This window comes from Agelaius tricolor, unplaced genomic scaffold (assembly GCF_023055355.1).
Source record: "Agelaius tricolor isolate 1412-34295 unplaced genomic scaffold, bAgeTri1.0.p SCAF_73, whole genome shotgun sequence".
Taxonomy (NCBI): domain Eukaryota; kingdom Metazoa; phylum Chordata; class Aves; order Passeriformes; family Icteridae; genus Agelaius; species Agelaius tricolor.
In genome coordinates this window covers 756,821-898,986 of record NW_027269333.1, presented here as the reverse complement: position 1 = coordinate 898,986, position 142,166 = coordinate 756,821, and the positions used below count along the sequence as shown (strand labels likewise).

At 52.7% G+C, this 142,166-nt stretch overlaps 2 protein-coding genes and 1 long non-coding RNA gene across 3 annotated transcripts; all 3 read left to right on the top strand.

The window, feature by feature from the left end:
- The first annotated feature begins 14,914 nt into the window (after positions 1-14,914).
- LOC139585328 (uncharacterized) lies at positions 14,915-15,477 on the top strand. Its single transcript, XR_011677040.1, has 2 exons — positions 14,915-15,069; positions 15,343-15,477. It is a non-coding gene; the product is annotated as an uncharacterized lncRNA (long non-coding RNA).
- Positions 15,478-27,443: 11,966 nt separating this feature from the next.
- LOC139585337 (zinc finger and SCAN domain-containing protein 2-like) lies at positions 27,444-127,624 on the top strand (the record flags this gene model as incomplete). The annotated part of the gene is made up of 3 exons (XM_071418022.1): positions 27,444-27,756; positions 74,299-74,634; positions 127,146-127,624. Coding segments are annotated over 3 exons (1,128 nt in total), but the record flags the coding sequence as incomplete, so codon positions are not given.
- On the top strand, positions 34,863-35,890 carry LOC139585327 (olfactory receptor 14J1-like; the record flags this gene model as incomplete). The annotated part of the gene is made up of 3 exons (XM_071418013.1): positions 34,863-34,929; positions 35,007-35,167; positions 35,405-35,890. Coding segments are annotated over exons 1-3 (714 nt in total), but the record flags the coding sequence as incomplete, so codon positions are not given.
- Positions 127,625-142,166: the final 14,542 nt, after the last annotated feature.

The window sequence follows — 142,166 nt, the reverse complement described above, 5'->3', positions numbered from 1 at the left end:
TAAAAGGTTTAAAATTATACTCAATCAACAAAAAACACTTTTCAAAGCATTAATTTGCCCCATTCAATGTCACAACTCTAAGCCTGTTCAATTTAAAGTTAATCAAAATTTGCATGACGACAGAAATAGAAGAAGACACAGAGAGAGCGAAAGACAGAAAAGATACAGAGAAGCACACACACACAGCTACCAACTCCTGGATTCCAGTGGTGTTCAGATGGAAATTCCAAGAGGAGGGAGGGTCAAGATGTGTGCTTGCCTTGTGGTCAGCCTTCAATACCCCTTGGTCTACCTGGGCCCTTCCCCCGGGTGGGACTTGGGCGCATTTGGTCCCTCAGGAGGTGGGCTGGGGGCTGCAGAGGTGGCTATGTAGCATTGCCTGTGCTGTGCCAGGGACTGACAGCCACTGCTGGGCTGGGATAGAGGCTCTGGGGGGATTGGGGTTCCAGGGCAGGGCAGGGCTGGGGTTCCAGGGCAGGGCAGGGCTGGACCTTCCTCCCCCAAACACAAAATCCTTTGAGCCACAATCTCCTTCAGTCTATCACAACAAGCAGTGTTGGCGGTGAAATCCCAATTCTGGCCATGGGCACCGGGCCAAGAAGGGCAGTTCTTTTCCATAGGAAGGAAAGCACAGAGCTCCAGTGTTTGGAAGGCAGGTGAGAGCCTCACTAGGCCAAGGCCATCCAGACTTGTCAGAAATGACATATTTTGTCTGGGAGCTATCTTTAGATGTAGGGAATTTTGGAGGTGGAAGTCCAATCTCGGCCATGGGCACCTGGAGAAGCAGGACAGTTCTTTCCCATGGGAAGGAAAGCTCAGAACCATCCCCAGTGTTTTGGGGACAGATGGGAGGTGACCCTTGTAAAACCAATGCAAGACAGACTTGTCCTGGCAATATTCCTGTGGGAACAATCCCTGGATATAAGGAAATTTGGAGGTGAAATCCCAGTTCTGGCCATGGGTGCCTGGAGGAGAAGGAGAGTTCTTTTCCATTGGGAAGGAAAGCACAGAGCCCCAGTGTTTCAATAGCAGATGAGAAGAGACCCTCAACATTCCAGGGTCATTTGGACCAGTCAGGCAGTCAACAGGAGGCCAGACCAGCCAGACTTGTTCCATGTTCCCTTGCTTCTATGAGGTCCTGCAGTATCCCCATGGTCCCCTTGGTTCCATGGGGCCCCGTAGTGTCCCAGTGGTGCTTTGATTCCATGGGGTCCAGCAGTGTCACAATGGACCCTTGGTTCAATGGGGTCCCACAGTGTCACAATGGCTCCTAGGTTCCAGAAGGCCCTGCAATGTCACAGTGGTCCCAAGGATTCCATGAAGCCTTGCAGTGTCGCAATGGTCTCTGTGCTTCCACCGGCCCCAAAATGTCACGGGACTCCTCTGTTCCATGAGCCCTGCAATGTCACAATGGACCTTTGGACCCTGGGGTTTTGCAGTGTCACAATGGTCTCCTTTGGCTCCACAAGGTCACAATGGTCCACTGATGACACAAGGCCCTGCAATGTCACCCTGGAGCTTTGGTACCATGCAGCCCTGCAGTGTCACAAAGGCCTCTTGGTTTCACCAGGCCCCACAGTATCACAATGGTCCTCTTGGTTGTGTGGGGACCCCCAGGGTCACCATGGTCTCACTGGTTCCGTGAGGCCTGACAGTGTCACAATGCTTTGCCTATTCCATTAACCGACATAGCACCACAATGGTCTCTGTGATTCCATGGTGCCCCTCAGTGTCACAACGGTTTCCTTGGTGCCATGAGGCTGTGTAGTGTCCTAATGGTCTCCCCATGCTTCCATGAGGCCTTGCAATGTCACAGTGGACCCTTGGCACCATTGTGAGACCATGTGGTCTTGCAGTGTCACAATGGCCCCTTGGTTCCATGATACCCCAAAGCGTCACAATGGTCTCCACGGTTCCATGAGGCCCCGTGGTGTCACAATGGACCCTTGGTTTGATGGGGCCTCTCAGTGACACAATGATCCCTTGATGTCACAGGGCCCCACAGTGTCACAATGGTCCCTTGGTCTCACAGGGCCTCACAGTGTCACAATGGCCCCTACATTCCATGGGCCCTGTGCTGCTGCATTCCCCCCTCCCCTTCTCAGGCTGCCCTGCCAGATGAGAAATGCTCCTTGGGCCTCGGCCTTGGCCAACAGTCCCTGGGCTCAGCTCCTCTGCAGCTCATCACAAACACTGTCTGCTCCAGGCACTGCTGCTGCCCAACCAGCTCCTGCTTTCTGTAGGAGCAGCCCTGGGAACTGGTTTTGTTCCCTCAGTGGCACAACATCCCTGTTCTCACCCTGCCAAAGAAAGCTGTTGGTGCCAAGTGTGGCCAGGATGACTTAACCTTACCTACATTGCCTGTAGGTAAGGTTAAGTCACAAGGTCTAAGTGAATCTAAACACTGCTAAGAGTTGTTGTTTTCCTAAGTTGTTATGTGTAATATAAGTTATAAGCTAAGTTAAATACTGTTAAATGTTATAACCTATGACTTTGCAATTTAACAGAGGATTAAGTCAGATTAAATCCTGCTAAATGCTGTTTTTTGCTAAATTGTGAGATTGAAGGTATCAGTTAAGGTTAAGGTATAAGTTAAGTCCTGTTAAGTTTGAGCTCTGTTAAGCTTTTGGGCCGTATTCCTTTCATCCTTGCCCTCACTGTCTTTGTGTCTCACACACACACACAGGGACAGTTCTCAGTTCATTTCTGGGTTGATTGCCTGGACTCTGTTTGGTTTTGTTGTTGCTTTGTTTCCTTGGTGTGCCTGAAGTGTCCAGTCAGGAGCACAGTGACTCTTGCCAAGGAACTTTGTGCTGCTGTTGCTTAATATTAAATCTGGTTTTTGCTGATCCCTTGCTGGGGATTTTTTCAGCGCTCTCAAGGCCTCGTTGGTACCAGGGTGAAGGAGCCCTGGCCCAGGCTCTGGCCCTGGGGTGTTGTTGTTCTATTTCTCTAGAGTCTCATAATGATATTATCAGACTTCTAAAGTCCATACTTCTTTGGTGTATTCTCATGGCTCCAGATCTTCACTGCACAGACTCTTTCTTCTGCATGCTGTTCTCTCTTAGGTCAGGGCTCCTCCAGGGCTCTCCCTGACTGGCTAACCCACCCCCTTTTATCTCAGTTATCTTCATTGGTCACAGCTGCAGCCTAATTAAGGACATCACAGCTGCAGCTTATCAAGGGCAACCGGGACCTCCAGGGCAAAGCCTCTATACAGATATTCAAATACAATACATTTCCTCTACTATATTTCTCCCTTCTCTTTTACTTGTGTTAACTGTTGTACAGATGTTCAACTAAAATACATACATTTCCCTATGACTCACAGGCCATATACAACACACATATTTCTCCATGACTCACAGGCCATGTACAACACACATAGCTCCTTGCTCAAAGGCCATACTCTTTCACAGCTCCTTGACCCAAATGCTATCTTCTCACAGCTCTTGGCTGCCACAGCTCTCAGCTGTCTTATCTTCTGCTAACTATCACGTCAGGATTACCAATTGTTGTTCTATTATTTCTAGAGTCTTATACTGCTGTTGTTATCAGACTTCTAAAGTCCATACTTTGGTGTATTCTCATGGCTGCAGATCTTCACTGCACATACACTTTCTTCTGCATGCTGTTCTCTCTCAAGTCAGGGCTCCACCAAGGCTCTCCCTGACTGGCTAACCCGCCCCCTTTTATCTCAGTTATCTTCATTAGTCACAGCTGCAGCCTAATTAAGGACATTGCAGCTGCAGCTTATCAAAGGCAACCGAGACCTCCGGGGCAAAGCCTCTATACAGATATTTAAATACATTTCCTCTACTATACTGGGGGACACAGGGATGCTGCCAGGGGGTCCCTGTCCCCCTGTGCTACCCCCAGGGCCCTGGCCCCCCGTCCCCGTGTCAGGCTCTGGGGTCAATCTCGTGGAACATCCTCTGGGGGAGGCTGCGGCACCGGGGCCAGGGGGACCCGGGGGGACAGGGGACCCTGCTGTGCTTGAGCAGGGTTGGTCTGCTCTGGAGGGAACTGTGAGGGGGGCCGGGGCACAGTGACCTCCCCAGTGACCTCACACAGCCCGTGTGATGTCACACAGCCCCTGTGATGTCACACAGCATCCTGTGATGTCACAGAGCCCCTGTGATGTCACACACACCTCTCTGTGATGTCACACATCACCTGTGATGTCACAGCTCACTCTGGGACATCACACAGCACCCTTGTGATGTCACAGAGCAAACTCTGGGATTTCACCCTGGAATGTCATGCAGCTGCACTGTGATGTCACAAAAGACCCTGGGATGTCAGAAAGCCACCATTTGGTGTCAGAATCTGTTCTGTGATGTCACAGTTTGCTCTGTGATGTTACACAGGCACCCAGTGATGTCACAACCCACTCTCTGAGGTCACAAAACCCTCTCTGTGATGTCATACTGCCACTCTGTAATGTCACAGCACACATTTTGACCTCACATCCCGCACTATTATGTCATACACCCATGTCATGATGTCACAGCCTGCGATGTGATGTCACAGAATCCCCTCTATGATGCTGTAGCTGCTCAATGACCTCACACAACAAACTCTGTGATGTCATAGCCCAATCTGTGACCTCACACAGCCCACTCTGTGCTGTCACACAGCCCCTTGCTGACATCACAGCTGCTCTGTGCCTCCATGACACAGCCACAGAGGTGCCCCCTCAGGCTTTGGTGCTGTTTTCATCAGAGTCAGTCCCCCAGAGAGGGCTCAAAAATTTCTCAGGAACTCAAACTTAAATTGAAACACTGAAGTTTCTTGTACTTTAAATAGATTCCTGTGAGGCACAAGAGTGACAAAGTGTCCCCAGGTTCCAGGTAGAGCAGAACACTGGAGGCAGTGATGACAGCTGGGGACAAGCAAGGGAAATGTGTCTCTGGTGCTGGGCAAACCCGGATGTGTTTCAGGAATGCAAAGGGCCAAGGCCTGAGCCCCTGCCCCTGGCCAGGCAGATCCTGTCCCTCCCTCATTGCTCAGGGCTCTTGCTGGGGCACTGGGATGTGGGGATGTGCAATGCCAAGGGCAGGAGCATGGGGCGGCCCCTGCCAGGCTGCTGAGCAGGGACAAGGAGGCAATGAGGCCCCAGGCCTGCAAGGGTCACTTGTCCCCGGCTGGCCTCAGGCCCAGGGCCAGCAGCCATGGCCAAAGTGCCGCAGGAGTTGGCTCTGGCAGGGCTTTCTTGCAGCTGCTGCCCATGCCTGTGCCCTGTGCAGCCCAGGCTGTCCTACGGTGTCCCTGCCCTGCACCTCTGTCCCTGCAGGCTGTTGGCATCCCTCGGCTGCCCCACCTGGCTGGGCCCTTCCTTTGCTGGCAGCTCTGCCTCCTGCCTGCCTCTGCCTGCCCACAGAAAGCCTGGGTTACCAAAAGGGTTCATTCCATTTTTACTGTTCCTGTGAACTTTCAGCAGAGAAAAAAGGCATGCAGGGCTGCTTTCCCAGCAGGAATGGTTGGAAGAGAAGATGAAGACATCTGGCTCAAGAATGCAGTGATAGAAAAAGCAAGAATTGAACCTGGGAACTTGGGGTGGGTTTTATGGAAATGGTAAATTTTAATATACACATAGTGACTGTATATAAGTGATACACTTCTAGAATCACGTGTCCACGTAAGGAATTACCACCTGCTGGATCTCAGGCCTGATTAAATTATGCTCTCTTAAAAACCAAATTAGTACTAGGGAGTCTTATTCTGATATTTCAGGCATTTGGTGACAGCAGAGGCTCACAGAACCAAGGATCCAGCTGTGACACTTGGAACCTCGTGGAACAAAGGGTCCATTGTGATGCAGTGGAACCCCATGGAACCAAAAGTCCATTCTATCAGAGCAAGGCCTCATGGAACCCAGGAGACCATTGCTGACAGTAAAGAAGCTCATGGAGCCATGGGGTCATTGTGAGAGTTTGGGGCTGCATGGAACCAATGGTCCATTGTGACACTGCAGAACCTTCTGGAATCAAGGTGGTCATGTTATGCTATGGAATCTCATGGAGCTAAGGATCCATGGTGACACTGTGGAACTCAGATCATTATTGACAGTGTGGAAGCTCATGGAACCAAAGTCCATTGTGACACAGCAAGATCCTTTGGAACCAAGGGTCCATTGTGGCTCTGTAGGGTTTCACAGAACCAAGGAGACCATTTTGACACTGGGGTCTCATGGAACCACCTGCCACTGTGAAACAGCGGGGCCACATGGAGCCAAGGAGCCATTGAGACACTGAGGAACCTCATGGAACCAAAGTCTATTGTGATGCAGTGGAACCTCATGGAACCTCATTATTACCCTGTGGAGCCCTGTGGAACCAATGGGACCATGGTGACACCGTGGTGCTCCATGGAAACAAAGATTCATGGAACAATGTGGGATTATGGAACTAAAGGTTCATTGTGACATTGCAGTGTGGAGAGCTTTGTGGACAGTTGGCTAGCTGAGAAAGGTCACGTCGACATCATGCCGTTGGTTACGTTAGAAGGAGGAAAGTCTAGGATTCAGCAGTCAGTGTCCTATCACTGACAAGGGCATTGTGCCCTTGGTGCAACAACAGGATAGAGGAGAGGATCTTTTGCCAAAAATATGAGGATAGTTTCAGCAGAATAACCACAAGAATGTAGAAGTAGTAACAAAATAACCATAAGAATATAGAAGTAGGCGTGGTTGACCGATAAGTAATTAACCAATAATGAGCTCAACTTTGCAATATGTATAAGCTTCATTAACACCAATATAAATATGTGTGAACTATCAATAAAGTTTGAGACTTGCTGATCACTCATATTGTGTGCCGCATTTCTTCCGCTGATTTCCCACAAATGGTGAGCCTGCGACGTGATTCCTGTAATGGCAACCACGATGGATCGGTGTAGGAGTTCGGGTCCTGTCACAGCAAGGATGGTGAATAAGTACCGCTGAAAAAGGGAAGGTGCCGCACCCTGGGCGACCTCAACGGAGAGCCCGGCCGATACGTGCTGCCGAGACCTTGTAGAGCTGCAACAGCACTGATGTTCTTAAAATGGATAGAGAAAGGCAAGCAGCATATGATTTATTTACTTGCTTTTTACAAAAGTGTCAGGTTAAGGGCATAGATTTGCAGAAAGAGCTTCCTGGGTTGCTAGCTTATGGGTATGAACAGGGAGTTTTTCAAAATCCTCATACAGTACATGACTTAACAGAGTGGCGTAAATTTGGGGACAAGCTGTGGGAGGCAGTTATAGATGAAGATAAAACTGCAAAAAAGTTGGGAAAGCTATGGCGAGCTGTGCATGATGAGTTATTACAATATCAGGCAGAAAAAAAGGCTGCTCAGCAAGCTAGTGTGGTGCACGAGAAGAATAAGGGTTATGGGGACTGGTTTAATTGTCCGTTACCCCCTGCCACATCTACAGTCATTTTGCCACCAACATCAGCTCCTTCTTTAAGCAGCAGCTCACCCCCTGCATGTGCTACAACAGCACCATGCGCACCGCCTGTGTCAAACCCTCCATCTCCTCCTCCTGGTAATGAGCCGATTCCTGGGTCAGAGAGTGACCTAGCGGGGGCCATTGCACGGGGGCGAAGGGAGGCATAGGCAGTGGTAGCAAAAGATATCATGGATTCGGGGGATAGAGAGGCTATAAAAGCAGCTATGGATGTTGCTTGTCCGGTGATATATTCTCCTGTGGCAGGGGGCGGGTTTCAAGCAACAATAACTGCTCTAGACTGGAAGTTGTTGTCGCAATTACAGTCCACAGTTAGTCAATTTGGGGTAACCGGTGAGCCCACAAAACAAATGCTTGATTATATCTGGGGGACTCAGGTGTTACTGCCGGCTGATTGCAGAGGAATAGCGAAGCTTATCCTCACTCAGCATCAACAGCTCTTATTTAATGCACACTGGCAGTCAATTTGTCAGGAATGTGTAGCAGTAATACGGCAGCCAGGTGACCTGTTACATGGGATAACCCTAGATGTCCCAGTCTCTCTGCAAGTCCCTCAATGTCCCTGGGCCTTACCCGGGTCGGCAGAGAGTGGGGGGGTTACCCCACCACGGCCGACTGCGGGGAGACACTCTCTGTGCCCCGAGGGTGCTGAGGGCACTCAGGCTGGTTGCCTTCGCTGCAGCAGAGACGACCGAGACGTAGGTGGAAGAGGAAAGGGGCCGACTCCCAGCAGGGGGTATTCCAAGGTTTTATTAAGGAGTCCCGAGGGAGCTCCTCTGCCTCAGGGGGTTCCTCCTGCCGAGAGCACTGGGGGATGTTCGGAGCTTACATTTAAAGGGGGGAGGAAACTAACATAGATAAAATCCTACTGACCAATAGGTATCTCTGGGGGATGGGTGCTGGGGGGATAGACATACAAAACAGCGTATGGGGCAGGACTTGGGGGGTTGACCCTTGGCCCCTGGCTAATCACTCGACAACTTGGACCGAAACTTCTAGGTAGGGGGCTGGGATGTCGAGGTGACTGGCAGAGAGCCAGGGTGGGGGTTTTGGAGATCTTATCCCAGGAAAGGGATAACACAAGTAGAGGGAAAAGGAGGGGGGGGGGGGGGGTACAGTCTGGGATAAACCATTTGGGAAAAACATGGGGATACAAAACCAACTACTTCAAAGTATTACAAAATATAAGAACGCACTACAACATCTCCCTCTTTTCGTTTAAATAAAAAAAGGAAGAGGCACCTAAACATTAAATTTCAGCTCGGAGTGCTATCAAGCATCAGCAAACCAAGGCTGTGTGGTAAATTCTGCAGAGGTTTCTGTCCCTTCCTCAGAAGAGGTGGGAACAGTCACCTGATTGACCTCTAAAGGGGAAATAGCTTTCGAGATCAGTTTGGTCACAATGCTCTTGATGATCCCAAAACTGATCAAAATAACAAGAAGAACAAGCAAAACTAAAAATACAGATTTCAAAATGGATTTGACCCAGCCCGAGAGTCCCCATCCCTGAAAGAGTCCATCCATCCAGTCCGCTGTTTCTTGCTTGATGTCTTGGACCATTTGTTGCATCTTTCCGATGATTTTGTGGACATTTTCAGCTTTGGATGACAGATTCAGGCAACAGAGACCTTCAAACTCCTCACAACGATGATTATGTAGCAAGAGGAGAAAATCAATTGCAGCCCGATTTTGTAGGGTGGCTTTCCTTGTTGTTTCATCGTCTGCCAGGAGGTCTGAAAGTGCAGCTGATGTAATATTGGCCTGTTTAGCAACCCAACACTCTAGATGTGATAATTCGCCTAGAGCTTTAGCTGCAGACACCCATGGCAAAAACACAGTGATCGCAACTCCTTTTGGTTTGGACCAATGTACAATTTCAGAATCGCAATTTGGGTCCAGATTCCTTAAATCTCTCTTTTTGCGGGCCAAATTGCGGGTGTTGGTTTTGGTTCGCCAATCCATGATTTGGGTTTTGTTGGGTGTAAACAGGCTCAGCTTTCCAATGGTGCATGGACCTCCGATTAGACGAGAGGGGATGCCTGCCCATGCCCTGTCCCCGCAAATGAGGAAAAACCCCTTAGGAAGGGCACGGGGCTTATTATCAGGGGTAGAAGGTATTCCTACTTGGGAAATTTTCTTACACCAAATTTTTGCTGTATAATTCACTTTAAACTGTTTGACTTCATGGTACAAATCTACTTGATCTTTTGGTGTAAACGTAAACTGAACACAATAGAATGCCTTGGCAGAACCAAGGAGTTCAAATTCTTGGGGTTCTTTTTCTGCTACTGCTTGTCTATCAATTAATTTTGACCAAGGGGATAACGGATTATATACTGGGGGAAGGGGAGCAGCTAATGTTGGCGGAAATTCATCATATTTAGATGGGATCCCCACAAGGCAAGTGGACATCGGGTCAGACACAGAAGAGGCTGACAGGCAAATGTGGTCTTGGTTGAGGACTCTGGCGAGGGTGGTCCACACATTTGCTTGGGGTTGTGGAACAATCCACATCTGACCTGGATGGACGGCTGTCAACAGAAGCAACGGAAGGATGGGGCTCATTCTGATGACACCAGGGCTGAGTTCAGATCAAAGGAAAACACTAAAACTGAAAATAAAAAGTGTTAGGGATGAGGTCCAGGTAACAACAATTTAGCCTTAAAGAGTCTGACGGCGCTTCCTCCTCCAGCAGGCGCTGGCTACCTGTGTTGCAGCTTTGTCCTTTGACACCTTAGGAATGTACGGTCTCACCCACCTGGAGGGGATCCATCTCAAGCCTGAGGGAGTGGATACGCACGCATATCCCCTACCCCAGACTACGAGCTCATGGGGCCCCTCTATTTTCCAAGTTTCAGGGTCCTTTATGAGGACTGGCGGACGGACTTTTAATTTGTGCTGACTGTTCTCGTTAAAATGTCTTACAATAGGTGGGTTAAGGTTTTCAAAGGTACAGTTCAAAAAGTTCAGTGTGAACAGCGCTTTGGACAGCTGGATTTGAGGGGTCTCTGTTTTCATCACTTCACGTTGTCGGTGAAGAACCTTTTTTAGGTTCTGATGGGCTCTCTCCACCACAGCTTGGCCTGTCGGGGAATAGGGGATGCCTGTTTTGTGTTCTATTCCCCATTGCTGCAGGAAGCTCTGAAGGTCTTTGGACTTGTACGCTGGGCCATTGTCTGTTTTGATGACCTTAGGGATTCCTAATGTGGAAAAGGCTTGCATGAAATGCTTCTTTACCTCACTGGCTTTCTCCCCTGTGTGGGCAGAAGCATAGATGGCACCAGAAAAGGTATCCACGGAGACGTGGACATATTTAAATCTGCCAAATGATGGGATGTGGGTTACATCTGTCTGCCACGCTTCGCAGCTCTGCAAGCCCCTAGGGTTTGCACCTGCACTTAAGGTAGGTAGTGACTGATTTTGACAAGAAGGGCAGGTGGCTACGATGGCCTGGGCTTGTTTGTGCTTTAGGTGGAATTGCCGAACCAAGGCAGGTGCATTCTGATGAAAAAATTGATGACTGATCTTTGCTTGTTGGAATACCTCTGGGAGCGGGGCCATCTTGGCTGTAGCCGCAAGGGCATCAGCTTTCCGGTTTCCTTCTGCAATGAACCCCGGCAGGTCTGTGTGTGACCTAACATGCATCACATAAAATGGGTGTTCTCGGCCAGAAATAATTCTTACTAACTTAGAAAGTAATTCATGTAAAGGAATGTTGGAAACTTCTTGCAACACAGCATTCTCCGCCCTAGACACTACACCTGCAACATAAGCTGAATCAGTAACTACATTTAAAGGCTCGGGAAACTTCTCAAAAGCTCTGACTACAGCGGCCAACTCAGCAATTTGGGGTGATCCTTCCACCTTGGCAATATCTGCTTCCCACTGTTGAGTTTGGGGATCTTTCCAAGTTACCACTGACTTGTGAGACGCACCAGACGCATCAGTAAAAACTGTCAGTGCTTTTAGAGGTGTCCTGCTCTGAATACTTGTCAGTGATAATGAAAACTGAACATCTGAGTTGAAAATTTTGTGGGCCGGTCTGTGAATTGAAATTTGGCCTGTGTAGCTATCTAGGGCTAATTGCAAGGCTTCATTGTCTTGATAAAATTGCTCTAGCATTGCTTGAGACAAATGGCCTGATTTCAGGTTTAAGGAAATGTAAATGCAGTCAAAGTCACACCCTGCCAATTCTCTGATCCGTATCCTTGCTTTCCGGATCAATTCTGCCATCAGCTCTTGTGGCATTGTCATCCTTTTTGACCTGTTGTGACTGAGAAAAACCCACTCTATAATTAAGAGGGGATCTTTCTTGACCTGGTCCTTTTTCTTTGCCTGGACAGTTTCCCACTGAAAAATCATACCATGGAGATGTGGCAATTTGCCTAAGATGATAAATTTGAAGGGGAGACCCTGCTGGCACCTGTGGGCCTGTCTAGTAGACATGATTTCCTGAACTTTCTCCAGTGCGGTTTTCGCTTCCTGGGTGAGGGTCCTAGGAGCACTAAGGTCATCTCCCCCTTTTAACAAATTGAAAAGGGGGGCTAGGTCTTCGGTGGAAATGCCTAGCCAAGGTCTCACCCAATTTAAGGATCCACAAAGTTGATGGAGATCCGCTAAGGTTTTGATATCATGTTTGATAGTCAATTTTTGCGGCACAATGGTCCGCTTTCCAATTTCAAGGCCCAGGTACTTCCAAGGTGGCATCTTTTGAATCTTTTCTTCTTGGAGCTCGAACCCTGCAGCAACCAATGCATTGATTGTCAGGTCAAGTGTGTGAGTAAGCATGTCATCACTTGGGGCACACACCAGGATGTCATCCATGTAGTGCAGGATGATGGAATCTCCTGCAGCTTCACGGACTGGAGACAACAAGGAAGAAACATACCTCTGGCAAATCACAGGACTGACTTTTAGTCCCTGAGGGAGGACGGTCCAATGGTATCTCTTCATTGGGGCCTCCAGGTTAATGGTGGGAACCGAGAAGGCAAAACGCGGAGCATCGTCAGGATGTAGGGGAATGTGAAAAAAAACAATCTTTGATGTCAATTACAGCTAAAGACCAATTTTGTGGAAGCATGCTTGGGGAGGGCATCCCTGGTTGTAGGGAGCCCATGTCCTCAATAACGTTGTTGATTTGACGGAGGTCATGGAGTAGTCTCCACTTGTCTTTGTTTGGTTTTTTAATGACAAAGACAGGCGAATTCCACGGCGATGTGGTCTCCACAATGTGACCTTTTTCTAACTGCTCTTGTACAAGTTCTTCAAGCGCCTTTAATTTGGTTTTATTGAGCGGCCACTGAACTGCCCTTATTGGAGTATCAGTTTTCCAAATCAATTTTTGGGCATGGCGCACCTCAGCGACCGCTCCCCGAAAAACCTGCGGGTTTTCTGGGATGTCAATTGTGGTTCCCCATTGAACCATTAAATCTCTGCCCCAGAGGGGCTCTGTGTAGTCTAAAACAAACGGGCGAATGGAAGCTATTTTGCCATTGGGTCCCTCAATTTGAACAACGTTTTTTGACTGTCTTGCCAATTGAATTCCCCCTACACCTTGCACGTGTCCTGCTACGTTTTGCAATTCCCAGTGTGATGGCCACTCTTTAGATGGAATAATCGTGACATCTGCTCCAGTATCTAAAAGTCCTTGTATGGACTTGTACTCGCCACCACGGTGCAACCCACATGATAGCTTGGGTTTTTCTCTTCCCAATACCTGAGTCCAGCAGACATTGGGATGGAGTTTACCTCTGAGGGTGTCTGCTTGCTCCTGGTCCCATGGAGGCTCAGGTACTGGGATGGCTTGGGCTATGATTTGGCCTTTGGGCAAGTACATGGGTGGATGAGTACAGTGAAGCCATATGACAAATTGTTTCGGGTCTGATGATATGAGACCCGGAGGAATAATAATTTCTTGGGGTGTGTGTTTTGTGTCCCCAAGGACGACATACTTACTGTGACGTTTCTGGCAAAGCTGTGTCCAAGTACCTGGTTGTTCAGGGTTAACAGATATGAAATGCCAGTTAGTGTCTCTGAGATGGAGAGGTTCTGTCAACGCCAGCCTGTAAGGATTATGTGAAGAGTCAGTGGTTAAAATTGGTCTGGGATTATTCCAATGAAATGAATGTTCTGTTTTGTTCAAAGCCAGTGCCTCGCTTGGCACCGATACATCTTTTACACTAGATTTCTTTTCCCTCCCCCGTACTTGAATTGAGCCCACCCTATTTTTGTCATAGCGCTGGGGAAAGGAGCGCTCTTTACTCAGTTTTTTGAGAGGTGGTCCTTTGGGGAATTCTGGTTTTTAAGCGTATTGTATTTAAAATCTAAAAACTGCTTTTTCAGAGGGCAGTCAGGCATCCAATGCCCCAACTTCCCACAAAGATGGCAAGGTCTATTAGAGCTGGAGATTCTCTCTTGTGGCATCGTGACATGCTGGAGCTGGCTGGTAAATGGTGGCTCAGGGGTTTCCACTGCAGCAATCCTTCTCTGTGGTTTTGGTTTCTCATCGTGGTCAGCGAGGGTGATGGTAACTTTCTTCTCACACACTTCAAGCATGGCCTGCAGCGTAGGCGTTGGGTCAAGAGGCAGGCTGAGGATAGCAGCTTTGCACTTCTCATTGGCATTTTCTTTAGCAATCTCGGTGAGGATTTCCATCCTGGCTCCTTCATTCTGAACTTGCAATTCAACAGCTTTTCTCAACCTTTCCACAAAACTCAAAAAGGACTCAGATGGAGATTGTGTTATTTTCAAATAATTTTCAATTGGAATACTAGGACGGAGCCCAAAGAAAGCTTTCTCAGCTGCTCTAGCACCTTCTCTGAAAGCCCTTGTGGGAATGCTTTCTGCCTGGGTCACGGCGTCTTCCCAACCCCCCTGTCCACAGAGGTGATCGAGGGATAACATATTACCATAAACATCACGAGCAGTAGCTTCATCAGCCCACAGAGCTGGTAAAATTGGTCTCAATCCTTTTTGCCATGCAACATCCCACAAGAGATATTCAGAAGAGGATAACAGGCAGGAAAAAAGGTGTTTTATATCAGCAGGGGTTAAAATGTGAGCGAATAATGTAGCTTTAAGGAGCCCTCTAAAATATTCACTTGATCTCCCAAAATCTTTTTGGGCTTTGGCTAGTTCTTTAACAGAATCAACAGAAAGGGGGCTATAATTTGGCTGGAATGCCCCGGTGACATCTGGAATATATGACACGGGGGCAGCAGAAAAGGACTGTGCTGTTTCCGGGTTCTGACTCCCAGCAACAGCGTCTCTTGTTACACTGCTCTGGGCGCCGGAGGGCGGGCCGTGGGGGGGGCGGAGGGAGCCCGCGGCGGGCGGGCAGAGCTCTGAGGGGGCGGGGGCGGCCGGGGCCAGGGCAGGAGGGGCGGCTGGGGCCAGAGCGGGAGGAGCCGGAGGAGGGGCCGGAGGGGCCGGAGGAGGAGACGGGGGAAGGGCGGGAGGGCGGGTTTCGGGGGCGGGGTGCTCCGAGCAGAATGGGTTGTTGGGAGAGCGAAAGGGGTTCTGGGAAAGAGAGGAAACCACCATTGCCACGTGGTGTCCGCCATTATTGTCGGAGGGGATTACCGGACGCGGATCGGGGGTACCAAGGCGGGCACTAAGGTTGTGAGACACGGTATTATAACTTGTGGAAGCAGGGGGGAGGGTGAGATTTCGGGAATTCAGGGCAGAAGTGTCCGGGTTGGAGACAGGAAGCCTCTGGGGGGGGGCAGGGGTTTGTGCAGGGGCTGGGGGTGGGGGGAGGTGAGTGGGGGAGGGAGAACCGAACTCGGAGGGGGGTAGATCGGGTTTTTGGGAAACAGAGATATTGAAACTGTTGCCGGATGGCTGTTCTTGCATCTTTAAATTAAATTTTACAACATTTCTTATCTGCAGGGCTAAGAAAGCAAATTTTGACGGAGATATGTCTCCTGCTTTCCCTGCCTTCAATAATTCACTACCAATTTTGTCCCAAAAAGCCAAATCACTGAGATTTTCAGTGGACACGTCAGGGAAGTGAAGGAAAAGCCATCTGACGAACTGTTTAACATCTGTTTTTGAAAATCGGATTTTTTCACTCTTAAGAATGTTTAAAAGATGATAATAGACACCCTTGTGAGATACAGAAAGCCTAGCACCCATTTTGGCTCTGATTTTAAATTTGTATCTCAAATTTCAGCAACCCAGGTGGGGGGGGGAGGAGAAAAAAGCCTACAGCTGGCAGTCTGCCCACAATAGAGAGAAAGGAAAAAAAAACTTCAGCCCTCCGCGGCGGGCCTGAGAACAAAGGGCAGGGAAACACCCCCTCCCAAAGAGGGGAGAAACAAGAGAAGGGTAAAACTTACCAATCCAGCTGCAGGAGAGGGGAACGAAAAAGCCTGGGATGTTGATTTCCACCTGAAACTGACTTCTTGGGGTACTTCGAAGCTCCCAGTTTCGTCCACAGGAGAGCAACTCACTAAAACGGAGTTTTTTCTTTCCTGAGGTAGCTTGCCGGCCGAAGGCTTATCGAACAGACTGAAAGTATGTCCGAGCCCCTTTCCGTGGGCTCCTGGAATGGTCCCAGAGCCCCACGGCTGGGCGCCAAGCTGTCCCAGTCTCTCTGCAAGTCCCTCAATGTCCCTGGGCCTTACCCGGGTCGGCAGAGAGTGGGGGGGTTACCCCACCACGGCCGACTGCGGGGAGACACTCTCTGTGCCCCGAGGGTGCTGAGGGCACTCAGGCTGGTTGCCTTCGCTGCAGCAGAGACGACCGAGACGTAGGTGGAAGAGGAAAGGGGCCGACTCCCAGCAGGGGGTATTCCAAGGTTTTATTAAGGAGTCCCGAGGGAGCTCCTCTGCCTCAGGGGGTTCCTCCTGCCGAGAGCACTGGGGGATGTTCGGAGCTTACATTTAAAGGGGGGAGGAAACTAACATAGATAAAATCCTACTGACCAATAGGTATCTCTGGGGGATGGGTGCTGGGGGGATAGACATACAAAACAGCGTATGGGGCAGGACTTGGGGGGTTGACCCTTGGCCCCTGGCTAATCACTCGACAACTTGGACCGAAACTTCTAGGTAGGGGGCTGGGATGTCGAGGTGACTGGCAGAGAGCCAGGGTGGGGGTTTTGGAGATCTTATCCCAGGAAAGGGATAACACAAGTAGAGGGAAAAGGAGGGGGGGGGGGGGGGGTACAGTCTGGGATAAACCATTTGGGAAAAACATGGGGATACAAAACCAACTACTTCAAAGTATTACAAAATATAAGAACGCACTACAACACCTAGAGGAGTTAATGGGTCTAGGGCCTTTTCTTCGGACAGAAGCCCAAGCGTTAATCGGTCCTGATAAGTGTCGGGAGGCGATGCGTCTGGTGCGGTTGGCTATAGATAGGATAAAAGAGCCGGGGGGAATTCCTTCTTATATGGGAATAAAGCAAGGTAGAGATGAGTTGTTTGGAGGTTTTATAGATAAGGTAGCCAATGCTATCGAGCGAGCAGGGGTCCCTGATTTTATGAAAGGTACTTTGTTGAAACAATGCGCCCTTCAGAACAGTAATCAGGCTACAAAGAACATATTAAATACCCTAGGAGCTAATTGGTCTATAGAAGAAGCTTTAGAACGATTGGCAAATGTGCCCGTAGGGACTCAAGCAATGTTAGTAGATGCTATTAAGGAGTTAGGAGCAGGGTTACAAAAACAGGCAGAAGCATCACAAAAACAGGCAGAAGCATCACAGAGTCAGGTGTTGGCTGCTCTTGCCCCCCTACAAGCAGCGGCAACAATTACTCCACGAGCTCCATCTGCTGGCCGATTCAAATGTTACTGGTGTGGAGGTACAGGACGCACACCACGAGCTTGTCAAGCAGTTGGTGTCTGGTGCCAAAATTGTCGCTCAGATACCCACAATACCGGAGCCTGCCGACGCCGTTCGGGAAACGGGAAAGCCAGCGCGTCCATCAGCCGCTGCACCCAGACACAAGTAGCTGCTGTCAACACCTCAGCCCAGTTTCCCTTCAACCAGCCACCGCTGGGAGCCTCGGATTGGACGTGGCAGCCGCAGCAGCAGTAACCTTGATGACCACCCAACCGGAAAAGGTTCCGACTGGAATAAAGGGACCAATCATTATTGATGGATTACCTATAGGAGCTTTACTTCTGGGTTGTTCCTCGGCTACCATGATGGGATTATTTGTTTTACCTGGGGTAATAGACGCTGATTACACAGGGGAGATTTGTGTTATGGTACATACTCTTTTTCCACCTATACAAATCAAGAAAGGACAAAGGATAGCTCAATTGATTCCTTTGGAACAAATGGCTAAAAATTTACTCCCTCGTCAAACACAGTCGTGAGGGGAGCGAGGATTTGGTTCCACTGGAGGACTTACTTTATTAACAATGAACCTGAATGATCAACCAAAGCACACTGTAATAATGGAGTATTGGGGTGAAAGACAAACCTTGGAAGGATTATTAGATACTGGAGCAGACTCCAGCATTGTGAGTCCAGATTTTTGGCCTCACAACTGGCCATTGCAGCCAACCACAGTGACAGTTACCTGTCGCAGACATCTTTCATGAAAAATCCTTTCTTAGGATTTTTCCTTGTGAGAAGCTGCAGTTTCAGCAACCAAAAGTAAACAATGGTTATCTGCTGCTGTGGAATGCAACAGGTAGACCCGTGATTGGTCTCCTGTGGATGTTTGGATTTACTGACCACTCATGGCAGAGCTGGCTCTTGCTCTGTCTGAGACACAGATCTTTGTTATTCATTCTTTTCTATTCTTAGCTTAGCTAGCTTCTGAAGAAACCTTTTCCTTTCTATTGCTTTTTAGTATAGCCTTAATGTAACATATATCATAAAATAATAAATCAAGCCTTCTGATCATGGAGTCAACATTCTCGTCTCTTCTTCATCCTGAAAACCCTTGTGACCACGGTCACAATTGGTGACCCCTCGACTGAGGAGGACAATCATCACTTGGTGAGACCACCAGAGGAGCATTGCTGCACTGGGTAAACCCCGAATGTGTGGCATTGATGGTTGCTTCACAAGTGACCACAGAAGTGGATTCTAGCCAGGAGCTGAAGAACTGAAGATCCGAATTTGGACAGAGTTCACAGCAAGGCTGACCACAAAGAGAACCTTCTGAAAAGCCTCCGGGAAGATGTTCAGAAAGCTCAGCAGCACCATGCAGATAGCCAGGGAGTCCTGGACACTGTCACAAGGTACTGTTGGTTTTTCCCCTCCTAAAGATGAGGCCATTCACAGTTTGTGGCTACTAATCTGGAGGACTTCTCCCCTAGAGGATGAGGTTCCATTCTCCCCTTCAGAGGAGAAACTTATTGCCCTCTGGCAAAAATGGGGTGAAGAGGACGGAATTCTCCTGTTGGAGACAGATCTCTATGAGTTTTTTCGATGGGCAAAGCTCTTTGGGTTTTTTACGAATGTGCTATGTGCCCTCGATATGTTTGTCTGGGAGTGTATGGACTCAATTTTCCAATTCTTTTTGGGCCGTGGGTTCGGATGCCCCTCAATTTATCCAACCTTTTTGTTGCTCTTTCTAGTCTTGAAACGGAGAGCAGCTGTTTTTCCCTGGATTGCTAACTGCAAGGGGAAAGCCCCGTTCCCCCCGATTCCAGGGGAAGACCCTTTGGAGGGGGACGCTCTGCTGCTTTCCAGCCCCCCTGAACCACAGCGGGGGGGGCGAAGTTTCGCCCGCAGCCGAAGTTTTTTTTACTGCATCTTCGGAGCATGCTCAGATGGAGCCGTTTGTTCCCCCCTCCCGTTGCTCTCAGGGGGGATGGGAGTGGGCGGTGCCGCCCTGGCCAGCGCCACGAGCACTGCCCCGGCCAGCGCCGTGAGCGCCGCCTCAACCCGCCCCACGCGTGCGGGCGGTTCCCCGCGCGGCCCCTCCCGCGGCCGCCCCTGCGGGGGAGCCTGTGGGCGCTCCGGCCGTGGTTCCGCCGGCTTCCCTGCCTGCATCTGAGACCTCAGAGACACCGCTTCCCGCGGCTGCGCCGATGTTGCTGGGCAACAGCAATCCACCGCTCCCCCCAGCCGTCCCGCTGCCTTCTGCGACTGCGCCTCTGCGGCCGATGTCCGGCACAGAAGAAGCTGCCAACCCTGTGCCGCCCCCGCCGCCCCCCCAGGCGGCCCCGCTGCCCGCCCCGGCAGTTCTGCCGCCTGGGGGGACTCCGTCCTCCGTGTCTGTGTCAGAGGCTGCCCTGGAGCCGGCGGCAGCTGCAGCGGCGCCTCCTGCATCCAGCGTGACTTCCTCCCCGAGTTTTTCGGGTTGTCCCGGGGCTGCCCCTGCGGGGGGAGCTGGGACAGGGGAAGAGGGCATCAGCCTGTCCTTCTGTGGAGGAGGCATGGCCCGACAGCTGGCTGTGGGCGCAGCCTGGCTGCCTGTTTTCAAGATCAGCATTTTTGGCGGGTTGGGGGGTGTTTGGTCCGGGGTTTCCCCCTGGGGGGTGCGAATCTCTCTGCCGCCCCTCACGCGCCCCAGTGGCGAGGGGGAGGTGGGTCCCGAAAGTTCTGCCCCTGGTCCCCAGCCCAGAGGGGGTGGAGGTGGTGCCGTGAGGCAGATGGGAGGAACACCTGGTGCATTTGCATCGCAGAGGCAGAGGGCACAGCAGGAAGCGAGCATCGCTTGTCTGCTGTGGGGAAAGGACATCCCCAGACCCGAGACGAAGTTTCTCGGGACAGCTTCTGTCTTCCCATTGCTGGCATGCCTCGGTGATTTTGGGGAAAGGAAGCGTTTGGTCACCCCTTCTGCCATTGTACTGGCAGCAGGGTGAGGGTCTGTGCCAATGCAGAGCCTGCCTCGGGGGCTGGGCCTGGGCTGTCTGGCTTGGTTGCTTGGGCCAGGGCCACCTCCCAGCCTCCTGTTGGGTTTGGGGGCTTTGCTTCCCGCTTCTGGTCCTGGGCCACCTTTCTGGGGGCCAGGTCTGGGGTTCCTGATCCTTACACATGGGCCAGGGCCCCCAAGGGCCTCTCTCTGGCTCCTTTGCTGCTGCTGCTCTTTCCAACAAGACAAAAAAAAAAAAAAAAAAAAAAAAAAAAAAAAAAAAAAAAAAAAAAAAAAAAAAATTAAATTGAATTGAATAAAACAGGGTGAAAGAGCTGGCAGCAGCTGAAAGGCATTGAGGAGCCAGGGATTGGCTTCAGCCCAAGTTATTCAATAAAGGGCTGTGGCAAGACATTTCAGAAATTTTCTCGAAATTCTTTGAAGACTGTCAATGGACATTTGATAACTATTGATGGACTTTTTCTGTAGCAAGCCTGTTTCAGGACCAAAGAAACTTTCAGATATGGAAAAGAGGAACATCTTCAGACCATGGACTTTTCCTGAAACTCAGCTGCTTGGACTTGAATTTTCTTTGCATTGTTTTTGCATTTTCTTTTATTGTAAAATTGTTTTAGTGATATGATAGACTTTTATGTTCTACAGGTGCAGAAATTCCCAGTGCATTCCACAGGAGCACTTGAGTGAAGTTTGATTGGCAACAGATAACCTGTCAAGTGTTTGTCTTTTTCTTCGGCATGAGTACAGCAGAGAAAATTACAAACACTTTTTCCTTTTAATTTAACTAAATAAAAAAAGGTGACATGTCGCAGACATCTTTCATGAAAAATCCTTTCTTAGGATTTTTCCTTGTGAGAAGCTGCAGTTTCAGCAACCAAAGTAAACAATGGTTATCTGCTGCTGTGGAATGCAACAGGTAGACCCTGTGATTGGTCTCCTGTGGGTGTTTGGATTTCTTGACCACTCATGGCAGAGCTGGCTCTTGCTCTGTCTGAGACACAGATCCTTGTTTTTCATTCTTTTCTATTCTTAGCTTAGCTAGCTTCTGAAGAAACCTTTTCCTTTCTATTGCTTTTTAGTATAGCCTTAATGTAACATATATCATAAAATAATAAATCAAGCCTTCTGATCATGGAGTCAACATTCTCGTCTCTTCTTCATCCTGAAAACCCTTGTGACCAGAGTCACAGGTGTCTTCCCTGCATGGATCACAGGGAACATGGATCACCCGGGCTCTTTCCAACATGGGTTTTCCCATCGGGGTTGAAGCTGGAGCTGGCCACAAAGCTCCTCCTGCACTTGGGGCATTTGCAGGGCGTCTCTTACCGGTGACTCCGTTGGTGTCTTGTCAAGTTAGAGCTGCTGGTGAAGCTCTTCCCACACTGGGAACACTCGTAGGGCCTCTCCCCAGTGTGGATGCGTTGGTGCCTGATGAGGGCAGAGCTGCAGCTGAAGCCCTTCCCACACTCCCCACACTCGTAGGCCCATTCCCCAGTGTGGATCATCTGGTGGCGGATCAGGTGGGAGCTCTTCCTGAAGCTCTTCCCACACGCCAAGCACTTGTAGGGCTTCTCCCCATCGTGAAGCTGCTCATGCACCACCAGCTCTGAGCCCTGGCTGAAGCTCTGTCCACCTTCCTGGCTAAGGGTGGGTCTTTCCCTCTCAGAGCACCCTGGGCTGTGTTTGGAGCCCCTCTTCCTGTACAATCTCTGGGGATTTTCCTCCCTGTTGGATTCCTCCGCTCTGGAATCACTCAAAATGACCTCTTCCATGAGGTTCTGCTGTGGGGATTTGTCCTCCCTGGTCTCCATCCTCAGCTTCTTCCCTGGGGGAGGAAGGACAAGGAGAGGATGGGATTTGCCTCCATGCCACAGGGAAGGGGAAGGAGATCCCCCCAGTGCATTCCCAGCAGGACGGGGTTGGCAGCAGGGTTCGTCCTGCAGCCGGGGGCCGTGCTAGGCGGGGAGATGGAGCAGGAGAGAGGGGGAAAGGGGCACTGACTTCCTCCTCACCTGCCTGGGTGTCCCGGGGGTCCTTCCTCTTCCTCACACCCTTTTCGTCCATCTGGCCAAGAACTGAAGATGGGAAATTCTCTTTTAGGAGGAAAACAAAGGATGAGCACACTGGATTTTGTACTGGTTTGAAGGCAAACTTGGGGAGGGTCTAAACCAGGATTACAATTTAATAAGAAAATTTCGATCAAGGCAATGATACAGAAACGCTGCCTTAAACTGACAGAGTCAGGATATAACCTGACACCCTGCTGGTCAGGGTGGTGGCAGCAGTCCCATTAAATGGTGGCTGCAGTCCTGTTGGAGTGATGAACGTGATTCTGTCCAAGCAGTGATCCTGTAGAAGGGTCTGGTCTTCCTCTGGAAGTCCAGTGGTGGTTCTGGAGCTCTTGTCCTCTGGGAATCCAGTAGGCAAGCTGCTCCTGGTGTTGCAAGGCTCAGCTTATATGCAGGTAGGAATGCTTGGATCCTCCCCCTGGGCGGAGCATCCCACAATGGGATGATGGAATTTTATCAGTCCTGCAGCGACACTCAATGGCCCATTCACAGAAGATATCTCCCCTGGAGGGCGTTATCAGGGCTGAGTCATGGAAGAGATAAAGAACCCTGCCCCGCCTGTTTATAGCAGTTGATGAAGATGGGGATTGAAAACATGCATTTGGTTCCATCTTACACTGCAACCTGAAACAGTGGGGTAATCCCTGCTCAGGGGGTGAACACCACCCCCCTTACCCAAACTGGCTCAGGTGTAAAACCCCCACCCTGGGAAGGCCACACACACAGGGGACAATGTCACACTTGCCCTGTCCCAGGGCAGGTCTCTGTCCCTGTCACTCCCTTGCTCTCCCCCCTTTTCTCTTTCTTTCCATCTCTCTCTCTACCTCACATTTACTGTTTAATAAAATCCACCTTGGATTTTGTCTTGCTAGCACCTTAATTAAGGCAGAGGCATCTCTCTGAAAATTTTCTTATCCAGATTGCGAGATTATTTTGGCACAGTGAGTTTAGGCACTCTTCTCTGACCCCAAGTGCCTTTCACAACAGCATGGTTTCCTCCACTTAGGAGGTTGTGGCTCTTTCTGAAAGAACTCTTGGAAACTTGGACACAGTCCCTCCTTCCTCCTGTGGAACTTATGGGAGAAATGATGAGGAAAATGGCTGCTGTTGGTGGCCAGTGAAAAAGAAAATATTTTGTTGTCCTTCCTTGAAAAGTTTATTAAAATCACAGGAGGAAAGGGAGCAAATGTTACCAGCAAGACTGACAAGGTTCATCCACCCCATGGTGAGGAACACAAGGCTGCTAAAAGTCCCACAGGAAGCCCAGCTCAAGTAGCTAAATTCCCAAATAACTCCAGCCAGGGGTGTCCGGGAGGATTTTTTTGGAGAGTGTTTGGAGCCGGCAGATCCCAGACTCGAGCCCTGGATATCTCCGGGCTCCCTAAGAGGAGCTTTTTCGGAGGCAGAGGAGCCGTGATCGCCCCTCGGGAGGGTCCCGGGGGGTCCACGTGGGGATGGCCCGGTACCGACGGGGCGGGACATTGGTTTTGGGGATCCCCGTGAGAGCTGGGGCTGTGGAACGGGGGACCCCTGGGGCGGGGAGAGGGGAAGGGGCGATACCGGAGCTGGGGCACCCCTGGCAGCCCGGAGATGAGGCGGGGACGGGACCCCCTGACCCTGACAGGGGCGCGTCCTGGGGTGACTTCATGATGCTCGTACCCCATCGGTCCCTTTAGCCCAGAAATGAGTTCTGCACCTTTAAGGCTGGTTCTGAGAGCCAAGGGGAGGAGGAAGAAGCTGCAGTTTGTTTTCATACACTGCACTCACTCCTCCACATTCCAGCTCCTGGATGGACAGAGGGCGGGACAGAGTTCTCCTTTGCTTTTAGTTAGTTTTTAGCTCTCTGAGGCAGAGAAGTTCCCCCAACTGTGGTTTTTCTTTTTTCTTTGGAGTTGTTTGAACCTGCTCTAAACTGAACACCCAGAACACCACTGGCACCTCCCACCTGTGGCCCACTGGACCAGGCCTGGGCCGTGGCATTTCCAGTGCTTGAGAGGCTGATAAGAGACTGATAAGAGACTGATAAGAGAATGAGTGAGGCGAGCTACAGCCCAGAGAGGGACTTTCTGAGTTTGTCACCTCTTTTGGAGAGGCAAGAGGTTTATTGTTTAATACTGTTCATTTGTTGTGCTGGTGAATACTTTGCCTGTTAAATAAACAGTTTTTTCCCCTTTCCTCCATGGAAATCTTTTCCCAATCCAGTTGGGGGAGGGGCTTCTTAAATCTGCTTTCTAGAGGAAACTCTTTTGGAGATTTTCTCCCAAATTTGCCCCATACAAGGCCAGGGTGGTGGGAAGAGGGGGGACCTCCAAGTGGCTGAACTGGGGTGAGGCTGGAGAAGGGGACCCCAAAACCCCCCAGCATCCCTAAGCAGGACCCTGGAGAGGGGGGATCACCAGGACCCTTGAGGATCCCCAGCAGCCCTGAGACAGGGGACCACCAGAACCGCAGAGGGATGAGACTGGACATGGGACACTCCTGGTGCCTTTTTTTGATTCACTCTTCATTTTTGAAGGTTTTTATGGACATCAGGTGACTTCCAGAGATGGACTTGGGTAGGAGGAATCCCCAGCACAAGGCATTAACACCTTGTTTTTCCCCAAACCAGGATTTTCCCCAAAACATCCCGCAGTAACATGCCCACTGTCCTGCTCTGGGTGAGCTCACTCCCAAACCTGACCCTGATCCTGATCTCAATCTCACTCCATGTTCAGACACACTCACAGTTCTGAATTTAATCTCATCCCAGCCCCACACTCATCTAGACCCAGACCCAATCCCAACCCCAGCCCTAAAGCCAATCCCATGTCTAGCCTTAACCCCAATCCCAGCTCTAATCCAAATCTCAGCCCCAACTCCAAGCTCAGCCCCAATTCCAGCCCCTTCCTAAATCCTCAGCCCCAAACCAAATCCCAGGTTCAGCTTTTCTGGGGTTTTGGGGGTGTCTCTGTCCCTGTGACCCCGATGATGTTTGGGTGGGGTCACAGCAGGGCTGAGAGGGACAGAGACCCCCCGGCCTTGCCAGGGGTGAGAAGGTGGCAGAGCCCCCCCAGCCCCGAGCAGCCTCAGCGGTGAGAGGGACACAGAGCCCCTGGTGCCCAGCCCTGCACAGGCATTGCCTGAGGCCAGAGGGATGGAGACCCCCGGAGCATGCCCCAGGGCCAGGGGACAGAGAGCCCCAAGCATGCCCTGGGCTGAGAGGGACAGAGACTGCCCCAAGCACCCCCTGGCACAGGGGTGAGAGGGAGGGAGACCCCCAGGCATTCCCTGGGGTGAGAATGATGGAGACCCCTGGGGAATGGCCTGGGGTGACAGGGACAGGGACACCCCTGGGGAATGGCCTGGGGTGACAGGGATGGGGACAAACCCTCCCAAGATGCTCCCAAGCATCCCCAAGGGCGAGTGGCACAGAGACCCCTTGAGCATACCCTGGGAACCGGACAAAGTGAAGTTGTTTCTTGACAAAAATCAAACTTCAGCCTACAGAAAATGCCTTGAATTTGCTCTTCCCACAAGTAACTCGTGGTGAAAACGCAAACAAATGCAAAATTTAATAAACTGACAGTAGAAGCAATTCTGTGGCAATTCCAAAATCCATTGGTCCTGCAGAGCTCCAGCTCAGCTGCTGGCACATTCTGATAAAAGAAAAGTGGAAATTTGGCCCAATACATTGCGATACCTCTTTTATGAAAAGATTATGAAAAGGAAGGGAAAGCTCTGTGCAGGTGTCACAAAGGTGACAGGGACAAAGAAAAAAATTATCCTTAGATTTGGCAAAGTCCCCAGCCTGTGAAAGAGAAACGGGGGCACAGCCACAGAGTGACAGGGACAGAGACCTCCCCTGGGACAGGGCAAGTGTGACATTGTCCCCTGTGTGTGTGGCCTTCCCAGGGTGGGGGTTTTACACCTGAGCCAGTTTGGGTAAGGGGGGTGGTGTTCACCCCCTGAGCAGGGATTACCCCACTGTTTCAGGTTGCAGTGTAAGATGGAACCAAATGCATGTTTTCAATCCCCATCTTCATCAACTGCTATAAACAGGCGGGGCAGGGTTCTTTATCTCTTCCATGACTCAGCCCTGATAACGCCCTCCAGGGGAGATATCTTCTGTGAATGGGCCATTGAGTGTCGCTGCAGGACTGATAAAATTCCATCATCCCATTGTGGGATGCTCCGCCCAGGGGGAGGATCCAAGCATTCCTACCTGCATATAAGCTGAGCCTTGCAACACCAGGAGCAGCTTGCCTACTGGATTCCCAGAGGACAAGAGCTCCAGAACCACCACTGGACTTCCAGAGGAAGACCAGACCCTTCTACAGGATCACTGCTTGGACAGAATCACGTTCATCACTCCAACAGGACTGCAGCCACCATTTAATGGGACTGCTGCCACCACCCTGACCAGCAGGGTGTCAGGTTATATCCTGACTCTGTCAGTTTAAGGCAGTGTTTCTGTATCATTGCCTTGATCGAAATTTTCTTATTAAATTGTAATTCTGACTTAGACTCTCCCCCATGTTTCCCTTAAATCCTGTACAAAAGACAATGTGTGCTCCCTTTGTTTGGTTCCCAGAACAGGATTTCCCATTCCCAAACCTTGACTCCATGAAGGAGGAGGCTGTGAGGAACAGGAAGGAGCCCTGGGATACACAGGCAGGTGAGGAGGAAGTCAGTGCCCCTTTCCCCCTCTCTCCTGCTCCATCTCCCAGCCTAGCACGGCCCCCGGCTGCAAGACAACCCTGCTGCCAACCCCGTCCTGCCGGGGATGCACTGGGGGGATCTCCTTCCCCTTCCCTGTGGCATGGAGGCAAATCTTATCCTCTCCTTGTCCTTCCTCCCCCAGGGTAGAAGCTGAGGATGGAGACCAGGGAGGACAAATCCCCACAGCAGAACCTCATGGAAGAGGTCATTTTGAGTGGCTCCGTGCTGCAGAATTCCATCAGGGAGGACAAGTACCAGAGATCCCAGAAGGGGCTCCAAACACAGCCCAGGGTGTTCTGAGGAGGAAAGACCCACCCTGAGCCAGGAAGGTGGACAGAGCTTCAGCCAGAGCTCAGAGCTGGTGGTCCCTGAGCAGCTTCATGATGGGGAGAAGCCCTACAAGTGCTTGGAGTGTGGGAAGAGCTTCAGGCAGAGCAGCACCCTGATCCGCCACCAGATGATCCACACTGGGGAATGGGCCTACGAGTGTGGGGAGTGTGGGAAGGGCTTCAGCTGCAGCTCTGCCCTCATCAGGCACCAACGCATCCACACTGGGGAGAGGCCCTACGAGTGTCCCAAGTATCAGAAGAGGTTTCGGACCAGCTCTGATCTCCTCTGCCACCAGCGGATTCACACCGAGGAGAGGCCCTTCCGCTGCCCTGACTGTGGGAAGGGCTTCAAGCACAACTGCAATCTCGTCACCCACCGGCGCATCCACACTGGGGAGAGGCCCTACAAGTGTTCCCAGTGTGGGAAGAGCTTCACCACCAGCTCTCACTTGACAAGACACCAACGGAGGCACCAGTAAGAGAAGCCCTGCCAATGCCCCAATTTCAGGAGGAGCTTCGTTCACTGCTCCAAATTCATCCTCCATTGGAGGCCCCACGTTGGGAAGAGCCCGGGTGATCCATGTTCCCTGTGATCCATGTGGGGAAGACACCTGTCCCTTTTCCTGCCCCTCCCAGTGACATGACGGGGGATGGAACAACATGAGGGTCTGGCCATGGCCCTGTCATTACATTCACTCCCACCTCAGGTCATTGCCAGGGGTAGAAAAGGGACTCTCTCTCTCTCTCTCTCTCTCACCCCTGAGGAGAAGGGTGTCCTTTCCAGACAGGGGAAATTGTGGCCGGGCAGATGCAGTGAGTTGTGTTTTAAATTTCCCTGTAAACAGTTTTATTTGTCCCTTCTGTTATCAATATTGGTTCTGTTCCATTTGTTCCTTATCCCGTTGCTGTTCCCAATAAATTGTTCTTATCCCGGCCCGGCATCTTTGCCTTTTGTGCTTTCCATGGCAGGCGGGAGGGCAGCGATGGCAGCGTGGTTTTAGCGGGAGCAGGAAATTGGGGAATCCCATTCCTGAAGCCCAGCCCATGGAAACCGAGCATCCCAGCTGGTGCCAGCCCTGGTGGCCGTGGCAGCAGCCTTGGGAGCGGGTCCCTGGCTGGGGCTGTGGGAACCTCTTCCCTCTGGTGCCCAGGGACAGGAGTGGAGGGAACGGCTGCAGCTGAGCCGGGGCAGGCTCAGGTTGGATGTCAGGAAAAGGTTTTTGCCCAGAGGCTGCTGGGGCCCTGGCCAGGCTCCCCAGGGCAGGGTCCCAGCTCCAGGGCTCTCTGAGCTGCAGCAGCGTTTGGCCAGCACTGCCAGGCCCAGGCTGGCATTGTTGGGGTGTCCTGTGCAGGGCCAGCAGTTGGACTGGAGGATCCTGATGGGTCCCTCCCAGCTCCGCCAATTCTATGCTTCTGGGATCCCATGAACCTGGGGATGGGACTGGAAATGGTTGCCATGGCAATGGGCTTTGGCTCCAGGCCTGAGCTGGTGTCCATGGCAACCACCCCTTGGATGGGGTCTCCATGGAGCTGCCAAGGGACTGAGCATAGCAACAGGGGGCTGGTGATGGTTGCCATGGAAACTGAGCATAGCAACAGGGGGCTGGTGATGGTTGCCTGCTAAGGATCAGATTTGCCACAGGCCCTCACAGGGGCTCCATGGGATCTTTCCAAGAGTCTCCAGGCTGTTCCAGAGCTGGAATGTCACAGGCACAGACAGGGGCTCCATGGAGACCTCCCAGGGCTTTCTGGGGATGGAAAAGAGCCCTGTGGTCAGAGGCAATCACAGCCATTCCATGGTGACATCCCAGGGAACCTTGGTCTGCAAAGGCACCCATCTGTCACAGGCACTCACGGGGGCTCCACGGTGACATCCCAGGAGTCCCCAGGCTGCCAAAGAGCCGGGATGGCCCAGACACTCACAGGGGTTCCTGTCATGGCCACAGTGGGAGCTTCAGGCCAAGTTATTAGAGAAGCTCCTGTTGGGTCACAAGGTGCAGAAAAGGATCCCCAATAGCCCCCCACAGATCCCCAAATGTCACCATTGAATCAGTGTTCTGTGCTTTCTGTCCAATGGAAAACAACCATCCTTATCCTCCAGGTGTCCATGTCTGAAATGGGGGTTCCACTTCTAAAATTCTGTATATCCAAGGGTTGCTCCCAGGCACAATCTGCCAATACCATCAAGTCTGGCTGGCCTTGGCCTCTGGTGGGTGCCCCTGCAACACTGGGGCTGGGTTCTTCCCTTCCCATGGAGATCACTGGGACACTGTGGGGACCTCATGGAACCAAGGGGATCATTGTGGCACCACTGGAGCCCATGGAACCAAGGGGCCATGGTGACACAGCGGGGCTTCATGGAACCCAGAGACCATTATGGCTCTGTGGGGCCTTATGGAACCATGGAGACCATTGGGACCCTTCAGGGCCTGGTGTCACCAAGGGGGCATTATGGCACCTCAGGTCCTCAGGGAAGCGAGGGACCATTGGGACACTGTGGGGCCCCACGGAACCGTGGGAAGATGGAACAGGCCTGGCTGGTTTGGCCTCCCAGGTGTCCCCTGAGAGGTCTGGCTGATATTGGAATGTCAAGGGCTGCCTCTCATCAGCTCCTGGAAAACTGGGGCTCCGTCCTTTTCTTGCTATGGAAAACAACCGTCCCCCTTTTCAGATGCCCATTGCCAAAATTGGAACTCTCCCTAAAATAATTCCTATATGCAAGGATATCACTCAGAACAAAATCCTGCTTGCCCTGGCTGGCCTTGGCCTCTGGTGGCCATTTCTCATCTACCCCTGAAACACTGGGGCTCTGTTCCCTCCTTCCTATGGAAAAGAACTGGCTTTCATGTCCAGGGACCATGGCCAAAATTAGAATTTGGCCTCTCAATTCTGTATATCCAAGGACTGATCCCAGACAAAAGTAGCCAGGACAGACAGGTCAGGCTGGCCCTGTCCTCTGGTGATTTTCTTAGACACTGAGCTGAATGTTTTCATTTGAAAACACCTTGTGTAGGGCCCAGAGATCTCCCAAGGAGGGGTTTTGAGGTCTTGGGCACATGAGCACTACATATGGACAGAGGAGCTCTGTGCTCTGTGCAGTTGTGGTGGTTTTGCATCACTGAAGTGATGTTCTAAGAGAAGCTGCTAGGAGTTTCCTCCATGTCTGACAAAAGACCAATCATTAATTAACTTTGAGAAATGACAATCTGTTAAACCATGAAGGAAACTGTACACGCCTCTGTGAAGACACATGTTAAAGACGGGAAAGCCTGGGAGGGTCCCTTTCCCTTCTGTCTGGCACAGAGGTAACAAGGTTGACCCGGCCCCATCTCAGCCAGGCCGGGCCGGGCGGCTCCTGCCGTGGGGCCAGGCCCCTTCCCAGGGACCCCGCCAGGCCCCATCGGCTGCCGGGCAGGGCAGGGGAGGCCGCGGGGCCGAGGCCGGGCCGGGCCATGGCTGCAGTTGGGAACATCTGGGCACTGCTGAGCCCTGCCCCGCCGCCAGCCCGGGCCCGGCCAGGATCCGCCGGGCCCCAGGAGCAGCCCCGGGCCGGGCCGGCTCGGCCAAGATTCTGCCACCCTTGGGGCTCAGCCGCAAGCCCCGGGCAGGGGCAGGAGAGGCCATCAGCCCCCAGCCGTGCTGCTGCTGTGCTCTGGCCTGGCTGCTGAGATCCTGGCCCTGCCCCAGCGCGGCCCTGCCTGACACAGCCCCAGCGCAGCCGCTACAGAAACCTCCATTGTAAAACAGCACTGAGCCCGACCGGGGTCACGGAACCATCTGCAGGCCCCGGGTGAGATATGAACTCTTTCAGTGCTTCCATCCTCCCTCCAGTGAGAGAAAAGGACAAAGTGCAGGCACACAGAGGAGCAACATGAAGACACCGAGGTCAGTGAAGGGGAAGTTGAGTCCCCGATGGGAGGGATGAGGAGGTGCGTTGATCTTGGGGCTAAAATCTTCTTGTTAAACTATGGAGAAGGATGGAATTGATACATCAGACTCTCTGTTTACCTATATTGCATTGAAATCTATGGGGAGATGAGTTGTTCAGCAAAGACCTACATGCTAAAGTTAGCAAATGTTGAAGTAGCTCTGATCCCATGAGAAGTTTGAACAGAAAAATAGAGAAGAGTGATGAGACTCTGTGCCCTCATGGAGAGAAGAAGAAGATCTCTGTTCGTAGAGATGAAGATGATTTCAGAAATAGATGAAGAGAATCTTTGCTCTTCAACAGCTCATCTTTAAACTCATACCCCATAGGTTGACATGGTCCATAAACACAGCTGTGGGAAAAGCTGTGAAATGGGAGGGACTTCACAATTGCAGATTTTCCGGGCAGCTGCTAATCGTGGAAATTGAGAGGCACGAGAGGACTGTTCTCTTATGGAGAAGTCTCCATAGCATGAAAGAGAGACTCCTCTCCCTAAGTGAACTGAAGAAAGACTTTTCTAGATGGTGTAAACTGACTGAAAATTTGAGGTTTTGTCTCCTTGCATTGTCAGTAAGAAAGAAAAGGTTGTAGGGAGAGGAGAAGTGTTCAGGCTTTTATTACTCTTTCTTCTATTTACTGGTAATAAACTTTTCTATATACCCTTTTAAAATTTTGAGCCTACTTTGCCCTTCTCCTAATCCTGTCTCACAGCAGGAAATGAGTAAATATATTCCAGGGAGTGCAATGATAATTAGCCAACACTGATCCCACTGAACTAATAGATGAATTGGCTGAGAAATCTCAAATTAGCAAACCAAAATCACTCCAGATACATTCCTGATAAACTTCATTAGAGCAGAGGGAAATCAAGGCAGAGCCATGGTTTGTCAGGACTTGCTGCATCCTGATGAGCCCTGTGGTGCATTTGGAGCTGAGCCCTTGAACCTCAGGGCCTGAGGGGAGATTGCACAAACCTTTCCAGGAGTCAAAGTCAGAAGAAAACCCCAAAGTGTCTCAAAGCATGAATGGGTCCAACTGAGGTCCGTCCCCAACACAGGCTGCTCATGGACTCCTTAGAGGAGACAATTGGAGGCCAGGATTGACCAAAAACCTCTGAGAGTCTCAATGTGGAAAGGAAATTCCAAACTACCTTAAAAAATTTGAGAAGCTCAAAGCATTACTGAGCAGCACTGAGTGTCAGCACAAAGCTCTCAAGGGACTCATTAAAGCAGATAATTGGGGCCATGATTGCACAAACCTCTCACAGAGTCTGTATCAAAAGGGAAACACCAAGTACCTTCAAATAACTGAAGTACCCTGAAGCATTAATGAGCCCCACTGAGTGTTGTTACTGACAAAGCCTCTCCAGGGACTAATTACAGCAGATAATTGGAGGCCATGATTGCACAAACCTCTCAGAGACTCCAAGGCAAAAGCCAAACCCAAAGTCCTTTGAAAAACCTGCAGTCCCTGCAGGGAGCATGAAGGAGCCCCCAGGGCCATTGCTGAGCAAGGCTCCCCAGGGACTCCTTGCAGCAGATCCTTGAGGCCACTGGGATGTGGGCTAGGGGGAGATGCTGAGGGCAGCACAAGGGGCTGACAGTGCCCAGCCTGGCTGGGGCTGGGCCAGGAGGCCCCAGGGCCTCAGGACAAGGTGTCTCCTCCCAGCCCGTGGTGGCACAGACCCTGCTGTGCCCCAGGGCACCAAGACTTGGCTTCTCCTTGTCCCCACCTGTCATCACTGCCTGCAGTTCTCTGCTCTGCCTGAGGCCTGGGGACACTTGCTCAGTCGTGTCCCTCAGTGGGACCCATTAAAAGTCCAAGAAAGTTTTGAGTTGGATTCTGCCTTGGAGTTCTGGAGAGGTTTCTTCAGCTGCCTCTCAGGGACTGATGTTCAGGGCCTGAGCACAAAGCCCCAGAGGCTGATTAAAGTCCTTGTGCTGTGTCTGTGCTGCTGAGCTGGGCTGGGCTCCTGGCCCAGAGGCAGCTCCTGGTCACCAAGAAGAGCTTCAAAAGCATATTTCTCTGGATGAGCAGCTCTTCTGCCAGCCCAGCAGGGCTGGGGCACTGCCTGCAGCCAGCCCAGGCACAGCACAGAGGCACAGAGAGCTTCAATCAGGCAGGGCTGGGAAGGGGCTGAGAAGTGCCTGGGGCACAATCACTGCCAGCCCTTGGCACAGGAACCTCTGGCTGCAGGACAATGCAGCTGCAGCTCCTGCAGCCATCTCCTCCAGCTGGAACATCCCAATGCCTACAGACCCTGTGAGTACAAGTCTGAGTATTTCTGGGGCAGGGGAGGTGAAATGAAGCTCTGACATACTGAGGGCTTCTGATCAGACATAGAATATTTCCAAGGCTGGGATTTTATTGAAAAATGGGAAATTTCCAAAAACTTTTGTGTTCCGTTTTGTATTTTTGGAGAATGGAAGGGAGAGGGGATAAATATAAAAGAATTATATGAATATCTATTTATGAATTTTGACAAGTGCTTGAGACATCCAAACTGTTCCTTTTAGTGACCAATAGGTTCACAGGAGATCCCTAATGTGCTTTCAGCCACTCTGCCCATGGACAGCAGCAGCATCACCTTTGCTGGAGCCATCAGGCTCAGTCTGAGCTGTCCTTTCTCCAAGCTGCAAACAGAACCTGTCCCCAGGCAGTGCCCTGCAAACAGGCAGGGTTCTGTAGGGCCAAGGAGAGTGCACAGAGATTTGGGCTCTGTGAGTGCTGGCAGGGAGAGATCAGGCACAGGGAAACACCTGCAGGAGGAAAATCTGCAGGAGGCAGAGAGAAGATCAGGCAATGAGAGAAAACAAACCCCAGCAATGCTGTGGCAGGGAGAGTTTAGAGATGCCCACAGGATCCCCTGCAGTGCAGCCCCTCCCTCTGAACAAGCCCCCTCCCTCCTGTGCCCCAGCCAAGCCTCTGCCCTCAGGCCCGGGGCTCCAAGGCATGCAGCCCCTCCTGTGCAGGCAGAGCTGCAGCAGAGCCGTGGGGCAGCTCTGCAGCCCCGGGCCCAGTTCCCTCTGCAGAGCACAGGGCTGGGAGCAGCTGCCCGGCCCTGGGGGCTCTGGCAGGGGGCACAGCTGGCTCAGGGTGACGCTGTCCCCAGTGCCCGGCTCTGGGCAATGCTGTCAGTGCAGCCAGGGAAGGAGCTGCATCTCCCTTCATCCAATGCCATCAGAAGGACACTTGGAAGTGTCCCTGAGATTTCAGTCCAAGCTGGGAGCTCCAATCCAGGGTGCAAACCTGTCCTAGAGCATCTCTGAGTTATAAGATTGGTGGGCAAAGGCAGAGGTGTTGTGACACTGAAAATGCTGCTGGGTTGGGGAAATGAGCAACGTGAGTCCTTGGCTACAAATGTGGAGTTGGGCTGTGGTGGAAACATCTGCTCTAAGCAGTACCGGGGGAATTTTAAAGGGAAACATGGGGAGGTGATCACCCTCCAAACTGACACAGAAATTCTGAACAGGTCAGAATGACAGAAAATGTCCACTAGCTCTCCACTTATCACTTTGCCTCTCAGTATGTGCTCTGTATTCCCTAAGGGCAGCAGAAATGCTGAGGGTTTCTGATATTCAAGTACACCAGCAGAGGTATGGGGAAGCTTTTAAAGAAAACACCAGAACTCTTAAAAACAGAAGTGTATCTGTGTGTGTTCCAGGGTAGGTGTATGGGAAAAGGCTTTGATTTTGTTTACAGGTATCTCCTCTAACTCTTCCTGTCCTTTCTCCGTGAACAGGTGCCCTTGTGCAGCCCCAGCAAAAGTCCAACAGCAGCTGCATCAGGCACTTCCTCCTGCTGGCATTGGCAGACACGCGGCAGCTGAAGCTCCTGCACTTCTGCCTCTTGCTGGGCATCTCCCTGGTTGCCCTCTGGGGCAACGGCCTCATCATCAGCGCCGTAGCCTGCGGCCACCACCTGCACATGCCCATGTTCTTCTTCCTGCTCAACCTGGCCCTCAGCAACCTGGGCTCCATCTGCACCACTGTCCCCAAAGCCATGCACAATTCCCTCTGGGACACCAGCAACATCTCTTATGCAGGATGTGCAGCACAAGTATTTTTCTTTGTTTTCTGTGCTACAGCAGAGTATTTCCTCCTGACCATCATGTGCTACGACCGCTACGTGTCCATCTGCAAACCCCTGCACTACGGGACCCTCCTGGGCAGCAGAGCATGTGCCCACATGGCAGCAGCTGCCTGGGCCAGTGCCTTTCTCTATTCACTGCTGCACACAGCCAATACATTTTCCCTGCCCCTGTGCCATGGCAATGCCCTGGGCCAGTTCTTCTGTGAAATCCCACAGATCCTCAAGCTCTCCTGCTCACACTCAAACCTCAGGAAATTTGGACTTGTTGTGTTTTCCATCTGCTTAGCACTTGGTTGTTTTGTGTTCATTGTTTTCTCCTATGTGCAGATCTTCAGGGCTGTGCTGAGGATCCCCTCTGAGCAGGGACAGCACAAAACCTTTTCCACCTGCCTCCCTCACCTGGCTGTGGTCTCCCTGTTCCTCAGCACTGTAATGTTTGCCTACCTGAAGCCCCCCTCCATGTCCTCCCCATCCCTGGATGTGGCCCTGTCAGTTCTGTACTCAGTGCTACCTCCAGCCCTGAACCCCCTCATCTACAGCCTGAGGAACCAGGAGCTCAAGGCTGCAGTGTGGAGACTGACGACTGGATGCTTTCAGAAACATTAAACTGCTGACCAATTTTTGCAAATCATTTCTCATAAAATCATCTGTGATACTTCTTGTTGCTTTCATTGTGGAGGTTCTTTCCCTCTGTTTTATTTTTAATATTGTCCACAAAGAATTGTCATTATTTGTGCCATTGGTCATTTTGTTTCTCTCCACCTTCCCTGTGCCCACAGACTGTGAATATGAGGGGCTGCGCTCTTGGTGGCTTTAAATGAACTAAAGGATCTCCCAGCAGAGTTTTCTGCAGAGATGTCCTTTTGTTGCCTTCTCTGGAGCTGCAGCAGCCATGTCTGTGTGCAGAGCTGGGGCAGATCAGTGCTGGCCCAGCAGCTGTGCCCAGCAGCAGCAGCAGCACTTGGTGTTGCCAGTGCTTGCTGCCGTGGCCCTGCCCCGCTGCCCTGGTGGCCCTGGTGTTGCTGCAGGGCCTGAGTGCTCTCAGGGCCGGGCACAGACCTGGGGGTGGCAGTGCCAGGGCTGCAGCAGGGACAGGCCATGGGCACTGCTGGGGCAGCGCTGACACCTCAGGCCAGGCCCTGGGGCCTCCAGTCTCCTTGCCCAGGCTCTCTCAAGAACACGGCCAGGCCAATGCTCAGCACAGAAACCCCCGTGAGCAGCCCCAGGCTGGCCGTGGGCAGGCTGGGGGCAAACAGCATGGCTGGGGCTCTGCAAGGGCCCTGGGGCAGATGGGAAGGAGCAGCAGAGCAGGGGCTGATCCATGCCCAGTGCGCTGCACAGCCCAGGGCAGCGTCCCAGAGTGTCCTCATGCAGCTGCCAACAACATCCCCCCTCTGCAGCCCTGGCCTCTCCCCCAGCTCACACAGGTGCAGGCACAGACACGGCAGCACTGCCTCAGCAGCCCCTGTTTGCATCGCACACAGCAGGGGGAGCACCCCCATGCTGTTGCTGTGGGGACATGAACCTGAGGGAGCACAAATGCCATCAGCCCCTGGGGCCAGCAAGGGCTGGGGGACACCAGGGAAACCACTCAGCTTTGTCCTGGCCTCGGCAGTCAGCCAGAAAGTTTGTTCCCATCAGCTGGGAGTTTCCTGTCCCACTGCAGACGCTGTTGCTCAGAGCCAGGGCTGCCTGGCAGCCACCCCCAAACTGCCCTGACCATTTCCTTTGCTTCACCTTTGCTTTCTTTACTCATCTGGTACAAATTTCTTCCTCTTGCCCAGCCCTGTTCCCTGCCCTGCAAACAGCCCATCCCTGTTTGCCCTTTCCTCTCTGGCCCCACTCCCCATTGCATTTCCTGAGTTGGCACCATGGGAACGTCCCCCAGCTTTCTTGCCCACCTGGGCACACTGCTGGCTCACGTTCAACCTGCTGTCCATCAGTCCCTGCAGGTCCCTTTCTGCCTGGCTGCTCTCCAGCCACTCTGTCCCCAGCCTGTAGCACTGCAGGGGTTGTTGTGGCCAAAGTGCAGGATCCGGCATTTGGACTTGTTAAACCTCACCTTGTTGGATTTGGGCCCTGGATGCAGCCTGTCCAGGGCCCTGTGCAGACCCCTCCTACCCTCCAGCAGATCCACACTCCCAGCCAACTTGGTGTTACCATGGTTGCATGATACCCTAAAGTGTCACGATGGTCTCCATGATTCCATGAGGCCTCCCAGTGTCACAATGTCCCTTTGGTTCCATGGGATCCCTTGGTGTCACAAAGTCCCTTGGATCCTTGTGCCCTGCAGTGTCATAATGGATCCTTGGTTCCATGAGGTCTGGCAGTGCAGCAATGCTCTCCTTGGTTCCACAGTGTCACAATGGTTCCACAGTGTCTTGGTCCTGAGGGCCACCACAGTGTCAAACATGTTTCCTTCATTCCAGGAGTCCCTGAGGAGCAGCCCTGGCCCCTTGGTTCCATGGGGCCCTGCAGTGTCACAACGGCCCCATCATGACACCAGGTCCTGCAGTGTCACAATGCTCTGCATGGTTCCACAAGGCCCTGCAGGGTCACAGTGGCCTCTTGGCTCCATGAGGCCTCAGAGTGCCACAATGAATTCCTTGGTGCTGCAGTGTCACAATGGAGCCCTGGTGACACAAAATCCTGCAGTGTCACCAGGGATCCTTGATTCCATGGGGCACCACAGTGTCACAATTGTTCCCTCAGTTCCCAGAGTCCTTACAATGAAGCAATGGCCCCTTGATTCCATTGTCCCCAGGATCTCCCAAGGGTCTCATTGGTTCCGCAGTGTCACAATGGCCCCTTGGTTCCACAAGGCCCCGCATTGTCACAGAGGCCTCTGTGGTTCCAGCAGGACCCAGACTGTCACCATGGACTCCTTGCTTCCATTCAGCCCCACAGTGTCACCATGGCCCCTTGGCTCTGTGCTGCCATGTCACACACAGTGTCACCATGGTCCTCTTAGTGCCACCAGGCCCCGCAGTGTCACAATGGCCCCTTGCTTCCCCAGGGCCCTGCAGTGTCACAATCATCAGAGAATCAGCCAGGCTGGAAATTACCTTGGAGAGCATCAAGTCCAACCTGGGACCCAACACCACCTTGTCACCCAGACCATGGCACTGAGTGCCACATCCAGTCTTTCCTTAAACACTTCCAGGGACAGTGACTCAGCCACCTCCCTGGGCAGCCCATTCCAAATGCCCAGTCACCATTTATGTGAAGAATATTTCCTAATGTCCAGCCTAAACATCCCCTGGTGCAGCTGAAGGCTGTGTCCTCTTGTCCTGCCCCTATTCCTGGGAAAAGAGCCCTATCCCCACGTGGCTGCACCCTCCTGTCAGGGAGTTGTAGAGAGTGATGAGGTTTCCCCTGAGCCTCCTCTTCTCCAGGATAAACAACCCCAGCTCCCTCAGCTAATCCTCACAGGACTTGTGTTCCAGACCCCTCCCAGCATTGTTACCCTTCTCTGGACACGCTCCAGCCCCTCCATGTCCTTCCTAAATTGGGTTCCCAGAACTGGACAGAGCACTCGAGGTACTGCCCAAGCAGTATTGAGCACAGGGGAAGAATCACTGCCCTGGTCCTGCTGGCCACACCATTCCTGATGCATAGGAGTGCCAGCGGTTGGACGACGGTCATGGTGGGGAGGTGTTGGGAAAAAAGTGTTTTTGATTGTCAGCCATGAAGGCTCTTGATTTTCATATCTATTCAGACTACATTAGAAGGTGCTGAGGGTCAGTAGCAGTTGGACATTGCTGATATCAATCTATTAACAGGAAAAGAAAACCAAAGAGGAAATAACAATTCTCCTGGCATTTTTTTAATATAGCAGATTCACTAAAAATACTCCTCTGAAATCTAATTAATCACAGCAGAATTGAAAACATAGATTATTCCCTGAGGTTTTTCTGGCTCAGGTATTTTGAACAAATGTTTAGGAGCCTTTGTAACTGAATTCCTGAAGTGAAGAGCTCAAGAAAGAAGAGACCTCTGGAGTAATAAAATTCATCATCAACCTCCAAGTGGCTGAGGATCCATCCCCATGGGAGCAGCAATGAACAGAAATGGGCACAGCTTTGTGGCTGCCCCAGCTTTGGCATGGGCCCTGGGCCTGGAGCAGGAACAGCTCTTGAGGGCCCCAAGGCCAGGGCTCTTGTGCTGCCCTCGGCAGATGGGATGGCAGCAGGGGCTGCAGAGCTCTCAGCACCTCAGGCCAAGGGGAGCAGGGCAGCCAGGGAGCCTCCTCTGGCCTTGGCCCAGCACATTCCCCCATGGCTGGGGCTATGTCCTCTATCAGCTGGAGCTGCTGCTGTGCCCTTGGCAGGGGCTGAGGCCGTGGGGCCAGTGCCCAAAGCAGCCTGGCCTGAGCAGCGCTGTGGGGCCAGAGCCGGCTGGGCTGGGCTGGGCTCAGAGAGACCCTTGGTGCTGCCCAGAGCTCAGGGCAGCTGGCAGAGCTTGCAGGGAGCTGGGCTGGGCTCCGAGAGCCTGGCCCAGAAACCATCAGTGTCCATCTCAGCCTGGCTGAGCGTGCAGGGGCAGGGCTCAGGCCAGGCCTTGTGGGGCAGGGCCAGCGCCTGTGCAAGGCATTGCAAACAGGCAAGTGGCCCAGAGAGGAGGCTGCTCTGTGCCCTTGGTGGCATGGACAGAGCAGGGAGGGGGCCCAGGACATTTGTCAGCGCCAGCCTCTGTGCCCATGTGTTGGCAGCCCTGGCTGCTGAGCCCGGGTGTGTCCTGGGCTGAGTTTGGCTGTGGCCCAGCTCCATCCTCCTGCGGGGCTCAGGGCCTTTTCCCGGCCATGGCCAGCCCTGGCTGCCTCTCTGCTGGCCCAGAGGCCGGCAGAGCCCGGGGCAGGGCTGTCTGTGCAGCCCCACAGGTGCCACGGGCTCTGCAGGAGCTGGCAGAGGCTGCTCAGCAGGGAGGCCATGGGGCACAGAGCCCCAAGGCTGCTGTGGGCACCACGGCACAGGGGCCGTTCCCAGCCGCAATGCTCCTGGCCTGGGCTGGGCCTGCACAGGGGCTGGGCCACCATGGCTGGGCCAGCACAGGGCCACAGAGGGGCCACGCAGCCACTGCCGGGGCTGACAGCAAGGCCAGGCACACACAAGCAATTGCTGAGCATGGCCTGCGCTGGCCAGGCCTGACTGTGCCAAAGGCAGAGCTCAGCTGCCCTTGGCGGCTGCAGCAACACTCTCCAGAGCCCAAAGAGTCTCCATGGCTGTGCTGGAGACCAAGGCTGCAGCAGGGAAATGCAGGGCTGCTGTGGGATGGGGAGGCCATTGAATTCCAGCACACACCTCAGCTCTCTGATGATCCCAGCACTGTGCTGGGCCCTGTTTCACACTGGAGCAGAGCAGATGTTGATGGCACAGGAGCCCTGCGGGGCTGTCAGGGACCTGCAGCTTTCAAGGTGCTTGGCTCTGCCTCAGGTGCTCTCAGAGAGATCCAATCCCAGCTGGGCACCTCAGGGCACAAGTGGCACTGCCTGTTCATGGGCACACAGCTGATGTCTGCCTGGAAAGGGGCACAGGTGTTAATACCTGTTAATTTCATAATACACAAGTGAATCTTTATTTTCTGGGTCATTGAGTTCTTTTAAGAAATGGCAAAATTTTCCGACCAGGAACACGAAGTTCCTGGAAGTGTCTTCTGATGGCAGAAGGAGAAGAAATGCTTGTCTTCCTGTGGACTTGTGTCACCAATATCCACTGTATTACTTTCTCTCCCTCTTCCTTCAGGTGTTTCCAGGTCACCTGTTTAAATGGCCATGTCTAAGGGCACCCCTTCACTAGACCATCTGGAACTATGTCCACCTTGCTGCTTTCTGATTTCCTCATCCAGATGCTCTCTGGTCATTCAAGTGCCTGTCAAATGACTGGTTTCATGCTTTGGGCTGCAGGGACTTGCCCAATATTTCTGAAGTTCAAATAAATATCACATTAGTCAAGATCTTAATTGTGTTTCTATCTATCACTGAATTTTTCTTATGTCTTTGCCTAAAACTGTTCTGTACAGAAATCCCTTGGAGATGGGGGACATGTCAGATGAGGCTGGGACATCCCAGAGAGCTGAGGGAAGAGCTGTGATGGTTCTTAAACTGTTCAAATGTTCAGCTTGTGTTTGTTGGCAAGAAACCTTTCTGTGCCTCTGAGTGTCACCAGGCCCTGAGCCCAAAGGACACAAACCTGATGAGTTGTGGTTCCCACTGCAGGGGCTGTACTTGGACCTTGGCTCTGCACAGGAGAGCTCTTTACCCCTTTCTCTCTTTTCCTCCCTCTGGGCACGGAGGGAGCTCCTGGCTTCAGCCTGTGACTCGTGTGTGCAAAGAGCAAATCTGGGCACAATCAGGGCAGGGAGGGATTGGGGGACTTTGGGATCTGTGCTGGGCACAGAAGGTGTTTTCCATTGCTCTGAGACTATCTGCAGTGGAAAGAGGATTTAATATCCAGCAGAGGAATGACTTTTGCATTTGATGGAGCTGTGCCTTCCCTTGGCTTTGTTGGCTGACAATTAATAAAGATCCCTCTGTGTCTCGGGCAGCTCCTTCTCCAAGGGAAGCAGGTGGGAGTTCGAGCCAAGGAGCTGAAAGCTGCAGGTGCAGCCTGGGCTGGAGGCAGCTCAGATTTGCACAAGGCTGCTCTGAGTGCCAGGGCTTGGATGGGGGAAATGGTGGGGTGGGGTAGGGACAGAGTCTGATTGATTGTCAGCCATGGACGGTCTTGATTTTCATATCCATTCAAACGGCATGAGGAGGTACTTGGATTCAGCAACAATTGGAGATTGCACATATCAATGAATTAACAGGAAAACAAAACTAAACAGGACCTAAAAATTCTTTTCTCAATGTCTTTTTAAGTATCACTTTGAATACACTACTGAGATCTACTTAACTACAAATTATATGGAAACTGAAATCAAATGATTCCCAGAGGCTTGGCTTGTTCAGGTGTTCTGAACGTTAATGAGCCCTGGGACACTGAATTCCTGCACTCAAGAGCTGAAGGCTGAACAAGCCTCTGGAGCAGGGAAATTCAGCAGCAGCCTCCAAGTTGCTGAGGATGTCAGCAGCCCCCAGTGAGGCCATCCCTGCCCAGAGAGCGTGGGGGAATGGGCAGACAAGGAGAGCGTCCCTGGGGCTGGGGCAGCACAACTCAGAGGCACCAGTGGCTCCAGCTGGGCAATGGAGTGTGGAATGTGGCTGGGAAATCCCTGCCTGGGCTGGGCCAAGCAGGACACACAAGCCCTGACCCCCATCCCCCAAACAATTCTCTTAAGGAGACATTTAAAGGAATTACAATTGTTTGTGTCCTTTGAGTTGGACTCCCCGGAGAAATACCAACAAGAGAGTCTCAGGAGTTGAAAACAACCAAACAGCCTTTACTGGCAACTTTAGAAAATCAGAAAACTTTGGCAAAGGATTTTTTATGACATAGTATTGTTTTTGGTTTGTTAATTTAAGATTTTTCTAATCTTGAGATTTCTCAATTAATGGATTGATGAGTCTGGTGGGTTTAAGTATAGGTTAATTATTTATGTATTTATTTTGTTGTGAGATAGGTTTACGAGAAAGGTAAAGAAGGTGTAAAATTTTAAAAGAGTATAAAGAAAATTTTATTAACAGTAAATAAAAGAAAAAAAAAGTAAGAATTAAAATAAACTCTTTAGAACACTTTTTTTTACAACCTTTTTTTTACTGACAATGTAAACGAAGTAAACTTAAAATTTCTATTTAGTTTACTATTTCTAGTATAGTATTTTTTTAGTTTACTTATGGAGAGTAGCTTTTGTTGTTAAGGTTATGGAGATTTTTTAGAAGAGGAAATAATATTTTTTTGTGGTTTTTAATTTTGTCACGGATAACAATTGCCTGAGGAACTTTTTTATTGTGAATTTGTTTTTATTGCTACAAGCTTTTTTACAGTTTGTTGACGGGCCACGTCCACTTAAGGGGTATTGTTTTAAAGATGAGTTGTTTAAAGGTAAAAGTTTTTATTGTTTACTTTTAGAATTATTTTTATCTCTGGGAATAGAGATCTTCTCTTGGGGATACTGGATTACTTTTTTTACTTCTGTTTAAAATTTGTATGAAATTGAAGTTATTTTAACATTTGTTTATTTTAGTATAGAGCTTTTGGTTTGATATTATTTTTAATGTTTAAAATTTTTAATAGTTTTAGATGTTATAAAAAAAAATTTTTCTTAATAGTTTATAAAAGGATTTTAGTTTTAAGATTAAGGGTTGTTTTTTTTTTCTTTTTATTTGGGATTTAACTTCTTCTTTACTGTGTTTGATGGTTTTATGGTTTCTTTTATATGTTTGTATTTTGTTTTTTTCTTTTACTGGAAGGAGGATTGAAGTATTGAAAGGGTTAACACCTGACCTGCCAGTAACTTGTGGTGAAAGTTGTGGTTGGGTTGTGTTAGGATTGGTTTTATGGTTGGTTTGGGGGTTTTTTTGTGTGTTTCAGTATTTAGTTGTAAGGTTTTTTGTATGGGTTGTAGGTTGTAGGGGTTTTTGGTTTAGTTGTGTTGGGGAGAGGGGACATGATGGTAATATTTTAATGGCTGTGGCTGGCTTTGTTCTGGTTGGGGTTTTGTAGCCTCTTTTGTTTTCCTGTTCGGGAGTTGTTGGGGTTTGGTTTGGTCAGAATGGGGCCGATGGGGAGGGGGTGGCCTGGGGAAGGAGGAAGGGGCTCAGCCCACGGCAGGGTTGCTTGGTTTGGTTTGGTTTGGTTTGGTTGGTTTGGTTTGGTTTGGTTTGGTTGAGATGGGGGCTGGGGCCGGGGCCCGCTGCTTCTTTGTTGACTGGAAAAGTAAGAGGAGGTTCCTGGGTTTTTCCATCTTTAACATTTGTGTTTCACAGAGACGTGTTCAGTATCTCAGTGGTTTAACAGATTGTCAGTTACACAAGAAGTTTTGTATTACTTTTTAAAATTCTTCCCATGTCAAACGATGACAGACATTTAATCAACATAAAACACTTCTCAAAGCATTGACTTGGCCTATTCAGCTTCGCAAACTCTAAGCCTGTTCAATTTAAAGTTAATCAAAATTTGCAGAAGCACAGAAACAAAAGAAGAAGACACAGAAGGAAAGAAAGACAAAAAAATATACAGAGAAGCACACACAGAGCTACCAACTCCTGGATTCCAGTGGTGTTCAGATGGAAATTCCAAGAGGAGGTAGGGTCAAGATGTGTGCTTGCCTTGTGGTCAGCCTTCAATACCCCTTGGTCTCCCTGGGCCCTTCCCCCAGGTGGGGCTTGGGCTCATTTGGTCCCTCAGGAGCTGGGCTGGGGGCTGCAGAGGTGGCTGTGGAGCATTGCCTGTGCTGTGCCAGGGACTGGCAGCCACTGCTGGGCTGGGATAGAGGCTCTGGGGGGATTGGGGTTCCAGGGCAGGGCAGGGCTGGGGTTCCAGGGCAGGGCAAGGCTGGACCTGCCCCTTCCTCCCCCACACATGAAATGTTTTGAGCCAACATCTCCTCCAGTCTGTCACAACAGGCAATGTTGGAGGTGGAAATTCCAATTCTGGCCATGGGCACCTGGAGGAGAAGGACAGTTTGTTTCCATACGAAGGAATGTATGGACCCCCAGTGTTTGGAAAGCCTCACAAGGCCAAGGCCAGCCAGACTTGTCAGGAATGGCAGATTTTGTCTGGGACTAGACTTTGAATTTACGGAATTTTGGAGGTGGAACCACAATCTCAGCCCTGTGCGCCTGGAGAAGCAGGACAATTCTTTCGCATAGGAAGGAAAGCACAGAGCCTTTTCCAGTGTTTTGGGGATAGCTGAGAGGTGACCCTTGTAAAACCATTGCCAGCCAGACTTGTCCTGGCAATATTCCTGTGGGAACAATCCCTGGATATAAGGAAATTTGGAGGAGAAATCCTAATTCTGGTCATGGGTGCCTGTAGGAGAAGGAGAGTTCTTTTCCATAGCAAGGAAAGTACAGAGCCCCAGTGTTTCATTAGCAGAAGACACCCTCAACATGCCAAGGTCAGCTGGACCAGTCAGGTGGCCTCTGGGAGGCCAAGACAGAGCATTTCCATGTTCCCTTGGTTTTATGGGGTCCTGCAGTATCATAATGGTGCCTTGATTCCATGCGGTCCAGCAGTGTCACAATGGTTCCTCAGGCCCCGCAATGTCACGCGACTCCTCTGTTCCATGAGCCCTGCCATGTCAAAATGGACATTTCACCCTGGAGGTTTGCAGTGTCACAATGGTCTCCTTTGGCTCCACAGTGTCACAATGTGACACTTATGGAACTTATGGAACCAATGGCCTTATGGAACCAAGGGTCCGTTGTTAAACTGTGTGGCCTCATGGAAGCATGAGCCATTGTGACACATTGTGGTCACATGGAGCCAAGGGGCCACTGTGACACTGCGGATCCAAAGAGACCATTGTGACTTAGGAACCTCATGGAACCAGGAGTCCATTGTTCCACTATGGGGCCCTGTGGAACCACAGTGACTTTGTGGGGCCTCATGGAACAATGGAGACTGTTCTGACACTTTGGGACCCACTGGAACCAAAGGACCATTATAGAATGGCACAGCCTCAAGCAATCAAGGGGACTACAGTGAACCCTGGGGGTCTCCATGGGATGAAGGGTCCAAGGAACCAAGGATACCATTGTGACACTCTGGGGCTCATGGAACCAAAGGTCCATTGTGACACAGCAGGGCCTTGTGGAGCCAAGGGGACCACAGTGACACTGTGGGGCTCCATGAAACCAATGGTCTGTTGTGACACTGCAAGGCCTTATGGAATCATGGAGACCATGGTGACACCAAAGGCCTCATTGAAACAAGGGGGCATTGTGACACTAGAAGGCCTCTTGGAAGCAAGGAATCATTGTGGTACCATGGAGCATTGGCAGGCCAAGGGGCAGTTGTCACACTCTGTGGACCCAAGGACTACAGGGCTCCATGGAACTAAGGATTTGTGGAACAGTTTGGAACACATGGAACCAAAGGTCCATTGTGACACTGTGGGGCCTCATGGAATCCTGGAGGCCATGATGACACTTTGAGGCCTTGTTGAATCAAGGGGCTCTGCAGGGCCTCATGGAACCAAGGAGCCCCTTCTGACATTGTGAGTCCCATGGAACCAAGGTCCAGTGTGACACCATGGAACCAAGGAGACTGTTGTTGTCTGGTTTTGGCAGTACAAAAGCTCATGGAACAAAAAGTCCATTGTGACATTGTGGGGCCTCATAGAACCAATGAGATTGATATGACACTTAGGGACCCACTGGAACCAAGGGGCCATTGTGACACCACAGGGCTTCATAGAACCAAGAAGCCATTGTAGCACAGCAGGGCCTCATGGAATCAAGAGGATCACAGTGACCCTGTGGGGCTCCACAAGGGGCCATGGGGCTCTATAAGGGGCTGTCGGGCTCCATGAGACCATGGGGCCATTCTAACTGTGGAACCAAGGATACCATTGTTACACTATGGGGCATCATGGAACCAAGGAGGCCATTGTGAATAAGTGGGCGAACCTGCTGAGACTATTGTGACACTTCAAAGGCCATTGTGGAGCTGCAGGGCCTCGTGGAACCAATGAGACCATTGTGACGTGGCACAACCTCATGGGAGCAAGGGGCTGCTGTGACACTATGGGGCCTTGTAGAGCTGAGGGGCCCTTGTGACCCTGAGTGGCACCATGGAACCAAGGAGAGCACTGTGACACTGCAGGGCTCCATGGAACTGAGAACTCATGTGGCAGGGAGGAGCCCAATGGAACCAAGGCGCCATTCCATACTTCAGGGCTTCATGGAACCAGGGTGCCATTGTGATACTGTGGAACCAAAAGAGACCATTGTGACACTGAGGGGCTTCATGGAGCCAATGAGACCATTCTGGCACTCTGAGTCCCCATGGAACCAAGGGGCCATTGTAACACCACAGGGCCTCATAGAACCAAGGCAGCCACTGTGACACTGCAAGGTCTCATGGAAACAAGGGGCCACTGTGACACTGCAGGTCCCCATGGAAGCAAGGGGCCAGTGTAACACATCCAGGCCTGGTGGAAGCAAGGGGGCATTGTGATCCTCAGGAACCCATGGAAACAAGGAGCCATTTTAAGACTACGACCTCATGGGTCCAATGCGCCCATTGTGGCATTGCACAATCCCATGGAAACAAGGAAACCATTTTGACCCTGCAAGGCCTCATGGAAGGAAGGGGCCATTGTGCCACTGCGGAGCCAAGGAGACCATTTTTATATCACTGGGCCTCATGGAAACAAAGATGTGTTGTGATCCTACAGGGCCTCATGCAACCAAGGGGCCATTGTGATGCTGCAGGGCCCCAAGGATCCAAGAACATGGAACAGGTCTGGCTGGCTGGGCCTCCTGGGGGCTGCCTGACTGGTCCAGCTGACCTTGACATGTTGAAGGTCCACTTCTCATCAGCCCCTGAAACCCTGGAGTTCCGTGCTTTCCTCCCTGTGGGAAAGAACTGTCCTTCTCTTCCAGGAGTTCATGGCTGAAATTGAGATTCTTCCTCCAAATTTGATTATATCCAAGGATTATTCCCATATGAAAGCTGCCAGGACAGACAGCTCTGGCTGGCCTTGGCTTCTTGAGGACCACCTCTCATCTGCCTTCAAAACACTGTGGGCCTGTGCTTTTCTTCCCATGGTAAAAAACCCATCTTTCAAGTCCAGGCATCCATGGCCAAAATTGGGAATCCACCTCCAAAATTCCTTATATCCAAGGATAGCTACCAGACAAAAGCTGCCAGGACTGTTTAGGTTCCCTTGGTTTCCTGAGGGCCAGCTCTCATCTGCGTTTGAAAATCTGGGATTACACACTTTCCGTTCTATGGAAAGGAACTGTCCTCATCCAGATCCCTGTAGACAAAAGTGGGGTTTGGCCTCCTAAATTCTGTCTGTCCAAGGATTACTCCCTGACAACAGGTCTGCTGGCCTTGGCCTCCTTAGGGCAGCCTCTAATCAGCCTTTGGAACACTGGGACTCCATCCTTTCCTTCCTATGGAGAACTGTCATTCCAGTCCAGGATCCCATGGCTGAAATGGAATTCCACCTCCCAAATTCCCCATATATCCAAGGGGTGCTTTCATACAAAAGCTGCAAGAACAGACAGGTCTGACTTGCTTGGCGTCTGGTGACTGCTTCTCATCTGCCATCAAACCCTGGGATTCTGTGGTTTCCTTCTTATAGAAAAGAGCTGTGCCTCTTGTCCAGGTGCTCTTGCACTCAAGCACTTGACCACTCCATAAAGACACAGGAGCTCTGTGCTCAGTGGGGTGGAGACTGAGGACAGCAGAGGAGAGCCCTGGGAGGGATTGAAGGGTGGTTTCAGAGATGGTGGATCCTTTTGACATAGTAGAGAACTGCCAGAGAAAATAAGAATTAATGCCAAAGGCACCTGGGGAGACCCAGACTGGACACCAGGAGAAAGGAATTTCCCTGGCCGGGCAGGGCTGTGGTGCAGCACGTCCCCCAGCAGGAGCCTGGAGCAGCCCAAGGCTTTGTGTGGGCAGGCAGAGGCAGGCAGGAGGCAGAGCTGTCAGCAAAGGAAGGGCCCAGCCAGGTGGGGCAGCCGGGGGATGCCGACAGCCTGCAGGGACAGAGGCGCAGATTTGCTCAGCACCAGAGACACCTTTGCCTTGCTTGTCCCCACCTGTCATCACTGCCACCAGTGTTCTGCTCTACCTGGAACCTGGGACATTTTCTCAGTCCTGTCCCTCAGAAGGATCTACATAAAGTACGAGAAACTTCATTGTTTCAGCCTCTTTTTCAGTCCCTGAGAAGTTCTTTGAGCACACTCTGAGGGACTGAGTCTGATGCAAAGGGCACCAAAGCCCCAGAGGGTCATTAAAGTCCTGGTGCTGTGTCTGTGCTGCTGAGCTGGGCCGGTCTCCTGGCCCAGAGGCAGCTCCTGGCAAGGGCAGCAGAGCTGCAGAGAGACAGCTCTGGCCAGGAGCAGCTCCTGTGCACAGCCCAGCAGGGCTGGGGCACTGCCAGGGCCCCTCAGGGACACCAGCAGGGCACAGACTGAGCTCACAAGGGCTCAGCACTGGCAGGGGCTGTGGCATGTCCCAGAGGGGGCTGTGTCACAGCAGCTCCTCTGTGACTGTGTCATGGAGGCACAGAGCAGCTGTGATGTCAGCAAGGGGCTGTGTGACAGCACAGAGTGGGCTGTGTGAGGTCACAGATTGGGCTATGACATCACAGAGTTTTTGGTGTGAGGTCACTGAGCAGCTACAGCATCATAGAGGGAACTGTGTGGCATCACAGAGCAGGCTGTGACATCATGGCATGGCTGTATGACATCATAGCGCAGGATGTAAGGTCAAAGTGTCTGCTGTGACCTTACAGAGTGGCAGTATGACATCACAGAGAGGGGTTTGTGACATCACTGAGGGAGTTGTGACATCACCCAGCTGTCTTTGACATCATAGATTAGGCTGTGTGTGATGGTGTTCACAGGGGTTTTCAGGTAAAGGAAGAGACAAGAATGTTGACTCCATGTTCAGAAGGCTTGATTTATTATTTTATGATATATATATTACATTAAAACTAGACTAAAACGAATAGAAGGAAAAGTTTCATCGCAGAAGGCCAGGTTAGCTAAGAATAAAATGGAAAAGAATGAAAACAAAGGTCTGTGTCCCGGATAAAGGGAGAGAGCCAGCTCTGCCAAGACTGGTCACTAATTCCAAACATCCACACGAGACCAATCACGGATCCATCTGTTGCATTCCACAGCAGCAGAGAACCATTGTTTACATTTTGTTTCTGAGGCCTCTCTGCTTCTCAGAAGGAAAAGTCCTAAACAGGGATTTTTAATGAATAGATGTCTGCGACAGATGCGAGGCCATAGAGCAGATCCTGCCATCATAGAGGGTGTCTCTGCAATATCAGTGAGTGGGTTGTGACATCACTGGGAGGTCACTCTGCCCCGGCCCCCCTCACAGTTCCCCCAGAGCAGTCCAACCCTGCTCGTGCACAGCGGGGTCCCCTGTCCCCCCGGGTCCCCCCGCCCCCAGCGCCGCAGCCTCCCCCAGAGGATGTTCCACGAGATCGACCCCAGAGCCTGACACAGGGACGGGGGGCCGGGGCCCTGGGGGTGGCACAGGGGGACAGGGACCCCCCGGCAGCGTCCCCATGTCCCCCAGGGCCACAGCCTGGGCCAGGGCTCCTTCACCCTGTTACCAACGAGGCCTTGAGAGCGCTGAAAAAATCCCCAGCAAGGGATCAGCAAAAACCAGATTTAATATTAAGGGACATCAGCACAAAGTTCCTTGGCAAGAGTCACTCTGCTCCTGACTGGACACTTGAGGCACACCAAGGAAACAAAGCAACAACAAAACCAAACAGAATCCAGACAATGAAACCAGAAATTAATCGAGAACTGTCCCTGTGTGTATAACAAGAGGACAGTGAGGGCAAGGATAAAAGAAATATGGCCCAAAATCTTACAGAGATCAAACTTAACAGGAGGTAACTTTTACCTTAACCTTAACTGACACCTTCATCTTCACAATTTAGCAAAGAACAACACTAAACAGTATTTAACCTAACTTAAAACCTATGATGTAGCAATTTAACAGAGGAATAATATTTGACATTATAACTTAGATTAAACATAACAACTTAGCAAAAGAAGAACTCTTAGCAGCATTTAACCTCACTTAGACCTTTTGATTTAACGTGACAGACAGGCCTGACTGACTCAGTTATCCAAGGCACTCAAACCCCTCAGAGAGCAGAATTTCTGCCACATTTCCCCAGCACAGGCACTCCTGTGTGCACACAGACACCAAGAGTCAGTGCAAGGCACCTGGGAGAAATTCCCCTGAGGGCAGGAAATGCTCCCTGTGGATCCTTTGGCATCTCCCCAGCAGGCAAAGGGCTGAGCCTGGAGGAGTGGGGGGATCGGCCCAGGCTCCGTCGTTGTTGGGGATCCCCGAGTGCAGCAAAGGGGAGAGTTCCCGGCTGGGAGAGGCCCCACTCAGAGGGAGTCGCTGGCCCAGGAGAGCTCCAAGGGCTCCTTTTGGAGCACTGTTTGCAGGGCCCCAAGAGAGGGGCTTCAGTGCCAGCAATGGTTCATCCTGGCCGCACTGGGCACCAACAGCTTTCTTTGGCAGGGTGAGAACACGGATGTTGTGCTACGGAGGGAACAGAAAGAGCTCCCAGGGCTGCTGCTACAGAAAGCAGGAGCTGGTTGGGCAGCAACAGTGCCTGGAGCAGACAGTGTTTGTGATGAGCTGCAGAGGAGCTGAGCCCAGGGGCTGTTGGCCAAGGCCGAGCCCCAAGGAGCATTTCTCAGCTGGCAGGGCGGCCTGAGAAGGGCAGGGGGGAATGCAGCAGCACAGGGCCCATGGAACCAAGGGACCATTGTGACACTTTGGGGGCCTCACGGAATCAAGGGGACGATACTGACACTGTGTGGCTCCATGGAATGCAGGGATTATTGTGACACTGAGAGGCCCCATCAAACCAAGGGTCCATTGTGACACCACGGGGCCTCATGGAACTGTGGAGACCATTGTGACACTTTGGGGTGTCATGGAAACAAGGGGCCATTGTGACACTGCGAGACCCCATGGAGCCAAAGGTTCATTGTGACATTGCAAGGCCTCATGAAGCAATGGAGAGACCACTAACACACTTCACAGCCTCATGAAATCAAGGGGCCATTGTGACACTGAGGGGACTCATGGGATCATGGAGACCATTGTGACACTATGAGGCCCCATGGAATAAGCAAAGCATTGTGACACTGTGAGGCCTCATGGAACCAGTGAGACCATTGTGACCCTAGGGGTCCCCATCACCATTGTGATACTGTGGAGCCTGGTGAAACCAAGAGACCTTTGTAACACTGCAGGGTTGAATGGAACCAAAGGTCCAGGGTGACATTGCAGGGCCTTGTGTCATCAATGGTCCATTGTGACACTGTGGAGCCAAAGGAGACCATTGTGACACTGCAAACCCCCAGGGTCCAAAGGTCCATTGTGACATTGCAGGGCTCATGGAACAGAGGAGTCACGTGACATTGCAGGGCCTGGGGAGCTACGGAGACGATTGTGACACTGCAGGGCCTCATGGAATCATTGGGACCATTGTGACACTGCAGGGCCTTCTGGAACCTAGGGGCCATTGTAACATTTTGGGACCCCATTGAACCAAGGGTCCATTGTGACACTGCTGGTCTTCCTGTAATCATGGGGCCATTGTGACACTGTGAGCCCCCACAAAACCAAGGTTACACAGAACAGGTCTGGCTGGTGGTCTCCATGGACCACCTGACTGGTCCAACTGACCTTGGCATGTTGAGGGTCTCTTCTCTTCTGCTGCTGAAACACTGGGGCTCCGTGCTTTCCTTTCCAATGGAGAAGACCTTCATCTTCCCCAAGCACCCATGCCCAGAACTTCAAGGATTTCAGCTCCAAATTTCCTTATACACAGGGATTGTTCCATAGGAATATTGCCAGGACAAGTCTGTCTTGCAGTGGTTTCCCAAGGGACATTTTCCATCTGTCCCCAAAACATTGGGGAAGGCTCGGTACATTCCTTCCTATGGGAAAGAAATGTCCTGCTTCTCCAGGCGCACAGGGCTGAGATTGTGGTTCCACCTCCAAAATTCCGTAAATTCAAAGTCTAGTCCCAGACAAAATCTGCCATTCCTGACAAGTCTGGCTGGCCTTGGCCTTGTGAGGCTTTCCAAACACTGGGGGTCCATACATTCCTTCGTATGGAAACAAACTGTCCTTCTCCTCCAGGTGCCCATGGCCAGAATTGGAATTTCACCTCCAGCATTCCCTATTGTGACAGTCCCAAGGAGACTGTTGGCTCAAAACCTTTCATGTGTGGGGGAGGAAGGGGCAGGTCCAGCCCTGCCCTGCCCTGGAACCCCAGCCCTGCCCTGCCCTGGAACCCCAATCCCCCCAGAGCCTCTATCCCAGCCCAGCAGTGGCTGCCAGTCCCTGGCACAGCACAGGCAATGCTCCACAGCCACCTCTGCAGCCCCCAGCCCAGCTCCTGAGGGACCAAATGAGCCCAAGCCCCACCTGGGGGAAGGGCCCAGGGAGACCAAGGGGTATTGAAGGCTGACCACAAGGCAAGCACACATCTTGACCCTACCTCCTCTTGGAATTTCCATCTGAACACCACTGGAATCCAGGAGTTGGTAGCTCTGTGTATGCTTCTCTGTATCTTTTTTGTCTTTCTCTCTTTCTGTGTCTTCATCATCTAATTCCCTCTTCTTGCAAATTTTGATTAATTTCAAATTGAATGGGCTTAGAATTGGCGAAGCTGAATGGGCCAAGTCAATGCTTTCAAAAGTGTTTTTTGTTGAATGAATGTCATATTAAACATTTTGCCAAAGTTTCTCTAATTTTTTAAAGCTCCCAGTAAAGTCTGTTTGGTTCTTTTGGGCACCTAAGAATCTCTTGTTGGTATTTCTCCAGCATATAAAAGAGGATACAATTGTAATTCCTTTTAAATGTCTCCTTGAGAGAGTTGTTTGGGGGATGAGAGTCAGGGCTTGTGTGTGCTGCTTGGCCCAGCCCAGGCAGGGCTTTCCCAGCCACATTCCACACTCCATTGCCCAGCTGGAGCCGCTGGTGCCTCTGAGTTGTGCTGCCCCAGCCCCAGGGACGCTCTCCTTGTCTGCCCATTCCCCCACGCTCTCTGGGCAGGGATGGCCTCACTGGGGGCTGCTGACATCCTCAGCAACTTGGAGGCTGCTGCTGAATTTCCCTGCTCCAGAGGCTTGTTCAGCCTTCAGCTCTTGAGTGCAGGAATTCAGTGTCCCAGGGTTCATTAACATTCAGAACACCTTAACATGCCAAGCCTCTGGGAATAATTTGATTTTAATTTACAAATCCTTTGTTGTTAAGTAGATTTCAGAAGTGTATTCAAACTGAATACATGATATTTAAAAAGACAGCGAGAAAAGATTTTTTAGGTCCTGTTAGTTTTGTTTTCCTGTTAATTCATTGATATGTGCAATCTCCAATGGACATTGAATCCAAGTACCTCCTCATGCAGTTTGAATGGATATGAAAATCAAGACCCTTCATGGCTGACAATCAATCAGACTCTGTCCCTACCCCACCCCACCATTTCCCCCATCCAAGCCCTGGCACTCAGAGCAGCCTTGTGCAAATCTGAGCTCCCTCCAGCCCAGGCTGCACCTGCAGGTTTCAGCTCCTTGGCTCCAACTCCCACCTGCTTTCCTTGGAGAAGGCGCTGCTCAAGACACAGAGGGATGTTAATTTCTTGTCAGCCAACAGAGCCAAGGGAAGGCACAGCTCCATCAACTGCAAAAGTCATTCTCCCTGGCTCTGCCCCTGATCCCCACAGCCTATCCTGGTTCCTTCATCCTTCCTTTGCCAGGGACTCTCTGGGAAAAGGGAGCTCTGCTCTGGCTATGGAGGGAGGTCCAAGTGCCACCACTGGAGTGGGAACCACACTCATCAGGTTTGTGTCCTTTGGAGGTCAGGAACTGGTGAGACTCAGAGGCACAGAAAGTTTCTCCTTATGGCCAACAGACCACAGTTGAACAGGACACAATTTAATAACAATCTCACTCTTCCCTGAGCCATGTGCAATGTCCCAGCAGTGCCTGATGAGTGCACCATTCACAAGGGATTTCCATATTAAAATTAATTTTAGACAAGAATGGTTCTGTGATAGATATAAAAACAATTAAGTTCTTGTATCAGGATGCTCATCTTGGTGTGGGGGCGAAACAGCTCCAACAATTCCTGATTTGCAAAGCTGTCAGTGGTGGATGGAGAAGGGAGCTCAGGCTGCTCTTGGTGTTGAGGAAATGCTGAAACCAGCCTGACTCATTTCACCACCTCCTGTCCTGGCTGATCTCCCCTCTTTCCCCTCCCACCCATTGGCTTTTGTCTCCCACCAGGCCCCCGGTGAAGAGCCTGGCTCTGTGTTCTCCATCCCCTCCTCGCTGGCACTGCCAGGCTGGGATGAGGAGCCCCTCAGCCTTCCCTGCTCTGGGCTGGACAAGCCCAGCTCCCTCAGCCTCTGCTCACAGCCCAAGGGCTCCAGCCCCACCTTGGAGGCCCTTCCCAGACCCTGCTCCAGCTGCCAGACATCTTTCCTGCCCTGGGCAACCCAACCCAGCCCACAGTGACCTGGGTAATCCCCGTCCTTGATGTCCTGGTGACACAGCCCTGGCCCCTTGTCCCCATGTCAGGCTCTGGGGTGGATCCTGTGGAACATCCTTTGGTGGAGGCTGTGGCTCCAGGTGGGCCGGGGGGATCCCGGGGGACAGGGACCCCGCTGGGCATGGACAGCATTGGACTTGTTGGGAGAAACTGTGAGGGGGAGCTGGGGCCGAGTGACCAACCCAGTGACCTGACACAGCCCTGCTGGGATGGCACACAGCCCCTCTGGGATGTCACAGCCTGCTCTGTGATGTCATCGTCTGCTCTGTGATGTGACATTTGCCCTGTGATGTCACAGCTGGCTCTGTGACGTCACAGAGGCAGTCTATGATGTCAAAGCTCATCAATGATCTCACATTACCCACTCTGTGATGTCAAAGCCCACTCTGTGACCACATGTTACCAGATGATCAATTGTCTCCACCAGGTGAGCTCACACCTGGAGCTTGTTCTCCACATCCCCAGGCCTATGGAAACCACACAAGGTCCATTGTGTGAGAAGGGGAACTGGAAGTTCAGCAGCCTCAGGGTCCTGCCAGCTCAGCCAGGCCCACTGGAACATTGGGGTCCACGACCACCAGGGACCACCAGAGAGACCCCCAGGACAGAGGAACACATGGGTAAAAAGGAGGGGAAATATGTTAATGATTTTGGGGAAATGATTATCATATGTGTGTTTAGTTCAGGACAATCAATGAATATGTGTGCAAAATACAGAATATAAATAGAAACTTTCCTGTGCTCAGCCTGCAGGGCTTTGGGAGGAGCTCTCCCCCGTGCATCCAGCTGAATAAAGAATGCTGCTTCTTAATGCCACACTGGGGTTGAGTTTTCTGTTTTACCGAATTGTTGGTAACACTCCCACTGCCAAGGAAAGCTCTGTCTGCTGCTGTTCACAAACAGAGAAGGGCTGGGGGCAGATGTGGGGCTCAGAGGCTGCCTGGGGCACAGTGACCATGAAATAATCAACTTTTCAATGTTCTGTGAAAGAAGGAGGGGCAGCAACAAAACTTCTACACTGGAATTAGGAAGGGCAGACTTTGGCCTGTTTAGGATGCTGATTTGGGAAGTACTGAATCAGGCACTGATTTTTTAAAGAGAAACAGCCCTTTAAATCAAGTGGGGTCCAGGAAGGATGGACACATTTCAAGAAAGTGATCTTAAGGGGGAAGGAACAGCCTGTCCCAGTGTGGCAAAAGATGAGCTCGAGAGTAAAATGACTGGCCTGGCTGCCCATGGAGCTTTTGTGGGAACTTAAGGGAAAAAAGAGGATGCATCATTTTGAAAAGAGAAACAGGCAACTCAGAAAGTGTTTAGGGATGTTGTTACATTATGCAGAAAGAAGAGGAAAGAGGTGAAAGCCCAATTAGAGTTTAATCTGGCCACTTGTGTGAAAAATAATAGGAAATTTTCTATAAATAAAATAGTAGCAAAACACCGGATAAAGAGAACCTCTACTCTTTGTTGAGTGCAGTGGAGAATAGAGTAACTGAAGAAACGTCTGAACTGTTTAACATCTTGTCTGTCTCAATGTTCAATATTAGGACAGGTTTCCCTCAGGACAAGTGTTCTCCTGAGCTGGTAGATGGGCACAGGGAGCAGAACAGCCCCCTGGAATCCAGGAGGAAGCACCTGCTGACCTGCTGAGCCACTCAGATGCTCACAGGTGGATGGGATCGGATGGGATCCATCCTAGGGGGATGAGGGAGCTGTGGATGAGCTCCCCAGGCTGCTCTCCATCATTTACCATCAGTCCTGGCTCAGCAGGGAGGGCCCAGAGCACTGGAGGTGCCAGTGTGAGCCCATCCCCAGGAAGGGCTGGAAGGAAGAGCTGGGGAACTCCAGGCCTGTCAGCCTGACCTGGGTGCCTGGCAAGGTTATGGAACAGATCACCTTGAGTGCCATCACAGGGCACCCACAGGATGGCCCAGGGATCAGAGCCAGCCAGTGTGGATTTAGGGGTGGCATGTCCTGCCTGACCAACCTGGTCTCCTTTTATGCCCAGGTGACCCACCTGTGGATGTGGGAAAGGCTGTGGATGTTGTGTGCCTGGACTCCAGCAGAGCCTTTGACTCTGTCTCTGACAGCATTCCCTGGAAAAGCTGCAGCCCACGGCTTGGGCAGGTTCCCTCCTCGCTGGGAGATTTAAGAGCTGGCTGGAGGCTAGACCCAGAGAGTGGTGGGGATGGTGCTGCACCCAGCTGGTATCCAGGCACTGGTGCTGTCCCCAGGGATCTGTGCTGGGCCCAGTCCTGTTTAATATCTTCACTGATGATCTGGGTGAGGGGATCGAGTCCAGCATTCACAAATTGCAGATGACACCAAGCTGGGTGTGAGTGTGGATCTGCTGGAGGGCAGGACAAGAAGACACAGCCTTAAGCTGCACCAGGGGAGGCTCAGGCTGGACAATAGGAAGGAGTTCTTCACAGAAAGGGTGAGTGGGAACTGGAATGGGCTGGCCAGGGGGGAGGTGGCAGAGTCACTGTCCCTCTCCAGTGGCACTTAGTGGCATGGTCTGGGTGGCAAGGCAGTATTAGGGCATTGGTTGGACTTGATGATCCCAAAGGTCTTTTCCAGCCTATTTGATTCTGTCATTCTCTGATGATTGGGACACTCTGGGGCCATTGTGACACTGCAGGGCCTCGTGGAACTAAGAGGACCATGGTGACACTGTGCAGGCCCACAGAACCAGGGGTCCATTGCTGTGCTGTGGGGCCAAAGGGACTCAGGGAGTGCCCCATGACACTCTGGGCCCTTGTGGAACCACAGAGGCCATTGTGACACTGCAGGGCCTTGTGTAACCAAGGGGTTTCACCATTTTGACACTGCAAAACCAAGGAGACCATTGGGAGACTGCAGGGCCCAGTGGAACCAAGGGGCCGTTCTGACACTGCGGGGCCTCATGGAACCAAGGGGACATTGTGACACTGCAGGATCCTGTGTAACCATGGGGCCTCTGTGACACCATGGGGCCTCAAGGAATCTGGAATAATGCTGTGACACTGTGTGGCCTCGTGGACAAGGAGTCCATTGTGACACTGAGGGGACTTGTGGAACCACAGAGACCATGGTGACAGTGTGGGACCTCATGTGACCATGGGGCCATTGTGACATCCTGGGGCCCCATGGAACCATGGGGCCACTGTGAAACTGCAGCACCAACAAGAACATTGTGGTACTGTGAAGCCCCACGGAACCAAGGAGACCAGTGTGACAGTGCAGGGCCTGGTGTAACCAAGTGGCCATTGTGACACTGAGGGACCCCATGGAACCAAGGACATCTTTGCATATGACACCACACCAGGGATGAGTGTTGACCTGTAGGAGCAACAGAGGGCTCTGCACAGTGACCTGGACAGGCTGGATCCAGGGCCCAAATCCAACAAGATGAGGTTTAATAAGTCCCAGTGCCGGGCCCTGCACTTTGGTCACAACAACCCCTGCAGCACTACAGGCTGGGGACAGAGTGGCTGGAGAGCAGCCAGGCAGAAAGGGACCTGCAGGGACTGATGGACAGCAGGCTGGACACGAGCCAGCAGTGTGCCCAGGTGGGCAAGAAGGCCAATGACTCCTGGCCTGGCTCAGGAATGGTGTGGCCAGCAGGAGCAGAGCTGCCGTGGCAGCACTGATCTGCCCCCAGCTCTGCACACAGACATTGCTGCTGCAGCTCCAGAGAAGGGAACACAAGGGGATCACTGCAGAAAACTTTGCTGGGAGATCCTTTACTTCCTTTAAATACAGAAAGAGCACAGCCCCTCATTTACACAGTCTGTGGCCACAGGGAAGGTGGAGAGAAACAAAATGAGAAATGGCACAAAGAATGACATTTCTTTGTGGACAATATGAAAAAACTAAAACAAAGGAAAGAAATCTCCAAAATGAAACCAACAAGAAGTATCAAAAACTAGTTTTATTACAAGGAATTTGCAGAAATTTTCCAGCAGTTTAATGTTCCTGAAAGCATCCAGTCATCAGTCTCCTCACTGCAGCCTTGAGCTCCTGGTTCCTCAGGCTGTAGATGAAGGGGTTCAGGGCTGGAGGCACCACAGAGTACAGAACTGACACTGCCAGATCCAGGGATGGAGACGAGATGGAGCGAGGCTTTAGGTGAGCAAATATGGCACTGCTGAGGAACAGGGAGACGACGGCCAGGTGAGGGAGGCAGGTGGAAAAGGCTTTGTTCCATCCCTGCTCAGAGGGGATCCTCAGCACGACTCTGAAGATCTGCACATAGGAGAAAACCATGAACACAAAACAGCCAAATAGCAAGCAGGCACTAACTGCAACTAGCCCATGTTCCCTGAGGTAGGAATGTGAGCAGGAAAGCTTGAGGATCTGTGGGATTTCACAGAAGAACTGGCCCAGGGCATTGCCATGGCACAGGGGCAGAGAAAATGTATTGGCTGTGTGCAGCAGTGAATAGAGAAAGGCACTGGCCCAGGCAGCTGCTGCCATGTGGGCACAAGCTCTGCTGCCCACGAGGGTCCCATAGTGCAGGGGTTTGCAGATGGACACGTGGCGGTCATAGCACATGATGGTCATCTGCTGAGATGAAGAAGAGAAAGAAAAAGAGCTGAGCAGCACATCCTGTGTAGGAGATGTTGCTGGTGTGCCAGAGGGAATTGTGCATGGCTTTGGGGACAGTGGTGCAGATGGAGCCCAGGTCAGTGAGGGCCAGGTTGAGCAGGAAGAAGAACATGGGCATGTGCAGGTGGTGGCCGCAGGCTATGGCGCTGATGATGAGGCCGTTGCCCAGGAGGGCAGCCAGGGAGATGCCCAGCAAGAGGCAGAAGTGCAGGAGCTGCAGCTGCCGCGTGTCTGCCAATGCCAGCAGGAGGAAGTGCCTGATGCAGCTGCTGTTGGACATTTGCTGGTGCCTTGGCCTGGGGATCTGTAAAAAAAGTAATCATGGAATCATTGGGTTTGGAGAGGACTTGAAATATCCCAGCACAGCCTGGGGGCACTTTCCCCCCACTGCCTGCCCAGGGCTCTGCTGCCTGGAGCTGTCCCTGCCAGCAGCTGCTTCCCTGTGCCCAGGGCTGGGCCCTGCCAGTGCTGCCAGAGCCCAGCCCAGCCCTGGGGGCTCAGCTCTGCCCTGCAGTGCCCTCCCAGCTCAGGCACTGCCCAGGGGCAGCTCTGGCTCTGCAGGCTCTGATGGCAACGTCAGAGCAACCCTGAGGAGGCTGGAAAAGCAAAACTGATGTTGCCTCTGAGGGGTCCTTTGCAGATTTACTTAAGTGCCTGGTTTATAGAGATATGGGAGATTTTGGTTTGTTTTTTTTTTTTTTTTTTTTTTTTTAATATCATTGTGAACAGAGAGATGAATATCTATCTGCAATTTCCCATCTAGGCAACCTAGTGCAGTAGATTAAAAAAGCAGGATTTTCCCTTTTTTGCAGCCCCTGACTCACTGTGCTCCCTGAATAACCTACTTGGAAATGTTCTGCAGTTCAATGCCATGCTGGGAGCAGTCCTGAACAATGCAGCATCCTCCCCACACAAGGAGAACGCTCCCAAGCCATACCAGCTGTCTCCTGCCAGCCAGATCTTGTCCCCCAGTGCTGGGAGCAGCTGCCAGGGCTGGCTGAGAGCTGTCCCTGGCAGGCAGCAGAGTCCCTGCCCCAGCACAGCGCCCTGGGCTGCAGGACCCTGCTCTGCAGGACAGCCCTGGGCACCCCTGGCTGCTCTGCACAAGAGACAAGCAGAGAATGTACTCACAGGCTCTGCAGGCATTGGCATGTTCCAGCTGCAGGAGATGGCTCCAGGAGCTGCAGCTGCATTGTCCTGCAGCCAGAGGTTCCTGTGCCAAGGGCTGGCAGTGATTGTGCCCCAGGCACTTCTCAGCCCCTTCCCAGCCCTGACTGATTGAAGCTCTCTGTGCCTCTGTGCTGTGCCCGGGCTGGCTGCAGGCAGTGCCCCAGCCCTGCTGGGCTGGCACAAGAGCTGCTCATCAAGAGAAATGTGCTTTTGAAGCTCTTCTTGGTGACCAGGAGCTGCCTCTGTGCCAGGAGCCCAGCCCAGCTCAGCAGCACAGACACAGCACAAGGACTTTAATCAGCCTCTGGGGCTTTGTGCTCAGGCCCTGAACATCAGTCCCTGAGAGGCAGCTGAAGAAATCTCTCCAGAACTCCAAGGCAGAATCCAACTCCAAAGTTTCGTGGACTTTTAATGGCTCCCAGTGAGGGACACAACTGAGCAAGTGTTCCCAGGCCCCAGGCAGAGCAGAGAACTGCAGGCAGTGATGACAGGTGGGGACAAGGAGAAGCCAAGTCCTGGTGCCCTGGGGCACAGCAGGGTCTGTGCCACCAAAGGCTGGGAGGAGACACCTTGTCCTGAGGCCCTGGGGCCTCCTGGCCCAGCCCCAGCCAGGCTGGGCACTGTCAGCCCCTTGTGCTGCCCTCAGCATCCCCCCCTAGCCCACATCCCAGTGGCCTCAAGGATCTGCTGCAAGGAGTCCCTGGGGAGCCTTGCTCAGCAATGGCCCTGGGGGCTCCTTCATGCTCCCTGCAGGGACTGCAGGTTTTTCAAAGGACTTTGGGTTTGGCTTTTGCCTTGGAGTCTCTGAGAGGTTTCTGCAATCATGGCCTCCAATTATCTGCTGTAATTAGTCCCTGGAGAGGCTTTGTCAGTAACAACACTCAGTGGGGCTCATTAATGCTTCAGGGTACTTCAGTTATTTGAAGCTACTCAGTGTTTCCCTTTGATACAGACTCTGTGAGAGGTTTGTGCAATCATGGCCCCAATTATCTGCTTTAATGAGTCCCTGGAGAGCTTTGTACTGACACTCAGTGGGGCTCATTAATGCCTTGAGATACTCAAGGTTTTTAAGGTACTTTATGGATTTAAGAATACTTTTACGTACTTTTAAGGATTTTCCTTCCCACACTGAGTCTCTGAGAAGTTTTTGTGCCATCCTGGCCTCCAATTCTCTCCTCCAAGGAGCCCATGAGGAGCCTACCTTGGGTATCTTCCCCCTTTCTCTTTTACAACAAAGATGGAACTGAAAGAATTTTGTAAGACTTTCTTAAAGCATCCAAACAAACATAGGACAATTAACAATACAATAACAACAACTAAGGGAATTAATAGCCCTGTTTCAGTAGACATCATCCAACCCTTTAGTACCTTGGATTGGAAGAGTTTATGGAACCAGTCTTTGTTTTCCACTTGAAGCTTCTTGAATCCTTCCTTCAGTACCTGAATGCTCTTGTGGATTGACTCGCTGTGGCTGGAGAGGTTCATGCAGCACATGCCCTCAGAGTCTACACAGCCATGCCCATGTGCCCAGAGTAAAAACTCTATCGCTGTTCTGCAAGGTGGTGTGACTGATGGTCTCTGTGTCTGAGAGCAGCCACTCATTGTGAGGGAGGCAGTATTGGTTTGCTTACTTAACAGGCACCCAGGATGGTCTGATTGCCCTAAAGCTTTAGCTGCAGCCACCCAAGGTAGTCCAAACTGGCATTGCTGCCATCTGATACCTGGATTAAAGCTTTCAAAGCCATCTCTTTGATATCATCCAATACTTCTCTGGGGATACCTGCTGCTTGATCATCTGGTAGGCTGTGTTGTCCTTCTCCAGCTAGATGGTTGATTGTCAATTCTGCCCTTGCCTCATTATTAGCATAGTCTGCTATTAATTGATTTAGTAAACACTTCCATCCCCCTTCCCACAGGGTGTATTCTGTAGGTGACAACAACATGGTCATAATATATTTTAAATCATAGGGAGTTAAGACATGTGCTGTAAACATGGCCCTCATTAGGCCATTAAAACAAGGTAAGTCCCTCCTATGGTCTTTAGCTGCCCTACACAGATTCTTGATTTCACCATAAACCAATGGCTGATACCTGTGATTCTGATACCTGGTGAAGGGTCTCAAGGATGGTGTGGAAGATGGGGAGCATGTGGGGTGCAATGGGGTCCCTTTTGATCAAAAGGTTGTACAATTTAACTCTCACTGAGTCCCAAAATTCAATGGTATGGATTTTGTCAGCAGAGGCATCTGGAAAATTTTTAATGATCCACCCCATGATTGATTTTAATTCATTCTTTGAAAATAAAATGTCATGATCAGTGAGAATTAAAGCATCCACATATGCTCCTTTCTACTTTGGACATCTGGCCGCCCATTTTTCTCTTTCTCTGCCTTATGGGGAAGAGCCACCGGAACACCCCAAGTCAATTATGGGACATGGGAGCATATTGTAAAAACACAGTGGCAAAATGGGCAATAAATGTCTTGCATTTCCCCAAAACCACCTGCAATCCTATGCAGGTGAAACCATGGTTGTCCCTGCCGATCCTGGGCAAGGTCCCTTGAAGCAACGATGAATCCGCTGGGCCTGGCACAATCCAAAATCCCGGGGAGCACTGGCCCATCCATCAGCCAACCCCAGCTGACGTGACTGACACAGGGAGCCCTGAGTGTCATGGCCCCTGTTTGGGCGCCAAAGGTCACAATGAGGGTGGCTGTGACAAACCTCTCTGGTTCCCTGACTTCAGGGCGAGGGTGGCGAAAATGAAAAGGAGCAGGATCGATGGAGTAGCTTAAAAGGAACTTTAATAACACAGGGTGAGAAACAATAAACATGGAGAAGTTGAGCACAGTAGAAGGGGCAGGATCCAAAGACCTGAGAAAAAGGGGAAGCAACAACATGTACATTTGCGGGTAGAACACTCCAGAACAATAACCATATAGGGGAAAAAAGTAACCAATAGGGGAGGAGAATTTGGACAACTTAACATAGCAACACTAAAGGCTTATGGGGGAACTCTCAAGTTCACCCTAAGTTAAACAAATGATTCCCAGGGCTTGAAACTCCTGCCAAATTCTTTGGAGGAAAAATCTGTCTGACTCTGAGTTACAGCTGGGCTAACTACCAACCACTGCTTTGCACTGGCCCCTTGGGACCACATGGCCCAAAAGAGTCACGATGATGTCCTGGGTTCCACGAGGCTCCACAGTGTCACAATGGTGCCTTGGATCCATGGTGCTCTGCAGTGTCACAATGGCCCCTTCATTTCACAAGGCTCCCAAATGTCACATTGGTCTCCATAGGAAGGAAACCACGGAGCCCCCATGTTTCAGGAGCTGATGAACGGCAACCACCAGAGGCCAAGGCAAGCCTGACATCTCTGTCCTGGCAGGTTTGCTTGGAGCAACCCTTGGATATTTGAAATTATGAATGTGGAGTACTAAGTTCAGACATTTGTGCCTGGAGAAGGATGATTTTTCCATAAAAAGAAAAGCAGAGAGCCTTTTCTAGTGTTTGGAAAACAGGTGAGTTCTGGCACTCAGGAGTTAAAGACCAGCCAGACCTGTCTGTCCTGGCAGCTTTTGTCGGGCAGCAATCCTTGGATAGACAGAAATTTGGAGGTGGAATCCTAATTTTGGCCATGGATGCCTGGAAAAGATGGACAGTTCTTTTCCATAAAAAGAAGAGCCCAGAGCCCCAGTGTTTCAGGGGCAGATGGGAATGGCCTTCCACATTCCAAGGTCAGCCAGACCTGTCAGGTGACCCCTGGGAGGCCAAGGCAGCCACACCTGTTTCATGTTCCCTTGGTTCCACAGTGCCCTGCAGTGTCACAATGGCTCCTTGCTTCCATGAGGCCTTGCAGTGTCACAGTGGTTCTCTGGCTTCCATGAGGCCCTCAGGTGTCATAATGGCCCCTGGGTTACACAAGTCCTTAAGGATCTTAATGGTCTCCATGGTTCCACAAGGCCCCACAGTGTCCTGATGGTCTATTGGTTCCATGAAGCCTGGCTGTGTCCAATGGCCCCTTGGTTCCATTGGGGCCCAGTACTGCAACAATGATTCCCTTGGTTCCACAAGTTCCCATAGTGTCACAATGGCCCCTTCCTTCCATGAGGCCCTGCAGGGTCACAATGGTCTCCATGATTCCATGGGGCCTTGCAATGCCACAATGCTCTCCATGGATCCACAGTGTCCTGCAGGATCACACTGGTCCTTTGGCTCCACGAGGCCCTGAAATGCAGCAATGGCCTCTGGGTTCCACAAAGCCCTGCTGCTTCACACTGGCCCCTTGGGACCATGCGGCCCAACAGAGCCACAATGATGTCCTTGGTTCCACGAGGCCCCACAGTGTCACAATGGTCCCTTGGGACCATGTGGCCCAGCAAAGCCACAATGATGTTCTTGGTTCCACAAGGCCCTACAGTGTCACAGTGGTCCCTTGGATCCATGGTACCCTGCAGGGTCACAATGTCCTCTGCATTTCAGAAGACCCCAAAGTGTCCCAATGGTCTCCAGGGTTCCTCAAGACTACACAGTGTCACAATGGCCCCATGGATCCATGGTACTCACAGTGTCACAATGATCCCCTTGGTTCCACAAGTTCCTACAGTGTAACAAAGCCCTTTGGCTCCACAGCACCCCGCAGTGTCACAATGGTCTCCATAGGAAGGAAACAAGCAAGCGCAGTGGTGCAAGGTCAGATGAGAGGCAGTCACCAGAAGCCAAGGCTTGCTAGACTTGACTGTATTGGTAGATTATTTTGGAGAGTAACCCTTGAATATATGGAATTTTAGAGGTGGAATCCTAATTACAGCCATGGGTGCCTAGACAAGAAAGACAGTTCTTTCCCATCGGAATAAAAGCACAGAGCCCCAGTGCTTCACGGTCAGATGGGAAGTGGCCCTTGACATGCCAAATTCAGTGGGACCTCTCAGACAGACCCCAGGAGGCCAAACCAGGCAGACCTGTTCCATGTTCCATGGACTTCATGGGTCCTAACACTGTCACAATGGTCTCCTTGATTCCTTGAGGTCTGGCAATGTCACAATGGCTTCTTGGTTTCATCAGCCCCAACAGAGTCACAAGGGTCCATTGGCCCCACGCAGCCCCGCTGTGAAACAATCGCTCCTTGTTTCTATTTTAAATCAATCACAATCAAACCACAGTTTGATCACTGATCCTTGCTTCCATAGGGCCCATGATTTGCACAATGGTCTCCTTGATTCCATGATTCCTGGATTCCAGAGTCTCACCATCATTTCCTTGGATCTCCATTGTCACAACTGACCCATGGCTCCATGAGGTTCCGTAGTGTCACTGTGGTGGCTGTCAGAGGCTGGATGAGATCCATGTCCCGAGACACCTTGGGATGCTCGGAATGCCCGTGTGGGGCCAGGGCCGGGTCAGGCCTTGGTTTGTGGTGGGACAGAGCCCCGCCCCCAGCCCTGGCCTGGCAGAGCTGCCAATCACACAGCAGGGGGTGATGTTAACCCAGCTCTGATTGGCCCAGCTGTCAATCAATCAATCAATCAATCAATCAATCACACAGCAGCAGCTGGTGCTACCCTGGCTCTGATTGGACAAGCAACTGGCAGTCCCACCCCAGGGGTGGGGCCATGAAGGCACAGGGGGTTAAAAGCCGGAGCTTGAGGCCAGCCCAGGGTCTGGATCCTGCCTTCTCCTGGGGTTCCTCTGTTGGTGATGCTGGAACCCCAGCAGTTGGTACCTATGTGCGTGTCTTTCTCTGCATCTTCTGTCTTTCTGTTGTTCTCTATTTCTTCTCCTTCTAATCCTACTTACCTGGAATGTTTTTGGGTAACTTCACATGTTAAGGGTTAAAAGATTTTAGGTTAAATGTGTGGGAATCCAGGGCACAGGGAATATTTCTCTGTCTGCTCTGAGGGATCCTGACCCCCAGAGAAACACTGCATTTAACCTTTGCCCATGGAGAGGACTTCCAGGACTTTGAGACAGATTAGAATTTTCCAAGGTGTGAAATAGGTAATAGAGAGTAGCATACTACGTCCCTTGGGTGAGAAATTTAGGTTTTGGGGTTTTTAATACGGTGTAGATAGGAAGCAAGTTGCAGGAATTGCGGTGTAGTCCCGGTCTTCTTCTTCATCTACTCCATTTTCTGCAGTGTTGGTGGCACAGGGTGATTGGTCAAGGAAAGCACAGTGCAGATGTTATGTGGACAGTCAAGGGATGAATTATTGGTAGATAAGTAGAAATAATGTATGTTTTAAGAATTAATTGGATGAGAAAACTTTAAAAGACCTTGAAACCATTCATTTTAGTACCATTTTGAGGTGTTTTCCCAGCATGTTGAGCCTGGTGTGGACAGCAATGCAAAACTTTAGATAAGATAACAATAAACAAGAAGCTGAAGACTGAGAAAGTCCCATGCATCTCCTTTTACCTGGCACAGAACTGCTACAGAGGGTTTCCCCCATCCAGGGAGCCCCCAGAAAGGCCCAAAAAAAACCAAACCTCAATGACTGGTTCCCCAAAAATGTTTGTAATAAGTCGGCTTTTTTCCATAAAGTCGTTTACTCAATGGTGTTGTCTTAATTGGCCAATCATGTGAAATGTGTTGATTAATTGACCAATGAGGTCCACCTTTAGCAAACCAAGATATAAAAGAAGAGGACTGAAAAAACAGGTGGCTTTTAGCCCATAGCCTTCTGATCTGGGTTGGTGTCATCTCTGATTCAACGGTGACATTTGGGGATCTGTGGGGGCTATTGGGGATCCTTTCTGCACCTCGTGACCCAACAGGAGCTTCTCTAATAGACTTAGCCTGAAGCTCCCACTGTGCCCATGACAGGAGCCCCTGTGAGTGTCTGGGACATCTCGGCTCTTTGGCAGCCTGGGGACTCCTGGGATGTCACCCTGGAGCCCCCGTGAGTGCCTGTGACAGATCAGTGCCTTTGCAGCCCAAGGTTCCCTGGGATGTCACCATGGAATGGCTGGGACTGCCTCTGACCACAGGGCTCTTTACCATCCCCAGAAAGGCCTGGGAGGTCTCCATGGAGCCCCTGTCTCTGCCTGTGACATTCCAGCTCTGGAACAGCCTGGAGACTCTTGGAAAGTCTCCATGGAGCCCCTGTGAGGGCCTGTGACAAATCTGATCCTTAGCAGGCAACCATCCCCAGCCCCCTGTTGCTATGGTCAGTTTCCATGGCAAACATCACCACCCCTCTGTAGCTATGGTCAGTTTCCATGGCAACCATCACCAGCCCCCTGTTGCTATGGTCAGTTTCCATGGCAACCATCCCAGCCCCCTGTTGCTATGGTCAGTTTCCATGGCAACCATCCCAGCCCCCTGTTGCTATGGTCAGTTTCCATGGCAACCATCCCAGCCCCCTGTTGCTATGGTCAGTTTCCATGGCAACCATCACCAGCCCCCTGTTGCTATGGTCAGTTTCCATGGCAACCATCCCAGCCCCCTGTTGCTATGGTCAGTTCCCATGGCAACCATCACCAGCCCCCTGTTGCTATGCTCAGTTTCCATGGCAACCATCACCAGCCCCCTGTTGCTATGCTCAGTTCCCATGGCAACCATCACCAGCCCCCTGTTGCTATGCTCAGTTTCCATGGCAACCATCACCAGCCCCCTGTTGCTATGCTCAGTCCCTTGGCAGCTCCACGGAGACCCCATGCAAGGGGTGGTTGCCATGGACACCAGCTCAGGCCTGCAGCCAGAGCCCGTTGCCATGGCAACCATTTCCAGTCCCATCCCCAGGCTCATGGGATCCCAGAGCCACAGAATTGGCGGAGCTGGGAGGGACCCATCAGGATCCTCCAGTCCAACTGCTGGCCCTGCACAGGACACCCCAACAATGCCAGCCTGGGCCTGGCAGCGCTGTCCAAATGCTGCTGCAGCTCAGAGAGCCCTGGAGCTGGGACCCTTCCCTGGGGAGCCTGGCAGGGCCCCAGCAGCCTCTGGGCAAAAACCTTTTCCTGACATCCAACCTGAGCCTGCCCCAACTCAGCTGCAGCCGTTCCCTCCACTCCTGTCCCTGGGCACCAGAGGGAAGAGGTTCCCACAGCCCCAGCAAGGGACCCACTCCCAAGCCTGCTGCCATGGCCACCAGGGCTGGCACCAGCTGGGATGCTCGGTTTCCATGGACCGGGCTTCAGGAATGGGATTCCCCAATTTCCTGCTCCTGCTAAAACTGCGCTGCCCTCGCTGCCCTCCCGCTTCCCATGGAAAGCACAAAAGGCAAAGATCCCAGGCTGGGATAAGAACAATATATTGGGAACAGCAACCAAATAAGGAAAAAACAGAGCAGAAACAATATTGATAACAGAAGGGATAAATAAAACCGTTTACAAGGAAAATAAAAACACAGCTCACTGGGTCTGCCTGGCCACAATTCCCCTGTCTGGAAAGGACACCCTTCTCCTCAGGGAGAGAGAGAGAGAGAGAGTCCCTTTCCTGCTCCTGGAAATGTTCTGGGGTGGGAGTGAATGTAATGACAGGACCATGGCCAGACCCTCATGTTTTTCAATGCCACATCATGTCATTGGCAGGGGCAGGAAAAGGGACAGGTGTCTTCCTCACATGGATCACAGGGAACATGGATCACGGGGGCTCTTCCCAATGTGGGTTCTCCCATGAGGGATGAAGATGGAGCGGTGCATGAAGCTGTGCCTGCAATCGAGGCATTTGCAGGGCTTCACTTACTGGTGCCTCTGTTGGTGTCTTGTCAAGTGAGAGCTGGTGGTGAAGCTCTTCCCACACTGGGAACACTTGTAGGGCCTCTCCCCAGTGTGGATGCGCTGGTGGGTGAGGAGGGTGGAGTTGTGCTTGAAGCCCTTCCCGCAGTCAGGGCAGAGGAAGGGCCTCTCCTGGATGTGAATGCACTCATGCAGGAGGAGATTGGAGCTGCTCTGAAACCTCTTCCCACACTGGGAACACTCGTAGGGCCTCTCCCCAGTGTGGATGCGTTGATGGGTGATGAGGTGAGAGGTTTGCTTGAATCCCTTCCCGCAGTCAGGGCAGCGGAAGGGCCTCTCATCAGTGTGAATTCGCTGGTGCTGGAGGAGATGGGAGCTTCTCCGAAACCTCTTCTGACACTGGGGACACTCGAAGGGCCTCTCCCCAGTGTGGATGCGTTGGTGGGTGATGAGGGCAGAGCTGCAGCTGAAGCCCTTCCCACACTCCCCACACTCATAGGGCCATTCCCCAGTGTGGATCATCTGGTGGCGGATCAGGGTGCTGCTCTGCATGAAGCTCTTCCCACACTCCAAGCACTTGTAGGGCTTCTCCCCATCATGAAGCTGCTCAGGGACCACCAGCTCTGAGCTCTGGCTGAAGCTCTGTCCACCTTCCTGGCTCAGGGTGGGTCTTTCCTCCTCAGAGCACCCTGGGCTGGGTTTGGAGCACCCTCTCCTGTGAAATCTCTGGGACTTGTCCACCCTGTTGGAATTCTGCAGCGTGGAGCCACTTAAAATGGCCTTTTCCATGAGGTTCTGCTGTGGCAATTTGTCCTCCCTGGTCTCCATTCTCAGCTTCTTCCCTGGGGGTGGAAGGACAAGGAGAGGATGGGATTTGCCTCCGTGCCAGAGGGAAGGGGAAAGAGATCCCCCCAGTGCATCCCCGGCAGGACGGGGTTGGCAGCAGGGCTGTCCTGCAGCCAGGGGCCATGCTGGGCTGGGAGATGGAGCAGGAGAGAGGGGGAAAGGGGCACTGACTTCCTCCTCACCTGCATGGGTGTCCCAGGGCTCTTTCGTCATTCTCACAGCCTCCTCCTCTATTGAGTCAAGGTTTGAGAATGGGACATCCTGTTTCGGGAACCAAACAAAGGGTGCACACATTGTCTTTTGTTCTGGTTTGAAGGCAAACCTGGAGGAGAATCTAAGTCAGATATACAATTTAATAAGAAAATGAAGATCAAGGCAATGCTACAGAAACACTGCCTTTTAACTGACAGAGTCAGGATATAACCTGACACCCTGTTGCTGGTCAGGGTGGTGGCAGCAGTCCCATTAAATGGTGGCTGCAGTCCTGTTGGAGAGATGAACGTGATTCTGTCCAAGCAGTGATCCTATAGAAGGGTCTGGTCTTCCTCTGGAGGTCCAGGGGTGGTTCTGGAGCTCTTGTCCTCTGGGAATCCAGTAGGCAAGCTGCTCCTGGTGTTGAAAGGCTCAGCTTATATGCAGGTAGGAATGCTTGGATCCTCCCCCTGGGCGGAGCATCCCACAATGGGATGATGGAATTTTATCAGTCCTGCAGTGACACACAATGGCCCATTCGCAGAAGATATCTCCCCTGGAGGGCGTTATCAGGGCTGAGTCATGGAAGAGATAACGAACCCTGCCCCACCTGTTTATAGCAGTTGATGAAGATGGGCATTGAAAACATGCATTGGGTTCCATCTTACACTGCAACCTGAAACAGTGGGGTAATCCCTGCTCAGGGGGTGAACACCACCCCCTTACCCAAACTGGCTCAGGTGTAAAACCCCCACCCCGGGAAGGCCACACACACAGGGGACAATGTCACACTTGCCCTGCCCCAGGGCAGGTCTCTGTCCCTGTCACTCCCTTGCTCTCCCCCCTTTTCTCTTTCTTTCCATCTCTCTCTCTACCTCACATTTACTGTTTAATAAAATCCACGTAGGATTTGGTCTTGTTAGCGCCTTAATTTGGACAGAGGCATCTCTCTAATAATTTTCTTAACCAGATTGCAAAATTCTTTTGGCACAGTGAGTTCAGGGCACGGTTCTTTGACCCCAGGTGCCTTTGACAACAGCATGGTTCCCTCCTCTGAAGAGGTTGTGGTTCTCTCTGGAAGAACTCTTGGAAACTCTGATGCAACTTCCTCTGAGCGACCTATGGCAGAACTGGTGAGAAAAATTGCTGTTGTGGGCCTGGAGTGTAAAGAAAATATTTGGTTGTCCTTCCTTGAAAAGTTTGTTAAAATCACTGGAGGAAAGCGAGCAAATGCTACCAGTGACACTGACAAGGTTCATTCACCCCATGGTGTAGAACACAAGGCTGCCCAAAGTGCTACAAGAAGGCCAGCTCAGGTAGCTAAATTCCCAAATAACTCCTGAATTCCCAGGCTTGGGTTCTTTGCCAAATGTGAGAATCATTATTCTCTTCATCCCTGTCACCTTTGTGACAGCTACTAAACGCTCCCCCTTCCTTTTAATAATATCTGTATTGGGCCGAATGTGCACTTTTCTTTTATCAGAATGTGCCAGCAGCTGAGCTGGAGCTGTGCAGGAACCAATGAAACTTGGAATTGCCACAGAATTGCTTCTATTGTCAGCCGGTGCTGCGGCGGCCGTGGGGCAGAGGGGTGGGAAAGGGGGGTCCACGGTTGCAGTGGAGGAAATGCTGGGCCCGGGGGCTGAGCAAAGGGCTGAGCACACAGAGATGGTTTCGTTCTTGCTGAGCTCACACTGAACCAAGGCCTGTCCTGCCCCTCATTCAGCCACTCTGGGGAGGGGCTGAGGGTGTGGGGGAGGTTGGGAGGGGACACAGCAAGGACAGGAGATCCCAGCTGACCCCAGGGATACCCCAGACCATAGGACATCATGATCAGTGCATGAAGTGTGGGGAACAAGGAGGAAGGGGGGACATTTAGAGTGAGGTTTTTTGTCTTTCCAGGCAACACTTAGGCAGGATGGGGCCCTGTTTCACCAGTGGGCAGGGCCAGCACCAAAGATACAGACACCAACTTAACTTAAGGAACAGTGTAATTTAGATAGTGCAAATTTGCAAAAAATTACAGAAGTATTAGATTGGCAAAGCAAATAATCATTAGTCAATAATTCCAAAAGAGAAGATGTTGAAATGAGTATCACACAACTGTCCATTTCTGGCTGCAAGCTCTGGAGATTCTATCTCTGCCTTCAATCAGAGTTGCATTCTATAACAAGTCCTGGTACCAAATCCTGCTTTCCAAGGCTGGAACAGTGTCTCAGGTTTAGCTGGGTGTGTATTCAATTACCCTCTGTTAAAGGTGGGGCAATTATCATCTGTTAATTGAGCAGTTTACTTAATCTCTTCCACAAGGAATCCTCCCTCCAGGGAGATATCTTGTGTTAATGGGCCATTGAGTGTCACTGATAAAAATTCCATCATCCCATTGTGAGAAGCTCCGCCCAGAGGGAGGAGCCAAGCATTCCTACCTGAATATAATCTGAGGATGTGAACAGGAGTCTGCCTTCTCCCACAGGATTCCCAGAAGAGCAGCTGTCAGCTCCACGGGATCCCATTGGAAGACCAGGCCGATCGGCACCACCACTGGACCTTCAGAGGAAAACTGCACCCTTCTACAGGATCACTGCTCCAACAGAACCACACCTGTCATTGCAGGAGCACTGCAGCCACCATTTAACAGGAGTGCTAAAAACACTCTGACCCACAGGGTGTCAGGCCATATTCTGACTCTGTAAGTAATTTTTTAGTACTACTGCATTTCTATTTTTAATTTTTCCACTGAAGAACTGTTATTCCTATTCCCATAGATTTTGCTTGACAGCCTCTTATTTTGAAAATTATAATTCCAAGTGAAGGGATTAACATTTTTCAATTTAAGGGAGTCTCCTGCCTTCCTTAGCAGACACCTGTCTTTTCAAACTGACACAATGCCCCAGGACAGCCAGGCAGGTGAGGAGGAAGTCAGTGCCCCTTTCCCCCTCTCTCCTGCTCCATCTCCCAGCCCAGCACAGCCCCCGGCTGCAGGACAACCCTGCTGCCAACCCCGTCCTGCCAGAGATGCTCTGGGGGGATCTCCTTCCCCTTCCCTCTGGCACGGAGGCAAATCCCATCCTCTCCTTGTCCTTTCTCCCCCAGAGAAGGAGCTGAGGATGGAGACCAGGGAGGACAAATCCCCACAGCAGAACCTCATGGAAAAGGCCATTTTAAGTGGCTCCAGGGCACAGGAATCCAATGGGGAGGACAAGTCCCAGAGATTCTACAGGAAGAGGGGCTCCAAACCCATCCCAGGGTGCTCTGAGGAGGAAAGACCCACCCTGAGCCAGGCAGGTGGACAGAGCTTCAGCCACAGCTCAGAGTCGGTGGTCCATGGGCAGCTTCATGATGGGGAGAAGCCCTACAAGTGCTTGGAGTGTGGGAAGAGCTTCATGCAGAGCAGCACCCTGATCCGCCACCAGATGATCCACACTGGGGAATGGGCCTACGAGTGTGGGGAGTGTGGGAAGGGCTTCAGCTGCAGCTCAGAACTCATCAGGCACCAACGTATCCACACTGGGGAGAGGCCCTACGAGTGTTCTCAGTGTGGGAAGAGGTTTCAGACCAGCTCCAGTCTCCTCCTGCATGAGCGGATTCACACCCAGGAGAGGCCCTTCCGCTGCCCCAACTGTGGGAAGGGCTTCAAGTACAACTCCCACCTCATCAGGCACCGGTGCATCCACACTGGGGAGAGGCCCTACGAGTGTTCCCAGTGTGGGAAGAGCTTCACCCAGAGCTCTAACTTGACCAGACACCAATGGAATCACCAGTAAGGGAAGCCTTGCAAATGCCCCAAGTGTAGGAAGAGCTTCGTGCACCACTCCAGTTTCATCCCCTATGGGAGGACCCACGTTGGTCAGAGCCCTGGTGACCCACATTCCTGGTGATCCATGTTGGAAAGACACTGGGCTGGTTGTTCCTTTCTTTTGGCCTTAATTTTCTTTGGATTAATCTTCATCCCTCAAAAACAGAGAAAATTGGGGTAAAAATCAATAAATTCATCAAAGGCATCTAAAGCCTCACTTTTTACTTGTGTTTCAGAGGAATCTGGGATTCAGGGAAATAATTGGGAGAATTTGGGAGTATTTGATTTAGTTGTCTCCCTTTCTTGGCACTCAAAGAGACAATAGGGTTTGATCTGTCACCTCAATGCCACTGAAACTACTCACTGCCACCCCAAAATTCCTCGATTCCACAGCCCCTTGGGGTGAAATGGGGTTGAAAGGGATTGGGCAAAGTGGAATGCAAATCAGGAGGGTGAGATGAGCATTGAGTGGGGCAGGATGGGTGGGATGGGTTTTGAGAGGTGTGGAATGGGGGAAGTACAGCTTGGAAGGGATGTCTTGATGTCCAGGAGGAGTGGGAAGGGTTGGGTTGGGACTGGGGAGGTGGGCTGGGGTCGGGAATAAGACAGCCAAAGTTTGGGGATGATGAAGGGAAGGGAAGGGAAGGGAAGGCCGTTATTGACTGAGTTTTTGGATATTCCATGTTCATGAAGAGATGCCGGGGTATCTCACATTTCTGAGGTGGTTTTGGGGCACTCCCCAGCTCTTGGGGGTTTCCTGAGAGCAGCTCCATGGAGCCCAATTGCCAGGGGTGGTTGCCATCGGTACGAGCTCAGGGATGTAGCCAGAGTCCATTGCCTCGGTGCTGGAGAGCAGAGAAATGATGAACGGCCCCAGACAGCTCCAGTGTGTGTTTGGAGACCTGTGAGCTGACTGGGGAGAGGCCAACAGCAATGCCCTGGAGAGATGCACCTTAGACTCCGGGCATTCCCCACAGCTCAGGGTCAGGAAAGAAGCTTCCCCCATGGTGCCTCACAGCACTATGTTAATTTCTCCCAGTTCTGTCCTCCCTATTGGCCCTTTGGCTTTTCTACCTCTTTTACCCTTATATGTTCATGTTCTAGGGGGTTCTCCCTTCCCTGTCTTCCCATTGGTTTATGTCTCCACCTATCCTTTCTTGCACTCCCTATTGCTCCCTTCCCTGTGTACCACCCCTGAGCCCTCAGACTACTGGATCCTTGATGCTCTCCTACACCCCCTCTATCCTGATTTATACCCTAGACCCTGCTTTGTCTTTGATTTTTGCCCCTGGACCTCTTCATCATTGCCTGAAATAAAACACATTAAAACTCTATGCCTGGACCCTCCTGTGTATTCACTGCTGAGCTGCTGTGTCTGTGTGTCTGTGTGTGTCTGTGTGTCTGTGTGTCTGTGTGTGTGTGTCTGTGTGTGTGTGCGCATGTGTGTGTGTGTCTGTGTGTCTGTGTGTCTGTGTGTGTCTGTGTCTGTGTGTCTGTGTGTGTGTCAGTGTGTGTCTGTGTCTGTGCGTGTCTCTGTGTCTGTGTTTGTGTGTGTGTCTGTGTGCGTGTCTGTGTGTGTGTGTGTGTGTCTGTGTGTGTGTGTGTGTCTGTGTCTGTGTGTGTGTGTGTGTCTGTGTGTGTGTGTCTGTGTGTGTCTGTGTGTGTGTGTGTGTGTGTGTGTCTGTGTCTGTGTGTGTCTGTGTGTGTGTGTGTCTGTGTGTCTGTGTGTGTCTGTGTGTCTGTGTGTGTGTGTCTGTGTCTGTGCGTGTGTCAGTGTGTGTGTGTGTGTGTGTCTGTGTGTCTGTGTGTCTGTTTGTGTGTGTGTGTGTCTGTGTCTGTGCGTGTGTCAGTGTGTGTCTGTGTCTGTGCGTGTCTGTGTGTGTGTCTGTGTTTGTGTGTATCTGTGTGTGTGTGTGTCTGTGTGCGTGTCTGTGTGTGTGTGTGTGTGTGTCTGTGTGTGTGTGTGTCTGTGTGTGTGTCTGTGTCTGTGTGTGTGTGTGTCTGTGTGTCTGTGTGTCTGTGTCTGTGCGTGTCTGTGTGTGTGTGTGTCTGTGTGTGTGTGTGTGTGTCTGTGTGTGTGTGTGTGTGTGTGTGTGTGTGTCTGTGTGTGTGTCTGTGTGTGTCTGTGTGTCTGTGTGTGTGTGTGTCTGTGTCTGTGTGTGTGTCTGTGTGTGCTGGTGCTCCTGTGGCTCCTGCCTGTTGGTGCAAGATGCTCTCAGGGAAGGTTGCATTCACCACCACCGCAGACCACAACAAGCGGAGCCCGAACAGGGACCTTTGTCTGGTACCCCTGGAGAGCATCTCCAGCATCGCTGCAATCTAAGTCGCCTTTGGGTCAGCCACTACCCTAAGGCAACCTCTGAGTTTTATCAGGGCACGCTGAGGGGAGAGACCTGCAACCCTCCCAGAGTCACGGACTGGAGGATCGCTCTCCTTGACAGACCCACCACGAGATCCTTTGTTGAGGCACTGCTGGATGAGTATGTTTCAGTCAGTGTCCCCCTTTTCTTTTGTTTTCTCACTTTAAATCCTGTGGGTGGGAAGACTGCAGAATAGGCACAAAACTCATTGTTCCACAACGGGAGATTTATATCCAAGTTACATTAGCCCTTGTTGCTTGGGGAATCATTTTTCAAAGGAGAATTTGAAAGCTTTTTATCATTTTCTTTTCAAATATTTTATGTTACAAGGAAATCAGTTTCACCACTTGAGATTTGGGGTATGGTCGGGATCAAGTTATTTGTTTTAAAAATGCAGGGAAATTTTAAAGTGGGGAAGTTTTATTATCTTTTTCGTTCCATTTATGTTAAAAAGCTTTATCTTCTTTTTTTGCTATTTATGATTCAGTTAAAAAAATCAGGGGAAAATTCAGGAAAAGTTTTGGGTCCCCAGTTCAAAACCCCTTCCACTTCATCCTCTCCCCATGCCCCCAAACCCTCTTCCCCACCTGAGGAGAAATCAGCAGGCAGATGTCACTATCCAGCACATGGTTGCTGCCGTCTCCCTGACGCCTCCCGATCTCCTCTCTCCCCTCACCAGGATGGCACTGGCCGTGCTGCTCTGGACCTTCCCCTCAACCTTCCTCCTGTGCCTGCATACCCTCTTTCATCTCCCCCAGTGGCCATTACCCCACAAAATGGCGCCGGCAACATGGCCAGCCCTGCCATTTTGTCCCCTCCTGATCCAAGTTTTCCCACCCTCGCACCCCAAAATGGCCACTTTCCTGTTCCTGCTCCTCCATTGTTGGGCTCCTCCCCTGCAACACATTCCCCTCCACCCATTGTGTCGATGGTTGTCCCTGCGTTGGGATCCCAACCACCCTTCCCGACGCAGGCTCTGCCTTTCCCCTTGTGGTCTACACCTTCTCCACCCCAGGCTCCACCCCTGGGGCCATGACACTTGTGGCTCCCACATCCCCGGAGCCGGAAGTGGCCATGATGGTGACCGGAAGGCAGCCATCTTGGCTGCCAGCAGCCCATGGCACGGGGCCGCACCGGTTACCCAGGAGCACCGCTCCTCTACCAGCAGGCCCTCCTCCTCAGCAGAAGACAGTGATTCCCCAGACTCTAACACCGAGCCTGAGGATCACTGGGCAGGGGAGTGGGAACAAGCTGCTAGGGAAGGTGATTGGGAGATGGCAGGGAGATTGCAGACCCTGGAGGCCCCTGTCCAATCCAAAAGAGGGAGGAACCCAAAGCAGGTATCCGTGCCTGATAAGAAGCGCTGCAAGGCATGCAGGGACTGAGAGAGGGGGTCCCTGTCCTACAAGAATAACGGTCCTTGCCCAAAGCTGTGATGACAAGCACAAGCAGCGTGGAAAAGAAGAACGAAAGATGTGGCGTATAGATGCAGCAATAACCTGAAAAAGGAAACAGCTCTGTACTGCCTGAACAATACAACTTCCTATCGATCTTGCATTCCAGAAAAAAGATGTTGTTTAATTAGTTCCTACCCATTCAATTATTTCAGTTGTATCCTAATCTTATGTACTATTTCCTCTTTGAGTTATTACATTCGTACTATTATGACTTATAGCTATTGTTATGTAAATAATGTTCCCTTATTTTGTTAGGTGCTTGCAGAAATCCATAGGGGAAGACTTTTAACTAAACAAAAAGGGCGAGTTGTGAGAGCCTGTGAGCCTACTGGGGACAGGGCAAGAGCAATGCCCTGGAGAGATGCACCTTAGGCTCCGGGCATTCCTCACAGCTCAGGGTGAGGAAAGAAACTTCCCCCATGGTGCTCTGAAGCACTATGGTAATTTGTCCTAGTTCTGTCCTCCCCATTGGCCCATTGGCCTTTCCTACCCCTATTACCTTCATATGTTCATGTTCTAGAGAGTTCTCCTTTCCCTGTCTTCCCATCAGTCTATGTCTCCACCTTTCCACTCTGGCATTCCCTATTGGTTCCTTTCCCTGTATACCACCCCTAAACCCTTAGATCCCTGATGCTCTCCTCTACCCCCTCTTTTCCTGTATTTCTACCCTAAACCCTCCCTTGCTGTTCTCTTTAACCCCTAGACCCCTGCAGTGATAGACCCTAATAAACTGTCTTGCTTGGAAAGACAGGAGTTTGCTAAGGAAGGTAGAAGCCTCCGCTGAAATGGAGAATGTAAACCCTCCCCACCCCTCCAAATTGCTATAAATTTTAAATTAAGGGGCTCTCAGGCACAAAAATATGGGAGCAGGAAATAACAGCTCTTTAATAGGGAAAAAAAAAAAAAGGATAAAATAAACAGTGCAGTACACTAGAACAACACTGACAGAGTCAGAACCCAACCTAACATCCTGTGGGTCAGGGTGTTGGTGGCAGTCCAATTGGAAATGTGGCTGAAGCCCTCCTGCAGTGTCAGGGGTGGTTCTGTTGGAGGAAGGGGGGCCTGTAGAGAGGGAATTATTCTTCCTCTGAAGATCCAGTGGAAGAAGAGGCAGCTGCTGTTTCTCCGGGGAATCCAGTGGAGAAAGCCGTGCTGGTGTCTCAAAACTTCTGGATTCTATCTGGGTAGCAATGCTTGGCTCCTCCCTCTGGGCGGAGCATCTCACAATGGGATGTTATAGTTCTTATCAGTCGTGCAGTGACATTCAATAGTCTGTTATCAGCAGATGTCCCCTCCCGAGGGAGGTGTGAATGTGGTCACTCAAAGAGACGGATAAGGCAAACTGCCCACTTGACAAAAGATAATCTGCCATACAGATGGTAATGAAATACATCTTGCATTGCAACCTTCAACACATAGAACTGGCTGAGCTGGGAGGGACCCATCAGGATCCTCCAGTCCAACTGCTGGCCCTGCACAGGACACCCCAACAATGCCAGCCTGGGCCTGGCAGTGCTGGCCAAACGCTGCTGCAGCTCAGAGAGCCCTGGAGCTGGGACCCTTCCCTGGGGAGCCTGGCAGGGCCCCAGCAGCCTCTGGCCAAAAACCTTTTCCTGACATCCAACCTGAGCCTGCCCCGGCTCAGCTGCAGCCGTTCCCTCCACTCCTGTCCCTGGGCACCAGAGGGAAGAGGTTCCCACAGCCCCAGCCAGGGACCCGCTCCCAAGGCTGCTGCCATGGCCACCAGGGCTGGCACCAGCTGGGATGCTCGGTTTCCATGGGCCGGGCTTCAGGAATGGGATTCCCCAATTTCCTGCTCCCGCTAAAACCGCACTGCCCTCACTACCCTCCCGCCTGCCATGGAAAGCACAAAAGGCAAAGATCCCAGGCTGGGAGAAGAACAATTTATTGGGAACAGCAACGGGATAAGGAACAAACAGAACAAAAACAATGTTGAAAACAGAAGGGATAAATAAAACTGTAAACGGAAAACTAAAACACAAGTCACTGGGTCTGCCTGGCCACAATTTCCCATGACTGGAAAGGACACCCTTCTCCTCAGGGAGAGAGAGAGAGAGAGAGAAAGAGACAGTCCCTTTCCTGCCCCTGGCAATGTTCTGAGGTGGGAGTGAATGTAATGACAGGGCCATGGCCAGACCCTCATGTTCCTCCATCCCACATCATATCACTGGGAGGGGCAGGAAAAGGGACAGGTGTCTTCCTCACATGGATCACAGGGAACATGGATCACCCGGGCTCTTCCCAATGTGGGACCTCCAATGGAGGATGAATTTGGAGCAGTGAATGCAGCTCCTCCTGAAATGGGGGCATTTGCAGGGCTTCACTTACCCATGACTCTGTTTGTGTCTGGTCAAGTTACAGCTGAAAGTGAAGCTCTTCCCACACTGGAGACACTCGTAGGGCCTCTCCCCAGTGTGGATGCGCCAGTGGTGCCTGATGAGGTGGTATTTCCGCTTGAAGCCCTTCCCACGGTCAGGGCAGAGGAAGGGCCTCTCCTCTGAGTGAATTCGCTGGTGCTGGAGGAGACTGAAGCTGGTCTGAAACCTCTTCTGACACTGGGGACACTCGAAGGGCCTCTCCCCAGTGTGGATGCTTAGGTGTTTCACAAAGGTGGATCTGCAGCTGAAGCCCTTCCCACATTCCCCGCACTCATAGGGCCATTCCCCAGTGTGGATGTGCTGGTGCCTGATCAGGTGGTTACTCTTGCTGAAGCTCTTCCCACACTCCAAGCACTTGTGGGGCTTCTCCCCATTGTGAAGCTGCTCAGGGACCACCAGCTCTGAGCTCTGGCTGAAGCTCTGTCCACCTTCCTGGCTCAGGGTGGGTCTTTCCTCCTCAGAGCACCCTGGGCTGGGTTTTGAGCCCCTCCTCCTGTGGGATCTCTGGGGCTTTTCCTTTACGTTGGAATTCTGCACCGTGGAGCCACTTAAAACGGCCTCTTCCACGAGGTTCTGCTGTGGGGATTTGTCCTCCCTGGTCTCCATCCTCAGCTTCTTCCCTGGGGGAGGAAGGACGAGAAGACGATGGGATTTGCCTCCATGCCAGGGGTAAGGGGAAGGAGATCCCCCCAGTGCAGCCCCGGCAGGATGGGGTTGGCAGCAGGGTTGTCCTGCAGCCAGGGGCTGTGCTGGGCTGGGAGATGGAGCAGGAGAGAGGGGGAAAGGGGCACTGACTTCCTCCTCACCTGCCTGGGTGTCCCGGGGGTCCTTCCTGTTTCGTGCAGCCTCCTCCTCCATCCAATCAAGATTTGGGAATGGGAAATCCTGTTTCGGGGACCAAAGAAAGGCTGCACACATTGTCTTTGGGACTGGTTTGAAGGCAAACCGGGGGGAGAGTCTAATTCAGAATTACAATTTAATAAGAAAATGAAGATCAAGGCAATGCTACAGAAACACTGCCTTAAACTGACAGAGTCAGGATATAACCTGACACCCTGTTGCTGGTCAGGGTGGTGGCAGCAGTCCCATTAAATGGTGGCTGCAGTCCTGTTGGAGTGATGAACGTGATTCTGTCCAAGCAGTGATCCTGTAGAAGGGTCTGGTCTTCCTCTGGAGGTCCAGGGGTGGTTCTGGAGCTCTTGTCCTCTGGGAATCCAGTAGGCAAGCTGCTCCTGGTTGCAAGGCTCAGCTTATATCCAGGTAGGAATGCTTGGATCCTCCCCCTGGGCGGAGCATCCCACAATGGGATGATGGAATTTTATCAGTCCTGCAGTGACACTCAATGGCCCATTCGCAGAAGATATCTCCCCTGGAGGGCGTTATCAGGGCTGAGTCATGGAAGAGATAAAGAACACTGCCCCGCCTGTTTCTAGCAGTTGATGAAGATGGGCATTGAAAACATGCATTTGGTTCCATCTTACACTGCAACCTGAAACAGTGGGGGAATCCCTGCTCAGGGGGTGAACACCACCCCCCTTACCCAAACTGGCTCAGGTGTAAAACCCCCACCCCGGGAAGGCCACACACACAGGGGACAATGTCACACTTGCCCTGCCCCAGGGCAGGTCTCTGTCCCTGTCACTCCCTTGCTCTCCCCCACTTTTTCTTTCCAACTCTCTCTCTACCTCACATTTACTGTTTAATAAAATCCACCTTGGTTTTAGTCTTGTTAGCACCTTAATTGGGGCAGAGGCATCTCTCTGAAAATATTGTTATCCAGATTGCAAGATTATTTTGGCACAGTGAGTTCAGGGCACTGTTGTCTGTCCCCAAGTGCCTTTGACAACAGCATGGTTCCCTGTACTGAGGAGGTTCTGTTTTTTTCTGGAAGAACCCTTGGAAACTTGGACGCATTCCCTCCTTCATCCTAGGGAACTTATGGGAGAAATGATGAAGAAAATGGCTGTTGTGGGTGGCCAGGGAAAAAGAAAATATTTTCTTGTCCTTCCTTGAAAAGTTTTTTAAAATAACTGGAGAAGAGGGGACAAATTATATCAGAGTGACTGATAAAGTTCATTTACTCAAAGGTGAGGAGCACAAGGCTGCTAAAAGTCCCACAAGAAGCCCAGCTCAAGTAGCTAAATTCCCAAATAACTCCAGCCAGGGGTCTCCGGGAGGATTTTTTTGGAGAGTGTTCGGAGCCGGCAGATCCCGGACTCGAGCCCTGGATATCTCCGGGCTCCCTAAGAGGAGCTTTTTCGGGGGCAGATGAGCAGCGATCGCCCCTTGGGAGGGTCCCGGGAGGTCCACGTGTGGATGGCCCGGTACCGACGGGGCGGGACATTGGTTTTGGGGATCCCCGTGAGAGCTGGGGCTGTGGAACGGGGGATCCCCGGGGCGGGGAGAGGGGAAGGGGCGATACCGGAGCTGGGGCACCCCCAGCAGCCCGGAGATGAGGCGCGGACGGGACCCCCTGACCCTGACAGGGGCGCGTCCTGGGGTGACTTCATGATGCTCGTACCCCATCGGTCCCTTTAGCCCAGAAATGAGTTCTGCACCTTTAAGGCTGGTTCTGAGCGAGAAGGGGAGGAGGAAGAAGCTGCAGTTTGTTTTCATACCCTGCACTCACTCCTCCACATTCCAGCTCCTGGATGGACAGAGGGTGGGACAGAGCTCTCCTTTGCTTTTAGTTAGTTTTTAGCTCTCTGAGTCAGGGAAGTTCCCTGGACTGTGGTTTTTCTTTTTCTTTGGAGCTGTTTGAACCTGCTCTGCACTGAACACACAGAACACCACCGGCAGCTCTCACCTGTGGCCCACTTGGCCGGGCCTGCGTCTCAGCATTTCCAATGCAGGAGTGACTGATAAGAGATTGATAATAGACTGATAAGAGACTGAGTGAGCTGAGCTACAGCCCAAGGAGGGACTTTCAGAGTTTCTCATCTATTTTGGAGCAGCAGGAGGTTTATAACTTAATATTGTTCAATTTTGCTGCTGGTGAATGCTTTGCCTGTTAAATAAAGTGGTTTTTTCCAGTTTTCTCCAAGGAAATATTTTCCTGAACTTGCTGAGGGTGGGGCTGCTGAATCTGCATTCTAGAGGAAACTCCTTTTGGAGGTTTTCAACCAAATTTGCCCTAAACCAGGACAGGGTGGTGAAAAGAAGGGGGAAGCCCAAGTGGCTGGATTGAGGGGAGGCTGGAGAGGGGGACCCTGGGATTCCAAATCCTCCCAGAATCCAAAAGCAGGACCCTGGAGAGGGGGGGATCCCCAGGACCCATGGGATCCCCAACAGCCCTGAGACGGGGGACCACAAGAACTCCAGAGGGATGAGACTGGACATAGGACACTCCTGGTGGATTTTTTTATTCCCTCTTGATTTTTGGACATCAGGTGACTTCCAGAGATGGACTTGGGCAAGAGGAATCCCCAACCCAAGGCATTCACACCTTGTTTTTCCCCAAACCAGGATTTTCCCCAAACCATCCTGCAGTGACATTCCCCATCTCCTGCTCTGGGTGAGCTCAGTCCCAAACCTGACCCTGATCCTGGTCTCAATCTCACTCCATGTTTAGAAACACTCACAGTTCTGAATTTAATCTCATCCCAGTACCAGACTCGTCTAGCCCCAGACCCAATCCCAACCCCAGCCCTAAAGCCAATCCAATGTCTAGCCCTAACCCCAATCCCAGCTCTAATCCAAATCTCAGCCCCAACTCCAAGCCCAGCCCCAATTCCAGCCCCTTCCTAAATCCTCAGCCCCAAACCAAATCCCAGGTTCAGCCCTTCTGGGGCTTTGGGGGTGTCTCTGTCCCTGTGCCCCTGATGATGTTTGGGTGGGGTCACAGCAGGGCTGAGAGGGACAGAGACCCCTCCCGGCCTCCCCAGGGGTGAGAAGGTGGCAGAGCCCCCCCCAGCCCCGAGCAGCTTCAGCGGTGAGAGGGACACAGAGCCCCTGGTGCCCAGCCCTGCACAGGCATTGCCTGAGGCCAGAGGGATGGAAACCCCCCGAGCATCCCCCAGGGCCAGGGGACAGAGAGCTCCGAGCATCCCCTGGGCTGAGAGGGACAGAGACTGCCCCGAGCACCCCCTGGCACAGGGGTGAGAGGGAGGGAGACCCCCCAGGCATTCCCTGGGGTGAGAATGATGGAGACCCCTGGGGAATGGCCTGGGGTGACAGGGACAGGGACACCCCTGGGGAATGGCCTGGGGTGACAGGGACAGGGACAGCCCCTCCCAAGCCCCTCTCAAGCATCCCCCAGTCTGAGAGGCTCAGTGACCCCTTGAGCATTCCCTGGGCACTGGACAAAGTGAAGTTGTTTCTTGACAAAAATCAAACTTCAGCCTACAGAAAATGCCTTGAATTTGCTCTTCCCACAAGTAACTTGTGGTGGAAACGCAAACAAATTGCAAAATTTAATAAACTGACAGTAGAAGCGATTCTGTGGCAATTCCAAAATCCATTGGTCCTGCAGAGCTCCAGCTCAGCTGCTGGCACATTCCGATTTTTAATTTGGGTAGTGTTTGGGGTGAGGGTAGTAAGCTGGCCAAGCTGCAGGGGCCCCCTTTGATCTTCGAGGGGATCCCTGCCCACACCCTGTCACCACAGATGAGAAACACTCCCTTGGGAAGCACTCTGGGAAACGGAGAGGACTTAGATAATGTTTTGGCAGTATAATTGCACCAGTCAACAACATTGTATCTCTTATCATTTGGTGATATATCTTTTCTCACTATCATCTGTGGTTCAGGTTTCTCATGCCAATTTTGTTGGGGTGGCTCATAGAAAAAGTTGACACAAGAAGTTGCTTTGAGGAGCCCGGTAGGTCTAGTTCTTGGAGGTCCTGTGGTGCATGGGGTAAGATCTTCATCCACTCATCCCAGGTGTCTACCAGGGTGAGCTTCTTACCTGCACAGGGATATTCATTTGGCGACAGGGGGATTCCCACCAGACATGTAGACAGCGGGTCTTTTGCACCTCCCATGGCCATGCAAAAGTTATCCTGCTTGAGAGATTTCCCCAGTGTGACCCATAGGTTTTCTGTTGGTTGTGGCACGACCCATCCAACCGCTCTTTGGATGCACAGGAGCACAGTGACGGTGGCAGCAGCTGTTAAGGTATTTCAGGGTGTCCTGGGAGTGGCCATCTGGTCCTCCAGTGAGTCAGGTATCGACTGTTCGAGCACTGATAGAAACATGAATGGTCAAGTTAGTTGTCACTGTAATTTTCTTCATTTTATCCCTATTGTAGGGAGAGCGAGGGATTGGCAATTGGGGCAGGTGGAGACAATTGCCTTGGCTTGGTCTTTGGAAATCTTAAATTGACGCACTAAAGCTGGAGCATTCTGAGGGAAGAATGCATGGCTTAGACGAGCCTGTTGAAAGACATGTGGTGCAGCGGGGGAAATGTGGGTGGCACTTGCTGCCATTGCTAACAAGTTTGCTCTCCGGTGGCCCTCAGTGATGTATCTTGGCAGCTCTGTGTGCGACGGGACGTGCAGGATGTGATAAGGTTGCTCTCTATGGGAGATGAACCAAATTAATTCAGAGAGCAAGCTGTAGAATTTTTTATTTTGGACTTCCTTGAGCAGGGCACGCTCTGCCCGCTCTGCTATCCCAGTGACATATGCAGAATCTGTGACTGAATTGAAGGGTGGTTGGAATGTTCAAAACGCCCTCACAGCTGCAGCAAGTTCTGCAGTCTGGGGGGAACCTTCAACAACCTGGATATCAGACTCCCACTTCTGATAGTCCGGGTCCCTCCAGGTGAACACTGACTGGTGAGATTTGCCTGAACCGTCAGTGAACTCCGTGATAGAGTTTTTGAGTGGAGTTTTACTTTTATCTGATTTTGGGACCAAATGCAGTGAATCTTTAAAAAGTCTGTGTTCAGGATAATAACTTGAAATTTTTGTGGGATAGCTGTTGAATGAAATTTGCAGATGTTCATTTGTTTGTAATAGAGAATCCAATTGTTCCAAAGTATAAGGGAGGTAAATGCACCCCGGATCACAAGCTGCGAGGGTCCGGAGGCGATGTTGGCCTTTAATAATAAGTTTGGCTACAAGTTCTGGTGGGGTGGTAACTGTTTGATGTGGTTGGTGCAGCAGAAAAAGCCACTCGATGATGATGATGAGTGGGGTTTTTGAAGTATCATCCCACTGAAAGAGCAGCCCATGGAAGTTTGGGCACTTACCAAAAATACCGAGGCTGAGGGGAAGGGACCGGTCTGTCCGATGTGCCTGGCGGTGTTTGATGGCACTGGCGACTCTCTCCAAAGCCTCCCAGGCTTCTGGCATTAATGAGCATGGGGAAGCCAGGTCACCGTCTCCTCGTAGAAGGTCAAAGAGCAGTGCCAGATCTTCTGTGGTGATGCCCAGGAGAGGTCGGATCCACGTGATGACCCCGCACAGCTGTTGCGTGTCTCTTAATGTCTGGGGGTGCTTGTTGATGGACAGAGTTTGAGGCACGATGGTCCTTCCTGTGATTAAAAACCCGAGGTACTTCCATGGGCTCGATAGCTGGATTTTTCCCTGAGCTATCTGAAACCCCATGATTTCGACAGCTGCGACAGTCATGGAAAGTGCTGCGTCTGAGTAAGACTTGGTGGAAGCACAGATTAGTACATCGTCCATGTAATGTAGGTGTGAGACTCTGTCCAAAGTTTCTCTCATCTGCCTCACGATCGTCATTGGGTACCACTGAAGAAAAGCCCCTTGTGTGAAGTTTCTGGCCCTGTTGGAGAAAGTTACATGCCAAGGGCCCCGAGACCTGAGCACAGCTCCTGGCATTGCTAAGTTATTGTTCACAGGTGTGTTTGCTGTATGCTACACTGAACCCAATGAAAGGAAGAAGGGGGCCCCTTGCCTTTTTGCAACAATAGCCTTGGAAGTTGTCCCACCTCTCGGCCTGGCTGGACTTCTCCTGAGTTTTGGGTGGTCCCCCACAGAAGACCCCTCACTTGTCTTACAACCGCCATGACAGACAGACTGAAATGTACAAGGCCTCTCCATCAAAGACCGAGACATGAAATCCCTGTGTGAAAAGGCCCCCCCCCACACTCTTTCCAAGGACTGGCACTGAGACCCCTAACCTGGGGGAGGTGTGTGGGGGAGGCAAGCTAACCAAAGCAAGATGGATGTTGCAGGTGCGAGCAGTGGACCAAGAAGACGATGGCTCTCACCCACTGCAGAGAACATGGACTGTGTGTACCCTTCTCTAAATACCATTTTTTCTCCCAAAAATACAATAGACTACCTTTGATTCAGTTTCAAGTTTTACCCCTTCCCCCATCAAAAAAAAGAGTATAATAAGAGTTCGGATGAACTGCAACCCTGAGACCTCCCCAGACTTTACCTGGCGAACTCCATTGGCTGGACATCAAAGGACTTCGCCGTTCTACTTTTGGTAGCTCTATACCTTCCTTTCTCTTCCTCCCTCTTTTTCCCTTTTCCCCAATTCCTTCCCAATGCATTTTGTTGTGGTTATTCAATAAAGGTGCATTTGTTTTGATTATCGCTGCAACCCCCTGTACCGTGTCGGTGTTTTTTGCACTGTTAGATCAACCCACGAACTATCACGAAAGCTGTTCGTAAGGATGGATTGTGACACTTGCATACATACTATAGAAACCTTCTATCAAACCTTAAAAATTCTCTACAAATTAATTTCCAACATTACTGGGTCTGGCACTGCCCAGATCTGGTGTTTGCTGCCACCTCCGGTGCCCAGATCTGGAAATTCCCTTGTTCCGGCAGAGCCAAGTCCTGCAATTTTCTGGTAAAGAAAGCCAAAATCTGGCAATTTCCCACTGCTGACACTGGCAATGCCAAGATCCGGTGTTTGCTGCCACTGCCCGTACCCCAGTCTGGACATACTTGGTTCCAACACAGCCCAAGTGCAGCAGTTTTTTGGAAAAAGAAGACAAAACGGAGAAATTGGCATTTCCTGGTGCCAAGACTGTCACCACCCAGACCTGGTGTTTGATGGCACTGCCCATGCCCAGATCTGAACATTTCCCTGTGCCACCACAGCCCAAGTACAGCAATTTGCTGGCAAAGAAAGCCATACCCAGGCAAATACCTGGTGCCTACACTACTCCGATATCGTGTGTCCTGACACCACCAGTGCCCAGATCCGGAATTTTTCAGATGCCTGCACAGCACAATTCCAGTAGTTTGCTGGCACAGAAAGGTCACATTTGGCAATTTTCCAGTGCCAGCACATTCCCCACCAAGATCTGGTGTGCGCTGGAACTGCCAGTGCCCTCATCTGGCAATTTCCCAGTGCTGGCACAACCCAAATGCAGCAATTTTCTGGCAAAGAAAGCCCAAACCCGGCAGCTTCCTGGTGCTGCCACCAGCACCACTGTCTCTGTCTCTCTGGGAGCCTCTCAGGTACCCTGGGCCAGTCCCGAGTCGGCAGACACCGGGGGCAGCCCCGACACGGCCAACAGCGGGGAGACACTCTCTGTGCCCTGAGGGTACTGAGGGCACCTGGGCTGGCCGCCTGTGCAGCACAAGAGACACCAGAGACATCGGTAGAAGATAAAGGGCCGACTCTTAGCAGGGGTTAATCCAAGGTTTTATTCTAGGTATCCCAAAGGAGCCCCTACACCTCAGGGGCCTCCTGCCCAGAGCCCGGGAGATGTGCCAAGGTTACATTTAAAGGGAGGTGGAAACCCAAAGTAGATAACATTTGACTAACCAAGAAGTGACCCTAAGGGATGGGTACTGGGGGATAGACATTTAGGACAGCGCATGGGGCAGGGCTTGGGGGGCTGACCCCTGGCCTCTGGCTAATCACTCGACATCCTGGACCGAAGCTTCTGGATGGAGGGGATGGGATGTTGAGTGATTGACAGAGAACCAGGGTGGGGATTTGGGGATGATCTCAGCAAGGGCAAAGGATTACACAGGGAAAGGGAGGGGGGTACCATCTGGGATGAACCATTTGGGAAAAATACGGGGATACAAAACCAAAACTATTACAAAGTATTACAAAGTATAAAAACACACTACAACACACCACCCAGATCTGGTGCCTGCTGCACAAGTGCCCAGATCCAGAAATTTCCCAGTGCTGGCACAGCCCAAGTCCAGCAGTTTGCTGGCACAGAAAGACAAAACCCGGCAATTTTCTGGTGTCAGCACCGGCACCACCCAGATCTGCGGTTAGCTGGCACCGCCAGTGCCAACATCTGGCAATTTCCCTGTGCCAGCACAACCCAAATGCAGCAATTGTCTGGCAAAGAAAGCCAAAAGCCGGCACCACCCAGATCTGGTGTGTTGGGGTTGGTTTAAAAGAAGGAGACCTTGGCTTAAGACCGTGGGATAACCCTCTTTAGTTGGGGTCAGCAGGAGCTCCCGCCCATAATCCTCTTGTTCAATTATGCAGACTGCTACTAGAAAGTTCTGAGTTATCTTTGCTACCGTTGGTTAATTTTACTGCAAAAATTGTAATATTCATAATCCTTCCTTCCTCTTGGATCCTTCCCTCAGATCCCACCTTAACCCCTCCCCATATATAAATGGATAAATATCCCTGCAGGACCCTGGACCCAGGCTTTTTTCTGCTTTGCTCTCTGTACTGTGCATGCTGTCCTGTTTGTTGTGTTTGTCTTCATTAAAGTTCTGTTTCCAGAGCAGCAGATGAAAGCAGTCTCTCTCTGTAAAGTGGCCAGAGCTGGTTCTCAGGGAAACCACTGGCCAATGGTCTGGATGAGGACCAGAAGGTTTCACTGGTGTTTGCTGGCACCACCAGTGCCCAGATCTGGAAATTTCCCTATTCTGACACAGCCCAAGTGCAGCAGCAATTTACTGACACAGAAATCTAAAACCCGGCAACTTTCTGCTCCTGGCTCTGGCACCGCCCACATCTTGTGTTTGCTGCGCCAGTACCCAGATTTGGAAATTTCCCGATGCCAGCAGAGCCCAAATCCGGCAGATTTCTGTCGCTGCCAACGACACCACCCAGATCTGGTGTTTGCTGGCAGCGCCAACGCCCAGATCTGAAAACTTCCTGGTGCCAGCACAGCCCAAGTCCAGTGATTTGCTGGCACAGAAAGCCAAAAGTTGCAAATTTGCAGGTTCTGGCTCCAGCACCATCCAGATCTGGTGTTTGCTGGGACTGACAGTGCCCAGATTTGGAAATTTCCCAGTGCCTTCACAGCCCAGGTCCAGCAATTTGGTTTTAGCTAGCTTAGGCAGAGAAGTTCCTGGGACTGTGACTTTCCTTTTTCTTGGAACTGTTTAAACCTGCTCTGGACTGAAAACCCAGAAAAACACCGGCACCTCACACCTGTGGCCCACCAAGGTCTGGGACGCTGCATTCCAGCACCAGAGGGACTTAGAAGAGACCGAGTGAGCCAACTACAACCCACAAAAAGCACCTTCTGAATTTGCCATCTCTTCAGCACTGTCAGAGGTTTTATTTAACATTATTCATTTTTCATGTTTGGGAATACTTTACTTGATAAATAAACTGGGTTTCTTTTTGCTTTTCTTGAGGGAAGTCTTTTCCTGAACTAGTAGGGGGAGAGGCCACTTGAACTTGCTCTCTAGACGGACCCCTTTTGGAGGTTTCCTCCCAAAATTTGCCCTAAACCAGCACAAACAGTCACAATGGAAACTTCACCAGTAGCACAACACCCCAGCCCACCAGGAAAAGAAAGGACATGTAAAGTGCTCCAAACAGTTGTCCTGCTTTGCTGCAAAAGTCCTGCTGCAGACACTGTGCAGTGTGGAAAACCAAGAGAAGCTGCAGCTGGTGGCAAATCTTGGGACAGAAGCTTGACCTTGTTCTCCAGGAGAGATTCTTGGCAAGAGCAGACAGGAGAAGATTCCTGGAAAACTGAAACAGCTTTCCAGAAGGGAAATGAAAATGAAAGAAACAATCCAAGATCTTTTCCTCTATTTATTTCTATGCTCCCCTTTTCCATGTTGCACTACTTCTCCATCCCAGGAATTCCAGATGCACTGCACCTCTAAGATCGGTGGCTTAGTGATTTTTAGACCCTCTAAAATACCATGAGCCACACACAGTTTTCCTTCCCCTGTCTTTACTGGAAGGCAACACTGGAGATGTAAGTGCAGTGCTGGGCTCAGGTAGGAATCCTAGCCCAAGGGAAGGTGTCCCGAAGGTGTTTGACCCTCAGCCAGGACAATGCAGAGCAGCAAGCGAGGGCATTGCTGTGCCAGTGTGCAGGAGTCAGGGCTCTGCGCCTGGGCTCAAGGCTGCAAAGTTCCTGTGTTTGGACAGACTCAGGGGCTGTGCCCGGGGCGCGCGGGGCTCGAACGTGGGGCTCGTGGGGCGAGCGGGGAACGGACACGGGGACGAACGGCCCCGGTGCTTCAGTTGCAGCGGCGGTAGCAGCGGCAGCAGCAGCGGCGGCAGCGGCGGCAGCAGCGGCAGAAGCAGCAAGAGCAGATTCGCATCACAATCTTTCTCTTTCTCTCTTTCTTGGTCTTTCTCTCTTTCTTTCTCTGTGTCTCCCTTTCCCGTTGTCGGGCACCCTTCTCCCGGGGTCCTTTGCCCGGCGTCCCTCTCCTCTCCCCGCCGTCCCTCTCTTCTCCCCGCCTCCCTCTCCTCTCCCCGCCTCCCCCTCCCCCTGCCGGGCCGGGCCATGCCCCCGGCCCGCCCCCGGCCCCGGGCGGGGCTGCCCCGTGCCCGGCCCCGCCCGTCCCGCCGCGGTCTCGCCTCCGCCCGGCTCTGGCCGTACTGGCGGTGGCGCTGCTGGGCGGGCATCAGTGTCTGGAGCTGGGGCGGCATCGCCGCCCTTTGCCTCGGCCTGGCCCAAGCCCGGCCCCGGCCCCGAGGCAGGCTCCAGCCCCGAGCCCGGCCCCGGCCCCGGCCCCGGCCCCGGCTCCTCCCGGGGCCCGCGGAGGACACAGGCGGCGCGGCCGCTGCCGCCGCCTCCGCTGCGGCTTCCCCGGCCCGAGCTCCAGCTCTCGGCAGCGCGGCCGCCGGCCCCGAGCCTCCCGTGCCGCGTTCCGAGGAGCGAACGCCTGGGCATGGCCGGCCCGGGGCGACTGAGGGGCGCTCGGGGGCCGTTGCTGGCCCCGGGCCGAGCGCTGACAGCCGCGTCCCGCCCGCAGGGAAGGCGCACGAGGCCCTGCAGGAGCGGCACCGCCTGGGTTCGCTGCTGGGGCGCGCTCCAGTCACAGCCATGGAGCACAGAGCCCCGACAGTGCCGAAGCTGGCCTGGCTGGAGGAGGAGGAGGAAGAAGTCCCTGGAGCTGCCCCAGCACAGGAGACTGAAGAGGTGGTGCCATTCCATCCACCGCAGGAGGGTGAGTGGCAGAGCTGGGCTGCAGGGCTGGAGCCTGCAGCCAACTTGGCCCCATCCCGTCCCGTCCCGTCCCATCCCATTCCATCCCATCCCCTGGGGAAATGCCCACGGACAGGACGGAAGAGGGGCGGGCAGACACCCCGCAGGGGCCGTGCTCCATCCCCCTGGAGCATCCGGGGGCTTTCCCTGCCTGGGCAGCGCAGGGCTGGCCTGTGTTCTCCGGCCTCTCCCGCAGCCCCTCAGCTCTGGCTGCGCTCGCTCTTTGCCAGATGCAGCCCTGGAGCGCACAGAAGAGCAGGAACGCAGCCATGGCCTCTTCCGCAGAACAGCGCAGGTACCTGCAGCCACCCCCACCTGGGCTGGGCCTGCTGTCCCTGCTCAGCCCAGCACCCTGCTCGGAGCACTCCATGCAACATCCCCGGCTTCTTGCCCTTCTCCTACAGCTCGTTTGCAACTTCATCGGGAGCATTCGGCAGGGAGAGACCAGCGCCATGGGCACTGGGCTCACAGCACACTCGGAGCTCCTCAATCATGAGACCAGTGCCGCCCTGCTGGATTTGCTCCTGGAGAAGGGTGTTGCCAGGCCAGAACAAGTGAGCAGCCTGGGGCCAGGCTTCAGTTCCCCCATGAGTCCCGTGGCTTCCCCAGCTATGCCTGCTGGTCCCTGGGAGCCTTTGAGGCCATGGCAGTGCGCTGGCAGGGGAAGCACTTCTCTGGGGACCCTGGGGACATTGCTCCCTCTGGCAGCTTTCCAAGTCTCCCCGTGCCTTCTCCAGGTGCCCGCCATGGTCAGGTACATTCACCGATGGCTCATGGCCAATGATTCTGCCGAGCACAGGCTGGACAAGGCCCTGCTGAATCTCACCAGAGCACACCCGGATGACGCGGTGGTGACGCTTCTGCGTGTGGCCCCGTCCTGTGACAGGTATGGGGCCCACCTGCCCAGAGGGCTCAGGCCTCCCCAACCCATCAGCCTCTACAGCCTGGCCCAGGTGTCTTGAGCAACAGAGAGTTCCAGGGCCCTCTGGCTGCTCCCTTTCCCAGCCCTGGCACGTCAGCCCCCGAGCCTGCTGCCATGCTCCCTTGCCGCCCCTCAGGGGCCTGTCCCCAGAGGGCTTGGCTGCCTGGCTGCTGCTGGCGAGGGCCAGTGGGCAGAGGCAGAGCTGGCGCTCAGCCCAGGCCCATAGGGATGCCCAGGCCACGGTGCTGTGTCTGAGACCCCCCTGAGACAGAGCTCTAACCCCGCAGAGCTGCCATGGCCATGTGGAAGAGCATCATGTGCTCGCCCAGGACTGCGGAGCCAGTGCAGCTGATCCTCCTGGATGTGCTGGGGAGCTGGCCCAAGCACAGCCCGTGCACCTCCAATGGGGACGAAACGGGTGTCTTTGGCCTGGCTGTGAGTTTCTCTAACTGGCCTTTGCTGGCCCCAAGGCTGCCTCTCCAGCAGCTCTCCATCCCTCTTCCCCCACTGCATCTCCCTGCTGCAGGCGCTGGCCTGAAACCTGGCCCAGGGGCAGCTCCAGGCCCAGCAGGCCCCGTGCTCCCCCTGCCAAGGTCTCTCCGGGCCTCTCCCTGCCAAGCTCGGGCCCTGCCACACGGACACCTGGGCACTGAGCGCTCTCTCGGGGGGCTTTGTCCTTTGCAGGCAACCGTGGTGGTGTGGAAGATCCTCCAGGAGCCCCGTGTCCCGCGTGTAGTGATGCTGTATTTCCCCCACCTCTTTGTGCATCTGCTCTTCCAAGTGTTCTTCAGCACAGAAGAGATGCCAGAGGAGGTCGATACCTTCTGGAAGGAATGCCAGGAAGAGCACGGCCTTGCCACCAGCCCCAACAGGTGCTCCATGCCAGTCCTCCTGTCCCTGCCATGTCCCTGGCCAGGAGCCAGTGCTGCCAGTGTGACCTGGGCTTTGCTGTGCACACAGGTTTGCAGTGCAGACCCTGAAGTCCCTGCTCTGCCTTTACCAGTGTGAGCATGTGGTGGTGTCAATGGAAGGCAAGCGTGGCTGGGACACGCTGCTCTGCGTTGATACCCACCACTATGCCGTGGCTCTTCTGGCCGGGTGAGCCCCCCCTTCTCCCCATTGCTCCTGGCATTTGTGCCCTGTGCCCGGGCTGTCCCTCACAGTCCCCGTGGCTGTGGCCAAAGGGACGAGGGACAGCCAAGCAGACTGGAAAAGGCTGGGAAAGGAGGGTGCCCAGGAGCGGCCATATCTAAAAGGGCCCAGGTCCCCTAGCAGGGTGGTGGGGAAAGACAAGAAGCATGTGAGTCAGTGCTGGGAGAGGCTTCCCCCCACCCCGGCTCAGGGTCTTAGTGCCATTTTCCACCTTCCAGGGAGATGCGCCAAGCATCCAGGCCCTTGTGTAAAAGGATCTTATGCTGCCTCCTTGAGATGCTCAGCAAAGAGATGCCATACTGGGATTTCCCTGCCCTGGCATTCCTTGCGGAGGTGAGCCTGAAGACCAGCATGACCTGGCTGAGCTGCCTCCCGGCTCTCTGCCCTCTCGTCGCCGCAGCCGCCTGGGACGGTGCCCGCACCCTGCGCTGCTGCCTGGGCCCAGCCCTGTGCGGCTCCGGGCTCCTGCCAGCCAGCTCCCCCGTCACTGGCCTGTGCCTTTCAGGTCCTCGAGAGCCTGGACTTGAGGGACTGCAGGGACAGCATCATGGATGTCTTGTCAAGGCACCTGCGGAGGGAGCGTGCGGACATTGGCAGCCAGCTTCTCAGGGTCCTCCTCCCTCCCAGGGACCATTCCCCGCTGGTGAGAAGGGGGCAGTGGCTGAAGCCCTGCAGGCAGCGTGGGGCTGGGCAACGCAGTCCTTGGCCTTGCCTGGCCTTTGGGCGCTGGGGGCAGCTGCTCCCAGCTCTCCTGCCTCCCATTTCAGCTGCCCGAGTGCTTCAGGACAGGCCTTTGGCCTCTGGGCCCTGTGGCAGCAGGATGGCATTTCACAAACTTGCCTTCCACGCAGGCTGAAAGAATGTGGAGCCTGACCGAAGGTCTCGTGGAGTTCCTGCAGGTCAGGGTGACCACCATGCTACTGAACTATCTGTTCCTGGATAATGGTGCCTGCATACCCAGCGCCATGGCCCTGCAGCTGGCTAAGGTGTTCCTGCCACTCTTTGACAACGTAAGGCTCTGTGCCCCCAGCCACGGCCACTGGCTGCTGCCCGGACAGTGTGTCCTGTGGAGATGCAGGCCTGTGCCACTGTGGGCCAGAATCAGCTGATGCTGAGCTCTTGCTGCCTTCCTGTTCTACAGGGTGATAGCCAGGTGCAGCAGCTCTCCATGACTGTCTTTCAAACGTTGATGTCTGCTGTAGAAGAAGAAGGAAAAACGCCCCTGATGACACAAGTGTGTCAGAGCCTGCTCCCACTCCTCTTCCACTGCCATGATGAGAAACTGCAAGTGGCAGAGGTGAGGACTCGTGGGCTGCTGCTGTCCCCCTGGCAGGGGGCTCAGCTGCCTCCTGCCCTGCGCCTGCTGGACCGCAGCCTCCTCCAGGCTGCGGCTCCTGTGCCCTGGGCTCTGGGGCCATCTCCGCATCTCTGCTGCTCTCCAGACTTCTCGGGAAACGCTGCTTTGTGCGGTCAAGTTCCTGGAAAGGAAAGATCTTGAAAAAACTGTGAAGAAAGAGAAACTCTTGAAGTTCGCTGAGCTCCTGGTAAGGATGGCCTGCAAGCCCCAGCCTCAGTCTGGAGAAGGCCCCTGAGGGCGGTGCTCAGTGTGCGGGGCTGGCAGCTGTGCCCCTGCCCGCTGCTGCAGCCAGAGGCCGCGCGGGCTCTTCTCCAGCCTCCTGTGGGCCCGGTGTTGCTGCGGGGCGGGCCGGCACCGCAGCTCCCCGGGCAGCAGCCGGTGCTCTGCCCTCTCCCCTCGGGAGCCCGGCGCCGGCGGCTGCTGGCCGCGCCTCAGGGCTGTGCGGCCAGGGGAGGCCGGGGCTGGGCGCAGGCAGCGCCCGGCCCAGGGGCTGAGCCCGCGCCAACCCTTCCCTCCTGCCGCTCTCTGCAGCTGGCAGAGGACAGGAGCCGAGTGGCCGAGCACCTGCGCCGGGCCCTGCGCTACCTGGAGAGCCCACAGGAGCCCCTGCGAGAGGCGGCCATCAGCTTCATGGGTGAGCCACGAGCCCGGGCTCCCTCCCCGGCCCGCTACAGCTCGGCCCCGGCCCTGCCTGCTGCCCCGGCAGCGCCAGCCGGGCCCGGCGCCGTGGAGCCCCGCCTGGGCTGGGCATTGCTGCTGCCGCCCTCTGGCAGCCGTGCCCTGGGGCGGCAGCGTGCGCCAAGGGCCGGGCTGAGCCCTGCCGGGCCAGCAGCCCGTGTGGCCGCAGCGCCGGCAGCGCCGCTGGCAGGGAGCTGTGCTGCTGGGGCCGTGACAGGCTCTGTGTTCATAGGCATGGCCGGGCGGCACCTGAGGGGGCAGCAGCGAGAGCTGCAGCTGATCTGCACTGGTGAGTGAGGCCAGCGGGCTGGCAGCGGGGGCTGCCGGGGGGAGAGCTGCAAGTCCTGCCCCGGCTGCGGAGGGCACTGCTCCTGGGGGTAGAGCACACTGAGCTTTCAGGGCCACGTGGGCCATTGGTGGCCAGCAGCTTCGGGCTGATCCCCTTGCTCCCTGCTCCCTCCTGGCCATGGCTAGAGCCGGCTGGAATGGCCCTTGCAGGGGGCTCTCCTGGGCTCCCCGCAGATCCGGCTCTGACCGTGCCTCTGTTCCTCTCTCTTGCAGCCCTGGAACGCCTGAGGGAGGACATGAGCAGTGCCGTGTCACAGCTGGCACTTGAAACACTGCATGTCCTCCGGGCAATACAGCGTGGGCGATATTCTACCATCTGGAGGCTGCAACATCAGCTGCGCAGGGCATGGAGGAATCGGCCTCGCCTGTCGAGGCTCGGCTGCCTGCTCTGCCGGGTGACTGAGGAGCAGAGCTGATCTGGGAGGCTGTCTTTGCTGGGGCAACCTGAGCCAGGGGTAAGTTTCCTTTTCCTTAAGATTTTTCTTTTCTTCTTTTTCATTTTCTATCTCGATTGTAAATAAATCAATTCTAGAGAATATGTAATTATATATATTATTCGATATTATAGATTACTGTAAAGAAATCAATTCTAGAATGTGTTATGATACACAGACTGCCAGGAGCTTTTCTTTGCTGCCCAGGGTGTGCAGGGCAAGAGGCAGGAAAGGGTGAAAAGGGTGCTTGTGCTCAGCAGAACAGCAGGCTGAGGGCTCCTGAGGCCCTGAGGGAGGCAAAGGGTGCATGTGCTCAGCAAGCTGCCCAGGTGTGCAGTGGGCAAGGGGAAATGGCCAGAAGCCCCTTGGCCTTTGGTGGCTCTGCTGAAGCCTTTGTGCCGGTGACAGAGCGGCTGGGCAGGGCCCGGAGCTGCGGGGATCCCTGTGAGAGCGGTGCCTGGAGATGGCCACAAGCCCTGTGCCAGGCAGGAAGCGCCCTCTGTGTCCTCCTGCCCGTCTGCTGCTGGCTGGATTGCTGAGGGCTCCCGGGTGCCTCTGGATGGGGCTCCTGTGGGGCTGCGGCGCTGCTGCCGGGCAGCTTGGCCGGGCTCGGGCAGGGCCTGAGGGGCTGGGGCAGAGCCTGAGGGGCTGGGGCGCTGGTAAGCCCTGAGCAATGGGGCTGTCAGAGGCCATAAGCAGCCCTTGTTTGCTTTGGGATCACCGTGATTTTGGGGGGCAGTGCAGGTGGGAAGAGAGAAAATGTGGGCTTCCCTCAGCCATGGCTGGGTTTTTCCCTACCATGTAGGAGTTGGGCCTTCCTCAAGGCCCTGACAGAGATAAGAGTTTTTCCCATTTTGCTTGTTTTCCCTTTTTGCACCTAATCTCTTTTCAAGAATGTGTTGTTTGTTTTTCCAGAGGAAGCGTTCGAGGTGGTCCAGTGTGGATGGGGAAGTGCTTGGGAGCAGCTGTGGCGTGGTGGCCTTGGAGAAGGCTGAGGCCATGGTTTGGGAGCAGCTTTTCTTGCAGCCGTGGCTGGCGTGAGGTGGGTCCCTGTGTGCTTGGCAGGGTGGGATCAGAGCTTTTGGGAGATGGCAGCGAGCACAGGAGCATCCTGCTCTGGGCAGCTGCTGAGGGCTGGATGTGCCGTGGCTGGCTGCAGGCTGGGCACATGTCCTGCCCTCCTGCTCTGCTGCCAAAGGCCGCAGGGATGGGCAGCTCTGGGCACAGCTCTGGGCACAGCCAGCATGGCCTGGGCACCGCAGGCCTTGGCACAAGGGCACAGGAGCCCTCAGCTGACGGGCACTTTCTGCTTTCTCTCCTTGCAGCCGGGCTCTGCGGCTGCTGAGGCTGCTCTGGGCTCTGCCAGGGCTCTGCTGGGCTCAGCCCTGGGCCCAGCTGGGCTGGCTCTGCCCTCACATTGCTCTGACAGCTCTGCATCAGACGAGCCCGTTGCAAGCACAGCGCCTGAGCTTTCTGCTTTGGCAGCTGAGTGAGACTCTGCTGCAGGGCCAGAGATTGCAGCTGGGGACACACATCCAATTGGCAAGAACCCAAACTCTCCACAGTCCCAGCTGAATGCCTGGATCTGCACAGGGTGTTTGTCTGTCCCACTCTTCCTTCTTGATTGGCTGGAATTGTGCAGTTGCACTTTCTTCCTCCTCTAGAAGTGCCACGAGTGGGCCAAAGCTGGCGAGTGGGCCGTGTTCCTGAGGCAGTGCAGCTGATGGATGGAGAATTGCCCTTCTGCACTGCCAAACCAGAGCAAAAAGCCCTAAGTGGGACTTTGTGTCTCTAAGAAATCCCTGACAGTTTCAAAGGGAATGTGCAGCTCCTTCCCAGGCAAGGGCATCTTCTAAAGTATTTGGGCTTTGACAGAGTTTCCATTCCCAGTCCTGCTTGGAGCTGGAAGGGCACAAAGCAATTTCCTCTTGCTTTGAGCACAATTTTAAATGGCAATGTTGGAAACAAAGCCCAAAATCTTTTCAAAGGCTGCTGGGGTCAGTAAGATGGATCCATGCCATCAGCACATTTACAATGTAAATAACTGAGTTCCCTTTTAAAAAAGATCATTTACCTCTTTAATGCAAGTTTCAGAAGTTTTTCACTAACACTTGGGTTTTGTTTTCATCTTTAACATTTTATATAGTTTTTTTTCTTTTTCCTTTTATTCCTGTAAATAGAAAACATGTCCTACAGAAGGAATGTCCTTTGCTCCTGGTTCCTGTGTGGAGCAGCTCCCTTCCTGCTGGCTGAGCTGCTCAGGCAGAGCCCGGCAGCTCCTGGCCCTGCAGGGCTGAGGCTTTTCCCCGTTGCTGGGCACAGACTGATGGAGCAGCACTGCTGAACACGGGCACACAGAGGGCCCAGCAGCAGCTGCCTTTGCCCACCTGAGGCTCCAAGGCCCAAACTCTGAGCAGCCAGGGCTGGAAGAGACTGGCAGCATCTGATCCCTGACTCTGGGCCAGGGCTGCACAAATGACCCCACAGCAGCAGCAGCAGCAGCAGCAGCAGCAGCAGCAGCAGCAGATGGAGCTGACTTTCAGCACAGCCCCTGCCCCTGTTCCCTCCCGTGTGCAGCGGTGTCACAGCAGCCTGAGGCACCTGGGAGCCCCCAGTGCCAGCAGGGACTTGAGATGGCAGCCCTGGGCTCCTGGAGGCTGTGCAAGGAATGGAGCTGGGCACTCCCTGTCCATGGGGAGCTCCTAGGTGGAAAAGGCTGTTGTGCCCAGGCAGCTCCAAGGGCACAGAAAGGAGGGTCTGGAGCACTGGGTCTGTGCCAGTGCCACAGTCCTGGGCAGCAGCCAGCCAGCCCTGGGGGAAGAGAGGGCACAGCACGAGGGACAGAAGCAGGCAAGGGCAGAGACTGGAGAGAGCCAGAGCCAGGAGCAGGAACAGCTGCTCCATTGCACTCCTGGAGAAAGCTCTTGGCTGCTTCAAAGCGCTGAAAGGCGTGAAGGGCAGAGAGGAGGCCACAGCAAACAATGCTCCTGTTTGCACAGCCTCCCCTCTCCGTGTCCCAGAAGGAATTGCATGGACTGGATTTGTCTCTCCGAGTGGTCTTGTTCAGCATGAGCAGCTCAGCACCAGGAGCTGAAGGAGCTGAAGCCTCAGGCCACAGGAGCTGGGCAAGAGGGAACTTTTGGAGCAAAGTAATGCTGCTAAAATAGCCCCAGCTGAATGCAGCGGATAGAATCATGGAATCACAGAATCCTTTCTGTTGGAAAAGCCCTCTGAGCTCACCCAGTGCAGCTGGTCACCCAGCAGTGCCAAGCCCAGCACTAAACCACGTCCCTGAAGTGCCAAGGCCTGGACAGCAGCCCTGAGTGAGGCCTGAACAGCAGGCCCTGAGCCCAAGGTGGCCTCTGGATGAACCTTCCAGCCAAAGGTTATCTTTGTATCTGCTCCCTGATGAGATATGCATGGTCATTAGCACTGTGATAGATGTAGCCACTCCTTAGTGAAACATGGATGGACCTTTGTGTATTTAGAAGACAGACAAGGCCATGAAATCTGACATCTGGCCTTGTATGGGGCTGAAGGATCAAAGTCAGCTGCCTTGGCTCCTCCTTGAGGCCTGGCCAGCCTTTGGGAGGGAGCCAAGAGGAGGATGAAAGCAGATGTTGCCACACTAGCAGTGCTGTCAGTTTGTCCATTCAGCACTGTCAGAGCTGGGCCCTCTCCCAGTGGGGTTGGAGCCTCACCTGTGGCTGGAGGCACCTGCAGGAATTGCCAGTGCCCAGGAGTGGCTCTGCAGCCCTTGGCTGTGACAGCTTCCCCAGCTGCTGTGTGCATCTGGGCAATGGTAAAGGCTGAGGGTAACTGGGGCTGGATCTTTCTCAATCACTGCAGGCAATCTTTGGTGGGGATGGTTGGGTGCATTGCTGAGCCGCTCCTTTTGTGATTCTTTGCTGCTCTGAACTGCAGGAAATGACACTGATTCCTTCAGTTGGAGTCTGTGTCTTTGGTGCTGACTTTGGCCACTGGCAAAACAAAACTGGCCCAGTCTGGCCAGATCCCAACAAAATGTCACTTGTTCAATGTCAATGTGAGGAATCAGTGCCATCAGAAATTCCCAGATGGGAAGCCCTTCCCTGGAGTTCCCTGGCTCTGGAGTGGGCTGAGTTGGGAGCCCCGTGGGAGCAGTGGGGCAGTCGGGTAAAAGAGGCTGCAGCCCTGGATGTCTTCAAATGCATCCAAAAATTGCACATGGAAAAGGAAAAGGACTTGTGGGTTTGGGCAGACAAAGATGAATTTGTTAAGAGTCCAATGGAAACAGCACCTTCAGAAGGAACAATTATTGTTGGAATGCTCCCACATGGAGCAAGAAAAGAAGGTTTTAATCTTGAGCTCAGCTGCATTTGTGCCAGTGAAATATCAATATACTAAATAACTATATGTATTTATTGTATAATAAGACCTTAATATATGTATATATGTATTTGTATATTTATATATATTATATATATATGTCTGTATCTATCTGTCTATATATATATCAATATGTATATCTACATATGAAATAATAATAATGTGAAATAGTGCTGACAATACTAATTTGGTAGCTTTGGCTGCTCAGGGATGTAACTCTAAATACCCTACAGAACAGGATTGGCCAGGGCCCTACTGTCAGTGGTCAACGTTGTGAGATTGTAGACAATGAAAAAAGGAGGAAGAGATGAAATTGGCTATTTTCCCAGGGTTTGCTGATACTGTGATGCAGAGTGCTTTGTCTGTTGCTGTGAAAAATACAGTGATGAAGCCTGCAGGGTTTTTCATGTACCAGACTATGCACAAGCTGCAGGATTGGTTGAACGGGTGAAGGGGTTGTTAAAAGAGCAGTTGAAAAAATGAGGAGATGGGAACCTTTGCCCATGGAGAACCCATCTCCCAGATGTGCTCCATGCCCTTAACAATGGCCCACTGGGGAAATGGAAACCCCCTGGCTGTGCACGGCTGCCCCCAGTTTGCAAATCCAACCATGGGCAGTGAGACTTGGGCTGCCTGGGAAATTGTTCTGGCTGTGATGGCCCCTGGCAGGGCCAGCCCAGAGGCTGCAGGGCTGGGCCTTCATGCACTGGAATTAATGAGGAGATATTCAAAGCAAATGAGAGCTATCAGTACTGAAACAGGAATTCAGATTCCTCCAGGATACTTTGCTTTGGTAACTGCTCCCTTGGAGCTTGGCCTTGCAAAGTGTTCATGTCATGGCAGGAGGAATTGATGCAGAATATCCAGGAGAAATTACAGTAATTCTGTTAAACAATAGTGAACAAGATTGGATTATTCAACCCCATGACAGGGTAGCACAATTATTGATATTGCAATTTTAGGAACGATTGTGAAAAAAGGAGCTCCAGCTCCAATCACCACCGTTTGTGGAGATAAAGGGTTTGGATGCAGCTGTCCTAATAATGGAGCCAGAGTGGCCTCCTGAGGCAGCTGAAGGAGCAGCTCCTGGGAAAGACAACTCTGAGTCCTGAAACCTGGGCAGGAACAATGGGAATGTGTCCCTGCAGCCAAGGATTGTGTGTGAGAACAAGTAGATCTGACAGGATATTGTTTTACACATGCTGCCAGACCAAATCTCCCTGTTTGCCCCAAGGGCCCCTTTGGCAAATGCTCTGATCCACGGGGCTCCATGGGAAGGCTGCTGTGACACTGAGGGACTTGCACAGGAATTGCATCCAGGAGCCCGGGTGCCCCTCAGGGACTGGGACCCGGCCCCTTCCAGCCCGAGGGGAAAGGGCCCCCCCAGGCCTTGTTAGCCACAGACAGCATGGTAAAGCTGAACAGCAAAGGGCCTGGGGGCATTATTCTGGAATTAAGAAGGTGCCAGCTCCATGGACAACAGAATTGTTGTTCTTATCCCAAATGAGATTGAGAAAAAAGAATGAAGAACGGTGTCACCAAAGTACTACTGATGTCTGTAAGGTGTACCTTGATAGTCAGGCAGAATCTTTGTCTGCCACAAACACCTCTAGTGTTTGACCAAGGGGTTAGTCATCAAAATGTAATGATGAGTTCTGAAGGATTGCTGAGCTTCTTTTGTAATTCTTTGCTAATGATGATGTGCTTTGCTGAGCTTATCCTTTTGTAATTCTTTGCAGCTGTGCATGATATAAATGCCACAATTCCTTCAGTTGGTGTCTGTGTCTTTGGTAGTGACCCTGCCCACTGGTGAAACAGGGCCCCCTCTTGCCTAAGTGTTACCTGGCAAGGCAAAAAGCCTCCCTCCAAAATTCCCCCCTTCCTCCTTGTTCCCCCCTTCATACCCTGAGCTTGATGTGCTCTGGTCTGGGCTATGCCCGGGGTCATTTGGGGTCACCTGTCCTGGCTGTGTCCCCTGCTGAGCTCCCCCGCAGCCCCAGCCCCTCCCCAGCGTGGCTGGATGAGGGGCAGGACAGGCCTTGGCTGTGCTGCAGCTCAGCAAGAACAAAACCATCTCTGCGTGCTCAGCGCTGTGCTCAGCACCCGGCCCAGCAGTGTCTCAGTGCCAGGGGCTGTGCCCTCAGTGCCTGCCAGGGGTTTCCATGGCAACTGCCAGGCCAGGTGACCCAGGTGCCCCCCCCAGTGCCGGTTGCCATGGAAACAGTGCCCAGCGCTGCCCCTTTCTGTCTGGCTGACCTGGCCTTTGGCCCTGGCAGTGCCCTTGGCTGCTGGTTCCTGGTGCCCGAGCGGCCAGCACGGCACAGGGCAGGTGGCCATGGCACAGCCCCCAGCAAGGGATCCCCTCTGGCCCTGGGCACTGACACCAGCCCTGAGCAAGGTCCAGCTCCGGGCATTGGTTGCCTTGGCACCAATCTAAGGAACGGGTCCCCGTGGCCGTTGCCATGGCACCTGGTGGCACCAACGAGTGTCACTGCAATTGTACCTGGAACAGCCCTGGCACCGCTTTGTCCTCAGGGTTGCCATGGCAGCCCAGGGCAGCAACAGCTCTGCAGGCAAGGGGCCATGGAACCTGGCTGCAGAAATGGCTCCTTGGGCTGCTTTCCAAGGAAACCTGAACTGATGGCGGTTGCCATGGCAGCCAAAGCCAGCAGTGGGGTCAGTGCAGTGTCCATGGCAACAGTCCCTTGCCATGGCTCAGTGCAGGTTGGGATGATGATCCACCCTCACAGCTGGCCCAGGCAGGTCTGGAGTGGTCTCAGTGGCACCTTGGGCTTGGCACACACTTGAGGAGGGTGTCTATTTTCAACAGGGAAACTCAAAGAGTTTTAGATTGCTTGAAAAAATAAAAGAAGAAAAGCCACTCTTTGGCTCTGTGAATCCAGTTCTCTGAGCAAAGCAGGTCCCAGGTGAGTGAGGAGAGACAGGATGGGGTTGGGGAATGTGGAGCAAGGTTGTCCACACTGGGTCAGACTTAAAGGCACAGCTTCTCTGACCAGGCTAGACTTCCTTAGGAGAGTCCCTGGATCAATATCAGTCACAGAATGCTGCAATCACCTCTTGTGTAATAGGACAGCAATAAAAGGCACCCTTTCAAATAGAAATATGTATTTCCTAGAAGCTCGTTGAAATATTTCTCCATAGCTGTAGCAAGAAACCTATTAGTGAACTGCACTAGAGCAGAGGGAAATCCTGGTTCCAGCAGGACCCAAACTGTCAGCATGGACACCTTGCTTCCATTCAGCCCCACAGTGTCACCATGGCCCCTTGGCTCTGTGCTGCCATGTCACACACAGTGTCACCATGGCCCTCTTAGTGCCACCAGGCCCTGCAGTGTCACAATGGCCCCTTGCTTCCCCAGGCCCTGCAGTGTCACAATCATCAGAGAATCAACCAGGCTGGAAAAGACCTTGGAGAGCATCAAGGCCAACCTGGGACCCAACACCACCTTGTCACCCAGACCATGACACTCAGTCTTTCCTTAAAAACCTCCAGGGACAGTGACTCACCCACCTCTCTGGGCAGCCCATTCCAATGCCCAATCACCCTTTGTGTGAAAAATATTTCCTAATTTCCAGCCTAAATGTCCCCTGGTGCAGCTCAAGGCTGTGTCCTCTTGTCCTGCCACTGTTCCCTGGGAAAAGAGCCCGACCCCCACCTGGCTGCACCCTCCTGTCACAGGGAGTTGTAGAGAGAGATGAGGTCTCCCCTGAGCCTCCTCTTCTCCAGGATAGACAACCCCAGCTCCCTCAGCTGCTCCTCACAGGACTTGTGCTCCAGAGCTCTCCCCAGCCTTGTTGCCCTTCTCTGGACATGCTCCAGCCCCTCCATGTCCTTCCTAAATTGGGGGGCCCAGAACTGGACACAGCACTCGAGGTGCTGCCCAACCACTGCCCAGCACAGGGGAAGAATCACTGCCCTGGTCCTCTGTGGTGGTGTTTGCAGGGGTCCCAGGACGAGGGAAGAGATGAGAATCTTGACTACATGTTTCATAAGGCTGATTTATTATTTTATGATATATATTATATTAAAAGAAAATGATATATTAAAACCATACTAAAAGAATAGAAGAAAGGATTTCATCCAAAGGCTAGGAAGTAAAGGAATGGAATGATGATAAAATCTTGTGACTGACCAGAGTCCCAAATGGGCTGGATGTGTGATTGGTCATCAAGTAGGAACAATTTCACCTGGGGGGTAAACACTTCTCTAAATCGCATTCCAAAGTAGCAAAACATGGAAAAGCTGAAGCTTCCCAGCTTCTCAGGAGAAAAGATCCTAGTGTGACGGTCCTGCTGGCCACACCATTCCTGATCCATAGGAGTGCCAGGGGTTGGATGAGGGAAATGGTGGGGAGAGGGTGGGAACAAAGTCTGATTGATTGTCAGCCGTGAAGAGTCCTGATCTTATCTATTCAGACTGCATTAGATGTTGCTGGGGGTCAGTATCAATTGAAAATTGCTGATACCAAACTATAAACACAGGAAAAAACCAGGACAAAACAGTTCTCTCTGCTTTTTTTTTTCAATACAGCAGATTCACTTTGAATACACTTCTGAAATGTGTCTAATTAACCACAGAAGAATGGAAAACTAAAATTATTCAATGGGGCTTTTCTTGTTTGGGTCTTTAGAACAAATGTTTATGAGCCTTTTTCAGTGAATTCCTGAACTGAAGAGCTCAAGAAAGAAGAGGCCTCTGGAGTAGTGAAATTCATCAGCAACCCCCAAGTGGCTGAGGATCCATCCCCATGGGAGCAGCAATGAACAGAAATGGGCACAGCTTTGTGGCTTCTGTCCCAGCTTTGGCATGGGCCCTGGGCCTGGTGCAGGAGCAGCTCTTGAGGGCCCCAAGGCCAGGGCTCTTGTGCTACCCTGGGCAGATGGGATGGCAGCAGGGGCTGCAGAGCTCTCAGCATCTCAGGCCGAGGGGAGCAGGGCAGCCAGGGAGCCTCCTTTGGCCTTGGCCAAGCACCTTCCCCCATGGCTGGGGCTGAGTCCTGTGGCAGCTGCAGCTGCTGCTGTGTCCTTGGCAGGGGCTGAGGCCGTGGGGCCAGTGCCCAAAGCAGCCTGGCCTGAGCAGAGCTGTGGGGCCAGAGCCGGCTGGGCTGGGCTGGACTCAGAGAGGCCCTTGGTGCTGCCCAGAGCTCAGGGCAGCTGGCAGAGCTTGCAGGGAGCTGGGCTGGGCTCCGAGAGCCTGGCCCAGAAACCATCAGTGTCCATCTCAGCCTGGCTGAGCGTGCATGGGCCAAGAAGAGACACCTTTCCCTTGCTTGTCCCCAGCTGTCATCACTGCCTCCAGTGTTCTGCTCTACCTGGAACCTGGGGACACTTTGTCACTCTTGTGCCTCACAGGAATTTATTTAAAATATGAGAAACTTCAGTGTTTCAATTTAAGTTTGAGTTCCTGAGAAATTTTTGAGCCCTCTCCGGGGGACTGACTGATGAAAAGAGCACCAAAGCCTGAGAGGGCACCTCTGTGGCTGTGTCATAGAGGCACAGAGCAGCTGTGATGTCAGCAAGGGGCTGTGTGACAGCACAGAGTGGGCTGTGTAAGGTCACAGATTGGGCTATGACATGACAGAGTTTGTTGTGTGAGGTCATTGAGCAGCTACATAGAGGGGATTCTGTGAAATAACAGAGCAGGCTGTGACATCACGGCATGGCTGTATGACATCATAGAGTGGGATGTGAGGTCAAAGTGTGTGCTATGACATTACAGAGTGTCAGTATGACATCACAGAGAGGGTTTTGTGGCATCACATAGCGGGTTGTGACATCACACAACTGTCTGTGACATCACAATGTGAGGCCATAGAGCAGATCCTGCCATCATAGAGGGTGGCTCTGTGACATCCGAGAGTGGGTTGTGACATCACCGGGTGGCTGTGTAACATCACAGAGCAGACTGTGACATCACAGAACAGATTCTGACATCAAATGGTGGCTTTCTGACATCCCAGGGTCTTTTGTGACATCACAGTGCAGCTGCATGACATTCCAGGGTGAAATCCCAGAGTTTGCTCCGTGACATCACAAGGGTGCTGTGTAATGTCCCAGAGTGAGCTCTGACAGCACAGGGGCTCTGTGACATCACAGAGAGGGGTGTGTGACATCACAGGGGCTCTGTGACATCACAGGATGTTGTGTGACATCACAGGGGCTGTGTGACATCACAGGGGCTGTGTGAGGTCACTGGGGAGGTCACTGTGCCCCGGCCCCCCTCACAGTTCCCCCCAGAGCAGTCCAACCCTGCTCGTGCACAGTGGGGTCCCCTGTCCCCCTGGGTCCCCCCGCCCCCGGCCCCGCAGCCTCCCCCAGAGGATGTTCCACGAGATTGACCCCAGAGCCTGACACGGGGACGGGGGGCTGGGGCCCTGGGGGTGGCACAGGGGGACAGGGACCCCCTGGCAGCGTCCCCGTGTCCCCCAGGGCCAGAGCCTGGGCCAGGGCTCCTTCACCCTGGTACCAACAAGGCCTTGAGAGCGCTGAAAAAATCCCCAGCAAGGGATCAGCAAAAACGAGATTGAATATTAAGGGACAGCAGCACAAAGTTCCTTGGCAAGAGTCACTCTGCTCCTGAATGGACACTTCCGAGACACCAAGGAAACAAAGCAACAACAAAACCAAACAAAAATCCACGCAATTGAACCGAAAATGAAGCAAGAATTGTGTGTGCTTGTGAGCCTGTGTTCTAAAAAGACAGTGAGGGCAAGGATAAAAGGAATGCAGCCTAAAAGCTAAACTGAGCTTAAACTTAACAGGCCTTGACTGATACCTTAGACTTCAGCATTTAGCAAAAGAACAGCACTTAACAGTATCTAACCTTACTTATAACATATGACCTAATGATTTCACAGTGGAATAACACTAAACAATATTCAACTTAGCTTAAAACCTATATTGAACGTAACGACTTAGGAAAAGAACAACTCTTAGCAGCATTTAACTTTGCTTACAGCTTGTGACTCACCCTTACTTACAGGCCTGACTGGCTCAGCTATCCAAGGCACTCAAACCCCTCAGAGAGCAGCATTTCTGCCACATTTCCCCAGCACAGGCACTCCTGTGCACACACAGACACCAAGAGTCAGTGCAAGGCACCTGGGAGAAATTCCCCTGAGGGCAGGAAATGCTCCCTGAGGATCCTTTGGCATCTCCCCAGCAGGCAAAGGGCTGAGCCTGGAGGAGTGGGGGGATCGGCCCAGGCTCCGTCGTTGTTGGGGATCCCCGAGTGCAGCAAACGGGAGAGTTCCTGGCTGGGAGAGGCCCCACTCAGAGGGAGTCGCTGGCCCAGGAGAGCACCAAGGGCTCCTTTTGGAGCGCTGTCTGCAGGGCCCCAAGAGAGGGGCTTCAGTGCCAGCAATGGTTCATCCTGGCCGCACTGGGCACCAACAGCTTTCTTTGGCAGGGTGAGAACAGGGATGTTGTGCCACGGAGGGAACAGAAACAGCTCTCAGGGCTGCTGCTACAGAAAGCAGGAGCTGGGTGGGCAGCAGCAGTGCCTGGAGCAGACAGTGTTTGTGATGAGCTGCAGAGGAGCTGAGCCCAGGGGCTGTTGGCCAAGGCCCAGGCCCAAGGAGCATTTCTCAGCTGGCAGGGCGGCCTGAGAAGGGCAGGGGGGAATGCAGCAGCACAGGGCCCCTGGAATGTAGGGGCCATTGTGCCACAGTGGGGCTGTGTGACACCAAGGGACCATTGTGAATCTATGAGGCCCCATGGAATAAGCAAAGCATTGTGACGCTGTGGGCCTCATGGAACCAAGGAGACCATTGTGACATTGTGGGACCTGATGAAACCAAGAGGCCTTTGTGACATTGCAGGGCTGCATGGAACCAAGGGGCCATTGTGACATTGCAGCACCTTTTGTCATCAGTGGTCCATTGTGACACTAAGAAACCAAGGGGGACCATTGTGATACTGCAGGGCTTCATGGAACCAAAGCTCCAGGGTGACACAGACAGGCCGCCTGTCATCAATGATCCATTGTGACACTGTGGAGCCAAAGGAGACCATTGTGACACTGCAAGGCCTCATGGAATTGTTGGGACCATTGTGACACTGTGGGACCCCATGGAACCAAGGCACCCTTGTGACACCTCAGGACCCCATAAAACCAAGAGAACATGGAACAGGTCTGGCTGGTTTGGCCTCCCATGGGCCACCTGACTGGTCCAGCTGACCTTGGCATGTTGAGGGTCTCTTCTCATCTGCTGCTGAAACACTGGCGATCCGTGCTTTCCTTCCCATGGAAGTGAACTGTCCTTCTCCTCCAGGCACCCATGACCAGAATTGGGATTTCACCATCAAATTTTCTTATATCCAGGGATTGTTCCCATAGCAATATTGCCAGGATAAGTCTGTCTGGCAATGGTTTCACAAGGGTCACCTCTCATCTGGCCCCAAAACCCTGGGGAAGACTCCATGCTTTCCTTCCTATGGAAGAGAACTGTCCTTCTTGGCCAGGTGCCCATGGCCAAATTTGGGTTCCACCTCCAATACTGCCTATTGTGACAGACTGGAGGAGATTGTTGGCTTGAATCATTTTGTGTGTGTAGGAGGAAGGGGCAGGTCCAGCCTTGCCCTGCCCTGTGACCCCAGCACTGCCCTGCCCTGGAACCCCAATCCCCCCAGATCCTCCATCCCAGCCCAGCAGTGGCTGCCAGTCCCTGGCACAGCACAGGCAATGCTCCACAGCCACCTCTGCAGCCCCCAGCCCAGCTCCTGAGGGACCAAATGACCCCAAGTCCCACCTGGGGGAAGGGCCCAGGAAGACCGAGGGTGACCACAAGGGTGACCACAAGGCAAGCACACATCTTGACCCTCCCTCCTCTTGGCATTTCCATCTGAACAACACTGGAACCCAGGTGTGAGTGCTTCTCTGTGTCTTATTTGTCTTTTTCTCTGTCTACTTCTTCTATTTCTGTCTCCTTGCAAATTTTGATTAACTTCAAATTGAATGGGCTTAGAGTTTGTGAAGTTGAATGGGCCAAGTTAATGCTTTGAGAAGTGTTTGTATTTGATTCACTGTCATATTAAACCTTTTGCCAAAGGTTCTCTGATTTTCTAAAGTTGCCAGTAAAGGCTGTTTGGTTGTTTTGAGCTCCTGAGAATGTCTTGTTGGTATTTCTCCAGTAGATCCAACTCAGAGGACACAAACAATTGTAATTCCTTTAAAATGTCTCGTTGAGAGAATTGTTTGAAGAATGGGAGTCAGGGCTTGCCTGTCCTGCTTGGCACAGCCCAGGCAGGGCTTCCCCAGCCACATTCCACACTCCATTGCCCAGCTGGAGCCGCTGGTGCCTCTGAGTTGTGCTGCCCCAGCCCCAGGGACGCTCTCCTTGTCTGCCCATTCCCCCACAGTCTCTGGGCAGGGATGGCTTCAGTGGGGGCTGCTGACATCCTCAGCAACTTGCAGAGGCTGCTGCTGAATTTTACTGCTCCAGAGGCTCGAAGTGTATTCAATCTGAATAGATCATATTTAAAAAGACAGTGAGAAAACATTTTTTAGGTGCTGCTTAGGTTTTTCTTCCTGTTAATACATGGATATGTGCAATCTCCAATTGACACTGAATCCAGGTTCCTCCTCGTGCCATTTGAATGGATATGAAAATCAAGACCCTTCATGGCTGACAATCAATCAGACTCTGTCCCAACCCTCTCCCCACCATTTCCCCCATCCAAGCCCTGGCACTCAGGGCAGCCTTGTGCAAATCTGAGCTCCCTCCAGCCCAGGCTGCACCTTCAGGTTCCAGCTCCTTGGCTCCAACTCCCACCCGCTTTCCTTGGAGAAGGAGCTGCTCGAGACACAGAGGGATGTTCATTTCTTGTCAGCCAACAGAGCCAAGGGAAGGCACAGCTCCATCAAATGCAAAAGTCATTCTTCTCCGTGGCTCTGCCGTGCCCCTGATCCCCACAGCCTGTCCTGTTTCCTTCATCCCTCCAGTGCCAGGGACTTTCTGGGACAAGGGAGCTCTGCTCTGGAGGGAGCCTTATGGAGGGAGGTGCAAGTGCAGCCCCTGGAGTGGCAACCACAACTCATCAGGTTTGTGTCCTTGCGGGGACCAGGAACTGCTGAGACTCAGAGGCACAGAAAGGTTTCTCTTCATGGCCAACATAAAAATTTGAAAATGTGAAAATTTAATAGACATCAAAACCCTTCCCTCTGCTCCTTTTGACATCCCAACAACATCTGACATGTCCACCATCCACAAGGGATTGCCATAGAAAGGATTTAGACAAAGACGTGAGAAGAGGCAATATGAAAGATAAAAATACATCTAAGATGCTGAATAAAGAGTTCTTTAAACTTCTGAAAGATTGGGCAACTCCCTGAAGCTCAAAGCATGAAGCCATTCAAGGCAGATGCATTGGAATAACCAGAGAACAGCTGCAGGGGGAAATGTGGGAGCAACAGGAAAGACATAGATGCAGCTGCTCTAAATGAAGAGATGTCCTTGGACATGGCCATTTAACCAGGAGAGCTCAAAACACATGAAGGAAGAAGGGAATGAAATATTAGACTGAATGTTGGAGGCACAGCTAGAGGGGAAGATCAATATTTCTTCTCCTGCCATCAGTAGAAGAATCCAGTTGATCCAGGAAATTCCTGTTCCTGGTGGGAAAACTTGGCCATTTCTTCAAAGTCCTCAATGACCCAGATAATAAAGATTTGCTTCTATATAATGAAGCTAACAGGTATTAAAACCTGTGCCCCTTTCCAGGCCGACATCAGTTGTGTGCCCATGAACAGGCAGTTTCCCTGGTAGGGCCCCAGTAGCCAGAGGTGCTGAGCTGGGATTGGCATCTCCCAGAGAAGAGCTGAGGGAGAGCAGAGCACCTTGCAAGCTGATGAGTCTGCTGGAATTCCATCCCCTCCCCATTGCACAGTAGCCCTGCATTTCCCTCCTTCAGCCTTGGTCTCCAGCACAGCCATGGAACCTCTTTGGGCTCTGGAGTGTTGCTGCAGCCCCCAAGGGCAGCTGAGCTCTGCCTTTGGCACACTCAGCCCTCAAGGGGCTCTCCTCCACAACAGGTAATGTTGGACGTGGAAGCCAAATTTGGCCATGGGCACCTGGCCAAGAAGGGCAGTTCCTTTCCATAGGAAGGAAAGCACGGAGCCCCAGTGTTTCAGCAGCAAATGAGAAGAGACCTTCAATTGCCGAGGTCAGCTGGACCAGTCAGGTGGCCCATGGGAGGCCAAACCAGCCAGACCTGTTCCATGTTCCCTTGGTATTATGGGGTCCTGAGGTGTTACAATGGCCCCCAGGTTCCTTAAGGTCCCACAGTGTCACAATGGTCCCAACAATTCCATGAGGCCTTGCAGTGTCACAATGGTCTCCTTTGGCTCCACAGTGTCACAATGGATCATTGATGACAGGCGGCCTGTCTGTGTCACCCTGGAGCTTTGGTTCCATGAAGCCCTGCAGTATCACAATGGTCCCCCTTGGTTTCTTAGTGTCACAATGGACCACTGATGACAAAAGGCGCTGCAATGTCACAATGGCCCCTTGGTTCCATGCAGCCCTGCAATGTCACAAAGGCCTCTTGGTTTCATCAGGTCCCACAATGTCACAATGGTCTTCTTGGTTCCATGGTGGCCCACAGTGTCACAATGCTTTGCTTATTCCATGGGGCCTCATAGTGTCACAATGGTCTCCATGATTCCATGAGTCCCCTCACTTTTACAAAAGCCCCCTGGTTCCATGAGGCTGTGAAGTGTCTTAATGGTCTTTCCATGGTTCCATGGTTCAATGGTTCCTTGCAATGTCACAATGGACATTTGGTTCCATGATACCCCAAGGTGCCACAATGGTCTGTATGGTTCCATGAGGCCCCACAGTGTCCCAATGGAATCCTGGTTTGATGGGGCCTCTCAGTGTCACAATGATCTCTACATTCCATGGACTCACACAGCGTCAGTATGGTCCCCTTGGTCCCATGAGGCCCAGCAATGTCACACTGGTCTCTATGATTCCATGAGGCCCCACAGTGTCACAATGCTTTGCTTATTCCATGGGGCCTCATAGATTCACAATGGTCCCTTGGTGTCACACAGCCCCACTGTGGCACAATGCTCCCTACATTCCAGGGGCCCTGTGCTGCTGCATTCCCCCCTGCCCTTCTCAGGCCGCCCTGCCAGCTGAGAAATGCTCCTTGGGCCTGGGCCTTGGCCAACAGCCCCTGGGCTCAGCTCCTCTGCAGCTCATCACAAACACTGTCTGCTCCAGGCACTGCTGCTGCCCACCCAGCTCCTGCTTTCTGTAGCAGCAGCCCTGGGAACTGTTTCTGTTCCCTCCGTGGCACAACATCCCTGTTCTCACCCTGCCAAAGAAAGCTGTTGGTGCCCAGTGCGGCCAGGATGAACCATTGCTGGCACTGAAGCCCCTCTCTTGGGGCCCTGCAGACAGCGCTCCAAAAGGAGCCCTTGGTGCTCTCCTGGGCCAGCGACTCCCTCTGAGTGGGGCCTCTCCCAGCCGGGAACTCTCCCCTTTGCTGCACTCGGGGATCCCCAACAACGACGGAGCCTGGGCCGATCCCCCCACTCCTCCAGGCTCAGCCCTTTGCCTGCTGGGGAGATGCCAAAGGATCCTCAGGGAGCATTTCCTGCCCTCAGGGGAATTTCTCCCAGGTGCCTTGCACTGACTCTTGGTGTCTGTGTGTGCACAGGAGTGCCTGTGCTGGGGAAATGTGGCAGAAATGCTGCTCTCTGAGGGGTTTGAGTGCCTTGGATAGCTGAGCCAGTCAGGCCTGTAAGTAAGGGTGAGTCACAAGCTGTAAGCAAAGTTAAATGCTGCTAAGAGTTGTTCTTTTCCTAAGTCGTTACGTTCAATATAGGTTTTAAGCTAAGTTGAATATTGTTTAGTGTTATTCCACTGTGAAATCATTAGGTCATATGTTATAAGTAAGGTTAGATACTGTTAAGTGCTGTTCTTTTGCTAAATGCTGAAGTCTAAGGTATCAGTCAAGTCCTGTTAAGTTTGAGCTCAGTTTAGCTTTTAGGCTGCATTCCTTTTATCCTTGCCCCCACTGTCTTTTAGGCACACATGCATGCATGCAAAGACACACGGACAGTTCATGGTTCATTTCTGGTTTGACTGCCTGGATTTTTTTTGGTTCTGTTGTTGCTTTGTTTCCTTGGTGTGCCTGACGTGTCCAGTCAGGAGCACAGTGACTCTTGCCAAGGAACTCTGTGGTGCTGCCGATTAATATTAAATCTGGTTTTTGCTGATCCCTTGCTGGGGATGTTTTAAGCGCTCTCAGCCCCTCGTTTGTAACAGGGTGAAGGAGCCCTGGCCCAGGCTCTGGCCCTGGGGGACACGGGGACGCTGCCAGGGGGTCCCTGTCCCCCTGTGCCACCCCCAGGGCCCCGGCCCCCCGTCCCCGTGTCAGGCTCTGGGGTCGATCTCGTGGAACATCCTCTGGGGGAGGCTGCGGCGCCGGGGGCGGGGGGACCCGGGGGGACAGGGGACCCCACTGTGCACGAGCAGGGTTGGACTGCTCTGGGGGGAACTGTGAGGGGGCCAGGGCAGAGTGATCTCCCCAGTGACCTCACACAGCCCCTGTGATGTCACACAGCCCCTGTGATGTCACACAAACGCCTGTGATGTCACACAGCCACCTGTGATGTCACACAAACGCCTGTGATGTCACACAGCCACCTATGATGTCACTGTCCCAAGGCTGGCATATCACTGTGTGGTGTCATACAGCTGTGCAGTGAAATCACAGAAGACACTGTGATGTCACAAAGTCACTCTGTGATGTCACAGCCTGTTCTGTGATGTCACAGCCTGTTTTGTGATGTTACTCAGACACCCAGTGATGTCACAAACCATTCTCTGCGTCACTGAGCCACCCTCCATGATCATAGGGTCTGCTCTATGGCCTCACACCCTACCCTATCATGCCACAGCCACCTCTGCGATGTCACAACCCCCTCAGTTATGTCACACAACCCTCTCTATGATGTCTTACACCCACTCTGTAATGTCACAGCACACACTTTAACCTCATAGCCTGCTCTATGATATCATACAGCCATGCCATGACATCACAGCCTGCTCTGTGATGTCACACAGAGCCCTGTAGGACACTGTGGCGGCTCGATGACTTCACACCAAAAACTCTGTGATGTCATAGCCGAATCTGTGACCTCACAGAACCCACTCTGTGCTGTCACACAGCCCCTTGCTGCCATCACAGCTGCTCTGTGCCTCCATGACACAGCCACAGAGGAGCTGCTGTGACACAGCCCCCTCTGGGACATGCCACAGCCCCTGCCAGTGCTGAGCCCCTGGGAGCTCAGTCTGTGCCCTGCTGGTGTCCCTGAGGGGCCCTGGCAGTGCCCCAGTCCTGCTGGGCTGTGCACAGGAGCTGCTCCTGGCCAGAGCTGTCTCTCTGCAGCTCTGCTGCCCTTGCCAGGAGCTGCCTCTGTGTTCTGGTTTCAAAGCAAAACCAGTAAAAGATTCCAAGTGAGAAATACAATTTATCAGGAAAAGGGATAAAGCCATATACATGCTATAATACAAAAGAAAAATCAGTGACGGAGTCAGAATACAACCGGACACCCTGCTAGTTAGGGGGGTGGTAGCAGTCCAGATGAAATGGTCTTGTTGAAGTGGTGATCCTGTAGAAACAATCTGGTAGCTCTTGTCCTCTGGAAACCAGTGGGTAAGGGCAGCTATTCCTCGGGCAATCCAGTGGAAAGACTGACTGCTCTGTCCCAAAGCCCAGATTGTATCCAGGTGGGGATGCTTAGCTCCTCTCTTCTGGGCAGGGAATCTCACAATGGGCTGAAATTGTTCTGAGTCATGGGGTGGGTCCTTGATTACCCGATAAACAGAAATGGCTCCTGGAGGGAGTTATCTCTGAGTCATGAGGCAAGACATTGACGGTCCCATTAACAGGAGAGAAGGAACAAAACAATGTCCCTCCTGGTTTCAGCAGCTCGTGAAAATGGGAATAGAAGACATTTTTCTATTCTAACCTAGGACACTCTGGGCCAGCAGCCCAGCCCAGCTCAGCAGCACAGACACAGCACAAGGACTTCAATGGCCCTCTGGGGCTTTGGTGCTCTTTGCATCAGACTCGGTACCTCAGATTGCGCTCAATAAACTTCTGGAGAACTCAAACTCACGTTCAAAGTCCAAAGTTTCATTAACTTTTAATGGGTACCACTGAGGGACACAATTCGTGTGAAAATGTCCCCAGGTTCCAGGTAAAGCAGAACCCTGGAGGCACTGATGACAGGTGGGGACAAGCAAGGGAAACGTGTCTCTGGTGCTGAGCAAAGCTGTATGTGTTTCAGGAATGCAAAGGGCCAAGGCCTGAGCCCCAGCCCCTGGCTAGGAAGATCCTGTCCCTCCCTCATTGCTCAGGGCTCTTGCTGGGGCACTGGGATGTGGGGATGTGCAATGCCAAGGACAGGAGCATGGGGCGGCCCCTGCCAGGCTGCTGAGCAGGGACAAGGAGGCAATGAGGCCCCAGGCCTGCAAGGATCACTTGTCCCCTGCTGGCCTAAGCCCCAGGGCCAGCAGCCATGGCCAAAGTGCTGCAGGAGTTGGCTCTGGCAGGGCTGTCTTGCAGCTTCTGCCCATGCCTGTGCCCTGTGCAGCCCAGGCTGTCCTACGGTGTCCCTGCCCTGCGCCTCTGTCCCTGCAGGCTGTCGGCATCCCCCGGCTGCCCCACCTGGCTGGGCCCTTCCTTTGCTGACAGCTCTGCCTCCTGCCTGCCTCTGCCTGCCCACACAAAGCCTTGGGCTGCTCCAGGCTCCTGCTGGGGGACGTGCTGCACCACAGCCGGGCCCTGGCAGGGAAATTACTTTCTGCTGCTGCCCAGTCTGGATCTTCCCAGTTGCCCTTGGTGCCATTATTTCCTTCTCATGCTTATATGCTCTAGGAAGAAAACCTCCAGCCTCTCTGAAACCACCCTTCAGCCCCTGCCAGGCTACTCCTGTTCTGTCCTCAGTCTCCACCCCACTGAGCCCAGAACCTGCAGCCTCTACCTGCGGGTTATGTGATAAGGCCTCCAAACCCCATCTTGGAAGATGTTTGGGTGTGACTGTGGTCACAAGGGTTTTCAGGATGAAGAAGAGACGAGAATGTTGACTCCATGATCAGAAGGCTTGATTTATTATTTTATGATATATGTTACATTAAGACTATACTAAAAAGCAATAGAAAGGAAAGGTTTCTTCAGCAGCTAGCCAAGCTAAGAATAGACAACAATGAATAACAAAGATCTGTGTCTCAGACAGAGCAAGAGCCAGCTCTGCCATGAGTGGTCAAGAAATACAAACACCCACAGGAGACCAATCATGGGTCTACCTGTTGCATTCCACAGCAGCAGATAACCATTGTTTACTTTGGTTGCTGAAACTGCAGCTTCTCACAAGGAAAAATCCTAAGAAAGGATTTTTCATGAAAGATGTCTGCGACATTTGGGTCCTCTCCAAAGTCTGTGAAAATGGAAAAATAGTGGCCAAAAGTATTTTCTCCCAAATCTTGCAGTGGCAGAACAAGGGTCCATATGTCTAAAGTGAATGAGTCTGGATTTCCATTTGTTAGAAGGAGAAAATAATTTACAATGATGAGAGTGGAACAAAACTGCAACTGTTTTTGCAAAAAGGCTGATGCACCATGCCAGGAATTGTCATGGAGCAGCAGCTTTGTGCAACCTGACCCAGTGAAACCCCACCCCCTTCCCAAGGATGGAATTCCTGTTGTGTGGGTTCTCTGCTGTGCTGGGTGCCCTCACAAGTCTTCTGGCCAGAATGTCTGCTGAAGGCAGCCAGGCTGCTGCAGGGGCAGTGACCTCACAGCCATCACCATGGCAGCCCTGGGCCTGGCTGTGCCCTTTCTCCTGCCCCTGCCTTGGCTCTGCTGGCATGAAGAGTTTTGTCATTCATATCTTGTCCCCAAGGTGTCTGGGCCAATGGCTTCCCAATCAGGCTCCTGGGGCACAAGTGGCTTTTCAGAGCCCAGCCAGAAAGCAGCCCTGAGGCAGCAGCTCTGCAGTGGTGGCCACCAGGCCGGGCTGCCAAGGGAGGCTTCTGGCCATGGCCTGCAAGCAGCTGCTGCTGCCAAGGTGCCTTTGGTGCCTCAGGCTCTCCCTGGCACAGCTCCCAGCACAGCACTCTGCCCTTGTGCCCGAGGCCTTCCATGTGCTGGGGCTGGCCTGGGGCTTTTCCTGCAGCAGGACCTGCCCTGCTGATGGCACAGGAAAGGCAGCTCCTGCTGGAGCAGGAGGCTCTGCCTGCAATGGCCTCCAACAACTCCAGCAAGGCCCTGTTGACTTCAAAATTGCTTCCTAGAGCCCAATAGTCTAATAATTGTTATAGCTCCTGTACTGTGGAGTAAATAACTGTGCTAGTGATCTTTCCATCTGATCATGATCAGAATCAATCAGAGGTGTATTTATACTAATTTATCTGGTATTCTATCATTAATCCTGTAGGACAAATTGTGTTAAAGTTCAATTTCACCTGTCCAATGCTTTTGACCTTTGACAAAGTCAGGGGAAGGAATGTGATCCAGCCGCTGCCAGTCTCCTCTCTTAGAAGGAATTTGAGAAGTCTAGGGGTCCTGCAGGGCTTTGAGGATCCATGGTGGCTGTTGGCTGTCATTTCTCCACCTCATGTCTCAGCAGGTGTTTCTCCAATAAAGAAATAAAGCTTTTGCCTGAAGCTCCCACTGTGGCCATGACAGGAACCCCTGTGAGTTTCTGGGACATCCTGGCTCTTTGTCAGGCTGGGAACTCCTGGGATGTCACCGTGGAGCCCTCATGAGTGCCTGTGACAGATCGGTGCCTTTGCAGCCCAAGGTGCCCTGGGATGTCACCATGGAATGGCTGTGACTGCCTCTGACCACAGGGCTCTTTACCATCCCCAGAAAGCCCTGGGAGGTCTCCCTGGAGCCCCTGTCTCTGTGTGTGACATTCCAGCTCTGGAACAGTCTGGAGACTCTTGGAAAGTCCCCATGGAACCCCTCTGAGGTCCTGTGACAAATCTGAATGTTAGCAGGCAACCATCACCAGCCCCCTGTTGCTATGCTCAGTTTCCATGGAAACCATCACCAGACCCCCTGTTGCTATGCTCAGTCCCTTGACAACTCATGGAGACCCAATGCCAGGGGTGGTTGCCATGGCCACCAGGGCTGGTACCAGCTGGGATGCTCGGTTTCCACGGGCCGGGCTTCAGGAATGGGATTCCCCAATTTCCTGCCCCCAATAAAAGCACGGTGCCCTTGTTGCCCTCCCGCCTCCCATGGAAAGCACAAAAGGCAAAGATCCCGGGCTGGGATAAGAACAATTTATTGGGAACAGCAACGAGATAAGGAACAAATGGAACAGAAACAGTATTGATAACAGAAGGGATCAATAAAACTGTTTACAGGGAAAACTACAACATCAACTACTGGCTCTACCCAGTTTTGTATTTCCCCTCCCTGGAAAGGACACCCTTCTCCTCAGGGAGAGAGAGTCCCTTTCCTGCCCCTGGCAATGTTCTCAGGTGGGAGTGAATGTAATCACATGGCCATGGCCAGACCCTCATGTTCTTCATTCCACACCATGTCATTGACAGGGGCAGGAAAAGGTACAGGTGTCTTACCAGCATGGATCACAGGGAACATGGATCACGTGGGCTCTTTCCAACATGGGTTTTCCCATGGGGGTTGAAGCTGGAGCTGGGCACAAAGCTCCTCCTGCACTTGGGGCATTTGCAGGGCGTCTCTTACCGGTGACTCCGTTGGTGTCTTGTCAAGTTAGAGCTGCTGGTGAAGCTCTTCCCACACTGGGAACACTCGTAGGGCCTCTCCCCAGTGTGGATGCGTTGGTGCCTGATGAGGGCAGAGCTGCAGCTGAAGCCCTTCCCACACTCCCCACACTCGTAGGCCCATTCCCCAGTGTGGATCATCTGGTGGCGGATCAGGTGGGAGCTCTTCCTGAAGCACTTCCCACACTCCAAGCACTTGTAGGGCTTCTCCCCATCATGAAGCTGCTCATGGGCCACCAGCTCTGAGCTCTGGCTGAAGCTCTGTCCACCTTCCTGGCTCAGGGTGGGTCTTTCCTCCTCAGAGCACCCTGGGCTGGCTTTGTAGCCCCTCCTCCTGTACAGTCTCTGGGGATTTTCCTCCCTGTTGGATTCCTCCGCTCTGGAATCACTCAAAATGACCTCTTCCATGAGGTTCTGCTGTGGGGATTTGTCCTCCCTGGTCTCCATCCTCAGCTTCTTCCCTGGGGGAGGAAGGACAAGGAGAGGATGGGATTTGCCTCCATGCCAGAGGGAAGGGGAAGGAGATCCCCCCAGAGCATCCCCAGCAGGACGGGGTTGACACCAGGTGCGTCCTGCAGCCGGGGGCCGTGCTAGGCTGGGAGATGGAGCAGGAGAGAGGGGGAAAGGGGCACTGACTTCCTCCTCACCTGCCTGGGTGTCCCAGGGCTCCTTCCTCTTCCTCACACCCTTTTCGTCCATCTGGCCAAGAACTGAGGATGGGAAATTCTCTTTTAGGAGGAAAACAAAGGATGAGCACACTGGATTTTGTACTGGTTTGAAGGCAAACCTGGGGAGGGTCTAAACCAGGAGTACAATTTAATAAGAAAATTTCGATCAAGGCAATGATACAGAAACGCTGCCTTAAACTGACAGAGTCAGGATATAACCTGACACCCTGTTGCTGGTCAGGGTGGTGGCAGCAGTCCCATTAAATGGTGGCTGCAGTCCTGTTGGAGTGATGAACGTGATTCTGTCCAAGCAGTGATCCTGTAGAAGGGTCTGGTCTTCCTCTGGAAGTCCAGTGGTGGCTCTGGAGCTCTTGTCCTCTGGGAATCCAGTAGGCAAGCTGCTCCTGGTGTTGCAAGGCTCAGCTTATATGCAGGTAGGAATGCTTGGATCCTCCCCCTGGGCGGAGCATCCCACAATGGGATGATGGAATTTTATCAGTCCTGCAGTGACACACAATGGCCCATTCACAGCAGATATCTCCCCTGGAGGGCGTTATCAGGGCTGAGTCATGGAAGAGATAAAGAACCCTGCCCCGCCTGTTTATAGCAGTTGATGAAGATGGGCATTGAAAACATGCATTGGGTTCCATCTTACACTGCAACCTGAAACAGTGTGGTAACCCCTGCTCAGGGGGTGAACACCACCCCCCTTACCCAAACTGGCTCAGGTGTAAAACCCCCACCCTGGGAAGGCCACACACACAGGGGACAATGTCACACTTGGACCACTCCAGGGGAGATCTCTGTCCCTCTCAGTCCCTGGCTGTCCCCCCTTTTCTTTTTCACAGGCCGGGGGCTTTGCCAAATCAAAAAATAAGTTTTATTTCTTTGTCCCTGTCACCTTTGTGACATCTACACAGAGCTTTCCCTTTCATTTTCATACTCGTTTCATAAAAGAGGTATCGCAATGTATTGGGCCGAATTCCCACTTTTCTTTTATCAGAATGTGCCAGCAGCTGAGCTGGAGCTCTGCAGGACCAATGGATTTTGGAATTGCCACAGAATTGCTTCTACTGTCAGTTTATTAAATTTTGCAATTTGTTTGCGTTTCCACCACAAGTTACTTGTGGGAAGAGCAAATTCAAGGCATTTTCTGTAGGCTGAAGTTTGATTTTTGTCAAGAAACAACTTCACTTTGTCCAGTGCCCAGGGAATGCTCAAGGGGTCACTGAGCCTCTCAGACTGGGGGATGCTTGAGAGGGGCTTGGGAGGGGCTGTCCCTGTCCCTGTCACCCCAGGCCATTCCCCAGGGGTGTCCCTGTCCCTGTCACCCCAGGCCATTCCCCAGGGGTCTCCATCATTCTCACCCCAGGGAATGCCTGGGGGGTCTCCCTCCCTCTCACCCCTGTGCCAGGGGGTGCTCGGGGCAGTCTCTGTCCCTCTCAGCCCAGGGGATGCTCGGAGCTCTCTGTCCCCTGGCCCTGGGGGATGCTCGGGGGGTTTCCATCCCTCTGGCCTCAGGCAATGCCTGTGCAGGGCTGGGCACCAGGGGCTCTGTGTCCCTCTCACCGCTGAGGCTGCTCGGGGCTGGGGGGGCTCTGCCACCTTCTCACCCCTGGGGAGGCCGGGGGGGTCTCTGTCCCTCTCAGCCCTGCTGTGACCCCACCCAAACATCATCAGGGGCACAGGGACAGAGACACCCCCAAAGCCCCAGAAAAGATGAACCTGGGATTTGGTTTGGGGCCGAGGATTTAGGAAGGGGCTGGAATTGGGGCTGGGCTTGGAGTTGGGGCTGAGATTTGGATTAGAGCTGGGATTGGGGTTAGGGCTAGACATGGGATTGGCTTTAGGGCTGGGGTTGGGATTGGGTCTGGGGCTAGATGAGTGTGGGGCTGGGATGAGATTAAATTCAGAACTGTGAGTGTTTCTAAACATGGAGTGAGATTGAGACCAGGATCAGGGTCAGGTTTGGGACTGAGCTCACCCAGAGCAGGACAGTGGGGATGTCACTGCAGGATGTTTTGGGGAAAATCCTGGTTTGGGGAAAAAAAGATGTGAATGCCTTGGGTTGGGGATTCCTCCCACCCAAGTCCATCTCGAGAAGTCATCTGGTATCCATAAAAACCTCCAGAAATCAAGACTTAATAAAACAAAGCCACCAGAAGTGTCCTATGTCCAGTCTCATCCCTCCGGGGTTCTGGTTGTCCCCCGTCTCAGGGCTACTGAGGATCCTCAAGGGTCGTTGGGATCCCCCCTCTCCAGGGTCCTGCTTAGGAATTCTGGGGGGGTTTGGGGTCCCCTTCTCCAGCCTCACCCCAGACCATCCACTTGGGGCTCCCCCCCTCTTCCCACCGCCCTGTCCTGGTTTATGGCAAATTTGGGAGAAAATCTCCAAAAGAGTTTCCTCTAGAAAGCAAATACAAGCGGCCCCTCCCCCAGCTGGATCGAGAAAAGATTTCCTCAGAGAAAAGGGGAAAAAATCTGTTTATTTACCAGGCAAAGCATTCACCAGCACAACAAATGAACAATATTAAACAATAAGACTTCTCGCTGCTCCAAAGGAGATGATGAACTCGAAATGTCCCTCCTTGGGCTGTAGCTCAGCTCACTCAGTCTCTTATCAGTCTCTTATCAGTCTCTTATCAGTCTCGGCAGTGCTGGAAATGCTGCAGCCCAGGCTTGGCCAGGTGGGCCACAGGTGGGAGCTGCCAGTGGTGTTCTGGGTGTTCAGTGCAGAGCAGGTTTAAACAGCACCAAAGAAAAAGAAAAATCACAGTCCAGGAACATCTCTGCCTCAGCGAGCTAAAAACTAACTAAAAGCAAAGGAGAGCTCTGTCCTGCCCTCTGTCCATCCAGGAGCCGGAATGTGGAGGAGTGAGTGCGGGGTATGAAAACAAACTGCAGCTTCTTCCTCCTCCCCTTCACTCTAAGAACCAGCCTTAAAGGTGCAGAACTCATTTCTGGGCTAAACGGACCGATGGGGCACAAGCATCATGAAGTCACCCCAGGACGCGCCCCTGTCAGGGTCAGGGGGTCCCGTCCCCGCCTCATCTCCGGGCTGCCGGGGGTGCCCCAGCTCCGGTATAGCCCCTTCCCCTCCCCCCACCCTGGGGTCCCCCGTTCCACAGCCCCGGCTCTCACGGGGATCCCCAAAACCAATGTCCCGCCCCGTCAGTACCGGGCCATCCCCACATGGACCCCCCGGGACCCTCCCAAGGGGCGATCGCGGCTCCTCTGCCCCCGAAAAAGCTCCTCTTAGGGAGCCCGGAGATATCCGGGGCTCGAGTCCGGGATCTGCCAGCTCTGAACACTCTCCAAAAAAATCCTCCCGGAGACCCCTGGCTGGAGTTATTTGGGAATTTAGCTACTTGAGCTGGGCTTCCTGTGGGACTTTTAGCAGCCTTGTGTTCCTCACCTTGGAGTAAATGAACTTTGTCAGTCACGCTGATATAATTTGCTCCCTCTTCTCCAGTGATTTTAACAAACTTTTCAAGGAAGGACAACAAAATATTTTCTTTTTCACTGGCCACCCACAACAGCCATTTTCCCCATCAGTTCTTCCATAAGTTCCCCAGGAGAAAGGAGGGACTGTGTCCAAGTTTCCAAGGGTTCTTCCAGAAAAACCACAACCTCCTCAGAGGGAATGCTGCTGTTGCCTAAGGCACCTGGGGTGAGACAAGACTGCCCTGAACTCACTGCACAAAAATAATGTCACAATCTGGTTACGCAAATTGTTAGAGAAATGCCTCTGCCCCTGTTAAGGTGCTAACGAGACCAAATCCAAAGTGGATTTTATTGAAGAGCAAATGTGAGGTAGAGAGAGAGAGATGGAAAGAAAGAGAAAAGGGGGGAGAGCAAGGGAGTGACAGGGACAGAGACCTCCCCTGGGGCAGGGCAAGTGTGACATTGTCCCCTGTGTGTGTGGCCTTCCCAGGGTGGGGGTTTTACACCTGAGCCAGTTTGGGTAAGGGGGTGGTGTTCACCCCCTGAGCAGGGGTTACCCCACTGTTTCAGGTTGCAGTGTAAGATGGAACCCAATGCATGTTTTCAATGCCCATCTTCATCAACTGCTATAAACAGGTGGGGCAGGGTTCTTTATCTCTTCCATGACTCAGCCCTGTTAACACCCTCCAGGGGAGATATCTTCGGTGAATGGGCCATTGTGTGTCACTGCAGGACTGATAAAATTCCATCATCCCATTGTGGGATGCTCCGCCCAGGGGGAGGTTCCAAGCATTCCTACCTGCATATAAGCTGAGCCTTTCAACACCAGGAGCAGCTTGCCTACTGGATTCCCAGAGGACAAGAGCTCCAGAACCACCCCTGGACTTCCAGAGGAAGACCAGACCCTTCTACAGGATCACTGCTTGGACAGAATCACGTTCATCTCTCCAACAGGACTGCAGCCACCATTTAATGGGACTGCTGCCACCACCCTGACCAGCAACAGGGTGTCAGGTTATATCCTGACTCTGTCAGTTTAAGGCAGTGTTTCTGTATCATTGCCTTGATCTTAATTTTCTTATTAAATCGTAATTCTGAATTAGACTCTCGCCCAGGTTTGCCTTCAATCCAGTATAAAATTTAGTGTGCTCATCCCTTGTTTTCCTCCCAAAGCAGGATTTCCCATCCTGAAACCTTCACTAGATGAAGGAGGAGGCTGTGAGGAAGAGGAAGGAGCCCTGGGACACCCAGGCAGGTGAGGAGGAAGTCAGTGCCCCTTTCCCCCTCTCTCCTGCTCCATCTCCCAGCCCAGCACAGCCCCTGGCTGCAGGACAACCCTGCTGCCAACCCTGTCCTGCTGGGAATGCTCTGGGGGGATCTCCTTCCCCTTCCCTCTGGCATGGAGGCAAATCCCATCCTCTCCTTGTCCTTCCTCCCCCAGGGAAGAAGCTAAGGATGGAGACCAGGGAGGACAAATCCCCACAGCAGAATCTTGTGGAAGAGGCCATTTTAAGTGGCTCCACGATGCAGAATTCCAATGTGGAGGAAAAGCCCCAGAGTTTCCACAGGAGGAGGGGCTGCAAACCCAGCCCAGGGTGCTCTGAGGAGGAAAGACCCACCGTGAGCCAGGAAGGTGGACAGAGCTTTAACCAGAGCTCAGAGCTTGTGGTCCCTGAGCAGCTTCATGATGGGGAGAAGCCTTACAAGTGCTTGGAGTGTGGGAAGTGCTTCATGCAGAGCAGCACCCTGATCCGCCACCAGATGATCCACACTGGGGAATGGGCCTACAAGTGTGGGGAGTGTGGGAAGGGCTGCAGCTGCAGCTCTGCCCTCATCATCCACCAACGCATCCACACTGGGGAGAGGCCCTTCGAGTGTCCCCAGTGTCAGAAGAGGTTTCGGACCAGCTCTGATCTCCTCTGCCACCAGCGGATTCACACAGAGGAGAGGCCCTTCCGCTGCCCTGACTGTGGGAAGGGCTTCAAGCAAAACTCCACCCTTGTCACCCACTGGCGCATCCACACTGGGGAGAGGCCCTACGAGTGTCCCCAGTGTGGGAAGAGCTTCACCACCAGCTCTCACTTGACCAGACACCAACGGAGCCACCAGTGAGGGAAGCCCTGCAAATGCCCCAGCTGCAGGAAGATCTTCATGCACGCTCCAGCTTGACCTCCCATTAGAGGGCCCACATTGGGAAGAGTCCTGGGGATCCATGTTCCCTGTGATCCATGCTGGGAAGACACCTGTCCCTTTTCCTGCCTGTGCTGATGACATGATGTGGGATTGAAAAACATGATGGTCTGGCCATGGCCCTGTCATTACATTCACTCCCACCTCAGGTCATTGCCAGGGGCAGGAAAGGGAGTCTCTCTTTCCCTCAGTGAGGAGAAGGGTCTCCTTTTCAGGCAGGGGAGATTGTGGCCAGGCAGACCCAGTGAGTTGTGTTTTAATTTTCCCTGTAAACAGTTTTATTTATCCCTTCTGTTATCAATATTGTTTCTGTTCCATTTGTTCCTTATCTCATTGCTGTTCCCAATAAATTGTTCTTATCCCAGCCCGGGATCTTTGCCTTTTGTGCTTTCCATGGGAGGCGGGAGGGCAACAAGGGCACCGTGCTTTTATTGGGGGCAGGAAATTGGGGAATCCCATTCCTGAAGCCCGGCCCGTGGAAACCGAGCATCCCAGCTGGTACCAGCCCTGGTGGCCATGGCAACCACCCCTGGCATTGGGTCTCCATGAGTTGTCAAGGGACTGAGCATAGCAACAGGGGGTCTGGTGATGGTTTCCATGGAAACTGAGCATAGCAACAGGGGGCTGGTGATGGTTGCCTGCTAAGGATCAGATTTGTCACAGGCCCTCACAGGGGCTCCATGGGGATTTTCCAAGAGTCTCCAGGCTGTTCCAGAGCTGGAATGTCACACACAGAGACAGGGGCTCCATGGAGACCTCCCAGGGCTTTCTGGGGATGGTAAAGAGCCCTGTGGTCAGAGGCAGTCACAGCCATTCCATGGTGACATCCCAGGGCACCTTGGGCTGCAAAGGCACCCATCTGTCACAGGCACTCACGGGGGCTCCACGGTGACATCCCAGGAGTTCCCAGCCTGCCAAAGAGCTGGGATGTCCCAGACACTCACAGGGGTTCCTGTCATAGCCACAGTGGGAGCTTCAGGCAAAAGCTTTGAGGTGGAGAAAAGACAGCCTACAGCCACCATGGATCCTCAAAGCCCTGCAGGACCCCTAGACTTCTCAAATTCCTTCTAAGAGAGGAGACTGGCAGCGGCTGGATCACATTCCTTCCCCTGACTTTGTCAAAGGTCAAAAGCATTGGACAGGTGAAATTGAACTTTAACACAATTTGTCCTACAGGATTAATGATAGAATACCAGATAAATTAGTTAAATACACCTCTGATTGATTCTGATCATGATCAGATGGAAAGATCACTAGCACAGTTATTTACTCCACAGTACAGGAGCTATAACAATTATTAGAATATCATGTTCTAGGAAGCAATTTTGAAGTCAACAGGGCCTTGCTGGAGTTGTTGGAGGCCATTGCAGGCAGAGCCTCCTGCTCCAGCAGGAGCTGCCTTTCCTGTGCCATCAGCAGGGCAGGTCCTGCTGCAGGAAAAGCCCCAGGCCAGCCCCAGCACAGGGAAGGCCTCGGGCACAAGGGCAAAGTGCTGTGCTGGGAGCTGTGCCAGAGAGAGACTGAGGCACCAAAGGCACCTTGGCAGCAGCAGCTGCTTGCAGGCCATGGCCAGAAGCCTCCCTTGGCAGCCCGGCCTGGTGGCCACCACTGCAGAGCTGCTGCCTCAGGGCTCATTCCTGGCTGGGCTCTGGAAAGCCACTTGTGCTCCAGGAGCCTGACTGGGAAGCCATTGGCCCCAGCACCTTGGGGACAAGATATTAATGACAAAACTCTTCATGCCAGCAGAGCCAAGGCAGGGGCAGAGCAAAGGGCACAGCCAGGCCCAGGGGACAGGGCTGCCATGGTGATGGCTGTCAGGTCACTGCCCCTGCGGCAGCCTGGCTGCCCTCAGCAGACATTCTGGCCACAAGCCTTGTGAGGGCACCCAGCACAGCAGAGAACCCACACTACAGGAATTCTGTCACTGCGGAGGGCAGGGGGTTTCACGGGGTCAGGTTGCACAAAGCTCCTGATCTTGGACAATTCCTGGGATGGGGCATCCACTTCTCTGGAAAAACAGTTGCAGTTTTGTGCCACTCTCATCATTGTAAAATTTTTCCTCCTTCTGACAAATGCAAATCCACTCTCATTCAGTTTATTGACATTGACCCTTGTTCTGTCACTGCAAGATTTGGGAGAAAATAAATTTGATCACTCTTTTTCCTTTTTCACAGACCTTGGAGAGGACACAAAAATCTCCCAAGATGGGGTTTGGAGGCCTCATCACAAAAACAGCAGGTGGAGGCTGCAGGTTCTGGGCTCAGTGGGGTGGAGACTGAGGACACAACAGGAATAGCCTGGGAGGGATGGAAGGGTGGTTTCAGAGAGGCTGGAGCTTTACTTCCTAGTGGGAATGAGCCTGAAGAAGACATAATAGCACCAAGGGCAGCTGGGGAGGCCCAGAGTGGACACCAGGAGAAAGGAATTTCCCTGGCAGGGCAAGGCTGTGTTGCAGCACGTCCCCCAGCAGGAGCCTGGAGCAGCCCAAGGCTTTGTGTGGGCAGGCAGAGGCAGGCAGGAGGCAGAGCTGTCAGCAAAGGAAGGGCCCAGCCAGGTGGGGCAGCCGGGGGATGCCGACAGCCTGCAGGGACAGAGGCGCAGATTTGCTCAGCACCAGAGAGATACCTTTGCCTTGCTTGTCCCCACCTGTCATCACTGCCACCAGTGTTCTGCTCTACCTGGAACCTGGGGATGCTTTCTCAGTCCTGTCCCTCAGAAGGATCTATTTAAAGTATGAGAAACTTCATTGTTTCAGCCTCTTTTTGAGTCCCTGAGTAGTTCCTTGACCACACTCTGAGGGACCAAGTCTGTTGCAAAGAGCACCAAAGCCCCAGAGGGTCATTACAGTCCTTGTGCTGTGTCTGTGCTGCTGAGCTGGGCCGGTCTCCTGGCCCAGAGGCAGCTCCTGGCAAGGGCAGCAGAGCTGCAGAGAGACAGCTCTGGCCAGGAGCAGCTCCTGTGCACAGCCCAGCAGGGCTGGGGCACTGCCAGGGCCCCTCAGGGACACCAGCAGGGCACAGACTGAGCTCCCAGGGGCTCAGCACTGGCAGGGGCTGTGGCATGTCCCAGAGGGGGCTGTGTCACAGCAGCTCCTCTGTGGCTGTGTCATGGAGGCACAGAGCAGCTGGGATGTCAGCAAGGGGCTGTGTGACAGCACAGAGTGGGTTGTGTGAGGTCACAGATTGGGCTATGACATCACAGAGTTTTTTGTGTGAGGTCACTGAGCAGCTGCAGCATCATAGAGGGAACTGTGTGACATCACAGAGCAGGCTGTGACATCATGGCATGTCTGTATGACATCACAGGACAGGTTGTGAGGTCAAAGTGTGTGCTGTGACATTACAGAGTGGCAGCATGACATCACAGAGAGGGTTTTGTGGCATCACTGAGGGGATTGTGACCTCACAGAGCTGTTTATGACATCCTAGTATGAGGCCATAGAGCAGATCCTGCCATCATAGAGGGTGGCTCTGGGACATGAGGGAGTGGGTTGTGACATCACTGGGTGGCTGTGTAACATCATAGAGCAGGCTGTGACATCAAAGAACAAACTCTGACATTGCAGTTTTCTGTGACATCACAGAGCAGCTGTGCAACAACACAGGTGACTGTGGACATCACAGGGGCTGTGTGAGGTCACTGGGGAGGTCACTCTGCACTGGCCCCCCTCACAGTTCCCCCCAGAGCAGTCCAACCCTGCTCGTGCACAGTGGGTCTCAGTCCCCCTGTCCCCCCATGTCCCCCTGCCCCTGGCGCCACAGCCTCCCCCTGTGGGGCCCTGTGACACCAAGGGACGATTGTGACACTGTGGGGCCTCATTGAATTATGGAGAGCACTGTGACATTGCAAGGCCTCATGGAACCAAGGGGGCCGTACTGACGCTCTGGGGCTCAATGGAATGTAGGGATCATTGTGTCACTGAGAGGCCCCATCAAACCAAGGGTCCATTGTGACACTGTGAGACCCCATGGTCTCACAATGGTGCCAAAGGTCCATTGTGACATTGCAAGGCCTCATGGAACCATGGAGACCATTGTGACCCTGGGGGTCCCCTCAGAACCAAGAGGACCATTGTGATACTGTGGGGCCTCATGAAACCAAAATGCCTTTGTGACACTGCAGGGCTGCATGCAACCAGAGGTCCATTGTGACACTGTGGAACCTCGTGTCATCAGGGGTCCATTGTGACACTGTAGAGCCAAAGGAGACCATTGTGACACTGCAAGGCTGCATGGAAACTTGGGACCATTGTGACATTGTGGAACCCCATTCAACCAAGGGTTCATTGTGACACTGCAGAGCTGCATGGAACCAAAGCTCCAGGGTGACACAGAGGGGCCTCCTGTCATCAATGGTCCATTGTGACAGTAGGGAGCAAAGGAGACCATTGTGACAACACAAACCCCCAGGGTCCAAAGGTCCATTGTGACATTGCAAGGCCTCATGGAACCATGGAGACACCATCAGGACAATTTACAGCCTCATGGAACCAAGGAGACCATTGTGACCCTGGGGGTCCCCTCAGAACCAAGAGGACCATTGTGATACTGTGGGGCCTCATGAAACCAAAATGCCTTTGTGACACTGCAGGGCTGCATGCAACCAGAGGTCCATTGTGACACTGTGGAACCTCGTGTCATCAGGGGTCCATTGTGACACTGTAGAGCCAAAGGAGACCATTGTGACAACACAAACCCCCAGGGTCCAAAGGTCCATTGTGACATTGCAGGGCTCATGGAACAGAGGCATCCCGTGTTGTTGTGGGGCCTGTGGAACTGTCGAGACCATTGTGACACGGCAAGGCATGGTGGAATAAGTGGGACCACTGTGAAACTGCAGGGTCTTATGGAATCTAGGGGCCACTGTGACATTGTGGGACCCCATCAAACCAAGGGTCCATTGTGACACTGCAGGACTTTGCCATTGTGACACTGCTGGACCCTGGACCCCATAGAAACCAGTCACAATTGTGGCACTGTGGGGCCCACAAAACCAAGGGAGCACAGAACAGGTGTGGCTGCTTTGGCCTCCCATGGGCTGCCTGACTGGTCCAGCTGACCTTGGCATGTTGAGGGTCTCTTCTCATCTGCTGTTGAAGCACTGGGGCTCTGTGCTTTCCTTCCTATTGAAAAGAACTGTCCTTCTTCTCCAGGCACCCTGGCCAGATTTGAGATTTCAATTCCAAATTTCCTTATATTCAGGGACTATTCCAATAGGAATATTGTCAGGACAGGTCTGGCTGGCAACGGTTTCACAATGGTCACCTCTCATCTGTCCCCAAAACACTGGGGAAGGCTCCGTGCTTTCCTTTCTTTGGGAAAGAATTGTCCTGCTTCGCCAGGTGCCCATGACTGAGACTGGGTTTCCACCTTCAAAATTCCCTTAATTGAAAGACTGATCCTAGACAAAATCTGCAATTCTTCAGAAGTCTGCCTGGCCATGGCCTACTTAGGCTCTCACCTGCCTTCCAAACACTGGGGCTCTGTGCTTTCCTTCCTATGGGAAAGAGCTGTCCTTCTTGTCCCAGTGCCCATGGCCAGAATTGAATTCCTGCTCCAACATTACCTTACTGTGAGAGACTGAAGGAGATTGTTGGCTCAAAACATTTTATGTGTGGGGGAGGAAGGGGCAGGTCCAGCCTTGCCCTGCCCTGGAAGCCCTGCCCTGCCCTGGAAGCCCAGCCCTGCCCTGCCCTGGAACCCCAATCCCCCCAGAGCCTCTATCCCAGCCCAGCAGTGGCTGCCAGTCCCTGGCACAGCACAGGCAATGCTCCACAGCCACCTCTGCAGCCCCCAGCCCAGCTCCTGAGGGACCAAATGAGCCCAAGCCCCACCCGGGGGAAGGGCCCAGGGAGACCAAGGGGTATTGAAGGCTGACCACAAGGCAAGCACACATCTTGACCCTATCTCCTCTTGGAATTTCCATCTGAACACTGCTGGATTCCAGGAGTTGGTAGCTCTGTGTGTGCTTCTCTAAATCTTATTTGTCTTTTTCTTATTCCCTCTTCTTGCAAAATTTGAGTAACTTAAAATGGAACAGGCTTACAGTTTGTGAAGTTGAATGAGCAAAGTTAATGTTATGAGAAGTGTTTCTTGTTGATTGAATGTTGTATTAAACCTTTGGCCAAAGTTTCTCTGATATTCTAAAGTTGCCAGTAAAGTTCCTGTTTTGTTGTTTAGAGCTCCTGAGAATCTCTTGCTGATATTTCTCCAGTGCGTCCAACTCAGAGGACACAAACAATTGTAATTCCTTTTAAATGTCTCCTTGAGAGAGTTTTTTAGGATGTGGGTCAGGGCTTGTAGAGAGCTTTTTGGATAATTGGTTAGCTGAGAAAGGACATTTCGATGTGATACCAATGGATAAGGATAGGGGAAACAAGCTGGGAACTGAGCAACCAGTGTCCAATCACTGACAAAGGTCACAGTGACCTTCTCTGAAACGGGAAGACGGGGGAGAAAATCGCTTGCCAGAAAATGTAGTTATCTTAGGTAGAGAAGTTAGAAGAATGCAAACATAGAAGCAAAATAATTGTTAGAAGATAGAAGTAGGTGTGGTTGATCTAAGTGTGCTTTAACCAATAATGAGCTCAGCTTTTGCAATATGTATAAGCTTCATTAACACCAATATAAATATGTGTGGGTTTTCAATAAACCTCGGGATTTGCTATTCACGCATATGGTGTGTCGCATTTCTCCCGCCGTTCACGACAAGGGCTTGTCTGTCCTGCTTGGCCCAGCCCAGGCAGGGCTTTCCCAGCCACATTCTAATAAAGCCTCTGATTTGGCCTTATCATAATGCAGAGCACTAGGGCTCAGGAGCTCAGTCCCTGGGTAGGGACCAGGTGCCCGAAGCTAGCTCTCTCATGCCAAGGCCGCAGGGCTACCATCTAGCAAGCATGGTGATTATCAGCTCTATAGTGATTGCAAGCTCTCAGGATTTCAGCTCTGCTTGCTAGGTAGTGGTGCCCTGGGCTGGAGGCTGCAGCAGACGGAGAGAGAGGAGAAGGAGAAGGCGCAGGCTGTTCCACGGAGATGGCTTTATTGGGGAGGTCTGTGAAGGGTCTCTGCTCTTCTTCTTTCTCAACTAATGGGGTACAGTATGCTTCTTTTATAGGGTTGGAAAGGATCCAAGCTTGACCAGTGGGTAAGGGGTTAACATGACATTGCCTTATTGGGTTACAGAGGTAGGTTAAGGGGTGGAGGACAGAAAAACAGGAATTTTCTTTTGCTGTTTCAGCATTCCTATTGTTCATATCCTGCATGGTGCTTTTCCTAAATCTATGGGGTTTACTACAACATTCCACACTCCATTGCCCAGCTGGAGCCACTGGTGCCTCTGAGTTGTGCTGCCCCAGCCCCAGGGACGCTCTCCTTGTCTGCCCATTCCCCCACGGTCTCTGGGCAGGGATGGCCTCAGTGGGGGCTGCTGACATCCTCAGCAACTTGGAGGCTGCTGCTGAATTTCCCTGCTCCAGAGGCTTGTTCAGCCTTCAGCTCATCAGTGCAGGAATTCAGTGTCCCAGGGCTCATTAACATTCAGAACACCTGAACAAGCCAAGCCTCCAGTAATCATTTGATTTCAGTTTCCATATAATTTGTAGTTAAGTAGATCTCAGTAGTGTATTCAAAGTGATACTTAAAAAGACATTGAGAAAAGAATTTTTAGGTCCTGTTTAGTTTTGTTTTCCTGTTAATTCATTGATATGTGCAATCTCCAATTGACACTGAATCCAAGTACCTCCTCATGCAGTTTGAATAGATACGAAAATCAAGACCCTTCATGGCTGACAAATCAATCAGACTCTGTCCCTACCCCCACCCCACCATTTCCCCCATCCAAACCCTGGCACTCAGAGCAGCCTTTGTGCAAATCTGAGCTCCCTCCAGCCCAGGCTGCACCTGCAGCTTTCAGTTCCTTGGCTCCAACTCCCACCTGCTTTCCTTGCAGAAGGAACTGCCCGAGACACAGAGGGATGTTAATTTCTTGTCAGCCAACAGAGCCAAGGGAAGGCACAGCTCCATCAAATGCAAAAGTCATTCCCCTGCTGGATATTAAATCCACTTTGCGCAGCAGACAGTCTCAGAGCAATGGAAAACACCTTCTGTGCCAGCACAGATCCCAAGGTCTCCCCAAACCCTCCTGCCCCGATTCTGCCCAGATTTGCTCTTTGCACACACGAGTCACAGGATGAAGTCAGGAGCTCCCTCCATGCCCAGAGGGTGGAAAAGAGAGAAAGGGGATGAAGAGCTCTCCTGTGCAGAGCCAAGGTCCAAGTGCAGCCCCTGCAGTGGGAACCACAACTCATCAGGTTTGTGTCCTTTGGGCTCAGGGCCTGGTGACACTCAGAGGCACTCAGAGGTTTCTTTCCATCAAACAGAACCTGATCATTTGAACAGTTTAATAACCATCACAGCTCTTCCCTCAGCTCTCTGGGATGTCCCAGCAGCATCTGACATGTCCCCCATCCCCAAGGGATTTCTGAACAGTTTTAGACAGGGACATATAAAAGGTAATTTAGTGATAGATATAACCATAATGAGATATTTAATTCATATTTATTTGAACTTTAAAGACTTGGCCACTAGCTGAAGTTCAAAGCATGAAACCAGTCAGTTGAGAGGCACTTGACTGACCAGGGGGCATCCGGAGGGGGAAATTGGAGAGCAGCAGGAAGGACGTGGATCCAGCTGGTCTAGTGAAGAGATGTAGTCAGACATGGCCATTTCAACAGGAGAGATGGAAACACCTGACGGAAGAGGGAGAGGAAATAATAGACTGATCATTGGTGACAGGAGTAGAGGGGAAGATCAATATTTCTTCTCCTGCCATCAGCAAACTTCCAGGAAATTCCCATTCCTGGTGGGAAAACATTGCCATTTCTTAAAAGGAATCAAGTGACCCAGATAATAAAGATTTGCCTGAGTATTATGAAACTAACAGGTAATAAAACCTCTGCCCCTTTCCAGGCCGACATCAGCTGTGTGCCCATGAAGAGGCAGTGCCACTTGTGCCCTGAGGTGCCCAGCTGGGAATGGACCTCTCTGAGAGCACCTGAGGGAGAGCAGAGCACCTTGCAAGCTGCAGGTCCCTGACAACCCCGCAGGGCTCCTGTCCCATCAACATCTGCTCTGCTCCAGTGTGAAACAGGGCCCAGCATGGTGCCGGGATCATCAGAGAGCTGAGGTGTGTGCTGGAATTCAACAGCTTCCCCATCCCACAGCAGCCCTGCATTTCCGTCCTGCAGGCTTGGTCTCCAGCACAGCCATGGAGGCTCTTTGGGCTCTGGAGTGTTGCTGCAGCCACCAAGGGCAGCTGAGCTCTGCCTTTGGCACAGTCAGGCCTGGCCAGTGCAGGCCATGCTCAGCAATTGCTTGTGTGTGCCTGGCCTTGCTGTCAGCCCCGGCAGCGGCTGCGTGGCCCCTCTGTGGCCCTGTGCTGGCCCAGCCATGGTGGCCCAGCCCCTGTGCAGGCCCAGCCCAGGCCAGGAGCATTGCGGCTGGGAACGGCCCCTGTGCCGTGGTGCCCACAGCAGCCTTGGGGCTCTGTGCCCCATGGCCTCCCTGCTGGGCAGCCTCTGCCAGCTCCTGCAGAGCCCCTGGCACCTGTGGGGCTGCACAGACAGCCCTGCCCCGGGCTCTGCCGGCCTCTGGGCCAGCAGAGAGGCAGCCAGGGCTGGCCATGGCCGGGAACAGGCCCTGAGCCCCGCAGGAGGATGGAGCTGGGCCACAGCCAAACTCAGCCCAGGACACACCCGGGCTCAGCAGCCAGGGCTGCCAACACATGGGCACAGAGGCTGGCGCTGAAAAATGTCCTGGGCCCCCTCCCTGCTCTGTCCATGCCACCAAGGGCACAGAGCAGCCTCCTCTCTGGGCCACTTGCCTGTTTGCAATGCCTTGCACAGGCGCTGGCCCTGCCCCACAAGGCCTGGCCTGAGTCCTGCCCCTGCACGCTCAGCCAGGCTGAGATGGACACTGATGGTTTCTGGGCCAGGCTCTCTGAGCCCAGCTCAGCTCCCTGCAAGCTCTGCCAGCTGCCCGGAGCTCTGGGCAGCACCAAGGGCCTCTCTGAGTCCAGCCCAGCCCAGCCGGCTCTGGCCCCACAGCTCTGCTCAGGCCAGGCTGCTCTGGGCACTGGCCCCATGGCCTCAGCCCCTGCCAAGGGCACAGCAGCAGCTGCAGCTGCCACAGGACTCAGCCCCAGCCATGGGGGAAGGTGCTTGGCCAAGGCCAAAGGAGGCTCCCTGGCTGCCCTGCTCCCCTCGGCCTGAGGTGCTGAGAGCTCTGCAGCCCCTGCTGCCATCCCATCTGCCCAGGGCAGCACAAGAGCCCCGGCCTTGGGGCCCTCAAGAGCTGCTCCTGCTCCAGGTCCAGGGCCAATGCCAAGGCTGGGGCAGCCATAACGCTGTGCCCATTTCTGTTCATTGCTGCTCTGATGGGGATGGATCCTCAGCCACTTGGAGTTGCTGATGAGTTTTATTACTCCAGAGGCCTCTTCTTTCTTGAGCTCTTCAGTTCAGGAATTCAGTGAGAAAAGCTCATAAATATTTGTTTGAAACACCTGAACAAGAAAAGCCACAGGGAATAATTTAAGTTTTCAATTCTTCTCTGATTAGCTAGACAAATTTCAGAAGTGCATTCTAATGTCCAATTGATATTGACCCCCAGCACCTTCTAATGCAGTCTGAATAGATATGAAAATCAAGACCCTTGAATGGCTGACAATCAATCAAACTTTGTCCCCACCCCCTCTCCACAATTTCCCTCATTAAACCCCTGGCACTCCTATGGGTCAGGAATGGTGTGGCCAGCAGGACCAGGGCAGGGATTCTTCCCCTGTGCTCAGCACTGCTTGGGCAGCACCTCGAGTGCTGTGTCCAGTTCGGGGCCCCCAATTTAGGAAGGACATGGAGGGGCTGGAGTGTGTCCAGAGAAGGGCAACAGGCTGGGGAGGGGTCTGGAGCACAAGTCCTGTGAGGAGCGGCTGAGGGAGCTGGGGTTGTTTATCCTGGAGAAGAGGAGGCTCAGGGGAGACCTCATCACTCTCTACAACTCCTTGACAGGAGGGTGCAGCCAGGTGGGGGTCGGGCTCTTTTCCCAGGGAACAGTGACAGGACAAAAGGACACAGCCTTCAGCTGCACCAGGGGACATTTAGACTGGACATTGGGAAATATTCTTGACACAAAGTGTGATTGGGCATTTGGAATGGGCTTCCCAGGGAGGTGGGTGAGTCACCATCCCTAGAAGTGTTTAGGGAAAGACTGGATGTGGCACTCAGTGCCATGGTCTGGGTGACAAGGTGGTGTTGGGTGCCAGGTTGGACTTGATGCTCTCCAAGGTCATTTCCAGCCTGGCTGATTCTCTGATGATTGTGACACTGCAGGGCCTGGGGAAGCAAGGGGCCATTGTGACACTGCGGGGCCTGGTGGCACTAAGAGGACCATGGTGACACTGTGTACGACATGGCAGCACAGAGCCAAGGGGCCATGGTGACACTGTGGGGCTGAATGGAAGCAAGGAGTCCATGGTGACAGTCTGGGTCCTGCTGGAACCACAGAGGCCACTGTGACACTGCAGGGCCTTGTGGAACCAAGGGGACATTGTGACACTGCGGAACCAAGGAGACCCTTGGGAGAGCCTGGGGGCAATGGAATCAAGGGACCATTGCTCCATTGCAAGGACTCTGGGAACTGAGGGAACAATTGTGACACCGTGGTGCCCCCATGGAACCAAGGGTCCCTGGTGACGCTGCAGAATCTTGTGTCACCAGGGCTCCATTGTGACACTGCAGCACCAAGGAATTCATTGTGGCACTCTAAGGCCTCATGGAACCAAGAGGCCACTGCGACCCTGCAGGGTCCTGTGGAACCAAGGCGCCAGTTCTGCTCCTCAGGGACTCCTGGCATGAAGGAAACATGTTTGACGCTGTGGTGGCCCTTGGGGCCAAAATGCCATTGTTACAGAGTGGAACCAAGGAGAGCATTGCTGCACTGCCAGACCTCATGGAACCAAGGATCCGTTGTGACACTGCAGGGTCTTAGGGGACCAGGGTGCCATTGTGACACTGCAGGGCCCAAGGATCCAGGGACTTTGTGACACCAAGGAGTCCCATGGAATCAAAGGGACATTGTGACACTGGGAGGCCTCATGGAATCATGGAGACCATTGGGACACTCTGGGGCCTCAAGGAACTGTGGTGACACCAAGTTGGCTGGGAGTGTTGACCTGCTGGAGGGTAGGAGGGCTCTGCACAGGGCCCTGGACAGGCTGGATCCAGGGCCCAAATCCAACAAGGTGAGGTTTAACAAGTCCAAATGCCTGGTCCTGCACTTTGGCCACAACAACCCCTGCAGCACTACAGGCTGGGGACAGAGTGGCTGGACAGGAGCCAGGCAGAAAGGGACCTGCAGGGACTGATGGACAGCAGGCTGGACATGAGGCAGCAGTGTGCCCAGGTGGCCAAGAAGGCCAATGGCTCCTGGCCTGGCTCAGGAATGGTGTGGCCAGCAGGAGCAGGGCAGGGATTCTTCCCCTGTGCTCAGCACTGGTTGGGCAGCACCTCGAGTGCTGTGTCCAGTTCGGGGCCCCCAATTTAGGAAGGATATGGAGGGGCTGGAGCGTGTCCAGAGAAGGGCAACAAGGCTGGGGAGGGGTCTGGAGCACAAGTCCTGTGAGGAGCGGCTGAGGGAGCTGGGGTTGTTTATCCTGGAGAAGAGGAGGCTCAGGGGCGACAGGGCAGTGTCAGGGCACAGGTTGGACTTGATCTCCAAGGTCTTTTCCAGCCTTGCTCATTCTGGGATTCTCTGAAACCACCCTTGGAGTAGTTGCAGGATGAGCCCTGGGCCTCCTCTTCAGAAGCTCCAGCAGCCCAGGTCCCTCAGCTTCTCCTGGCAGCACCAAAGCCCATCCTGTCAGTCCTGCAGAGCCTCTGCAGCTCCTCCTCATTGCCCACAACAGGGAGCCCCAGAGCCAGACACAGCAGCCCAGATGTGCCCTCCTGGCCTGGGGTGCCTCTGGCAAGGGAGCAGCACCAGGCACTGCAGGAGCCTGCAGACAATTCCTGCAGCACTTGTAGGATGATCCTGCTGCCCAAGGGACGTTCCCATGGTGCCAAGTCAGGAACTGCAATGGGGAGTGGGGCCAGAGAGGAAAGGGCAAACAGGGATGGGCTGTTTGCAGGGCAGGGAACAGGGGTGGGTAATTGGAAGAAATTTGAGCAGAGAAAGAGTAAAGAAATTAAAGGTGAAGCAGGGGAAATGCTCAGGGCAGTTTGGGGGTGGCTGCCAGGCAGCCCTGGCTCTGAGCAATAGCATCTGCAGTGGCACAGGACACTCCCAGCTGATGGGAACAAACTTTCTGGCTGACTGCAGAGGCCAGGACAAAGCTGAGTGGTTTCCCTGGTGTCCCCCAGCCCTTGCTGGCCCCAGGGGCTGATGGCATTTGTGCTCCCTCAGCTTCATGTCCCCACAGCTACAGCATGGGGGTGCTGCCCCTGCTGTGTGCAATGCAAACAGGGGCTGCTGAGGCAGTGCTGCCGTGTCTGTGCCTGCAAGGATGGGGCACCTGTGTGAGCTGGGGGAGAGGCCAGGGCTGCAGAGGGGGGATGTTGTTGGCAGCTGCATGAGGACACTCTGGGACGCTGCCCTGGGCTGTGCAGCGCACTGGGCATGGATCAGCCCCTGCTCTGCTGCTCCTTCCCGTCTGCCCCAGGGCCCTTGCAGAGCCCCAGCCATGCTGTTTGCCCCCAGCCTGCCCACAGCCAGGCTGGGGCTGCTCACGGGGGTTTCTGTGCTGAGCATTGGCCTGGCCGTGTTCTTGACAGAGCCTGGGCAAGGAGCCTGGAGCCCCCAGGGCCTGGCCTGAGGCCTCAGCGCTGCCCCAGCAGTGCCCATGGCCTGTCCCTGCTGCAGCCCCGGCACTGCCACCCCCAGGGCTGTGCCCGGCCCCGAGAGCACTCAGGCCCTGCAGCAACACCAGGGCCACCAGGGCAGCGGGGCAGGGCCACGGCAGCAGCACTGGCAACACCAAGTGCTGCTGCTGCTGCTGGGCACAGCTGCTGGGCCAGCACTGATCTGCCCCAGCTCTGCACACAGACATGGCTGCTGCAGCTCCAGAGAAGGCAACAAAAGGGCATCTCTGCAGAAAACTCTGCTGGGACATCCTTTAGTTCCTTTAAAGCCACCAAGACCACAGCCGCACATTGAGAGAGTCTCTGGCTACTGGGGACTTGGAGAGTAACAGAATAAGAAATGGCACAAACAATGACATTTATTTTTGGACAATATGAAAAAAGTAAAGAAACAGAACCCCCGAAATGAGAACAGCAAGAAATATCAAAGATGATTTTTATTACAAGTGATTTGCAGAAATTGGCCAACAGTTTAATGTTTCTGAAACCATCCAGTCATCAGTGTCCACACTGCAGTCTTGAGGTCCTGGTTCCTCAGGCTGTAGATGAGGGGGTTCA